This window comes from Thamnophis elegans, chromosome 1 (assembly GCF_009769535.1).
Source record: "Thamnophis elegans isolate rThaEle1 chromosome 1, rThaEle1.pri, whole genome shotgun sequence".
In the NCBI taxonomy this organism is placed as follows: Eukaryota; Metazoa; Chordata; class Lepidosauria; order Squamata; family Colubridae; genus Thamnophis; species Thamnophis elegans.
Window position 1 is genome coordinate 155838932 of NC_045541.1, and position 144179 is coordinate 155983110.

The window sequence follows — 144179 nt, forward strand, 5'->3', positions numbered from 1 at the left end:
TGTTCTTTCATTTTTGTCTGCCTTCTCAAAGAGCATCCAAATACAGGTAGTCCTCAACGTACAATCACAATTGAGCCCAAAGTTTAGGTTGCTAAGTGAGAAATTTGCTAAGTGAGTTTTGCTCCATTTTACGACTTTTCTTGTCACATTTGTTACAGTGAATCACTGCAGTTGTTAAATTGGGAACACATGGTTGTTAAATGAATCTGGTTTCCCCATTGACTTTGCTTGCTGAAAGGTCACAAAAATGGTGATCACATGACCCTGGGACACTGCAACTGTCATAAATGTGAGTCAGTTGTGAAGCATCCGAATGTAAATCAAATGATCATGGGGATACTGCAACAGCCATAAGTGTGAAAAATGATCATAACTTAAGTCACATTTTTCAGTGCCGCTTGAATCACCAAGTGAACTATTGTAAGTCAAGGACTACCTGTTAGCATTTTTCTGTGTAAGATAATGCTCTAGCCTACCCTGTTTCCCCAAAAATAAGACCTCCCCAGATAATGAGCCCTCCCCGAAATATTGCAATACAGCAGCAGCCATGAGGTGACCACATTCACCACCTCCTGCACCTCAAAAATAATAAGACCTCCCTGAAAATAAGGCCAAGTGCTTATTTCAGGGGTCAAAAGAAAATAAGGCTCTGTCTAATTTTGGGGAAAACACGGTAGGCGTTCCCAAACTGTAGGCCAAGGGATTATAAGCAATTTTGAGAGGGAGAGGAGGAGGCGTGAAATGCAGTGATGGGATTCAAAAATCTTTTAATACCGGTTCTGTGGGCGTGACTTGGTTGGCGTGGCGTGGTGTGGTTTATTGGGCATAGCAGGGGAAGGTTACTGCAAAATCCCCATTCCCTCTCGATCAGCTGGGACTTGGGAGGCAGGGAATAGATGGGGGTGGGGCCAGTCAGAGGTAGTATTTACCGGTTCTCCAAACTACTCAAAACTTCCACTACTGGTTCTCCAGAACTGGTCAGAACCTGCTGAATGCCACCTCTGGTGCAATGAGAAACACACAGTCAAATTCCTATGTGAACTTAATTCTACTTGCCTAAACATGCTGGATTCTGACTTGTCAGACGGAGTGAGATTGAATTCTCAGAGAGTTCAGGTTTTATGTATGCAAGAGTGATATTCGGGAATGGTGGTGTGCGGTACGTTCCCTCCTCGTTTGATGCCGCATGTGGGCAGCAAGCAGATCATATCAGCAGGGCTGGGAGGTCTCTCCATCTGTGGGAAAGACAGCTCCCAGCCCAGCCTAAGTAACCAAAGAGTTAGTAAGCTTTGTGCACCCTTTCAAAGGAAATACAGAGAGAGAAACCTCTGCCTGGAGCACCACCAGTTACCACAGCTTCCTTTCTGCTATGGAGTAGAACAGGAGGACAGGCTGTGTTCACTCAGCGATGCTCAGGTGAACTCCCATCCAGGGATTGACTCCCTGGTCTCCCTTCATAGATGAGTAGCTCTGGGCCCATTATCACTGGATCTAGCGTAAGTCTTAGTCCTGCAGGCTAGTTTGTGGGTGGTCTGTATTTGACCATAGAGTTTGGAGCCAAGGCAGCCCCAAGCAGCTTGTCTAATTGGATTGTTGATGGCAAGCCTGCTCAATCCCGCACATGAGGGATATGGGCTTGTTCAATATAGCCAAGTGAGCAGACTGTAAAGGGAAACAAAATGTTTCATACCATGCAGCAATGCCTAGAAAAGGGGGTGGCAACATATTGTAGGAGGTTAGCACCCATCCCTCTCCTAGAAAAATGAAATATCCTGGGAAATACCTGCCAATTACCTCCCTGCGACCAATAAGATCTCATAGATTAGGCCTCCTCCGTATTCCATCGGCCAGCCAGTGCCGGCTGGCAACTACAAGGAGGAGGGCCTTCTCAGTAGTAGCCCCGACCCTTTGGAACGAGCTCCCCGTGGAGATTCGTACCCTCTCCACCGTCCAGGCCTTCCGCACAGCCCTTAAGAACTGGCTAGCCCGTCAGGCCTGGGGACAAGGATAGGCGCCCCTCCCGAATGATGAATGTATGTTGCTTGCTATTTTATTATATGTCTCTATGTCAATGTTTGTATTCCCCCTCCCTGATTTTATGTGAGCCGCCCTGAGTCCCCTCAGGGAAAAGGGCGGCCTACAAATATTAATAAAATCTCTAAATCTCTAAATCTCTAAATATTGAAAAGGCAGAATATTATATTTTACTAGATAAGAAATGGGGAAACATGTTTTAAGAAGGAAACAGACTCACTCTTAATAGCCCCCACCTTTCTCAATGGGCCATTAAAAAAACCTGAGCTAGTCTACATAACAAAGGTAGGATTGGCCTTCTACAGAAACTCACCACATGGCACCTAGGAAGAAGCAATGCTCAACCAAACTTGGACTCAAAACACAGCCTAGAAAGTTGCCCCTGTATGGCCCCATGGGACAACCAATCAGAATACAAGATCAAGATCAAAGGCCAGAGAGAGCATAAAGCCAGGAACTTTCAACATCTCGGCCTCTTTTCTTCTTCACCCAACATCTGGAAGCGTTTTCTGTTCACGAGTTCAAGCCACCTGATCCTGTCTACCATTAAACCATCTTTCCAAGCAGCCTCCATGTTTCCAGTGTCTTTTCCCCCACTTGGAACTGAACCCAGGGCCAGGAGGACATTTCTTCCAACAATATATAGAGGTAGAACAGGATCAGAGCTTGTCCTGCACCAGGTTGGTCTTCTTTGGTGACTAGGTTGAAGTGGTTGATCTATAGTAATACGTTGTGTTGTGATGTGAAGCAAGGAAGGAACAAACACTTTTTGGTGTTTTTTTTTTTAAGAAACATGCATCACAGAACATGGAAATTGGGAGTGAGAACGGAAAGCAAAAATATAGGAACATAATGGGCAGGGGAGGGACAGAAATGGATCTGAAGAGAAGAAAGGGTGTCTAGGAAGTAATAGGCTCTGAAAATGAAGGTGGAGGAGCAGGCTGACCTACAGAGGATACATAGAAGGCCCTGCTTTTTCTTCCCTCCTTCCTCATGGTCTACAATCCCAGGAGTAAAGAACAGTTTTAAGGAGGTGGAGTTCGTGCAGTGACCAATGCACTGAAGTCCCATGCTGAGATTTCAATGAGGTAACACTTGGAGGTGACTCAGGCAGAGTAAACGAAGAGGTTCAGCCAATCAGACTTGCAAGAGTCTGTAACTATAGCAAATCTCCATAAACGTACAGTAGGTGTAGCTTTCCTGTGGAGGTGAATCCTCATCTGGTCCACCTAGAGGGGTTGATGTCATCGTTCCTGTCCATGTGACATCTTCTTTAGCAATCTTGCTTTGTGTGTGCTAGTTTGCATTCTGACAGCAATCCAGCTTTGTATGCACAAACTAGAGCAGATTCCTGCCAGTCTGCTTGGACAAGCTGGCAGCAAAAGAGAGCTTCCACTTTCCTGAAGGGATAAGGCTGCAGTTGTCAAATTGGGCAGATATTTTAAATGTTTGAAAGAAACACAGCTGTTAGATATTTCTTTAGCTTAGGGGGATTATGAAAATATTACAACAATACTAATGGTGGTGTGAACTGAGAACATTCAGATACTATTGGGATAAAAAATGGGGTGAGAAACCCATTTGATGCTAAATTATTAGCTGGCACACTACTACTGATCAGTTATATCCACAAGTAAATCACACAGATTTATTTATTTTGATGAGGTCAGAAAACCAAAGATGTTGAGGATCTTGATCCTGGCACATTCACTTTATCTGCCCTTTCTGCCTCTTTTCAAGTTTACCAACTTTTTAGAGCAAAACTACAACGTACTAAATATTGTCATTCCATACATATAAAGATATTGCTGTTTTAATTCAATCTTCACTATGATTTATAACAGGAAAACTTTTAAAATGTTCTATTGCCTATACAGCTGAAACTTTCAATAAGCGATTCCCTGATCCATTGCTGGAACTTCAGGATCTTTATTTTTAAAAAAGATACCTTTAAAAACAAAAAAAAAAAGAGATGCAACAGAGAAAAAAGAAAAAAACAAGACAAACCTAACCATATAAAATAGTTATACAGCCTTCTGTATCGATATTCATGTTTAACCTTCATAGTTCACCATTCTACATTGCCTTCCTATCGGTTATAACTTCTATAATCATGTAATAACAGTTGTACTAACACTTGTAATACTATTAATTGTTCATATCGCCATTATATTTACATTGTGGTCAGTACTTTAAGTTTCATAGTAATGAGTAACTTTAGTTAATTTTTATTCAATACTAGTTTGGAAAAAAAAGACAAATAAAGACTTCTATTTCCTATTTTGGCTTCTGTTTTCTAGCCACTTATAAATTCTATCCATATTTTATAGAAATTTGACTCTTCTCTTTCTTTTAGTTCCATTGTCATTTTATCAATCTCTGCATATTCGAGTACCTTTCTAATTATTGTTGCATCTGCGGGTATATTGATTTATTTCCAGTTTTATGCGAAAGCAATCCTAGCTGCAGTGAGTATGTGTAGTATTATGTATTGAATTTTTTTGTCCATTTTCGGATCTAATATTCCTAATAAGAAAGCTTCCGGTTTCAATTCTATCTTTTGCTCTGTAATTTCTTCCAGCCATTTCTGAATTTTGCACCAATATTTCCTTGTGATGGGGCACGTCCACCACATATGGGAGAATGTTCCAGACTTGTGGTTAAATCTCCAACATTCGGGGGATAAATTTGGATACATTTTGGCCAATCTCGCTGGGGGCAAATGCCACAGGATATCTATCTCTTATGATAGTGATGGGAAACCTTTTTGGTACCGATTGCCCAAACCGGAACGCATGTGCATGCTTGTACATGTGCAGGAATACTGATGCGCACATGCCTGTTTTTTTGGCTGTTTTCCAGGCCAAAACCGGCCAGAAAACAGCCTGGAAAACAGCCTGTTTGTTGAACCAGAAGAGCACCTGGCAATGGCACAGCGGGCTCTGCATGCCACCTCTAACACGCATGCCATAGGTTCATCATCCCGGTCTTATAATAAAGTTCATCTCCAGCTAAATACAAAGATAAGATTGTCTAATCTTCTTGGCAACAATGTGGAAGTGCTCTCTTACAGTCTTTTAGGTAGGTTTTTCCAGACCAGTGTACAGTTCTGGAATTCCCTGCTAACATTTTCATAATTACTTTGCATGGGTTCGTATATTGAATTACATATCATATTTAACAAAATCACTACTATGTAGCCTTCTCGGATTTTTGTGAGTATTAGTTGGGGGCAGATTCGGTATGACCCCTTTTGGATCCTTCAAGTAAAGGCAGATTCAAACTAACAGAAGAAAATTGTAGGTTGCAAAAATCTGCTATAGCTTTTCTCTAGTCCTGCTGAGAGCCATAGACATATTGCAGCAAAGTAATCTTTTATTTTACTATACAGGCTTCTTAAGTGTAGTCATGGACTGTAATAAACATTTGATTTGATTCAATTTGATTTCTTATTCCCATGTATTCAACTTACTTTTATATTTCTCGACATATTTATCTCTAATTTCTTCATCACAACAGAGCGTAACATCCACTAACTTTCTATCAATATTTGCACAATTTAATATTTCTCCATCCATTTCAGAGGTGATATTTAGCAGGTTCTGACCAGTTCTGGAGAACCAGTAGTGGAGGTTTTGAGTAGTTCGGAGAACCTTCTAAATACTACCTCCGATTGGCCCTGTCCCCATCTATTCTCTGCCTCCTAAGTCCCAGCTGATCGGGAGGGAATTGAGATTTTGCAGTAATCTTCCCCTGCCACACCCACCAAGCCATGCCATGCCCACCAAGCCACACCCAGAGAACAGGTAGTAAAAAAATTTGAATCCCACCCATCCATTTCCCCAACTGTAGAAAACAGTCTACCAAGGTGCATAGACCCCGTGACCTGTCAAAACCGCGGTCCACTAAAGTGCGCCCGATTAAAGCGCGTACCTGACGTTATCAGCAGCGGGACAAATACGACCGCGGAGAAAAAAGGGCGCTTTAAAAAGCGCTTTTAAAGCAAGCCGATTCACATAAAGGTAAGGGTTAGGTTTAGGGTTAGGGTTAGGTTAAGGGTTAGGGTTAGGTTTAGGGTTACGTTAAGCGTTAGGGTTAGATTTAGGGTTAGGTTAAGGGTTAGCGTTAGCGTTAGGTTTAGCGTTAGGTTAAGGGTTAGGTATAGGGTTAGGTTTAGGGTTAGGTTAAGGGTTAGGCTTAGGGTTAGATTTAGGGTTAGGTTAAGGGTTAGGTTTAGGTTTAGGGTTACGTTAAGCGTTAGGGTTAGATTTAGGGTTAGGTTAAGGGTTAGCGTTAGGTTTAGCGTTAGGTTAAGGGTTAGGTTTAGGGTTAGGTTAAGGGTTAGGGTTAGGGTTAGGGTTAGGTTTGGGGGGGTTAGGTTTAGATTTACGCGTTAATTTTAAGTTTACCGCTCACAGCGTGCTGTTTTCGTCGCGCTGTGATGATGTCACGTACGTGCTTTTGGCGAGCGCGCTTTAGTCTACCGCGGTTTTGTGGTGGAACCCATAGACCCATATAGTATTTCATAATGTATCTATAAACTCACCTGTAACATCAGTACAAGTATTCCCTATACATTTGTAGATCATTAAACAAATAAGGGAATATTATATATTGAATGTTTAAATACTCACTAAGCACTTTATGCATTATTCTAATTGTATTCAGCCACCAACGCCGAATTCCATATTCATGCTTTGGAAATTGCAATCTGGCTGTCTTCACTCATACATGCATGTGCTTGCAGGTGTACTCAGCTTCATATTGGTATTATTCTTGTAAATGATGTTGCTGTTTTAATTATTTGAAAAGAGTTGTATATATTCCTGAGCATTACACGGTAGTGAAATGAAGTCTGAAGTACCAGGAGGGAGGGGCTGTATCCCAGAAGGCAAAGAGGAAGCAGAGCTTTGAAAGTCAGGTAGGCAGGAAGAGCGTATCTTCTCCTTAGCAGTTCATAGAGTATATCCATACTTATATCTAAAGTATATATCTATACTTTTCCAGATAGTTGCTTTAGTCTGGCAAGATTCTGTCTGTAGGTGAACAATAAAGAAACTGCACACAAGTAATTCCTAAAGTTATTGGTGCTTGGGGTCTGACAATGCATATTTTTAGGGCTTTGTACACTGATACTATCATGGTACATTTCCATCTACATGCTGATGTTATATTTATACACTCTACCCTTTATGACGGCTGATGCTACCAAGTGAGAATTAAATAGTTTGAGACCAGACTGGGTCATTAACAAAATCTGATGCAGATGTTCTTCCACTTCCACAGATGAGAAATGAGTGGAAGAAGTCCTTTACTACATAATGGTGGGAGAACAGATTAAAATACTGGGGCCAGTTACTTACTGTATTGAAAGAAGGAAAACTGCTAGATTTTACAGCAGTTCATTTTCTTAATTTGGCTTTTTATACCTGCTATAAAAGCAACTTTCCTACCCAAGTTCTGCCACTGACTCTTTTAATGCTACCTCTTGAGTGCTGGTCAAGTTGTTAAGAGATTTATTGTCATGCTCTCCATGAAATCCTGACACCAAGAACAGCTACTCCTAGTCTCAACTTCATGCAAGGAAAAAAGAGCACTCAAAACTCCAGGATTAAAGCATGGTTCTACACCCACTCAGAAATCCTTTCATCACAAATCAAGTCTCAAACTCTTGGTTCCAGAATCAGAGTCCTATGATGCCAGATGATGAAGCAACCAAGCTGGCACAATTTATCCTCACTAATAGTTCCTGTGCTGCCCAACATCTAGCAGCTGAAGCAGTAGCAGCTGTACTCAGATATTGAACAGCTGCCTGCCTGGTTAATATGATGGGGATCTGAGGACATTTACTATCCATCTCCCTCAATGTGACAGGTATTTCTTAACCTCCAGGGACTTCCCAAATATGATTAGATAAGATTTTTAATTGAGTCCTTGACAGAGAGAACTGGCAAAAGGAAAACTACTCTCCAGCTGTGGAACTGCCCAAATTTTATTTACACACACACACACACACACACACGTTTTCTGAGGTTTTCGTGGGTGTTAGTATGTAGGTCTTGGTTATTCAGGTTTTCTCCCGCGTAAAATCCCGCCAAGACACCTCCAATTTTACGCAGGAGAAAACCCGAATAACCAAAGACAGACAGACAGACAGACACACACACACACACACACACACACACACACACACATACACTTTTGTGAGACTCTTACGGACTAATTTTGACAGCCTTGTCAATCCACTTACTGTGAGATCCATTGCCTAAGACTCAGTAAATGATCTGCGCAAACATGTTGCTGACTTTTAGTTGTTAGCTCAGGATGGGTGCTGCAATGAAAAAGGCTTACACGAACAGTTTAAAGAGGAGACACCAGATGAAATATGGGATGAGCTCATTTATCAGGGCATCCAGACTCTGCATTAATCAATCTCCACTTGGGACTGTAAGGGAATCGCAGCAGAGTACAAGTGATGGGAGAAGATATTGCTGTTCTCTTTTGTACACCACTTATTCACCATAGGTTTCAAGTGCAGCTGGGAACCAGCAGAACTCCATGCTCTTTCTGGGAAAAGCTGTGCCAATGCACTAAATGATCTCTGGCTGGACATTATCTAGTCATTTCATACAAGTAGTCTGCTAAGAAATCCCCAGCCCCACTCGCCCAATCATAGTCCCAATACATAGGAATGTATTGCATCTATAGGAATGTGGGGAGGGAAAACATTTTGTAAACAAAATACACCAAATGCTGAAAATCTGTCTGGATAGAAATTAGTCATGAAGAAAGTAAGTGTAGTAAAATCCATGCAGACATCCCACTGCATAATAACATTGAACTTTTAGACTCAGACTTACCCTCAAATACAAATGAAACCTGTACATAAATCCTGGTGTTGGTTGTGAATACTGGTATTACATTGATAAGAAATATAATATCCAAATCTCAATGTTTTTACACTGAAAAATGTGAATTGGAATATTGATTCCTTAATTTACCTATATAGGTTTCTTATTTGAAAATAGAGTATGTGCTTGAATTCTTCTATTGAATATGTTTTTGGAATTATTCTTTAGAATAAGTCTTACTCATTAGGCTCATTATTCATCCATTTCTAATCAGTTTCCAGACTAAAAGGTGTCACGTGCAATTTTATCCTTTCATCATCTTCACAGAAATATGACTTTGTTATTCAACGTGTCCATCTCCCTGTTAAAATCGAAATTATTGATTGGAGACTCCTAAACTTGGAGCTCGAGTGCATCAAGAATGCATGGATTTTCTCTTATTCAGCGTCTGTAACCATCAATAGTCCCTGCAATTTGATTTCATTTCCCTGATATTGTATTCTGTATTGTCAATAATTTTAATAACCAACCAGTTCAGAATCCACACAATCACTGGGATTATAAAACATCTGATTCCTAGGCACACATATCTCACTACCTGTGGAATGTCAAGTTCTCCCACTCAACACAGCACAGAAGAAACTATATTACATTTCAAATATGTTGATGTACTGAAAATGAAAACGGATTCTGCTAGGCATCAAGATCTGGGGAGCGTTCCATAAACACGGCTGGAGCTCAGATTCCTGCAAAATGCCATTAATCTATGACAGAATTGTTTTACCAGCACTTGCAAAAAGATTTAATCTATGCCTTTTTCCCTTCCCCAGAGGCTCTTCCTTTTTTTGAAAAAGTTTCCCATATGTAATCCATCAGTATAGGTTACTGAGCTCTACAATCACTAGGGGTCATTGTGGTTTTCCTCTCATCTTCAGTACTTAGAATAGCAGGCAATTTTACCAAGCTGGATTTCAGAGAATCTTACAAATGTAACTTACATGAAGGAGAATCATATGTACAGGTAATCCGCATTTAGCACCTACAATTGGGACTGGCAACTCAGTTGTTAAGTGGTGTGGTCGCTAAGTGAAATTATAACTGTGCCTATGCTCTTATTTCAGCTTTCCTTTGCTTTAAATATTGCCAAAGGTTGTAAATGAGAGGACGGCTTGCAATGTTACTTTTTCATCACCACTGTAATTGCAATTATCATTAAGCAAGGTTAAATAGACCATCTGTTTAGCAGCTTCTTATCATCCTTTAGTTTGAATACAAGTAGTCTTCAATTTACAGCTATTTGTTTAGTGATCATCTGTTACAAAGCACCCCCTCCCCAAGCTACTTATGACTTAGTTCTGAAGTTCCAACAGTTGCCCTTCCCCCACAGTCGTGTGACTGCATTTTTATGCCTGGCAACTGGCCTGTATTTATGGCTATTTGCAGCAACTCAGTCACATGACCACAAATTATGACATTTTTTTCCCTGGAAAAAAACATATATTTTTGGTTTCTGGTAAAAACTGGCCCCATAGCAAAAAATGGGTTCACAGCATTTGCTTAATGAGTGCTGCATATGGTTAACAATGCTTCAAATAAAGATCATAAAATCGGGTTGGTCGTAAATACTGCTTTATGACTGTGCCAACCAGAAGTCAAGGACTACCTGTATAAAGTTATGTTATTTGATTGTCCTCCCAATGAGCCATCCCATCAAACATTTATCGACATTGCCAATCACACAGGAAGCACCAAAAGAAATTAGACCTACAAGCTTAGGCTACCAAGTTGTGCCAGCAAATCTGAGGACTGACAGACTGGCCAACAGATTGAAAGAGTTTAATCCAGGGGTGAAATCCAGCAGGTTCTGACAGGTTCTGGAGAACTGGTAGTGGAAATTTTAAGTAGTTCGGAGAATCAGCAAATGCCACCTCTGGCTGACCCCAGATTGGGGTGGGAATGAAGATTTTACAGTATCCTCCCCCTGCCATGCCCACCAAGCTATGCCCACCAAGCTATGCCCACAGAACTGGTAGTAAAAAAATTTGAATTTCACCACTGGATTAATCTACATTTCAACACCAAAAAATAAAATAAAATAACAGAGGGTGTAAATTATTATATAGTGTCCTTAATTTAATGTGCTAGCAAAATAATGCTATGATCATCCAATGCAGATTAGAGCCCTAAATGGAAAAGGGGATGCCAGATGTTTCAGGTGGCTTTAGAAAAGGCTGAAGAATACAAAACATTATTGCTGATGCATACTAGATAACTGAGAAAGCCAAAGACCACCAAAAAGAAATCAATATGCATTTCATTTATCCTGAAAGGCCTTAGATCATGCCAATCACATCAAGCTGTAGAAGGTTTTTAGACAAATTGGAATCCCAGAACATCTTATTGTCCTCATGAGAAACAATTATTTACAGATCAGGAAACTACACTAGACAGAACATGGCAAAATAGATTGGCTGGTGAGGACACTGTGAAAAAAAAAAAAGAACCAGCAAGATGTACTAATAAAAGTCAAAGAGCACAGTGAAAAAGGGCAATGAAATTAAATATAAAGATCAAACTAATGACAACAAGTACAACAATCAGCCTTAGAACTGAAAATGAAGATAAAGCCTTTGAATTATATTTCCCATCCACAACCAATGGTCGCACAGCAGGTATCTTAAATTTTCTTTTCCAGCTGCTAGGATTATTGTAAATTTCATTATTAGAATGCTGATTCTAATGCATCATTGATCATGAAGATAGGATTCTCCAATATGTCCACCGATAAAAAGCACAAAAAATATTTTCCATTCATTTTGCACACTGAGATACATACTTGTTCACTATGCTAACAGAAGGGGGAGCTCTTTTTCTAAATTGATATTTAATCACACATTTGTGATTAATGCAGCTCAAGAAAGGCTCTGGTAAACATAAATTAAATAACAATAATTAAAACAAAACTGTGATGTGCTTCTAGGCTCAACAATTGCCTGAAATAAAGGAAATTATTTGAAAGATAAGCAGAGGAAGGTTCATTTTTTACTGATAGGAATTAGCACAGGGAATATAGGGGAATAAATTTATCTTGTTATACTAGTTTGGGATCCGGACAAAAACTATCCTTACATACTTATTCTATTTTTATATTGTCTTCAAGGTAAAGCCTGTTCAATGTTGCTTAAGTAAAATTTATCTTGAATTATGCTTCACTCCTGGTGACTGCTCCTGGAGAAATTCATGTTTTCCTGGCAACAATAGAGAAATGGTTTACCATTTCCTTCTTGGAAGTTTTTCAAAAATTTGGTTTAGTACATAAAACTAAATTTGTGGTGGGCTCCCATTGAAATACATATTAAATATTTAGCATTTTTTCAAGTATAGGCAAAATATTTAAACTAATATAAGCGATAAAACATGTAATTTACAAGACATTAAAACATTTAATGTAAAATATTCATAGGATTTAAGCTCAGGAACATATTAGTTGGAAACATGCAGAAGAGGAATTCATCCTGCACTGGATAGACCGGCTAAATGATGATTCATAGGACTTTAAATTAACTCAAGTTTCATTTGAAACAAAGGCTTTTGAGCATATTGACTACAAACTTATATCAACAATTAACAATCCTTTATGAGGAAAAAGTACAATAAATCAGTCAATTAGCAAATTAAGAATCAATTTAATTCTACGGAAAACAAAGGTTTAAAATAATACAGAATGTGTGGGAAATGGATAGGGAGACATTTATCTTTTTTTGAAAAACAGACTGAAGCTGAATCATAAGAATTCAATAGATGAAGAATTTGCACTGTGCCTTTTGGCGACAACATAATAAATCCCAAATCCTGGTTAATGTGTAGGATGTGATGATATGCATACATACTTGTTAACTCTGATTGTGGGCTTACTGTTTTGTGAACACACCCACTGGACATGGCTATTAGTTAACAGTAGCATTGTGTTCTCCCTATGCCCAGGCATGATATTCTTGCATGCCAGCTGCATAGGAGCAGTTACAAAACACCACTGTCCTTTTGTCTTGCTTGTGCACAGCCACTCTGAAAAGCAAAATGCTTGGTTATTTGAGCCCCTAGTTTGCTGTATTTGGGCCTTCCTTATTTCTGATGGAGGAAGTAGGGATTTCATGCACCTATTTAATTATAACCCGCCCAGTGTCACAACGGCGAGATCGGGGCGGAGGGGCTGCATAAATCGAATAAATAAAAACTCCCACCTCCACGTGTTCATATATCCGAAAAATGCACACGTTATGCGGCTACCCTATACAAAGGCGGGATTCTAGCCCTGCGTTAGGTACCCTGAAAAAAACACAAGTACTTGGCCACACGAAGAGACCGCCGCGGGCTTGTTTGACTGACAAGTCAGCGGGATGGAAAGATTGCCTGAGAAATATCAACGCGATAGAGACATAAATGCCCGAGTTGAACTGCAAGCGCGGAGGCTGCAAGGGCAGCGATAAGCAGTTGACTACAAATCTTGGTTCCCCTTCGTTTCTATCGCTCGGAGAAGCCGGGCAATGGAAAGCGGGCGCTTTGCACATTCTCAGAGGCACCCTCTCCTTCACCACCTCCACAGACGGCCAAGATCTGGGCTGGAGATCGCGGGAAGGACATGTGTGTCGTTGAGGATGTACAGAGACCCACTCCGCAAAGGGGGCTGTTCTAGTCAGTCGCAGGCTGCGGGAATAAGAATGCCAACAGCCGCCGGTTTTGCTCCAGGGAGGGAGGGAGGGAGGGCGAGAGCCGCTCGCCCCTTTAACAGGCGGCGGGGCGGGGAGAGGAAGCGATGGATGACTGTCTGGATGTATGAAGGGCCGGGTCGGGCCGACGCCGCGGACGTGTCGGTACCGCCTCTCCCCCTCCCTCCCCGGCTCCTCTCCGCCTCGAAAGGCCCGTCGTGTGAGGAGGAGCCGTCGCCGCCTGTTCATTGCTGGCTTCGCTGCCGCCGCCACAGCTCCTTCTTCTTCTCCTCCTCCTCCTCCTACCAGCTTTTCTTCCCTTTTCCGCCGGCTGCCTTCCTCAGGTACGTCGCTCCAGGCGGCCGGCCGCCATCTCCTCCTCTTCGGGTTCCTTTTTCGGGGACTTGTGAGGGCAGCCGCCTCGTAAGCAGCAGCGTCGGAGGTGGGAGCGCTTAAGCGGAGCTGCTTCCGTGGCACTGGGCCGCTGCTCGGGATTCCTGGGCCCGCTAGGCCTGGGAGGGGGACGCGGGGAGTGGCTGACGGGGCCATCCGGCCACGGGTTTCAGAGTGGCCGCGTGGAAGGAGTCTCCTCAGGTTCTCTGCAGGCCCTGTTTGCGGGGCGGGTGAGGGCAGGGGAAGGGGCGCCGAAGCCCCCACCTCCCGACCTGGGAGGGGGTTTCTCTGGCGCTCCCCAGAAAGAGAGCGGCCTTTGTGGAGGAAGGAAGTGAACCGGGAGAGTAAGTAACTCTTTACAGCCTTGCAGTAGGTATCCTAAATATACTACTTTGGGGTCTTTGGAGCGCTCTTTTCCTCCCCCCCCCCCAGAAATAGGGAAAAACGGTCCCTTCCCTTCCGCTACCTCTCTAAAAGGCTCCTTTTATTCTGTGGAAAGTGTGAAGGTGGGGTGAATAATGAGGACTTGCATACCTTTCTCTCCTGAAACTACTAGGGACCACCTTTCTCTCCTTCCCATTTATTTATTTTTAATACATGTAGTTTGTGCATGATTTTAATCAAAGTTAATGATTGCCCTTGTATATAGATGTAGGGGCCAAAGTAGAGTCTGCCTCTGTCAAAATGTGCCCCAAGTGCAGGGGACTGAGCTGGAAGGGGAAAAGGAGGGGAGGCAATTTTTGGGAAGGGGTCCGAATTGCAGTTCGGGGATGTATATATCTGGGGTTGAGTCAGCCTGCCTTCCCAGTTGACGTATTTTAAGTGTGGCATGGGTGGAGAGCAAGAAGACCTCTATTGTATATCCAACTGGGGGAAAAATGCTAGTCCATTCAGCACAAAACCTAGGTGCATTCACTTCTCTACTTCTCCTCTTTCCAAGTCTGAGCTGCTTTTTTGGGAAATCTAAGAATATATATATTCTAAGAACTGTCATTCAGTATATGTGTGTGTGTGTGTGTGTGTGTGTGTGTGTATATATATATATATATATATATATATATATATGACACTTAGTGTTAAGTTTTAAAAAACCTATTAAGCCATTCCTTTTGGCTGGTTATAGATTAGGAAACAAAGGGCTAGTTGAACCAACATTGAACTCTTACATAGTATTAATAGAATAAGTTGGAATGAGCCCTTGGTTAGGATCTCTCTGATTTCTTCTATGAAAGGAAAACCAGGAGCATCTAAAACTGATCATGGTTTTCTGTGATGTCCAAGTACAAACTGGTTTGTGTTCTTTCATTGTGAAGCAGGAATTTTAATTTTGTATGTGCCAGATTAGAACTTGTATGAAACTGGTTTACACAGAGTCAGATGGTTAATCTGTGTCTAGTAGTTAATACTGACTACATTACATTAAATGAAAACTGTTCTCCAAGGCTTCAGATAGGGAGATAGGGTTTTTTATAGCCTTTCTTGGAAATGCCAGGAATGGAAACCAAGATATTCTTTGCTATTGAACTATGACCCCTTACTGAGTATTGTGTCAGCTTGATTTTAGAATCCTAATCCTGATCCACAATTATTGTATTTGAACTGTACTAAGTCCTTTCTTTTAAAATTCATAGTTTGGAATGATTCTAGCAGTGCATTGGGCTGAGATTGATTTTCTTTAATGCTGTGGTTCATTGTTTCTTGAACTGTTACACTGAATGCCTGAACAGCTTGAGGGTTGTTCAGACAAAATCAGATAATGAAATAGATTGAATGTTACTACAATTCTAAGACATTCTTTGACAAGTCTCCCTCTGATATGGATGAAATATGTTAAGTTTGTTCAACACATTAGGATTTAATATCAATATAGTAAATGTGAAGGAAAATAATAGTATTTTAGTAATTCCTTTTAAAAAATTAATTGTGTATACACACATACACGCAGATATCATTCAATATTCTCTTGCCTTCTAAAGTATACAGTGTCAGTAAAGGCACATTGTCCTTGGACTTTGGAGATGACTGTAAATAGGGAAAAGTTATAGAATAATTTTTTTGTTTTAGTGCAATTCTCCCCTTTTTCATTATTTTGGTTTATTGACAACATTTAGTACTGCAGTATACAAAGGAAAACTGTCTTTTCATTGCACCAGCACCACTTGTCCTTTTTAAAAGTATTGCATGTGTTCTTTAAAGGCAGATGAGAAGCAAAGGACTATATTCATTTTATATTCTGAGTGTAACTGTTTTTCTAACTGTGCATCTCTTTAAGCCTGCCTATGATGAGACTCATAGTATTTGTCATGTTTTAATTATCATAATTTAGCATAATAAAAGTGGTTCTCTGTGATCTTTAATGATTGTTTGCTGAGAATGTTCTAAGTCTAGGATTTGTTTGCTTACATATCCTTAAAAGAAACTGCTTCAAATTTTACTGAATTAAGGAAAGAGTGTTATGTTAATAGGATAGCAAATGAAGCAATCTCAAATATTTTGTTGTTATTTGTACAATAGATTTCAATGGAACCACAAATTAAGTATTTGCTTGGGTTTGCAGCTGTATGCCAGATTGTGTAGCCCTGTTACTTAAATAAGCAAAGTTCACAATAATGTTCTTTGTCTACTTTCCTGTACCCCACCCCACATCTATTCAGAAAATGAAGTTTAGACAGGATCTCTGAAATGCCTATGTAAAAAATGCAAGATTTTCAAGTCACAAAGGCAACTAACCTGAGTTTGGAACGAGATTGTGCTAATGTAAATTGATTGCTGCCTATGATGGGTGATGTATACATTTAATAAATAAACTCTCCTCTCAGTATTTAAATTATTTTGTTGGTTTTTGTTACTGTTATGAAATATAGCACCAGTGCACATTGAGTCATGATTCCTTTGTCAGGTGTATGGAGTGGCAAATTAAATTAATGTAGGAATTAGCCATTCCATGCATTTGATGGTGAGCTATAATTTACAAAAGTAATACGGTTCTCCTTCCTTTGTGGTTGTCCTGTAATATGGATCTTATGAGTATTCTGTAATGCCCTTCTCCATTCCAAAATATAAGGCCTTTTGGTGAAGGGGGAGTGAAGAAAGCCCGAATGAGTTTTTATTAGTTGTATTTTAGATTCACATTTTTCAAACTGATGTTTCCATATACATTAGTTAAAACTTCTGTTATGAAGTAGTATGGTGTACAGCAGGAATCGTAGTCTAATATTTCTTTTAGAGAATACTTATTGGGGAAGGCTGAATTATTTCTATCTACCTGTTGTATCATGAGAATATTTTTCATTAAGCTGTCTATAATACAAGATGTTATGTACTGTAATAAATAACACCTCTGTATCTATTAGTAGTTTGGCAATACTTGAGGGACAGAAATGCTTAGCGATCTCCTTGCAATGACAGTTGTCCCTGAATAATGTGCATTGCAATCCCTTGTGTTCAGAAAAATGTGCAGTGTTATACATATTGTCTATATGCTTTCTGAATAAAATTCTGTTATATTTATTCTTAAATATGCTGATGGATTGTGCTCTAAACTTTGCAAAGATTAATGGCAGGAAATTCCATATGAAGTATGCATGAGATTTCTGTCTTCTGAGTGGAATTTTGGATCTGCTGAAAAGTGTAGCGTGATAATAGGCTGAAAACTTGAGGATTTTAATTTTCTTCAGCAGGATCTTCATTTATTTGTAAAATTTATTAGCCACGGATCTTACTCAGAATAATTTTTTAATTAAAATATATTTACTTGAATTATAAAAATATTAAAGAACCATTTAAAGTTACTATGCAAACAACTGACATTTCAGCCTTTTCGGCTAAGTAGTTTCTACTTTTTAATATCCAGAAATATTTTGTAATGTAGGGGTCAAGGGGTAAAATCTCACATGGAATAGAGGTAGACTTTAAAAAGCTGGGAAAGTATTCTTGATGTGTCCAGACCGGTGGATTCTTAGATGTGGACTTGAAAATGTCTGATTCTTCATAGGAACAAGCTGTAAGCTTCACTTATAGCAATCTCAGCTTGGTGTAATCATCTTTTTATCAAATCAAGTGCCGAGAGTAGTATTTATTTGAAGAATGCCTACAAAATAACTATTGAAGCATGGTACCAGTTCTTTCTAATAGGTTAGTGTTTATCTTGATTGCAATATTTGATTAGCCAAATTGTTAAATGAGATCATTGATTAGTATGAGTTTGTAAGAACAGTCAGCAAGACTTTGGTTCTTATGAGGATTGTGTGGTCTGATTCAACCCCTCTCCCACATTTGTCATTCTATCCCTCCCCACAGATATGAAAGAACCCCTGGTCAGCCTGTTGTTCCCGAATTGCATTTTGCAATAGCCCTCATTATTAGCAGACTGCTGGGATTGCTACTAGTAGTAGTTCAACTCTCTTGGGACAATCATTGTTATATACACATGTGTGCGGCACACACAAAGAAATTCTCTTATTTCTACTGCATATATTCTGTGTAGAAACACAGAAACAGGTAGTTCTTGACTTAGAACACAGTTGAGCCCAAAATTTATGTTGCTAAGTGAGACAGTTGTTAAGAGGGTTTTGCCCTATTTTATTTTGCCCCTTTCTTGCATCAGTGGTTAAGTTAGTCACTGCAGTTAAGTTAGTACCAGTAACATAATTGTTAAATGAGCTGGCTTCCCCATTGACTTTGGTTGCCAGAAGGTTTCAAAAAGGAATTACATGACCCAGGACACTGCAACTGTCATAAATATGAGTTAGTTGCCAAGTGTCTGAATTTTGATCATGTGACCATCTAGATCCTGCAACTGTTGTGTGAGAAACAATCAGTTATAAATCACTTTTTTCCAGTGGTGTTTTCAATTTTGGTCACTAAACAAAATTTAAGTTAGCTGAAGATTGCCTGTATTGAAATACTTGTTTCATTTAGGCCATGCTTCTGATGGTTCTGTTGTTTGCCTAAATTGAATGAGCTTTTCGTAGTTCTTACTGAAAGCATCAGAAAATACTTCCTTCAGAAAAGGTTTAATGGCTTATGACTCTCCAAGTAAAACATAGCATTATTAAACATCCAGAAGAAAGCAGTTTGTATCCTACCCAGAAGACTACATTTTAGCTTAACAGTTCTTGTCCTTTCCTACATTGTAATATATGAATAATATTTATTGGTCTGCTAAGAAGATGAATAAAAGATACCATACTCACTGTGATTTGAAAGAGACAGTGGGATCCAGAAATAATGTATATTCCTCTTAGTAAAAGTAATTTAATCAAAGTTTTGTTGGAAGGAGTCCTTTTAATTTTCTCTTCCCCTTATATCCTTATGTTTGGTATAATTTTGTCTTTATTCTGGACATTTCCTAGCAGAGTGCTAATGCTAAATTAAAATAAAAACCAGTGGCATTTATTCTAAAGTTTGCAGCTACCTTTGCTGCAGTTTTACAGTTGTGTACAATTTTCATAATTAAAATATATTTTCTATACCAAAATATCTTTTCTACACCAAAATGAAGATTACTATATAAAATATAAAAGTGTGAGAATCTTATTTCTGTTCTTTTGATAAATTCTAGATTTTAATTTTGTCTTTCAAAACTTGTAATAATATACATACTGTAAAATATGTAGTATTGTCTGCCAGTAACTCAGTTCTCTGTGAAGCCCATAACACATGGGATTTTAAAGCACATTTATTCTTTCTTTCTGAGAATAATATTGAGAGTTGTATTGTGTCTCATGCCATATTTAAAAAAACCCTAGACTTGTTCAAGCTTGTGCAGGGTGGTATGATGATGCAACTAGCTATGAAACATTTTTCTCTTTCCTGTCCCCACAGTCATTCTGTACTCCACCTATTTTCTGCTTTGCAGAATTGAGAGCAAAGTGCATTTAGCTGCAGTTTGAACCAGATTATGAGCTTTGTCTTTGTGAGAACTAATAAACTTTGGTCATTGTAGGAAGTGTTCTTCATTGTCTCCCACTGTGAAATGTAGAATGCAATTTTGGGAGGAGCTGGAAGGCAAAGAATAATTTTGTCATTGGGGCAGTGGAGATATAAAAGGATTACTGAGGCATTTTTTCCCCTGGAAATCTGAAAAAAACTGCAACCTTTTAAAAATGTGATTTCAATTCAGATAAGATTAACAAGTCAAAAAAGGAGAATTGACTGAAATCTTAAGTATTAGTGCTGTTTAACAAACTGAACATTGTTTCATTTTCTTTGCTTTCATTCTCTTATTCTAAACCCAGAAAATTAAGTTCCAAAAAAGGGTCAGAATTGTGCAATATTTATGCAGGGACATGAGTGAAATTACAGTTAAATTTCTAAATACCAAAACAACATTTTAGGAACTTTCAATCACTAAAGATTTTTCCATCCCTATATAATTTAATTTATCCTGTGCACACAGGCAAGATGACAGTTAAAAATTAACCCTCAGTGATGACATGATTGAGAGTTAATTTTTAACTGATAATTTTCTTTCATATATGACCTTTAATTAACATTTTCAAATTTGCACATTGGTTTAATTGTTAGTTCTAGATGTCAAAATATGCACTAAAATGTAATGTAAGAATATACAGTACATGAAGCTTTTTTGAAGCACACCACTGTGGTTTGTTCAGCAAGTTATTACATAATCTCAAAGATGATATTTGGATCTAGGCAAAATAGAGGAAGCATGAGAAGTATCCTAATGAGGAGTGTCCTATTATTTAACAAGTAGACTTTCTCCAAGGCCAGATTACATTTTGGAAGTTATTTAGAGAAAAAAAATGCTACTGGATTTAGTTTGTTCAATTTTTATATCCACATTCTAGAACAACACATTGATACATTTATTCACAAATGTTTGTGAAACTGAAATTTTGGATGTTTAACATGCTCTGTCGTAGTAACTATTTCTCTGTAGTAGGACAGAAATGTACAAATAAGCATTTGAATATTTACTGATAAAAATTGTTGATTTTGCCATCAAAAGATATTTCTACTGAAGCTTTACCACCTGAAAATTAAGATTGTGACACCAATAAAATCTGATATTTGCATGTAAATAAATGGAATTTCAGTAAGAGTCATTGCAGTAAGTGAGTATGAAATAAGTAAACCAAGATTAGGATTGAATAGAAAAAAAAGCAGTGAAAAAGTGGGATTCAAAAAACAGAGAACCTGTGATGTAAGACTCGAATTGAAGGACTTGGCATTATGCAGTGGGAAGACAGTGATTCAAAAATCCTGGTCTCCATCCATTTTTATAAATACATCCATGTAACGTACACATCTAAACACAGTAATCCATAAGGAAAGACCATTTGGGAACATTCACTAGAAATATATGTTGTACATGCGTTTGTGTAAAAGCAATCAATTTTGAGGGTTTTTCCCCCCCTTGTATCAAAGATAAAACCCCTCAGAAAGAGCTGAGCCATTTAGTTAGTTCTTTTTTTATTCTAACTTCAAGATATATGTTATTTCCTGAAGTGGTTTAATATATATTTCCCCTTCAATTTGTTGTTTTTATTTATTTCCCTTTGTTTCATAATCAAAACCTGAAGTTTATTATTATTAAGAACATTAAATTTCTTGGATTTCAGAACAATTTTAACATATTTACTGCTTATTTCTAATAATAATTTTCTCAAGCTGAACATTAAGTGTTTATGGAGCTGTAGATAACTGATTCTGGAATGACTATATTTATTTATTTATTTTTATTTATTTATTTTATTTTATTTTATTATTTTTATTTTATTATTTCTTGTTTTTTATATGTTGAAATGCATCCAAAAGTTGTACACCAATATTGGAGGTTTTAAAGAAGAGATTGGACAACTACCGTATTTGTCTGAAATACTGTAGTAGTCTCCTGCTTGAGTGGTGGGTTGACTAGAACAGTGTTTTTCAACCACTGTGCCATGACATAGTGTAAGGTGTGCCGTGGGAAAAACACCTGCCTATAGTCAATATAGGCACAGAGTTAATTTTTTTAAACATTTTCTAATGGTGGTGTGCCTCATGATTTTTTTCATGAAAAAAGTGTGCCTTTGCACAAAAAAGGTTGAAAAACACTGGACTAGAAGACCTCCGTTCCAATTCTGTTATTCTGACTAGATAGTAAATTGAGTTCATCTTGGAGACCAAGAAAAAAAATATTTTCATCCTGAAATGTTTTTCTTCATAAATTTTACATTTATTTTATTTATTGAATATCTACTTTGCTTTTTCAGAAAAGAAAAATATTCAAAATAGTAAGCAGAAGGAATATTTTAAAAGAGCAGACAAAAATGTTCCAAAATTGAGAAACCGAGAAACTTAGAAGGTCAAAAGTACTTACATCCTGGAAGCATACTTGAATAAATAATGTTTTTGCCTATCCCTTTGAAAGGAAAATAAAGAGCTCTGGAGTTCTTGGTGCTCCCTGAGCTTGGTTGTTTGCTTAATAAAGAGAGAACTAGTTTGACTTAGGATGAGGAGCCATTCCCCCTTGAAGCAGATTCAGTTATCATAAAGGAAAACTTTAAAGAACAAAAACAATTTTTTTCTCAAAGCTCTTTTGATTTGTTAAATAGTATTGCAGATAATGTCTATTGATCAGGAGTGACCAAATATAATTAATTTAGAACCGATAACATGGCAGAAGTTTTTGGCATATGGCAAGGCACAACTACCGTGTTTCCCTGAAAATAAGACCTGGTCTTATTTTGTTTTGACCCCTGAAAAAACTCCTTTCATGGGGTCTAATTAGTGACTCATCTTCCAGCAGTGGCACCGACAGCCCTGCCCAGCAGGAGCCCGGTGCTGCCCACTTCTTCTGCCACTTGCATGCATTGCCACTGTCCTCCATTTCGCCATCAGAGCCTTCCAGAAAACCCTCTGGAACTGATAACAAAGCTCCGGATCGATCAGGAGCTCTGTTATCAGCTGCAGAGGGCTTTCTGGAAAGCCCTGACGGTGAAACGGAGGCTAGGGGTAATGCGCATGTCAATCTGGACCTTGTTTCTTGGTTGCAGAGGGCTTTTCAGAAGACCTCTGATGGCAAAACGGAGGCCAGGGGCAATATACACAAGTGGCTGCAAGCGGCTATAGAATAAATCGGCCTGCAAGGCAGGGGTCAGGTGTGCAAGGCCTGATAAGTAGGGCAGCTCCACCCACCCATCCCCACCCTAGCTTAATTTTTACCCATGTGCCTTTCCCCACCCCCTGAACCCTGCGATGGGTGGGGTCTTAATTAGAGCTTAATTTGGGAGTAGGGCTTGTATTGGGCACATGTAAAAATCAAGCTAGGACTTACTTTTGGGGTAGGTCACGTTTTCGGGGAAACACGGTATCTGTCTATTCATTCTGGTTTCGCTTCTCTTTTTCATGCACAAGCACACAATGGGCTAACTAAGAAAAAGTGGGAGTGAATTTTGAGCATGTTCTCACTTTGCCTGATTGGATATTAAAAAATATGATGCTCCTATAAGGAAGTCATGCATCTCTGCACTAAGAATCTGAATCTTTTTTATATGCCAAATTTTATTAAATATCAAAGATAGAAAGTTAAAATGCAAAATTACAACAAAAAGGGGAAAGTAGGAACAAGGAACAACAGGGAAAAATTAAAAAGTGACATAAAACAATAACAGAAAAGGTACTTACAATTATCTTCAATATGGATACAGTTATAATATAAAACATTCTCTTATTTTACTTTAACAAAAACAGATACAAAATGAAAATTTAAAAGCTATATCAATAAAAAATAACTGATAATACATCTTAATCTAAATAAAACAGATAAACTATAATCATAACAGCTTCACAACTACACATATTCAATGTATAAAACTATAAAATAACATAAAATAAAATGTATATCTATTGTATAACATAAGTATACAATGTTGCTATAATGAAAACATATCTAATCTTCAAATCTCAAAGTCAAAACTTCATTTTTATCTTTATTGAACAGAAAATCCAAAAAGGGGTTTCCATGCAGGGGAAAAAAAGCAGCTAAAATGTTATCTTTAATCAAAGTAGTCAGTTTTGAGGTCTTCACCCATTCCATTAACTTCAGGATCCATTCGTGAGAATTTGCATATCCTTCTGCCTTTGTTTATATAGGAGCCTTGCAGCAGTTGTCATATATAAGAACAAAGTCCGGTATTTACTTTCATTCTGTTTATCCATGAACCCATAAAAGGAAAAAATCTGGTTTCAAATGTACATCAACTTTAAGAATCTTCCGGATCAGTAAACCTATCTAATCCCAATATTTCTTAGCACCTTTACAGGTCCACCATAAATGGTAAAAGGTACCCTCACATTGGTTACATTTCCAACATTTGTTTGACATGCCAGTATACATCTTTGACCATTTTTCAGGTGTTAAATATCAATGATACATCATTTTATTAAAAAAAAAACTTTTTAGATTATAATTTAGTGTAAATTTCAGTTCATTTGTCCACATTTTCCTATTGGAAAATACGATTAAACATTAAGATGCTGAATCTTTTCTGGCAGTTGGCAAAATCTGTTAACTAGTTATAATACTCTGCATTCTCATATACTTATTTTGTGCTTTTAAGTTTAAATTGTTCAAACTTTCCCCCTTTATTGCTTTCCACATACCCCTCCCCTTCTGACTTTAAAACTTTACATAGATGCTGTGACTTATTTTGTAAAGGAAGGAATTGCCTGTCTTGAATTAAGAGAGAATGAGTTTTAAACAAAACAAGTGGGCATAGATTCCTTTGTCCTCTCTATTATGCATGCAACAGGGTTTTTTTCCTAGTTTCGTGTCTTCCAGATATGCTGGGTTGCAGTGAACTTGCTCTCCACGAGGATAAGACTAAGTAAATATTTTATGATTGCCATTGGCCAGGTTATTATACTCTTGACATGAAAATTGCAAAAATGCAGCAATTATCTGTTTTCTCTTCCCTGCCCCATTCCAAGTCCTTGAAACTTTGCCAAGCTACATTTTTTTACCTACATGTTTGAGAAAAGAAGAATGTTGTGCTTTCTAGTTTTCATGTTGATTATGTCCGAATCGAGACATCAACTCTGCTCTGTTTTCAGAACCTTGTAATGCCTTGATTGTTGATCCTGGATATGGGGCATAGTAAATTGGTTCCTTTTTTTTGTTTATATCATCATCTTCCTTCCTATAATATTCCCAATATAAATTATTTTCAGATTTTGGTGGCATTTCATATTTAACTGCAATGATTATTTTCCTACTTATAGCATTTAGACAACTTTGTGGAGGAGAGTTTTCTTCCTTCACTTGCTTGGAAATATAGTTATGAAAGAATGATAAAAGAAGAATGTGTTTTTCTTTTTAATTCCTGAGAGAAGTAAGTTGAGTCCTGTCTTTATAATTTTTTTGACAATAATGCAGAAAATATTTTCCATTACCATCTTTTGGGTTTTTTAAGCTTTTCATTATAATTTATCACTCTTGACATTTCTAGGTGGTCTCTGTGCAAGAAATCAGAAAGAGTTGAGTAGCACTTTTTCTGGCTTAAAGCTTTTATGAAAAGGTATAAGCTTTTGTGAACTGCTACTCATTTCATCAGATGCATTTTTTGCCACCATGGACTAATGTAGCTCTTCTTCTATAATGCCTAGCCAGATACCAGCTCAGCTTGACTTTTTGTATCTTCCAAGGCTGCAACCTGCTGAAATTTCTTTTTCAAGTTGAAATGTGAGTGAGAACCTCTCTGAAGTTTTTGCTTGTCCTTTTTGTAGGGATAAATTGTACATGTTCCTAATGAACTGTTGAGAGAAATCTTCAAAATGTACATTCCACACATGCTAACATTATCTCTCTATCATTACACAGTCTGATGACCCATGAACCAGTGGTGGGTTGCAGGTGGTACGCCCCGGTACGGGCATACCGGAGCCAGCCCGGAGCACGGGATATCGGTACGGTACGGTGCTCCAGAGGGCCCATCCGCCCGTCCGAGCTCCTTACCTGTCTTTTAAGGCTTCCGTGCTTCCGTGCACATGCATGGCATGTACAGTGCCTGCATGACACTCTGCTGAGCAGCTGGAGCATCACGGAGGCTTGCGGAAGCCTTGCTGACAGGTAGGACGAATGCATGCATTGCGCGCGTATGCGCTTGTGCTGTGTGCGTGCATGTGGGTGACGCCAGGGCCGTTCCAACCATACCGGTTGGAACGGAATCCGGAACCCACCACTGCCATGAACCAACCATAATCATATGAAACATGATTCAGTGGGTACACCCCACTGATTTTTTTTTATTTTTTCTATATATTTCAAATGTATATATGTAACATTCATTTCAACAGTATTGATCTATGGGGATATGAGATAACAAACACCATGCACCATTTATCTTAATTTAAATAAATATATATGAAGTTTCACATGTATGAAAAGTATGTACACCTCAACATTTTATCACTAGTTTTTTAACCTAAAATTAGAATCAGTTTCCTCAGATCAGGCACAACTGATTAGAACATCATTAGACAGGATCTGGGAGGAACCGGTCTTATTGAAACCTAAGACATTAATTTGATTTGCTTTTTGTTGTTGAAGTGTGTATGGTATCACCTTGCCAAGCTCAAAAACCATTCTGAAGCCTTCAGAAATGGGGCTATATACGCCTGCAAATCCAGGAAGGGATTTAAAAAGATAGCCAAACAATTAGCCATCAATCATTCCACCGTAGAGGATCTTCCACAAGTGGAGAAAGTTTCAGACAACTTCCAACTTGGTCAGGCTGCCCCAACGTTCAATCTGAGGCAGAATGCAAGATGCTGAAAGACGTCTTTAAGAACCCTAGACTTTTATCACATGGCCTACAGTAACTCTCACCACTATTGATGTCAAAGTGTATGGATCTACTATTCAAAAGAAGCTGCACCAATTGGATCTATATGGAAGTTGGCCAGGAGAAAACATTTGCTGCCTAGAAATAACATCAGGACAAGACTAAAGTTTGCTCATAACACTTAGGCAATGAGCAGGAGTTCTGGAATAATGTGCTCTGGACCAATGAGCTAAGGGTCGAGTTATTTCACCACAATACCAGAAAATCAAATATAGCATTTCACCCAAAAAATCCTGATACCAACTGTAAAGTAGAGTGGTGGAAATGTTATAGCTTGGGACTGCTTTGTTGCAACAGGGCTTGGGCAGCTCACCACTATGAATTCCTCATTGTACCAAGGGTGCTTGAGGATAATGTGTGAGTCCATCTGTTAATTAAAGTTCAACGTGTCAGTGAGCCACGTATTTCAACCAACCCATCAAGAAATGCCTGAAAAAGAAAGAAAAAAGAAATGGAGGCTCTGGAGTTACCATGTCACAACCCATATCTAAATCCCATTGAGGTGCTGTGGGGTGACTTGCAATGGGCTATGCAAGCAAGAAACCCCTCAAAATTTGCATAGCTGAAAACATTCTGCATGGACAAGTGGGAAAATTCCTTCCAGTCAGTGTCAGAGACTGTTAGAGAGTTATGAGAAATATAAATCCTTCTATTCACCAGCATTCAATCTGAACTGAGGATGCTTCTTGGATGAGAAGCAAAACACCTTCAATAAAAATAAAGTCCAGTTGCATTTTGAAAAAGCACCTTTGGGACACATATTTGAGATTGTTTCTGGCAAAAGGAATAATACTAAGTATTAGTATCAAAGATACTTTTCCACAGTTTTGCCACAGAAGGAAATATTATTATTTTAAATATTATTTATTTACCCAAAAATATATATTGTCAGCTACATCACATTTATCTTTATGTACTAAATAATAACAACAACAACAAGAAGAACATTGATAATAATAATAATAACTACTACTACTACTACTACTACTACTAGTAGTAGTAGTAGTAGTAGTAGTAGTAGTAGTAGTAGTAAAATAATTTAAATTGCCTGACTCCTAATGACTCTGGCCAAGTCACAACAATTAAACAAAAAATGCCATCAAATCATAAAAGATAAAGTTGGCAAATGTGATTGAGTGAAGGGTCTTGGTTTCCCATTAAGGAAGACTTGGGTGAAGAGCCAATTCTTGCAGCTTTTATTAATATTGATTGCTCTTACAATTATTAAAAAGGGGGACAAACGTTGCATAAGGTCTTGTTTTTCACATGGCTATACCTCCCTGGGAGAGCATTTCATAGCCCCATAGGAAAAAAGTCCTCTCTATGCAAGATAATCAACTCTGAGGAATAAGTGGAGTTTTAAAAGTTCCTCTCCTGCTGATCTAAGTAACTGGACAGGCTCATGGTAAGAGAAAAGGTCTTAAAATAATGATGCCCTAAGCTATTTAGGGCTTTAAAATTCATCCCCAGCAATTCAAATTGTTCCCAATAGGTGACTAACACCCCATGGAGGCCTTTCAGAATCAACATCATGTAGTTTGTTCTGATTAATAGTCTAACCACTATATTTTGTACCAATTAAAATATGCAGAAACATTTTTAAGAATAGTCAGGCACTAGACAAGGTATAGAATAGAAGAACAGAGTTGGAAGGGACCTTGGAGATCTTCTAGTCTAACCCCCAAGGTCTGGATATCTGTTGAATCCAGCCAACTCAGGAGTAGTAATTTTTGGCACAAATACACTCCGTAATATAGCTACTACCTACAAATCCAGTAATAGCTGGGATTCAAGGAATGCTCTTTTTGGGAGAATGTAATCATGTTTAAAACTTGTGTCTAATGCTGACATTGTTGACATATTAGCAAACTCTTGGTTTAAATGCATTAATATAGTATTATATTAATTTTAAAATACTTAAAATACTTTTCTTGTAAATACGTTTTGAATATGATTAAAACCAAATACTTCTGGAGGGTATACTCCCAGGTTTTTTTAAAGCAAAAAAAAAGTCACTTAGATCTTTTCTTTTTCAAAGGACTATACTTTTGACTTGATGTGTCTCTGTTATAGTTGGAATGTAAAGCATTTACCCAGAGGATATTTGGAAGGCTGAGTTTGTGCTCAACAAAAGGCTTAATTGGATCAGTTTAATCAAGAGAAGAGTTGCATGATTTAAAAGACTTTGGATTTTGCCTATATGGATTTTGATTTAAAAATAGATCAAACTGGCTTTATTATAACTTTATTTACAAAAATAATAAAGTTGGCTAAGAAAATAGAAAATAGAATATGAAAATAGAAATGAATCAGTGCTTCTTTAAATAATATAAATATGCATTGCTTTTATTTTATCAGTTTTATAATGATACCTCACAAGTAATAATTTAGTCGCTTGGCTTTTGTATTTATATTCTTCCAGAAATTCAAAGTGGCAATCCCTTCCAATTTTATCCTCCCGTGTGCTAGGTTAGATGTCCTCAAGTAACCATTTCTGTATAGTTTTCTTTAAGGTCATCTCAATAGTTCTTTACATTTAGGGGAAATTTGAATCTGTGTCTCCTCCTAATCCAGGTTATGGATGAGCAATGTATGACTTTCAGATAATGCTGAACTTCATGATCACTCATGTTTGACTTTATTAATAAAGTCTGATGTGTTGCCTGTCTCACTGTTTAGCCTTTACTGACTGACAGAGATATATTCAGTACTTGTGGGGTTCTGTGGTTCATTATGCAGGAGATATTGTACAAAGAGGATTCATACACTCTTTAATTTCTTTCAGATTTGTTATAACCTATTCTAAACCAAGGTTTTCAATATTGCAGACATTTCAATCATACTACATATTAAAATAGTTTTAACTTTTCAAATGCTCTTGAGGGCTGGCTAGCTCTCTGCTTAACTCCCTGATTCCACTTGCTCAATGCAATATTCAGTTTGTAGCTGTACCATTCCCCAACTGTGATCTGGCATGCTTACATAGCACTTACACAGTACTTAGTCATCTGTTTAAAGGATAGGAGAAATGGGAAGACTTGACTATTATTTGACTGAAAGTTGCATCCCATTCAGTAATTTAAAAATTGTATAACGGCCTAATTGTTAGATGGCACAAATAGTTGATTAGCTTTCTCTATCTGAGATTTATATAAATTGTAATCCAGCACATCTAGGAGGCATTAGATTGGAATAGGTTTGGTTTAACCCATTTAGTCTGAATTCTTTTGGCTTTCAGAAACACATTAAGAAATTTAGCTACAGAATAATTAATGGAATGCATGTTCTGTTCTGAATATAAAAAGATTTTAAGAAGGTTCATTGCTCTAATTAACACAGACTTTTGATAGTTTCGTGAAGCTAAAGTTTTTATAGACTCAAAGTAGCAAACACTGTTATTTAATGATGACTATGATATTTATCAGATCAGAGAAAAGTAATTTAGAACAAGAATGTTGATACTTGGAATTCAGAATATAGGTCGTCCTTAGCTTACAACAGTTCATTTAGTGACTCTGCGAAGTTACTGTACAACAGGACTGAAAAAAATTACATGTCTGTTTTTCACACTTCTGATTGTTGCAGCATGTTGGAACCCTTGACAACTGACCCTGATTTGTGGTGGCTGCAATGTCCTGGGATCATGTGATACCCTTTTGTGACCTTCTGCCAAGGAAAGTCATGGGGAAGCCAGATTGACTTAATAACTGTGTTACTAATTTAATAACTGCAGTGATTCACAAGACAACTATGGCAAGAAAGGTGGTAAAATGGGGCAAAGTTCACTTAACTATTTTGCTTAGCAACAGAAATGTTGGGCTCAATTGTCATAAGTTGAGGGCTACCGATACACATTTAGTATTTTTATTTTTATTATTTAAGGTTTTTTAATCCAACCTTTTAATTTTTTTAAATAACTCAGGATGGCAAACATACCTAATATTCTTTCCTCCTCCTATTTTAGCCCTTCTATTTTGCTCCCTTTTACTATATTCTACAGCAGGGGTGTCAAACTTAATTTCACTGAGGGCTGCATCAGGGTTGTGTTTGACCTTGGAGGAGCTGAGTGGGCGTGGCCAAGGTGGGTGTGGCCAGCTCATCGTCACTCGTGTCGAGGGTTCCTGTGGTGGCCCAAGCGCTCTGCCAGCAAAGATGGCCTCCCAAGCTCCATTTTCGGCTGCAACGGCCTCCTGCAGTCCTCTGCCCGTGAAAATGGAGCTCCAAAGTCTGCTCGTAGCCCTCCCAAGCTCCGTTTTTGCTGGCAGAGGCACCGAGGGCTGCTCCAGGGCAGCCTTGCAGGCCAGATCTAAGCACCCTGCAGGCCAGATCCTGCACTCGAGCCTTGAGTTTGACACCCCTGTTCTAGAGGATGCAATCAGCAGTAGAGTCCTTCAAATTTTGGGGTTCTATAATCTGCCTGGACTTGAAATGGACACTTCTCATTAGAACTTTCATTAAAAGTTAAAGCAAAAAATGTTGTTCTTGAGCAACTCAGGAAATTCAGACTGTCCCAGGAGCTGCTGATATAGTTTTACAGAGGAATTATTGAGTCTGTAAGGTGTACTTCTATAACTCTGGTTTGGTATAGCAACCAAACAGGACAGATACAGAGTCCAACAGATAGTCAAGATTGCAGAAAAAAACAATTGCAACCATCTTGCCATCCATAGAAGACTTGTCTATTGCACAGGCCAGTAGGAGGGCTAGAAGATATCAACAGACCACTCACATCCTGGACATAAACTGTTTCAACTCCTTGCCTTAGGATGGCGCAATAGGGCATTAAATGCAAAGACAATTAGAAACAGAGTTTTTTTCCTCGTGCCATCTCTGTGAACACCTAATTCTTAGAATTATGTCTAATGTGTGTGCATATTAATCCATATAGTCAGGTTGTATTATTATTATTATTTATCCTTTTTATTATTATATTTCCCCTTGTATTAGCATTATAATGATGATGATGATTTGTTGCACACAGCCAGCTATTTTGTTGTTGTTGTTATCATCTCTGTTGCTTGCAAGTATACTGAGTGCTTTTGTACTGGAAACTGATTCCTTGGGGTCTAAGCATATTTGGCCAAATAAAGTATTCCAATTCCAGTTTTTATGCACAACAACCCTGTGAGGTAGGTTGGGATGAGAGAGAGAGTGATTAAAGTCATCTAGATGGTTTTCATGATATTAGCAATAGCAATAGCATATATACCGCTTCATAGGGCTTTCAGCCCTCTCTAAGCGGTTTACAGAGTCAGCATATCGCCCCCACAGTCTGGGTCCTCATTTCATCCACCTTGGAAGGATGGAAGTCTGAGTCAATCTTGAGCCGGTGAGATTTGAACCGCTGAACTGCAGATAGCAGTCAGCTGAAGGGGCCTGCAGTACTTCATTCTAACCACTGCGCCACCTCGGCTCCAATATTCTAATATTCAGAGTACATTATTTGGTTTTATCCATGTATGTCTTTTAGACCACAGAAAAAAGATTAATGTTAGTTGAACAGATAATACTATACTTTTTCCTGAGAGCTTACAGTTAGAAAGTTTTGTTGTTTAATGTAATTTGAATTATTAATATCATATAATTATTCCTTGGCATACAGCCTATCCTATATTATTTAACTTTGGCTACTCACAAGCATACAGCTTTTTTTTTACAATTTAGTGCCTCAGCTAGAATAAATGTAGATGTATACAAATTCCATTGGGTTCCCCAAAGAGATCTGTTATAATTTTCTTTGGCTTGTGAATATCACATAATAGTTCTTTTAGCATTTTCAGAAAAGATCATTGTGTAGAGCACTTAGTACACTGGAGATTTGCACTTCCTTCCTGACTAAAGTGAAATGTAATGACTGATGCACAATAGTAATATAGTGTCCTTCTCATTCTATAAGGTCAGTTAGCATGCCAGGCTAAACCATAAGCCCTGGGTTAGTGATAAAAATGCTCATATGCTCCTGCAATCTGTCTGCAAAGATGATTATGTGAGCATAATATGACACATGAATGGTGGGGATCGTCTAGCTTAGAAATTAAAGAACAAGTCAGGCTGTGTATTATAGATGCACACAAATCTACATCCAATGTGTTCATGTCATGGTTGGCTAAGCAAGCCATGGATAGTCAAGAGTCTTATCCACTTGTTCTCACAGCTTATGCTTAACTTCAGAGGCAAATATAATTTCAGTGGTTCCAAGAAGCAGTTCAAGAAGCCCATAAGCACCAATAAAGATAGTTCTGATATTAAGGTATAATTATTTTATGTTTTGTTCTCTCTAGAACTGGAGACTGACTTTTATATTCTGTATTCTTAGAAGGAAGTAGTGAGAATTGTGTTGCTATTAACAATTGATATTCCACAACACAGTCATAAATTGAATTGTATAGCCATGGAATAGAGTACGGTATAACTCTCCATTAAACACTTCCAGTGGAAAAGAATCTACTATCTCCTGAGACATATCAATTTCATTGTTGAACTACTTGTAGTATTAGGAATTTTTCCCGATTCCCCATCCAAAATTTACTTTCTTGTGATTGAGACATATTGCTTCTTGACCTCTAGAACAACTCTGAACAATTCTGCCCTTCTTTCTACATGACAACCCTTTAGATACCTCAAGCTAGCTAAATTGCCTCCCTGCATCTTCTCTTATCTTGGTAAATATTCCAAACTCTGTCATCTATTTGCTTTACTCCAGATATTCTCTAGTTTGTCAGAGTCTTTCTAAAACACATCCAAAACTGGATGCAGTATTCCAAGTCTACTCTGACCAATTCAACATAAAAGAGAAGTAATGTTTGTTCTTGATCTTGGCTCTAAACCTCTGGTGTTGCAGTTGCATCAGAATCTTGGCTTATGTTTAGTTTGTGATCCACCAAGACATAGCTTCATATGTGCCACTCTTTGGAACTTTTTGTCAGCCATTTGAAGTAGGCCTATTGCCCAAGCCATCTTATACAATAGCAGAGTTGGAAGGACCTTGGAAGTCTAGTCCAACCTCCTGCCTAGGAAGGAAACCCTATATTGTTTCAGACAAATGGCTATCCAACATCTTCTTAAAGACTTCCACTGTTGGGGTATTCACAACTTCTGGAGGCAAGCTGTTCCACTGATTAATTGTTCTGTCAGGAAATTTCTCCTCAGTTCTAAGTTGCTTCTCTCCTTGATTAGTTTCCACCCATTGCTTCTTGTTCTACCCTCAGGTGCCTTGGAGAATAGTTTGACTCCCTCTTCTTTGTGGCAACCTCTGAGATATTGGAAGACTGCTATCATGTCTCCACTAGTCCTTCTTTTCATTAAATTAAACTAGACATACCCAGTTCCTGCAACCGTTCTTCATATGTTTTAGCCTCCAGTCCCCTAATCATCTTTGTTGCTCTCCTCTGCACTCTTTCTAGAGTCTCCACATCTTTAACATTTCACATGATCTTGATTCTATCCCTCTGTTTCTGTAGCCTAGAACTGCTGCACACTGCTGGCTCATATTTAAATGGTTGTCCACTAGGACTCCAAGATCCCTCTCACAGTTACTACTATTGAGCAAGGTACCACCTATACTGTACCTGTGCATTTCGTTTTACTTGCCTAAATGTAGAACCTTACTCTTTTCACCATTGAATTTCATTTTATTAGATAGTGCCCAATGTTCTTCCATCTCTTGGTTGTGTGATTTAGTGCCCAAATAACTTCTTAGTAGTGTGTTCTTTCTCTATAATGACTGTAACATCTAATATGTAGGATGTGGGAGCAGGAGGGGGGGAAGACTAACAGAGCACATTATTGGACGTCAAGAAGCAGTCAGTCAGAAAGCCGAAGGGAAAGTAAAGGGAGGCTGGCTAGGCTGAGCAAAATGCATCATTGATTGTCTATTACCTTAGAAGGGGCAGTAATTCATCCTTCCTCAAGAAAAGCATTGCATAACAAGCTTAGATGCATAGATTTGTGGTGGTGGACAAGATAGAACAACTGCCACTTGTTTAAATATAGACTTGAAAATTAAGAATTGAAGAAATATATTAACTAAATTTCCTGAATGCTTTGACACATTGGTTAAATTTGAAGCCATAGATGCAGAAGTAATCAATCTGAGGCTTAGCAAACACCAATTGGTTTTATTAGAGTTCACCTCAGCCTATTTTTCCCCATCCATTCCCTCCCAGCACCTTCCAAATATGAGATCACGATTTCCATAGTATTGCTTGCTTAGCTGGCATTTTGATTTCCTACCTCTCTGGTAAAGATCTAATGCTGAGAAAGGAGGAAGGAAAGAGAAGAGGAAGACAACCAGCAGCAAGATGGCTGGAATCCGTTCCAATGATGATGGGTTTAGCTGTTGGGCATCCTGAAAGAACAGGTTAAGGATAGTTGTTTCTGGAGAAAACCTATCTATATGGTTGCTAGGACTTGTAGTGTAATCTTACAGATTTTATGTCCCCCATCCCTTTCATTTAGGAAATTTGAAGATTGTGTCTATTTCGCTAAATTTTAAATGACTAGTTAAATGACTGATTTTTAAAGATATGTATTAGTATTGTAGTCATTACTAACTATCTCTTGCACTTTGAGTAAAATACAGAATTTAAATAGAATAGGATAGAATAACAAAGTTGGAAGGGACCTTGGACGCATTCTAGTCCAACTAGAGGCAGGAAACCCTACATATGTATACCATTTCAGACAAATGGTTGTCCAATTTGTTCTTTAAAACTTCCAGTGTTGGAGCATTCACAAATCAAATAAATAGTTTTGTTTTAACTTTAACTTGGGTTGTAGTCATTTCACCTTAGAGGAATTTTATTGACTAAAGTTCTCTGTAGGGGAGGTTGCAAATCTATTTCATAAACTAAGGATTTCTTACTTTTCCTAAGGCAAATTAAAAATTGAATTTTGTCTTGCTGCTTTCTTTTAAAGATAGTTGATCTTGCCATTAATTTTCTTGCATAAAAATTGATTTTATAGTTTTATAGAATATCTTATGTATCTTTAATAGTTTTATAAAATATCTTATGTATCATTAGACTCATCAACTTCTTTAATTTTATAGTTTAAAAGGCAGTGCCTACAAGAAGCAGAAATGGGGAGGAAAGGAAGAAGAAGAAAAACAATCTTGGGCATCATTATTTAAAGTTATAATTCTTATCTTGGAATGGCTGCTGGTAAATTACAACTAAGAGAAGCAAATCAAAGCAGAATTCTCTTTAATCAGGCATTATGGAATCTGGAGCTGAAGTGAGGAGTAGAGTGAAAAGATTAGCTAGCCTTGAATTGCTGATAGGAAGAAGCCTCTGAAAGCAGATTCTCTCTAAACTTTGCAGTGCTTATCTAGTAGTTTCAGTAGTGAGTGCATTCGTCTGTTAAGATTCCTGGCAATAGCAATAAACTACTCTGATCAACACTTTGTGTTGTTCCTGATTCTTTGCTGCTGACGGGCACAGTGAAAAATGGTATTGCTCCTTTTCTCTCATTTTGCTTATTCTAAACATTATAATCTCATTATTGATATTTTTATTTTATTGATTTTTTAATAATGACAATCTATTTGGAAATATCATTGCTTCAGTTATATAGCTGTAAAAACACTGCATTTAAGCTTTCTTAATCCTTTTATTCTCATTTGTCATTTTCTTTGCAGATTTGTTCTTGTAGTTAAGAAAAAGCACAATGGAATTCTACGAGTCTCCCTATTTTATCATCCTAGTACCTTCTGTTGTGATTGCTGTCATCTTCCTCTTTTTTTGGCTTTTTATGAAAGAAACACTATACGATGAAGCCCTCGCCAAACAAAAGAGGGACCAAAAGCTTCTGCCTAGTAAGACTGATAAAAAGAAAGCTGAGAAGAAGAAGAGCAAGAAAAAAGAGGCCCAGAATGGGAACCTCCATGAGTCTGATTCGGAGAGTACCCCTCGGGACTTCCGACTGTCAGATGCTATGGGGTCAGAGGAGGAGCACATTGTTCCTCTTCCATTGAATGTGACAGAGGCCCCCAGCAGTCTCCGGGAGCGCAAGAAGAAGGAGAAGAAACACAAGGGCAACTCAGAGGAACTTGTGCCAAAAGAGTTGGAGAGTTCTAAGCCTGCAGGAAAAAAAGTGGAGCCCGTCCCTGTAACAAAACAGCCCACCCCACCTTCGGATTCAGCTGGGTCCAAAAAAAAGCCTGGACAAAAAAAGCAGAAAAATGGAATAGGTATGACTGTGTTACTAGTTGGGGGTTTTTTTGGGGGGGGAGGGAGAGATGGCAATATATTAGTTAATTGTGTGACATTTTTTTTTTTAGACATTTTATTAAGATTTATAGGCCGCCCTTCTCCCTGAGGGGACTCAGGGCGGCTTACAATCACAGGGAAAGGGGTGCAATATCAAAAGACAAACAGTGAGTGAGCAAAATAAAATAATAAAACACAACTTGCATTCAGCAGTCAACACTCGGGCGGGTAAATTAAGAACCTATCCCCAGGCCTGCTGGGAGAGCCAGGTCTTAAGGGCCATGCGGAAGGTCTGGATGGTGGTGAGGGTACGAATCTCGACGGGGAGCTCGTTCCACAGGGTCGGAGCTGCAACAGAAAAGGCTCTCCTCCGTGTAGTCGCCAGTCGACATTGACTGGCAGATGGGATCCGGAGGAGGCCCAGTCTGTGCGATCTAATCGGTCGAAGGGAGGTAATCGGCAGAAGGCGGTCTCTCAAGTACCCAGATCCACTACCATGGAGTGCTTTAAAGGTGGTCATCAATACCCTGAAGCGCACCCGGAGATCGACAGGTAGCCAGTGCAGCTCGCGGAGGATGGGTGTAATGTGGGCGAACCGCGGTGCGCCCACTATCACTCGCGCGGCTGCATTCTGGACTAACTGCAATCGCCGGATGCACTTCAAGGGCAACCCCATGTAGAGCCCATTGCAGTATTCCAGCCTAGAGATCACAAGGGCTCGAGTGACTGTTGCGAGAGCCTCCCGGTTCAGGTAGGGCCGTAACTGACGGACCAGGCGAACCTGGGCAAATGCCCCCCTGGTCACAGCCGACAACTGATGGTCAAAAGTCAGCTGTGGATCCAGGAGGACTCCTAGGTTACGGACCCTATCTGAGGGGTATAGAATTTGACCCCCCAGCCTGAGTGTTGGAATATCGGCCAAATTGTTGGGAGGGAAACACAACAGCCACTCGGTCTTGTCCGGGTTGAGTACCAGTTTGTTAGCGCTCATCCAGTTCTTAACGGCCTCAAGTGTGAAAGAGCAAGTCACACCGCCCCTACAGAATAAGAGTCATTAGCTGCAGGCTTACAGTTTAAATGGCACGGCTCCAAAGCTAAGAGAATGGGAAAGCAACAGTGAAATTAAGCAAGTTCAGGTACCAGTTTCTAATGTTATCGATGATGATGATGATGATCAACTGGAATCAAAGTGAGGTGTGCATAGTTCAGAAACAAGTCTTGACAGTCTTTCAATGCACAGCCTGGCAATTATGGATATGGCTCTGATTTGTCTTGAAGTTGCTAGCCTTGAAAATAAGGCTCTGCTCTGCTGGCAGCTCTCTATTCTTTCTTATAAGTAGATCTGGAATTGGCTATAAGTAACATTTCATACCTGCTTGGTTTAATATATGAAGACAATCCAGCATATTTCCTATATACCTCATAAAGAGGCCTGGATTTCAGAGGATTATAAAGAACCTTTTTTTAACCATTGCTGTGGATCCTTAAGTCAGAATTAGCATGATTTGTTTCATTATCTTTGTGTTTGATAAGCAATATGCATACTTCCATCTAATTACAGTAAACCAAAGACGTAGTTAGCAAAAACTATTGGATAGGATTTTTTTTGTATTAAAGGGAAAGGAAAAGAAAAATAAATATTAAAAAAGAACAAAAAGACAAAAAGATTGTATTGTATATAAAAAAAATTACATGGCCAGTTTTATATTTTGCCAATGGGGGATAATATGACCTAGTTTTCCAAAAGAAACCCAAGAGGTATTGTAGCTTTAAGATGAGACAGATGGTACAACCCTAGATTTAAAGTATTGAAGAATAGTTCTTTTTCTGTTTCTTCATACAATGATAATATTGTATAGTATAGCCTTTATTGTCATTATACAAAATAAATACAATGAAATTGGTTGTATTCAACCAAATATAAATTCCAGATTGTTAGTATTTAATTAAAAATACATTCAAATTGTGTACTGTGTGATCTTTGTTTTGACATACTTAAGATTACTATTAAACTAAATTATTGGGGCACGCTTAGTGTTCATAAAGTTTGCATGTCTCTCTTTATCCTCTTTTTAGACCATGTTGTAGCTTAAAGTATTATTCCCCCATAGACAAGATCTTATATTTTTTGTGCCAAGCATTTTAGCAAGAAAACTTTATGCCACTGTGAGAGGGACAGGGAAATGAATTCTTAGACTTAAACACTACATAGACCATGCAAACGAGGAAGAATGCATTATTTCTTTTAATAAACTATTTCTTTTAATAAAGAAATAATTTCAAAATAGAATGTTACACATGAATTACAGAGTTCCTACCTAATAATAACTTTATATGTAAAGTTTAGCCTTGCCACACAAAATTTCATTCACTGTTTTCTGTCAGCATTTTAAACTTTAGGTTCTTTTGATCTTGATAGAATGGAGCTTGATCTACAGAATGAAGCTTTGAAAAGAGAAATGTTTTGTTAGCCTACATAAACTTTCCAACTATACAGAAAATGTCTTAGATTCAGATATTCAGATATTTTTTTTTAAAAAAGTTTTCCTAAAGCTAATTGTGCATTCTTAATTATATATTTATGGCTTTCTCAGTATTTAAAACTATTTAGCCAAATACTTTCTGAGATATGATAATTGTTTTACATATTACCGTAGTATAATGTCTATTACTATAATGTGGGTAAGATGTATATGCAGCAAAGATAATATTTTAGTTTGGGGTTATGATTGCATATTGTGTTACGCCACGTTTGTTTTAATTATACATTTTTAAAACACATCCTAGTGGCCTGCTTTTCACCAAGATATCAATCAAGGTTTTCAGATTATAGTGGCTAGGATTTCACAATATGCTGAGCAAAAAAATGAACTACTTCATGGCTTAATAAGATTAATAAAGGGATCTAATATTTATGGTTTGTAATTCTAATATGTATTATAGCTAATAATACTATATAGCTATAGTACTATAGTTTATAGTATAATAAACTATAAGATTTATTATAGTTATTATAGCTAACTATTCAACTATTCAATAGTTGAATAGTTATTCAACTATTACTGAATAAATCAGCATAGAAATAATCCTATATGGAGTTTCTGTAGAAAAATAATTCCCCCACCCTCTCTCTCTCCAGAGGTTCATGGTCAGATCACAATTCAGCCTCAGCAGTGTTACCAAGATCAGTGCAAGCCTTTGGCTTCCCTGTCCTGACAAATTATGGATTGAATACTTGAATATCCCTGGAATAGATGCTATATTTTCTCTCTGGCTGTTGAAATTTAAGTGATTTTATCCTCATGTCCCCACTGAAATATCTTACTTGATTTTTCTAAACTTATTTTGATTTGAAGTACCAAAACCACATCCTATTCCGGATTAATTTGATATGTGTATCTACAGTATACAGATAGTCCTCGACCTACAAAAGTTTGTTTAGTGACCATTCAAAGTTACAACGGGACTAAAAAAAGTGACTTATGACCATTGCAGCATCTCCATTACATTCAGATGCTTGACAGATGTTTCATATTTATGATCATTGCATTGTCCCGAGATCATGTAATCACATTTTGCGACCTTTTAACAAAGTCAATGGGGAGGCTAGATTCACGTAACAATTGTGCTATTAATTTAACAACTGCAGTGATTCACTTAACAAATGTGGCGAGAAAAACCGTAAAATGGAGCAAAACACATTTCTCAATTAGCAACATAAATTTTGGGCTCAATTGTGGTCATAAGTCAAGGACTACTTGTATCACTATAATATGATATTATATGAATTCAAGTGTTCCATGCAATTTGTACATGATTATACATATGTATAGCATACAGTGGTGGGTTCCGGATCCCGGTGCAACTGGTACGGTGCAACAGGGCCTGGTGTCCACCACATGAATGCATGCAGCACACGTGTACACACGCGTAGCACGCGCATGCATCCTTACCTCCTGTTTGACGGAGTGTCGTGCAGGCGCCGTATGCTCTGTGTGCGGAAGTGCTGAAGAGCTCAAATACAGGTAAGGAGGGTGGGCAAGTGGGTGGGCCCTCTGGAGCACCGCACCGGAATGGTACCCAGTGCTCCCGGCAGGCACCGGTACGCCCGTATCGGGGTGTACCGCCTGCAGCCCACCACTGATAGGATACATGCATACCTACAAACATGTACGGACATGTGTAGATTAATGCGTACAGTATAAAACCTGATATAGCTTCTATTTTTCCCCTTTTTACAGATGATCAGGATGCCAAGAGTGATTCACTTCTGTCCACATCCAGAAAGCAAGATCCTCTCATATTGCATCATGAGATAAAGCAAGAAAGTAGCTCTGGGAAGAAGAAAGTGTTTGCAAAAAAACAAAAGACAGATAATGGTAATAAAGTGCATTTTATATCTGATGTTTTAATAGCCACCTTTAGTGGGTGATCTTTCTTGGATTAAGTATTTCTGGGTTCAGAGCCTCAAATTCAATCACAAAATTACTCCCAAATCAAATCAGCATTTGTGCTTTTGTGGAAATGAGGTTGTAATTTTGGTGTCAATCCTCAGAGGCTTCCTTCCTTTTCAAATGCACGAGGGGAAATGACTAGCAATATCCTTCTCATGAACCAGATATACTTAAAGGAGACTGAAGTTGGAACGTTCTCTTCCCTCCAGTTGTCCCATAAAATGGAAGACAAAACTGGCAGATCTGGCTTGTGGTATGCATGAAGATACTTGGATTTGGGGAATCTGTGCTTGTTAAATTACATTAATAGAATGCAATCGACTTAGTTTAGAATTCTCCTATTTTACTAATTGTGATAAATGACAATCCTTTTTCACTTAAGGAATGTAACCAATTGCATTCTGGAATAGACTTTCATAGTCTGGAATCCACTTAATTTACACAAAAGATGAATCATTTAACTTTATGAATTGTAAATATTTAATCCATATACTTGAACTGGGCTACAGATTATAGACATTAAGAATAGCAGTATTCAGAGTTCTGTGAGTCTATAGTTTTCTGTGACCATTTGTTTCTAGAACCAAGGAGGTCCTGCATGACAACAGAAAGAAGGTTAGGGCAGAAATAGCATGCTGAAAATTGGTGTCAATTCATAGGCATTCAATAATTTCTTTACTCTTAATGAAGATCTGAACTAACTAAGACATGAATGACAGTTGTTACCTTTTGGTAGAAGAAAAATAAGTGCTTGCTCTTCTTGAATCAATGTATATTCATTCATTTGAATTATATCATATCTTTCCTCTAGAATAGTGATGGTTAACTTTTTCGGCACTGAGTGCCGAAACTGGCTTGCGTGGCAGAGCACCCCAACCCGGAAGGGAGAAGCTCATTGTTCTTAGGGTCACTGGACTTTCTCATGTTGTTGAAAGTAAATACTGTATTTAAGATGGTTGTAGCGCCATCTACTGGAAAGATAGCTTCAACAAGAATTCCTCTGGTAGCTGACCTTAGATTTTGACCAATACAGCACAGCTTAGTCAAATCCAGAGTATGATGATGTGTATGTACTGTTACATATTGCTGTGTTCCCGGGTCATGTGATCATCTTTTGTGATCTTCTGACTAGCAAAGTCAATGGGGAAGCCAGATTTATTTAACAACTCTGTTACTAATTTAACAACCGCAGTGATTCACTTAACAATTGTGGCAACAAAGGTAATAAAATATGGCAAAACTCAGCAACTGTCTTGCTTAGCATTAAAAATTTTGGACTCAGTTGTGGCCATAAATTGAGGACTGCCTGTACTACATTTGGGTTCTGATTTCCCACTTTGTGTTTCCATCTGAGGAATTGCATGTGGAATAAGAAGAGGTTTCTTCTGATTGAGCAACTCTTCTTACTTCTTCACCCATCTTTACCTTTTAAAGCCACAAATTAAAGACACAAAACTCTATGCCACTGTAGTATGTACAATGTCATTAGAACCCTGGGCTCTTTCTTGCTCTTCATATAAAATTAAAATCATCTGCAATCTTGGCATATTAAAGAGAGTGTGCTCTCTTTAGTGTTCTTAATTAAGCAAGATGGCATTTTGAATATTAAAAGTTTTTAAGTTAGCCTGTAATTTTTGATTTCAGCATGGCAAGTTTGAACCAGTTTTAAAGGTGCATTTGATATTTGGTTAAAAAGAGCAAACCCCTCTCCTTACCAGCATTGATGATGTTATCTAGTTTGGGTAATGAAACATCTGCAAGAAAAAACCCAAGCTCAGACAGCATCAGGGACTCCTCATTGATTAAAAACAATTCTTCTGAATTTGATTTTAATACAGTGTATAATGTATCAAATGCACAGTACTGGCTACCATCTGAAGAGCACCAACTTAACAAATAATCTAGTGTAAGTTTTTAGGATTTTACTCTCAGTATCCTGCAAACTATAGCATATAAGGTAAGATTCTCAAGTGTGACTTTGTTCTCTGACATCTAGGTTTTGTTTAAGCTGAGAATCCTGAAAATTATCATCAGTTTTGATTTGTGCATGGTGCTACCCTTAACCATCACAATAGATTACAAATACTGATATATAATCTAAGACTTAATCATTAATGGTGAATTATTGGAGAAACTGAGGAAAGATGAGTTTAACAACCCTAATATAAAAGCAGTTCTGCAGCACTTTCCATGTGTTCAAAATATTTCATATGCATATTTTTAAAATTCTTATAAAAACTCTTTGTAAATAGACGGTATTATTTCTATATTATAGATGTGGAAGACTAAGACTTGGGAAAATGTTTGCTTAAAAATGTGTAGTCAGTTCATGCCAGAGGTTATATTTTATTTGAATATATTCAAATACTATATTGGCTGAAAATTAGAAACAGTTTCTAACTGCTAATTTATATGCATTTTAATATACATTTAGTTTCATTTTGTTGAAATAATATATCAAAAGGAACTTACAACCCCAAACCATCAAAAGTGAACAATAAACAAGTAATAAAAAAATAATTTTATCAACGTACTATGTACCTGTTTAAGAAATAACCAAAGTGCCAGTGCATATGTAGCTTGAATTGGAAGAAACCAAGCTACTTTTTAAATGCATGTTACCATGTATTATTGTCAGTATGTTTCCTAAATTTCCAGTTATGACTTTAGTGGATGAACCTTTGATTCGTGCAACAACATATATTCCTCTGATGGATAATGCAGACTCAGGCGTAACAGAGGGAAAGAGAGAAGCAGCTGATTTGGTGAGGCATGATGGTCTTGAAGGACTGCAGAAAACCAGTGTGAAGAAATTGAAGAATGAAACTGATAAAGGTATTGGTGCAAAAGAGAAGGCATGGCCAGGAAAACTAGTTGGTTGTGCTATGATGCATGGATACATAGTCATTGCCAGAATATTCTTAAGAATTTGAGGGTTTTGGTTTTTTAGTTGAGAAAAAGTTTAGACTGTGGGCAGATGCAGAATGTATGATAAATGAATTGAAATCAAATGGTAAATGGAAGGGAAAGGCTGGACAAGTTGCATCAGAAATCAAATGGAATGGAATGGAAAGGAAGGAAGAAAATTGGGAGGAGATAAGGCAAGAAGAGGCAAGAGGAAAGACAAGGGGGAAGAGGTCCTGTTCAGGTGATACAAAAATATTTAAAATTCTTTCTGTACTGCATTTTGAGAGTTGTGTTGGCTTGGCCTTCTGATAAACACTTGATATTGGCGCTTGTGGCTGGTTTGCCTATTCCAGAAATGACTAACTTCAGTATTTTAAATAAGGTGGTACTGTATATTTCTGAGACAATGACCAGAGAACTTGCTGATGGCCTCACGAAACTAAAATGCCTGAACTCTGATGTTAATTTTCAAGTAGAAGAATACACTAAGTTCCTGAAATATGTTTTTCAAAGGATGATAGCAGAGTTCTGAGATGAGCACAAACATTAAAGTAATGACTCTACTGCATCTCCGATGCCTATGGTGTTTGAAGAGTAATCAAAACAGTATCATTTATTTTAAGTTTCATAAAAGAAAGATAAGGAGCCTTGAAGTAACCTGCTAATAATCAGCCTTTATTTTTCTTTTGAAGTTGACATATGAAAAAATCTGTCTTTTGGTGGGAAATCCATTTTTTATTTTGGGTGGGAAATAATGCTCTTGTTTCTGTTTATCTTTAAGCGAAAAATCTAAAATTATTATTTATGATAAGATAAGCCTTAGATGGAACCAAAATGACTCCAGTACACTTTCCAATAGAGTTTCTGTGCTTAGGGAGAATCTGACTCTAGATTGCCACTTATTCATTCTTTCTTTTTAATTGTGCCTTAAACTCCAAATATACTAGAGATCGTACAACTATAATTTGGAGTTTTGTCTTGCAAACATTTCCTAGGAATGGGCAAAAAAATTATTTGCCAATACAAATAGTCCTCTCTTACTGACTGCATTTGGAATCAGCAATTCTGATGCTAAGTGATATAGTTGTTAAGTGAAACATCATATGACAGTGCCGATCTTACAATGTCACTTCCGGTTGTGATTGTAAAGCAAATCACCCATGGTCATTAAGCGCAATGTCATGTGACCACCACGTGACTTCCTACCAGTTTCCCCATTGATTTTGTTTGTCAGAAGCTAGCTGTGAAGGTCACAAATGGCGATCACATGAGCATAGGAAGCTGCAACTCTTGTAAATGCAATGCCAGTTGTGAAGCACCTGAATCACATTCACCTGATCAGGGGGATGCTATGAGGGCCACAACTTTGAGGACCAATTGTCAGTCTCCCTTTTCAGCCCTGTCATAATTTCTAGTGTCACTGAATAAGCAGTTGGTAAGCAAAGAGAACTGGTATTTGTTATATTTATAGCTTGCTGGCTCCTATAAAAAAGCCTGCTGAAAAGTTGTCTTTCATGTATTACAGAATAATAGTTTTCCTTCTACTCTTACTGTAAAAATATGCTGCATTCTTCTTATAACTGTCCTGTTGATTTCATTATAGAAAATGCAGATGTGAAATTTAAGGATTTTATCTTGGTTATGAAGAACATGATATTCACAGAAGAGGAGGCCATGAATGTGGTGGAGTTATTGAAGGAGAAATCTAATGCCATGCAGGAGATTCTGCAGAAGGTAACTGGTGCTTTGAGGCTAGCATTTGCTTACCATCCAGATAAATACTTGCATTTTTTTTTGGAAAACAAACAAACAAACAAATAAATCTGGATTTTCTTTCTTTGGACAACAGACCAGAACATTTTTTGAGGAAACCTTTAAAATCCTCTAAATACAAATAATGTCACTATTTTGTTCCTGCACCACATATGATACATTTCCTTGTTACTAGGTGTTAGAGATTCTGTTCTTGAGCAGAAACATATGCCACAAATGCATTGTTCTGCTCGTTATTTATTGCAACCCTAAAATATTTCACATGCATACTAGTGAATTTAATAGTATTTACCACGTGCCTGGCAATAATTTTTTGACTGGTTCAGAACTTTGGCTATCCAAGCTGGTGGGTTATTGATTATCTTAGATCAAGGGTTCTGAAACTGCTGCTGCATATAATCATTAATATGAATGAATTGAGGACTTAAGTATAACAGCGACTTACTGTATGTCAGGAAATAAGCCAGAGGAGGAAAATGGGTGGCAGGAAAATGATTCTGATTTGCCGCGGCTTCCAATTGAGTTAAACTGATTTATTGTGACATGTGATCTGGACTTAGTTCCTTCTTAAGTTCATTTTGTGTTCTTCGTGCAGGCAAGTAAAGGAGATCCAGCTGCAGTGCTCCATCAGCTGCAAGAAAAAGATAAATTGCTTATGGCAGCAAAAGAAGAAGGTGCTGTTGCAAAGGAACAATGCAAACAGCTTTCCCAGGTACAGTGAATCCCAGAATAAGTAAATGTGTCATTACTGGTATAGTCAGATGTAAAGGGAGGAATCATCATTCATGGAAAGCACAGCTCAGTGTGTCATTTATACTACTGATAAAAACAGTTATGCTGGGAGATTTGATATTAGGCTTTTTAAAGAATCTTTTCAGTAGGAAACACTTCAGGTGTGAAGACAAGAAGGGGAAAATTCTTTGGGGGAAGCATACATAACAGTTCTCCCTACTTTTTCCAGCAACTTCTTGTTACTTTTATACACAATTCGGTGCCCCCTCCCTACACTCTGCTCAGCTATCTTTTCAACTTTTTAACTGTTTCTGTTTTCTTATTGTGAGCTGTGTCCAAGTCTCATGTCTTTAAAATCTGGGAATCTACTAAAGCAGGGGTATCAAACTGGGGGCGGATGCGTCATGCACAGGCCATGCCAACTCCAGCTCCGCAAAGGGGAAAAACGTCGTGATACGTCACTTGATGGCAACGTGATGTGGTGAATTTCACACCCGTGTACTAAAGCATCTAATGGCAGCATTGTGTCTATCTCTCAGTTCCTATGTTCTATTGATTTTATTTTTTAAGATTCTTTTAATTAAAAGGAAATAAAAGAGATGCTTGAATGGTGTAGAGCAAAATGTAACCCTTAAGTATATTCTTTGTTTCCAGGAATGCTTTCTGAGCCTCACAGATGCTCTGAGACATACCTAGAAAAATGTTAGGGAACTGCAATTCTATGCTTTGTGTAAACTGGCCATGGGCCTCAGAATGAGGTGGACTATTGAAAAGAGATACTCTCTGATTTGGTCCTAGGAACTGATGACAGAGAAAGAAAGAAGCAATTTGGTTATGGCAAAAATGAGAGAGCGAGTTAACACTTTGGAAAAAGAGCATGGGGTTTTCCAAAACAAAATCCATGGGAGCTACCAAGAAAGCCAGCAGATGAAAATGAAGGTAAAGTCAACATCTGTAATGAAAATGAAAAAAGTTCATTTTGACTTGAGTATCTAGATCCTTAGGGTGGAAACATGCATTATATTTCTTGGGTGCATATTACATTTCTCTGTATTTATTGATAACTTCTTTTCTGTCCCATGTAATGTGAATAAGCTAGGTTTTTTTAAAAAAAGAATTCACCTTCATATAATTTTAAATTGCTTTTGTCCCATAGGATACTAATTTCTTTGGTATATTTGTATTGTGTTTTCTTTGGGTGGCTAAGAAATAGATCTTTTTAAAAAATAAATAAATAGTCAGCACCTATACCAAATTATAAGTAATCGTAGGTTCTTTATTCCTCTAGTAGGAATGAATCAGATTTGTTCTTTTAAAAATGTAGACTGATGCTAAATCCTTTAACATCCCCTAGCTAGATGTTTTCTCTAAACCATCTGCTCAGTCTCTATCCAAGCTGACTTTCCTTCTTCCATTCCAAGATATTGCAGTCCTGTGGCTAAATAAACATTTTAAGAAAACTGGAATTATTGTGTAATTGTTCTTCTGTACAGTGTTGAACAGAGAAAATGAACTGTAAAGGGCACTGAGTCTCGCATCAATTTCTTTCCCATGTCTTGATTTCATTAGTCATGATTGTTAAATGTATATACCTCCTAATTATCAGAATGAGTTTTACATGGAGACCCTAAGGCTGTGATGGAGAACCTATGGCATGCGTGCCACAGGGTGCACGCAGAGCCATTTCTTAGGGTACGCAAGGCGTTGCCCTGTCAGCTCCAGTGTGCATGCGCGTGCTGTCCAGCTGATTTCGGCCTTCATTTTCAGCCATTTTTTCCCCTCTGGAGGCTTCCCTGAAGTCTCTGGAGGGTGAAAAACAACCCAACGCACAAACCAGAATTTCCGGAACAAACTTCCGGTTTGCGCATTGGGCCGTTTTTCTCTCTCCGGAGGCTTCAGGAGGCTTCCCTGAAGCCTCCGGAGGGCAAAAAATGGCTCTACAGGCAACCTGGAAGTCCATTTCCGAACTTCCAGGTTGCCTGTAGGGCCATTTTTCGCCCTCTGGAGGCTTCAGAAGGCCTGGGAGCAGGTCACGTGCATAGAATTATGGGTATGGGCACATGCGCACAGGACCTCCCCGCTTTTGGCACACGTTAGGAAAAAGGTTAGCCATCACTGCCTAAGGCTAAAAGATTAGCAGTCACTGCATGTTTGAATATCAGCTTTGTTCCTGAAGCATTGATAGGACTACTGTAAGGACATGGAAAAGCAAGATAGTGCTCATGTTTGGAAAACTGCCCATACAATTTCAAGTTCGACAAGATTACACACCTATTTCAGTTTATACTAATATTTCAGTTATAGTTTCATTGAAGAGTTTGAAGACTTAAAATAGAATGTTTCCTAAAGTTTCCCTTCCTTTATAGTAACAATACCAAAACCAGAATATTAATTTAAACTACAGTTAAAAACAACCAATGGAACATAATAAGGAAACACTAATTAAATTACAATGCACAAAAAAAATAAAGGAAGTGCATCAAAACCTAGGCAAACTTTAGTGTTTAATTACATTGCAGGAGCTAAAATTGGGGAAGTGTCAGTGTGACGCAACAATTATTAGGTTCAAAGTTCCTAGATTTGTTATTGAAAAATAATCTTGGGGATCCAATCTGGTGATAGCTTTTTCTTCATTTCTTGAAGAAATAAAGCCGAAAGTAGATCACAGTTTGGATTTGTAAACAATAAGACCCTGTGTTTTATATGAAGCTACATAAATTATAAAGTGGTTATCTTAAATGAATACAATAATGTTTTCCTGGTCACAGTTTCAACAGATTCGTGAACAGATGGAAGCAGAAATCAGTCGTCTGAAGCAGGAGAATGGTATTTTGAGAGATGCTGTCAGTACTTCCACAAATCAAATGGAAAGCAAGTACGCCATTGTGGTCATTTTGTTAAAACATCTTATTTTGTGGTCTTGAACTTCAAACTGTTTATTATTATTATACAATTGTATCACAGCAGCCAGTTCTTTCGCCAGATTTGGCATTGGTTACTAGTTGGGCCCCACCCAGGGGCCTAGGACGTCGTAACATATTTTCGTAATATGCGTGCAGATCCAAGCAATGCGGCTTTTTGCATTTGACTGATGGTGATTTTGTCAATTTTTAACTGTTTTAAATGTAATTCCAGTGCTTTTGGAATAGCACCCAGTGTGCCAATTACCACTGGAATTATCACTGCTGGTTTGTGCCATAGTCGTTGAATTTCGATTTTTAAGTCCTGGTATCTTGCGATTTTTTCATGTTCCTTCTCGGCGACCCTGCTATCACCTGGTATTGCGATGTCTATAATTGTGACCTTATTTTTCTCAACCAGTGTGATGTCTGGTGTATTATGCGCCAGTATTTTGTCGGTTTGTATACGGAAATCCCACAAGATCTTGACCATCTGATTTTCAAGATCTTGTGGGATTTCTGTATACAAACGGACAAAATACTGGCGCATAATACACCAGACATCACACTGGTTGAGAAAAATAATGTTGTTGTTGTTGTTGTTGTTGTTGTTATTATTCTCTTATCATGATATATTATTGTGGACAAACATAATGCGATTTTTTAAGTTAGGTAAACCGGTGTGCACTGTTGCCAAGAAATTATTGTTGGTAGTTGCAAAGTCATGTCCAACCCATCGCGACCCCATGGACAACGTTCCTCCAGGCCTTCCTGTCCTCTACCATCCTCTGGAGTCCATTTAAGCTCACGCCTACTGCTCCAGTGAGTCCATCCGGCCACCTAATTCTCTTTCGTCCCCGTCTTCTTTTCCCCTCAATCTTTCCAAGCATTAGGCTCTTCTCCAGTAAGTCTTTTCTTCTCAATAGGTGGCCAAAGTATTTAATTTTCATCTTCAGGATTTGGCTTTCTAAAGAGCAGTCAGGGTTGATCTTCTCTAGGACTGACTGGTTTGATTGCCTTGCAGTCCAAGGGACTAGCAGAAATTTTAACCAGCACCATAGTTCAAAGGCCTCAATTCTTTGGCCAAGAAATTACCTGGAGCCAAGTTGGAAGGAGACTCTTATCTTTTTTATCTTAGTTGCATAGTTTTGTTAGATCCATTGCAGTGCAATGAGGGATTCAGAGGGGTCGAGAAAAAGGTAGTGTTCATATAATTTGGTATCCTGTAAAATGGATATTATTCTATTTCATTTACAGAAAGTAAATTCTTTTATTTTTTATTGGGGGATTTTATTGCTTTTTATTTGCTTTTAAAAATCAGTGTTATCAATTTGAGTATTCTTCATATTACTGTCAAAATGTAGAGCAGATCAGTCTGATAAGATGTTTGCTGATAATAAAAAGAAAGATCAGTATTAATTGTCATTAATTTTAGTTTTTCAGCTGTAGGAGATAGCATGGAAATTTATTCCAATCTGTTCTGCCATTTAGTGTCAAATTAAATTTAGAAGAATTTCTGCCTCTGAGTAGCACAAGGGAGAATGCTTAATAAATTCATAACTTATCTTATGTTTTGTTCAACTCTTCTCATTATTTTTACCCTAATAATTATTTTCCCAGTCTCCCTGTAAAATTCAAGCATTGGATTTTCAAAGCAGTACTTACCGTATTTTTCGGAGTATAAGACGCATCGGAATATAAGACGCATCAAGGTTTTGAAGAGGCCAATTAAAAAAAAAGTAGGTAGGTAGATAGATAAAGGGATAGAGATGGAGAGAAAGAGGTAGGTACGGAGAGAGAGAGAGTAGTTAGGTAGGTAGGTAGATAGATAAAGGGAAAGAGAGAGAGAGCGAAATAGAGAGAGATAGAGAGATAGAGAAATACAGTAGGTAGGTAGGGAGAGAGAGTGTAGGTAGGTAGGTAGGCAGAGGAATAGAGAGAGAGAAATAGAGAAGTACAGTAGATAGGTAGGGAGGGAGAGAGAGTAGGTAGGTAGATAGATAGAGGGGGAGAGAGAGAAATACAGTAGGTAGGTAAGGAGAGAGAAAGAGAAAGTAGGTAGGTGGGTAGATGTTTCCAGGTGTATTTATCCATGTGCTGGAAAAGGAAATCGCTGACAATCTGCAGCACCTAAGACTTTGTTTCTGCTATCACAGCACTTCATCAATGTAATTCTCATCAATCAGTTAAAGAGCTTTCCAAAAGGGGGGAAAAAGTTTTTGCACTCTGCAAAACCTCCCAAAAATGGCCCGTTTTTTCGCAAAAAGGCCCCGGTTTAAAAAAAAAGGCATGACTAGCCTTGGGGGAGCTTGCAGAGTGCTCCTGGGGTGGTTGGGGGCAAAAAACTAGCAAAAAACAGCCCGTTTTTTGTGAAAACGGGCCTGTTGTTTGTCAAAAAATTGCATGCATAGCCTTATGGAGGCTTAGAGTGCTGCTGGGGGGGCAAAAAAGCCTATTTTTTGCTCATTTCTGCCCTCCCCAGCCCCCAGGAGCTCTCTGAAAGCCTCCATAAGGTTATGCACGGCCATTTTGGTGAAGGGGGCAGGGCTTCGGGAGGCAAAAAATGCTGTATTTGATGTATAAGACACACCCAGATTTTCAGCTCTTTTTTGAGGAAAAAAGGTGCGTCTTACACTCCGAAAAATACCATATATTTGACTGAGTAGAACCAATATACCTAGTTATAGTTAACTGTACAGTTGTTGCTGTGCCTGAATGATTTCTCCTGCAATTTTGCATTGAAATTATTTGCATAGGGTCTTCTGTTCAAAGTGTATATTCATCACCTCGGTGAATTTTGCGTGATGATTTGAAGGTTTTCTTTACAATAGTCATTTGGAGGCAGAGGTAAATTTTTATTAGTTGCTTTAGCATTTCAGAATCTCTACATGTGAGAAGAGCAAAATTTAATCAAGCTTTTCTTCCTTTGATTCTTTGCTCTTTAACTTGGAAACTGAATTTCATTTTTGATAGAACCCATAGTGGTACCAGTTAAATTAACTGGCCTGTCCCAGTAACATAGCGTTATTTTTAATAGTTGCCATATGTGTTTAAATATTACCATACCTTCACTCATGGTGACTGCAGCTTGATCTTCTGTCCAATGTTCTTCATTCACATTGCCAATATGGTGAAAACAACTAATTGTTTTTGTATCTAGGCAGTCTTCAGAGCTGAGCAAATTGCGTCAAGATTGTGCTAGACTAGTGAACGAGCTGACAGAAAAGAATAACAAACTGCAGCAAGAGGAGCTTCTAAAGAAAAATGCAGAACAAGCCATCAATCAGTTAAAGGTGAGTATCAACTTATCTTCATATTTGTGGCAAATCCGGTGTTTGCAAACATGCAAATCAAATGGCTCAGAGCCTCCAAGAGGAAATGGGACTTTGCAATCTCTCCCATGTGTGGATTGCCAACAGAAGTGTGCAGTATTTGGATCCAAAGTGAGAAAGTACTTTGGAATCATCTATCCTTTTCCGAAACACCTTAATGAAATTTTGTCTTTTCTTGGTTGTATGAGATCCAAAGAAGGTATGGCTTCTCTATAATACTATTGCCAGGTATGGTAAGCATATTCATGCCAGATCAAATGACATGCCTCCCGAAGTTGTGGGTACTCCAACACTGGAGGTTTTTAAGAAGGGATTGGACAACTATTTGTCTGAAGTTGTATAGGGTTTCCTGCTTAAACGGGGGGTTGGTCTAGGAGACCTCCAGGATCTCTTCCAACTCTGTTATTCTGTTATATGTATAGTAAGAAGACAAACTATATGTCACAAAATTACTAATGGCTGCAGGAAGAAGAGATTTATCTAAAATCCCTCCTTTACCAGTTGGTTTGTGTGATTTTTACACCAATGTGAAATTAAAATAATTAAGATTGTTTTTTCCTCTTTCCTCTTTCTAATGCCCATTATATCTCTGAAAAAATCCTCCTGAATGTTAGAGAAATCTTGAAATCTCTTTTTAGGAGAGGTGAAAGTGGCAGTTCTATTATAGTATTGATTTGCCATGCTTACAAACTGTATTTTCTGCCAGTTTTTCATCATTGCAATGCTGTATTTCATGATCATGCAAAAATTCTGCAAAGGGCAGTTTGACCCTCCCCAAAGGAGATGCATAGACAAGCAATATGTTACTAATTCAAATAGAATACACAATAATTGTGAACTCTTCTTTTAATGAATTACCAGCTACAGAAACATTATGACCTATATATAAATCAGTGCCAGCAAGTTATAAACTCCTCTTTTATTGCTAGAGTATGTGTTATAGCATTCTATAAAAATGCCTAATAATTTCATTTGATTGGGTATAGAGATGGCACCCAACCATAATTTTATTAGACAATGTTACATAAGTGACTTGTATTTTCTAATTGGTACTTGTCAGTTTACAAGTATTACTTTATATATTATTTAAAAATTTGCATTACGTCTCTTCTGTACTGGTTCTTAAATCGGTTCATAATACATGTATAAAAACAACGTAAAAATACCACAATAAAGTTGCTTTTAAGCTGCTTGTAGCCTCTTCTTGTAGCAGATACGATAATTTAAAGATTGTGTTTTAATGATCTATTTCTGATAGAGTAAGACATTCATTACAACAATAAGATTCCCTGGAAGCAGCCTAACACCCTGTATTATGTATGAACTTGCATAGTTCCTCTTCTGAGATAATTTCATATTCATCATGTCCATATGCATACAGATATGCAGATTAATGGTAAAGGTATTCTGGATGACTGACTGGTTACACTATAAAAATGGAATAGCTATCTCAGTAAATTACTTCAACTGATTTAGGCGTATGGGCTCTATAGCTTTGTTCTTATTTTATTGTGATGATAACAATGGACCAGTTCCTGTCCTGACTATAGGTAGTAATGCTTGATTTGTAGGTTTGTAAAACAATTCTTAATTTGCTCCTGCCATATTTTTTTAGACTCTGAATTTTGTGGAATTGCAAGCATGGTGCCAATCTAGTTCACATTAAAATGTGTTGGTTGTATAGGGATATGTCAGTTTCTCAACCTCAGCAATTTTAAGATGTCTGGATTTCAATACCCAGCCAGCATGCTCTCTAGGGAATTCTAGAAGTTGAAGAAACTTTAAAATTCTGAGGTTGAGAAACATTGGAATATATTCACACCTTTATTATTATAAGCATTATAATTATTCAATTTTTAGCCCACATTTTTTTAGGATCAGCCTTGAATTATTTATCCTACTCCATGTCACTTAAATATTTGACTAATCTGCTTTTTTATATGTTTGCATTAGTGCATGACTCAATTATTAAGAACAAGAAATATTTGACCTTTCTTTTATGATTTGTGAGTGATGTAGCAATACAGGCAGTCATGTATATTCTTTTCCTTTCCTTTAAACATGAAGGCACAACAACAGGAAGCTGAACGAAGATGGGAGGAAATGCAAAGTTATCTCAGGAAACGGACAGCAGAACATGAGGCTGCCCAGCAAGGTGCATTCAGAGCGTCTTCCTTGCTGTCGAATATGATCCCTCCTTTTTTTATCACTGGGATAAAACTGGTTTCTTTAAAGTTCTTTTTGTGTTGTTGGGAGCATGGGATTTCCGACAGAGTTCCTACATTGTTCAAAGCAAGGCATCTAATTTTTGCTGGTTTCCCTTCTACCTACTATAGTCTTCCTGTCTCTTCATTGAAGGGAAGAGAAAGGGTAGTGCAAAATTCAGCTATCTTTGCATGCATAACTACCTTCTGGCAGAATAGAACCACCATTGGTTACATCCCCTAATGTTAGAGTGAAGGTTTGTTCTCCAAGCTTGTGGGTTGATTTCCGTACATTTCCTTACCAGGCTAGGTAACATCTTCAGTGAAGTTTAGGGGTCCCCTAAACTCTGCTGAAGATGTTACTTCGCCTGGTAAGGAAATGTTCAGAAACCAATCCACAAGCTTGAAGAATGAAACTTCACCCTCATCCTACACCTGAGCTACAGATATTCATCACTATTGCAATCCTTTAGTGTATAATAGCTTGTTCTTAATAGTGTGAGAGAGTGATGCACTTTCTGTCTCTTTTCTCCAGAGTGATGATCTCATGCTGAGATTCTGCTGCTTATGTTCTGAGCCAGATCATTCCTACATCAGTCTCTCTTTTTCTGTATGTCTAAAATATTTATGACCCACGCTTCCATAAAATTCAGTGTGACCACTCACACTCATATAGTTTGCATATCTGATGATGGTAAGATGCTCCCCCCAACTAATTAGTAGCAGTAATTTTTTGCTTCTTGTAATAGATGTGCAGAATAAACTTGTGACCAAAGATAATGAAATCCAGAGTCTGCATAGCAAGCTAACTGATACAATGGTCTCAAAACAACAGCTGGAACAAAGGATGATGCAATTAATGGAAGCAGAACAAAAGAGGGTCACAACTGAGGATTCTATCCAGAGACAGGTGCAGGTATGACATTCTGCTGGGATCATGTTTAGCTTTTAATGCTTTGATATATTTTTTTCTTTACAACATCAGTGTTACGGGATATGTTGCATATTAAGATTGTTAATTTGATAACAACCAATTTATCCTGAGTCAGGATACTAAAATGTGAAAAATGAATTTTAGTTCTCTGGGGTGGTTTTTGGTGAACTGTCACCTTGGTTTTGTTACATATAGTACAATCTGCATGGTTGGGCAAATCCTGTTTTACACTGACTTTGTGCTCCTATTGCGATTGCAGTATATTTTGGAAATTGCATAGGGAACCTTAGAAAATGATTCCAAAGGCACTGTAATGGAGTGTGTGGATGCTGTCGAGAAAGGCGGGGTGGGGTGTGGGGTGCAAGTGATGCTGACTAGAAAACAATCAGTCAAGATAGGCAAGAGCCCCCAGTGACTTTTAATGGTCAAGGAAACGAATTTAGGAAGTTTTCAGCCTATTGGATCAAGCAGTTAAGAGTGTAGGCAGTAATATTATGCCTTAGAGTTACTAGATTCTGCTAAGGTAGCCTTACAATAAAGTTGAATTAGTTCACGTAATCCTGTTTTCTCTCTGTTTTGCCTGGAAGGGCTAACAGACAGTATTGAATAACCCTGATGTATTTGAGTTTTTCTTAAGTGAATTAAGACTTCCCGTGATATCCTCAGGTTTGTTGATGTTTCTGTAATTTCCATATGATGCAGCATGGGGAAACTTTAAGATTTTTTCCAGAGTGAATAATTTTAGTAGCACAGTTGTATAAAAATATTATTGTGTTTATGCACATTGCTAGTTTAGAATAGAGTATTTCACTGTTTTTATTTTCTTTTTTTGTAAAGGAGCTGATGGAACAGAATGAGGCTTTGAAAGCTCAGCTTCAGAAGTTCCATTCACAGATGGCAGTCCAGGTATATATAACAAGCTGTACTGTTACATGCATTGGGCATCAGACTAGAACAGGTGGCCACAATTACTTAGGAGCGAGTCTCTTCCATCTTCTCCATGCTGCTCTTTCCTTGTGCTTCAGATGTGCAGCTTGCTAGAGCAGGTTACTGCTCTGCCTGCATCTTTCCATGAGAATTCTGTGAAACACATATTATACCACGGTCATACTGTGCACTTGAACAGAAAGCTGCAGTAGCTATCTTCTACCTCATTTTCAGAATTCTTACAGAGTGATAACTATTACTGTAGGTATCTAGCTTGACAGCTGGTGGATAAGAGGCAAAGCCATTGCTACTAGAGAAAGAGAGTGCAGATTAATTTGATGGAAGCGATAGGTTTACATTGGTATGATTTATTGATTTATTTAGGTATTTATTAGATTTCTAATATCCTTTTCTCCAGGATCTTGAACCCGAGTCTCCTTGACCCTAGTGCAACACCTTAAATACTAATAAAACAAAATCCTTAACACTGAGAAAGAATTAGCCTTCTTCTAAGTTAGTAGCGCTTTAAACCTTTTATTCTTTCATACATTCATTTCCCATTGTTGCTTCTCTTTTTCAGAATTCAGCTTCAGCCCTTGCTGAAGAATTGCACAAAGTGTAAGTATTTTCCACATGTACAGCCAGACCTTCTGTTGCTTCTGTGCTAATTATTTCCTTGTACATGTAAGGAGTATGAGGGCATATGAAAGAGATTTTGTTGAAGGAAATATAGTAATTGTCAATATTTTTACCCTCTATTGTAACAAATTCTTCTTAGAAGTTACCGGCATCTTCCTAAGGATTTCCCTTTTAGATTGAATGTTTTCTGGGCATTGTATGTTATGTTGTTTTAGGAGAAGAATTACCTTTGTCCCCTTCTTGTTTTTCATACATTACATTAAAATAGCATTGTGTATGATTCAGTGTGTAGCTGTGGGGCTTTGTGTATGAGATAAAGGAAGAGCAGCTTCTCCTACATTTTTAAAAATAAACATTTCTAATAGCTTTAGTTTCTGTGACTATTTTTGTATTCTGGCACCCTAACGCAGCAGGTGAGGACTTCTCAGTTCTGTGATGAGATTTGCAATTGATTCTGAAACTTTTTGTATGGAGGGAAATTTTACAAACTGTTCTGGAAACTGTCTTGAAAGGCAATGTAACAATATTTTGAATGAAATTAAAAATAAATGTAAGCTATTTTCTGTCATTCCAAATCAGTTCTTCAACAGTTTCTCTTCACCGTCCCCCTATCAATTCTTCTCTTTGGTGGTTTTTTTTTGGGGGGGGGTGAGGGCAGGTGGAATATAATGCTACTATCTGCCTTCGTATAATAGTTAACATTACATTGATAAGGCTGTGATTAGGCAATGTAGTGGCCCTGATTTAGCATTGCTAAAGTCAGACAGATCTAAAGAAAGTTTAAGTCATATAGGACTAAATGATGCAACTGACTTGATTTTTGACCTCTATATCAGAGCAAACCAAAGGTCAAAAGCAGAGAGAAGAATAAAACCAACATCTGCAATTCTAGAATATGTATTGAACTTCAGGCTCTCTGATCCGCAAATCAGTATAAGGAAATAAAACATGTACTGGTGGGAAACTGAATGAAATCCTCAATAATGGCATACTTTCTGTCTTGAACCCAATAGTGAAAGTATTCTTTTCTTTTTTTCTTATCTTAAATCGTATGTTATTGTTAGGTGACTCTAAAGAAATGATCACCAAACTTTCCGGCTTGGTGGACTGGTAGGGGGAAGGGGATGGTTCTGTGTGAGTGGCAGCCATGTGTAAGCGTGCACAACTCCATTTGCGTAAGCGGAGCTGTGCACATGTGCATGCTCACCTGCCACTTGCACAGCCCAGTTCTGAGTAGGCTGTGGCCTGGGAATTTGGGGACCCCTGCTCTAAAGCCTCTTTAAATGACTATATCTTGAAATTAAGCACTGATGTTACTTTATGGAAAACATACTGTTACATACATTGCTCTAGATACTATATTACCTTTTCCTATTCACCCCAAGTTGATCTGCAGAATTATGAATAGAATATAATAGAAACCTTAAAAACTGCATTTCATCAAGAGAGCACAGTGTCTGCTTATATTCTAAAACACTAATAGAACAATCCACTGCAACAACTTTAACAAATACTGTGACTACCTTTTATGAAGGCCACTATAGATCACTATTGATTTTTTTTTAATGCTTACAGAATTGCAGAAAAAGACCAGCAAATAAATCAGTCTGAGGAGTCCTTAGCCAATGAACGACTCAAACTAACCAGCAAGGAAGAAGATCTAATGGTAAAGTGAAATATTATTTGTGAAAAGGTGGAATGAGTTATCTTTCAGTTGTGGAAATAATTAATAGTAGCAGTCAAGTTGTCTTAGGTGGTTGTATCTGCTGCTGTTGGTGTAGTTCATATTTCATGTAAACAAAAAGTGGACTAATAATTTCTTCTTTCTTGTCTAATTTCAATGACAGCCGTTGCCTTGATTTTGTCTTCCCATGCTTGTATTTATCTCATGCTTGTATTTATCACTGCTCATCAAATCATTGATAAACACTACCTCTGCTTGCTCTAGTTCAGTTCTGTGACTTCAGTACTCTCTACTTTCTTGCCTTCAAGGGAAGGGATGTACCTATGCAAGCATGAAGGCACCTATAATGAAAGCGGTAAAAACTTCAGCAGTTTAAGAGAGACAGTAGATCTTAGAAAGTGTCCAGTAAGCGTCCGATCAATTCCCAGTTTACAAATTACTCTAAAGCTACAGGAGTTTCTCTTCCTAATCCTTAGAAAGGTAGATTATGTTGCATGGATGGGAAGGAAAATGCGTAACATTTAGATTTAAGAGAATGTTTTTATAGAGAATGGTAATTATTAAATTTTTCCAAATTAGCAAGATAGACTCTGAAACAAGATTACATGAATAGAGAGTGAGAATTGATACCAGCATAATCCATCAGCCACTTTTCTTCAGAAACCTTTTGAGCCTGCAACAAGCCAGTTCAAACCTTACAAACATTTTTCTTTTCATCCCATCATGCTATAAATGCCTCACTCTTGGATCTTATTCAAATTCAGAAATAAAATACCATTCTTTGTTCTCCAAAATGCAAAGCAGTTCTCTGCAAATTCAGTAGCGCAAACAGATCCAACAAAATTCAAATGTGCTGCCTGAAAGTCTAGTTTTGTAGCTGTGGAGTGTGTGAGGCATTTGTTATTTCATGGCAACTGTAGCTTGAGGTGACCATCCATTCTTCCATTTCATCCTTCTGCATTTGTACAGTTGGTCGTGCAAACTGCCCAGGTGGTCTGTTCTGCTGATTTCCATCTTTGTTAGCCTTTTTGAAATTGCACAGGAAAGCTTTTTTTAATATTAATTCAGTGTGCCAAATAGTAGATTGAATAGAAGAGCTAAGAATGCTCATTCTCCCCTCTGCAGGTTGTCCAGAATATCAACATGTCTCTGAAAGCAGAAGTACAAAAGTTGCAGGCGATCACAAATGATCAGGTAAGAAGTCTTCTTCTGGGCAGTCAGGATGATGACTTATCCATTAATAATGCTAAATATTGTTTATTCAGTAGCAGAAGGATTTTGGAAAAATCACCATCCTATTGGCTCAATGAAATAAATTAGGATTATTCTGGCAGCTGCACAATTAGACTAATATTAAAGTACTGGCATACGCTCAGAAACAATAAGCAATTTCCAAAATTAGAATTAAGGTTACTGAAGTTAGTGTCCTTTAAAAGGTACTGGCACTCAGACTCACAGTGTAGACTGTTACCCTTGTGGGGAGCAGCTGTCTGGAATACATAGGGGCAATCTGTCATCTTTTCCTTACCGAGTCTACTCACTGGTTCTTCAGTCTTTTTCACAGTTTTCTCCACACTCCACAGAGACATGTTTACCATGCCTTCACTAGACGTTCCACTTCTGTGGGTTTTCTGATAAATTAAAAAGGGAAACAGAGAATCTGCTTCAATACCACTGACCCATATGGATAGGGGAATCAGCGCCTTCTTCGGTGTCCCATTTGGAGAGATAATCTTATCTCAAAAGAAATAAATGGAATCAAACTTACTTTTAAAAAGGAAAAGGGAGAATGAAACAAAAATCCCTTTTTAACTTATAAGTGTTATGAGAAAACATTCAGCAATGGAGGAAATAAGAGTACAGAGTAGTTGAAATCATAGCATCTTAAAAGAAATTGTAACAGAAGATGAAGTAAAGTATTAGGTTCTATGCAGACAAAATAATATTGCTCTATTCCTACTCAGAGGAACTTCTGATTTACGAAAATTCCAAGTGACTTGAAAACATAGAGTACAGTATTGCATACAAACATGAACCCACCATAAAATGAAGAATACTGTATAACATTGTTTTCTGCCTAGACTTGTTTACTTATTTGGTAGACAAAAAATGGATTCCTGAAGCAATAGCCTTCTGTCGCTTCTCTGAATTTTTCTCCAGTCTCTTTTTGCTTTGATTACAGGTAGTCCTCGACTTTACAACAGTTGTTCGTAGTGGCGAACATATATAATATTCTTTCCTCCTCCTATTTTAGCCCTTCTATTTTACTCCCTTTAACAAATGTCTCACTTAACAACAGAAATTTTGGGCTCAGTTGTGGTCGTAAGCTGAGTACCTGTACTTTTCTTGTACCAATCTCAGTACACAACTTTGCCCTCTAATTTGAAACAACAAAAAATTTATATGTGAGCTAGCACAACTAGATCAGAATTCCCCAATCAATCTGGGTTGGTGGTCCAGAGTGGGGAAAGAGGAGATGATTTTGTGGGAGGGGCCATGAATGCCCACGCGAGTAGGTGCACAAGCGCCTACTATGACGTAGTATGAGTGGATCCGCAAGCAATAAGGCTTGTGTGAGTGGGGCCATGTGTGAACACACAGGCCAACCGCTCAGGCAGCCCAGTGGAATTAGCCCGCAGACTGGTAGTGAGCCACAGACAAGAAGTTGGGGACCCCTGAACTAGATGCATTTGCCCTCATTAAGGTCAAGAATGTGGATTCTTGAGTGAACATGGATTTAAACATACTGACTTGCCAATCTCATTCCTACCAATATACAGATGTTTAAATCTATTCATGTACAATTGTAAATAAAATGTACAAATGGCCATTTCTCCTAGAGTGTTTCCACTTGTTAAGATATTACCTAAAAGTTAATATTTTATTTTCTGTTAGATCAGGATGCTTTGAAAATATCATAGCCTTTCAAACAACATGTCCTTTCTCAGAGCCAAACGAAGGATATGTGTGGTCCCTTTTCTTGTCATAGAACGAAAAGCAGATCCAGAAACTAAATGTGACCTTTAAAAAAATTGGATGTGAGTAAAATGTGATGTGACATTAAAAAAAGTACTAATCTTTTTATGTCTAGGTGGTTACCATTCGTGAGCTGGAGCGGATACAGAAAAGGTAAAACCAATGAAAACTGCTTCTTGAGAAACCAATGCTGGAATTATTATGCATTAGTTTGGAACAAGGAGGGTCTCATGCAAGGTCTTACGAGCAAGGAGGAAACTTATTTTAATCTTTTTCTCCCCTCCAGTGTGCATGTCAAAGATGACAAAATCAGAACACTGGAAGATCAGCTTCAAGGACATTACTCCAAAGCTTCAGATGCAAAGGAGGAACTTCAGGTATTATATTTTACGAAGCTGTCTTATAGTGGAATAAAAGACAGTAACCCCTTGACAGTAGAAATAGGAAACAATGAAACAGGAAAGGCAAAATTAAATTGTTTATGCATTGATTGGCTCTAAGAGTCTAAATTGTGGAGAATATTACATATTTCATCAAAACACCTAAGGAGTCCATTCTGAAATGTGGTCTCAGCTTGGATTACTATCTATGGCCCAAAAGCTTATGATTGTGGCAATGTTATTAAATGCTGGTTTTTCTTCAGCATTAGTTTTCTTTATTTCTTCCCTGTTCCTGAACCAGGAGCAGGCATTCTGATGCCTTTACTCTATGCTTCCTGGTTACAATATTTTAAATTAATTATTTCATATTTTGTATTTTTATCTTTTGTGTTTTTTATCAAAATGTGATGTGAATGTGCCATACAATAAATGTTCTGTGCTTCTCAAAACCCTGTCTATTAATCAAATTTGGGGTTTATGGGAATTGAAATATCTAGAAAAGTCCAGATTGGCTGTCCTTGCCCTTTTGAAGCAGTTTGGATCTTATTTGGTCCCTTTCCTGTTTTTATTATTTATTTATTCTCCTCTCCTCCCCTCCCCAATATTTTGGCAGTATTCCATTTTGTTGATTAACTTCTGCTTAATTGCAGTTACTATGTTCATTGTTTTTTAAATAATCTCACTTTGAAATTATTTGCCAATGACCATTCCATCTGGAATTTTTGAAATTTTCCAAATCCTAAAACGAACAGGTTAAGGATAAATTAAATCATGTTTAGAGATTGAAATAGGGAAGATATTGCATATAAAGATATTGCTGTGTCTCTGGGTTTGTCTTTCCCCCAAATGTAATTGAAGCCAGTTCCAGTAGGAATCACTTAACATTTCTTTATATGTTCTTGCTATTCCTCTTCAAGAAAATGATAAGAGCCATCCCCAAGTTTGTAATTCCAGATTAACAGTATGATCTGACAATTACATTCTAGGATCTAGAGGATCAAAACAAAACTTTTCGGTTGGAAATTCAGAAACTGCAGGCTGTCCTCTCTGAGCAGGTATGGCACACTTTGCTGCAGATAATAATAATTTATAGGATGTTCAATCTCTGTTTAATGAAAATAAATAGGCTATGTTTACTAAGGTTTAATTTGATGCAGAACAATGTTACATGGGCTGGATATGGCAATACGATACCAGGCTGAGCAGCAGCTTCAACCACTGTAAAAAGCTGTTGATATTCCCTTTCTAATGAATCAGTTACACCAAGTTCTTGTCAATGAGGTCTGGGACAACTCACCACATCCATTTTCCACAGCCAACTCACCACGGGACAATTCACTGCAGGATAATTCAATGCTGTATTAATGGTTTCATTCAGGTACTTTTATTATTGGTGGCCACATAATTTTTGTATTTCTGGATTAACCTTTATTATTACTGGCCATGGTTCAGTCAAAATTAATTTAACTTCTGTATTTGTTGAACTGTCCCATGGCAATTATATTGTGGCAAGTTGGCCTTAGCAGACTTGCAACAAGTCATCTGCACCTTCAGTACTCCCTTCCAAAACATATGGATGCAAAAGCAAAAATGATGGTGCAGTTTGGAATCCCATTATGCCAATCCTCGTTCATTCATTTACATTTTTCCCCTTTTATTTTTCTCTCCTCCACCACTGGCTTGTCACTTCAGTGGAACTTGAATAAAAAAGATGCATTGAATTTAGTACCTGGCCACAGTGACAGTAACTTGCGGATAGCCAAGGTTGATGAGACACACAACCTCTTCTTTCTCCTCCTCTTTTTCTTTGTTTGGCATAGAAGTACATACTAGGATTGAACCAGGAGACAGAAGGTTTGTTTAGTTCAGCTGTAAGAAAGGCTGCTCTGGGACTCTCATGGGAGTGTGATTGTAGCTCTGGAATGTTGAGTTTTCAGGGGCATGCAGAGCTCTTGCCTTCTGATAAAATCACTTTTGTAATTCCTTTATACAAAGAAGTCCAATGTAAGATAAAGAGAGTTTAACAGGAATTTAAAGTGTTCCCCATATAGGTTTTCCATATTGCTGTTTCTGTTACCAATTTTCTGAATGAGATGAATGGAAGTATGGACTTTTGAGGCTGTGACTATCATTGTAACATCTTGCAGTGTTGCTGCAAAAGCAAACAGAATAGTTACCTGGGTCATTTTGATTTTGTTTTAATTTTATGTATGGATGTGTGAGAGAGACAGCGAGGGAGGGAGAAAGTGTGTTATTCAATGAATGTTTTAGGCTGGCTAGTGTTTATAAGGAGCTCAGGCTTGTAAAATGTGTTATTATCTTACTCATGCTTCCTTCTAAACACTATCCTAAATAAAAAGCATAGGATTGGAAAACATTCAGATGGCACCATTAATTCATTCCCGGAACATTATTTGTGTAATATAACTTTCCATGTCATCAACTATTAGTTTTTATATGCATGGTTGGTAGATGGGTTGAGAGATTAAACAAAGCATGCCTACTAGAATGAACTTACTGAGTGACCTTGCTAAAACATTAGATTTTGAGTTTTTCTTCCCTATTGTCAACCAAGCCTGTGCTGGCATTTTTAGATGCAGAAGAGCGTTTAGTGGTATATCTGTTGAAACCAGTCTTCAAGGAGAAATAAATGTATTCCCCCTTTTAATGCAGTATAATATTTCCTTTTTGAATAAAAGATTTGAAACAACTGTTCTTCAAAATTCAAACTTTTCTCATGTGTGCAATATGCTTCTGAAGAAAATGTTCGCAAGTGATACATAGGTTAATAACAATAATGACAAAAATGTAACATGTTAAGAAAAATTGTTTGTAAAATCTATACATTCAGCAGCTATATGGTGATATAATTCCTTATTATATGAGGAATTCTCCAGTAATGATGATATTTAGAACCAGAATTTCCACTGCCAAGCAGTTATAATGCAAGATGTCACCTGACTGTATTGATTAGAGACAGCACCTTAGCAGTCCCTGTTACATTCACTAACCAAATCCCCTCTAATCATTTGGTGAGAACACGCCCCAATCCAAATAACTCCTGGATAGATTTCCCCAGCCCCAAGTCTTTGTAAAACTGCCTCTTCTTGAACTCCCCCTCCCAACCTACCTATGTCCCCCCCTCCCCAAATCTCTGCCATTTTGCCCATCCTGTACCTTGGCACTCCTTAGCAGCAATGGTGGCATTGACAGTACTGAGACTGTAGTAGTGGCCTTTAGCAGTCCCCGTTGCCTTCTGATGCTGTCCACACCCTTCTTTAAATGGTGCATGGCCTTTTCACAAGGCTGCTTTGCAAGAAGGCTGCATGTGGCCAGCAGCTCCTTCAGAAAGGCCAGGCATGCCTCATCTGCAGTGGGGGGGGGGGGGCAAGAAGATGAAGATCAGCTGCAGGATTGGCAGGGCTGTAGGAGCAGAGGGCAGCAAAAGTGACAGAATGCAGAGTAGCCAGGAGGGCAGTGATGGGTGGAGATGGACAGAGAAAGGCATGTACCGTTTATCTTTCAATAGAAAAAAGATTTAGACTTGTTTTGACACAAAGAGGTTTGGAGTAGACGCAGATATGTTGAGCCCTAATATTTCTTGATGTTCCTCATAACAGGCTATTTTATACAGGCTATCTTCTAAGAACTGATCTAAAAGCAGTGCCACTATCTAATTTGAAAGGAACTTTTATGGAAGCTTTTGACTTCTTTTGCTAATTGACTTTACTCCGATAGAGTAAAAATCAACATTACTGCATACCATAATTTTGGTTCCTGTTATGGGTCCTTGGATGCTTCTTCTCTTGTTTCAATGGGAGGCCAAAGAAACTTTGTAAACCTGTAATAACCTCCCAGCCACTTCCTTGGTCCCGCCTGCTATAGTAAGCAGCTCATTACAAGAGCTTTATCCTATAGCACTTGACTTCATTGTTTTCTACTTTTTTCAATTTCTTCCTTTTTTCCTTTGTTACATTTTATGATAGCCCAGGAAAATGTCCATCACTTTTTTTGGACATATCAGGAGAGATTTTAGTGGTTAGGGGGCACCATTCTCAGGGACTGACCCTCCAAACTATGACCTCTTCAGGTGACCTGATGTCCTTTCCAGGTAGGTCTCCTTCTGTCTTGCCCAAAGTATTTTTTAACAGCTATGCAGAGGTGGTAGTTTGCTCACCCCACTTAAGGGAGTGATATATTTTCAATTTCCTAGGGGAATTGAGACACCCCCCCCCCAGCAAATTGGCCAGAAAGTCAAGCACATGGCAACAACCATCTTTGAAGACACCCAGAAGAGGAAGGCATGTCTTACAGCCCAGGAAAGAAGAATTCTTTCAAAACAGATCAGCAGAGCTGCCCATGTGGGCTATGTAATTTGGGGATTTCACTTTTTCATCCCTAAGAAGCTTTCAAAGAGACCAGAAGTCTCACAGCCAGTGGAGAAGGAAGCATTTCCAAAGAATGTGGGCACAGATTTCCTGGATGGTCTACTTTTAGTTCCAAGGGTGGCTGAAGTATTTCCTGTAGCCTCAAACCCTGCAGCGAATATTTCCTCTGCATTTGTGTTGAGCAGGATCACTAAGGCAGACTAGATCGCTGGTTATTAATCTGCCTGGTAATTAAGATCAGTAGAGAGGCATCTTGAAGAGACTCATCTTTTTGGCACACAGTATAACAGCACTTTGATTTATTAGACGATTTTGTTGTTTATTTCATTGTTTTCTGAACCAGTTTGTTAAATTTCTATATTCTGTTTTTGTATTTAACTTTTGACAGCTGCCTCAAGTGCTTTCCACAGGAGAAAGACAAGGTGTAAATCAAATAATAAATAATAAATCCAAATTGCTATTAACTTTGAGCATTTTTGGTGAAAACACTTTTGAAAACCATTAGATGACTTCTTGGCTGAAAACCAGCGTTACACAAGGATCCGTAATTTATTGGCATGAGTCATATTATCAGCTGAAGCACCAGGAATCTAAGGGTCATTCTTCATAAATGGACACCACGTATCAAGATCATCCATGAGCTTGGGATGGGCGGGCTTTGCTTAGTTGCCTAGTGCTAGTGTTTTAATATTCAGGCACCTGGGTGTGTCATACAGTGACATAGCTAATGAAGTTCTTCCCTGAAATTCCAGAAAGCAAAGCACCTACTTCAAGCCATCAACCATCTGTTTGCTATCAAAGTCATAGAATCATTCCCACTGGCAATAAGTTTCATGTGGCAACCCGAAATTCAATTCTTTTGGCTAGCCTTTCTTTATTTCCAAGAACCTTGTTTGTCTGTTCATTTCGCCATCTACTGGAGGTTTTTTGAGATTTGAACTGGGCCATCATTCTCAATACACTGCTCTCCCATTTGACACGGCAACATAAAGATCCTTGTAGCACCTGTAGTGTTCTCTTAGGACCAAATTCATACCTACTGCTATTTAGATTACCTTCTCCTCTGTTTCATTCTTTAACAGAGTGAGCAAGATAGTCTGTTGCCTATCATACCTTGGCTTCTGCATCAACTGGGAGAAGAGGCAGATGCCCCCGCTTAATTCCTGCAGCTTCTGGAAACAAAGCTGAACTATTCTGGCAGGCTTGGCCCTCCTCCCTTACAGGAATTAATCAGGTCAGTGATGCATGCCAAATGGTTGAAATTCAGCAGCCCTAGGTCATCTCTAAGACTCAGTTCCGTGGACCAGGGCTCACTCATACTCCCAACAGTAGACATCATTTCTCTTCTTGAGAGGAGAAGCAACAGGGGACCAAGTCATTTATTCTGAGACCACATTTGAAAGTCTTTCATATACTGGATGTCTAAGGCCCTTGAAAAGTGTGTATTCCTTTGGAAATTCTTTTTTATCCATCTAGTTGCCAATGCCAGCCTTTGGGGCATAGGAGACTTGTCCAGTGGATGTTATTGGATTCACTAAAATTTTATAGACTTCTTGGAACTCAAAGTAATTAGGGTAGCACTCTGCAATTCTGAGTTAAACTCATGAGGGAGATCTCAACAATGTTAGAATAATCAGAGGTCACATCTTTCATCGCTCAATAAAACATGTCAAGGCCTCCTTCAACATGCTCATTGATTAGCCCAGTACATGGAAGCCTACAGTTATATCGCCTGGTTCATCTAATCTTCAGTACATCTTGCTAGTAGTTTGGCTACCTTCTCTACTAATGTCTCCTCAGTGTTATATGCAGGGGAACAACATGGTCCTCAGACTAGGCTGAGCTTTATGAGGTAAGGACGTGGTGCCTTACAAAGGAAGAATAGTACAACTCTTTTAATTCACAAATCAAAGTTGACATTTCTTTCAGGAGAAGAGCTTTGCAATAAGTAATACTTTGTAAGTTTGCTCAGTGAGTCATTCAAACCCTTTTGGGGACCATTCTAACTTCAGATAAGGATATCCTCCCTTAAGTAGGAAAATGGTACATCAACTTTATTATGAAATTCCCTTTTCTACTAGGAATGAGAGGTACCTGCTCCTTTTCTTTCAATTATGGGATTTTTCCTAAGAAGGAGTGTCTTCTGTAAAACTTGTATTTACATCTGTTTTTATTTAACTTCACGCTACAGAACTATTTTTAAATAATGTTTGTCATCTCTCAACTGCTGGAAGCTTGGCTTTTACTGCCATCTTAGGGCTACAGAAAGCTCTTTGGTCTTTCTTACTGGAATAAAAATTAGAGCCCTTCATACTCTTCATACATGATAGAAAAAGTGATCCATTCCATTATATATTGAATCTTATTCCACAATTGTTCCATAAAAATAGTATTATGCATTTTTCTTATAGTTTCTTGAACAAGTCTCAGTGGTTAAGTTACAGTGCTAAGAAATAAAGTCCTTTGCTATTATAGAGATGCAAACATACCTGAGAGAGGGATATTAGAGTTGTAGTTCATAACATCTGAAGTGCCCACCCATGTTAAAGGATCTGTGGTGATTCGATTTTAAAAGATTATTGACTAAAAATAACTGAGATTGAAATAGACCAAAGATCTAGATGCTTCTTGGTTGCTTCTTATGCAGAACATGTAGGCTTCTCAGTCACAATGGAATGAATGGGTGCTCTTCTGAAAGATCTCAAGGCCAGGTTGGTGATAGGTCATCCTAGAGAAAATCTGTCTACAGGCTTGTTAAAGAATTAATACTGATTTGATGGCATGCAATTAGTTATTGTTGGTTTTGTATAAATAGTATAGGGTATTTGGTACAGACCAAATATGTTGCAGTAGATGCTATAAAATCCTTCACATTTCTTTGATCAAGAAAAATGTAATATTAAATAACGTTGTATGTTAATAGGATTCTATTTACTAGGGATAACATCAATTTATGAAGCAAATTGCTACTACTTGGAATAATTTTCATCATTCATTTTATCAAAATTGTGGTTTATAAAAGATTGATAAAATTTAGCAGTGCAGTCATAAAAGATGGCAAGATAATGTAGAGAGCAGTACCAAGGAAAGATTCTCTCACAATGTTAGAAGAGTTAGAAGAACTAAGTCAGGTACCACAAAGTTTGCAACTCAGTCTTGTGTATGGGTAGGAGTATAGTTGAGGAAGACCCAAAAAAGGACAAATTTGTACAGTTACCAGTGGCATTGATGACTATAATTTCTGCATTATGTTATCTGGTTGGGAGTGAAACATAGTGCAAGCAAACAGTCAAATTCTGAGAGCACCAAGAACTTCACTTTCATCTCTCATCTCAACTAACTTGGTTCCAGACAAACATCAGAAAACAGAAAGTGAAAGAAATAGACTATATTTGTTTCCCAGATTACCACATAAAGACTGTCATTTTCCCTCTCTGCTCTGCCACCTCTTCTTAACAAATCAGACATACTCCATTTGAATGCTCAGCTAATGATATTTAAATATCTGGGGTGGGTTTTGTGCCATGACTTTAAGTGAATGTAAACATTTAGATTCCAAGCAGCTGAATATCTTAGGATGAAAGTTGTAGACTTAACATGTATTGCTTTGTTTCTTACTTGTTAGGCTAACAAAGAATTGCTGGAGCAACTGGAAAGAAGGTAAGGAATGGGGGAAATAATCATTTTTCAAGTTTACCTTGCTGTAAATCTGTATAGCATAGGGTGGGATGGGTCTGCCACAGATTTCTGAAAATATGGCTTGACATAGAGATGTTCTCAAGTTCCATCCTTGACATTTCTATGCAAAGCAGAAATTGGTAAATTGTCGCTACTGAAACTTTAGCATGCATTCTCCCAATTTTATACTGATAATGTTTCCAAAATTCCAGCTGTGCAATCCCCCCCCCTATTTTCAGATGTAAAAACAACCCCATGTATATCTAAAGTAGGCTTAAGATAATTGGTGAAAAAAAGAAAATAAAATCCCATTCTCTCCCCCTCCCCACAATTAACAAGAAAGAAGGACACCAAAAAGAAAGGCAACATCATTAGCTTCCATCCACCTTCACAAAGTTAAGTGTGGCATCTGAGCCACCAAAAGAATACCTTCCCTGTAGTAAAAGAAATTGAGGAAGTAGGATGGGAAGGAGCTTTCTGGATGAATTGATACTCTGAAGAGTTAAGGCTGTGTTACAGCTGGTTCTGTGAAGACTATTCAGTGGCAAGCACCCCTTGAGGAAATGTGCATAAAGTTGCCATCCTGATTATTTCAACCAGTTTTGAATAGTTGTCAATGTACATGTTCTTGGCTTCAGTATTACAGATAAGGATGACAAAATAAAGACGGTTGAAGAACTCCTTGAAACTGGGCTCATAGAAATGGCAAATAAGGAGGATGAATTAAAGGTAATGACTTTATGAATGTTACATGGCTTACTTCTCAGTGGTGCGGGAGTGTGTAAGATTTCATAGTACCTCAGCTAGCCATGCCAAGTTGCACAGTATACATGGAGGATTTTGTAGGGTTTGTGATGTGGACACACAGCTCACATATAAGTATCCACAGATGACCACCCAAAGAACTGCACTTACAGACAACTAATTGCTTCTTTTACTCCCACCCACCCACCCTTCTGCTGAGAGAATTAAGACATGTTACTGTTCTTTATGCTGGAATAAGATTAGGCCTTCGGAGATTTTTGTGCTGAGGACATCAGAGTGTCATTTGATACTGTGTCGTTGAATGCACTTTAGACTGTCAAGCTGGAATGCCTAAATATGAAGATGTCATTCATCATCCCTTTGATATGTGTGCCAGGTTCTGGTATGTCTTGAAGTGTCCAGGGAAAAATTGTAAAGCATTCTTCTATATTAAGATATTATTCCATTGATAATAATAATAAAAGGTGGTCAAATCTGTACTGAGGAGTTACATTTAAGTTAACATACAAATTGAATTTATTGTGTTTTTTTTGAGGGACTATCTATGTTGCATTGTACGTGCTTGGGCAATTCAGTCTGGCAGGATTGGTGTGCTTAAGTAACACTCTGTGAGGACTGAAGAAAGACCCCTTTTATGTCATAATGCCTGTCCTCTGGAATGAGGTTCCCCCCAAGATTGCCCCCACCCTGCAGATGTTTCCAAGGGCCTTGAACACATGGCTCTTCACCTAGGCCTTGTTGGTTTACTTCTCACACTCTGCTTGTCATCCTGCCATTTTATCTTTCTTATTGTTTCTTGTTCTAAAATGTCTAGTTTTAATGTTTTAAATAATTTATAAACTATAAAAATAATTTATAAATTACATAATGTATAAATTATAGTCACTGGGAGTTGGGCAGCATATAAATTTAATTAATAGCAACAGTTACTATTATTTAAAGATCAGTAGCAGTGTTGCAACTCTTCAATATTGAAACTCTTTTGTTTGTAAAGGCATTGAGAACAGAAAACTTATCCCTGAAAAGTGAAGTTGAAAGTCTTCGGAAAGTACAGAATGAGCAGGTATATCTTATCAAAACTTTAAAAAAAATCTTCAAATGGATTGCTGGTAATTATAACTATAACATTTTCCATCTATTAGTATCCTGCTAATTATAACAGTATCCCACTGGAGAATTGCAGTGCTGTGACAATGTTTTGTTTTAAATTAGCTTTGAAGAGCTGGCTTTTCCCCCAGATGCTAGGTTAGGAAATAAGTCCCCTCTGGGAATACCAGTTTCCTTTGTTTTACATTGTTTTGATTGTTATCTTATCTTGTACACTACCCAAAGTTACTATTAGTTAAGTAGCCTACATATTTGATTTATAAATATATTTTTTGTATGTCTAGAGAATTTTACTTGAAACTTTTGGATTGTAATTGTTGCTACTCTGATTTGATGTCTGTTGTCACATCTTGTTTTACTACATCCTGTGAGTTCTTTACAACCAAAATCCAGCTAGAGTCTGCACCAGTGGTGGGTTGCAGGCGGTATGCCCTGAGTCTGCCCGGAGAACCGGATACCGTTCTGGTATGGTGCTCCAGAGGGCCCACCCGCCCGCCTGAGCTCCTTACCAGTCTTTTAAGTCTTCGGCACTTACGCGCATGGCGCGTACAGTGCCTGCGCGATGCTCCACTGAACAGCTGGAGCGTTGCGGAGGCTCACGGAGGCAGTAAGACGCATGCGTGTACTGCGCGCATGTGAGCACTGCACACGTCCATGTGAATGACGCCAGGCCCATTCCAACCGTACTGGTTGGAACGGGATCCGGAACCCACCACTGGTCTGCACTATATCTTTTATATAGGAGATAACATGGTACAGATTTTACGGCAGTTCTAAAATATTGACATTTTCAGGAAGGCAACATTCTCTGGTTGCTAGTTAATGTTACCAGGCAGAGGATTTGTATTGTAAGCTAAGCTGTGCTTAAGGGTTACTCTTGGAATGTAAGTTCATCTCAGACACTAGTTTATATTAAATACAATTGTTTGGTGGTAGGATATATGTCCATCATTCCTAATATACTACTTCCAGGGACCCATGTTCCAAAAATCACAGAGGAGGGAAAACTGTATTCCAGTGGGATGCCACTAGAGTGAAAATGAGACATACAGAATATTTTTCACAAAGAATTTGGAGAGCTAAATTGTGTTTGCCAACTGTGTTTAGGATTAAATTACTAGTAGTTGCCAAATACTATTGTTTAATTTGATTAAATAATAGAACTAATTTGTTTTCTAATTTGTAATTATAGTTACAATGCTACAAATACTGTTGTAATTCTATTACTAATTTCTCTTAGTAGATCAATATAACAATTCATTTATTAATTTAATAATTAATAAAAACTAGTATCATTTGTGCCAGGTAATCATTATTATCATTTGAAGCATCCAATCAGAGTGATTTGAGTCTCTCCTATTAAATGCCGATATATTTTCATCTTTTTCCCCAAAGGTATCATTTGCATCCGTGGTAGACGACCTGCAGAGGGTGTAAGTAGCAGCATGACTTCCATTTTAATAAGCTCTAAATGTTTAAATTTTGTTACTATTTGAAATTAAGTGAATAAATATTGACTTAAAAATTCTGAAACACAAAATATCTAAAATGAAATGGTGAATGTTGCATTTGGTATCCCAACATTTACCTCTCTCCAAAAAAGTATACCTTTTTATATTTTAAAAAATCCCCAATCACCAAAATATTTGATGTGTGAACGTTTCTGTGAGCAAAGGATTTTTGTTGAGGTAGTGGCCTGTCTCTTCCCCCAAGCCCACACCCTGCATTAATCCTACTGTCCATTGTAGATTGAAGGAATAATAACCGATTCAGCTCACTGTATCTGTTCATACTTGAGGGGGTCAGAAGCTTTTTAACAAATAGGTGAAGCTAGGAAAATTACATCTAGTACCTGGGCAACTAGCGCAGACTCCCTTCAGGGCTATATGCACTTTCAGTTGCTCTTCTCTCTGTATACCAATGACTACAACCCTCTGTTAAAGTACTGAAATTTCCAGATGATACAACAGATGATTCAAGACAGTGATGAGTCTGCGTATAGATGGAACGTTAAACAACTGGCCGTCAAAGTTCCCTCTAAGCTGTGCAGCTGCGCGGCTGCGCACGTGACAAGAAAACGCCGTGCAGCAGTTTCCATCTGCCACACAGTGTTTTTTAATGTCACAGCGTGATGTAACATCCCCCCTTGCCCGCCCCACACACCCCTCGGCTCCTTCCGGCCTCCAGCTCCACCCTGACCCAGGAGGAGGGAGAATTTCTTTCACCAACCTACCGCTTCGGCTGTCGCAACTGCGCCAGGGCCAAGCCATAGGGGTTGAAGGGTGATTGGTGGAGGGGAGGTCAGAGAAACTCGTCTCCCTGTGCCTGTGAATTTGTGGACTTATGTGGGTCACCGAGGTACTGTTTCCGTAAAAGGCTTTTCCCGGCACAATGTCAAAAACTGGAGAACCATTTTGGGCCAACTGTCTCTGCATCTCTCTCAGCCCTGTAAATGGTCCGCTTGATCCGAGCACAAGGGCCATTGCATTGGGCATTGAGACCGGCCCAGTCACACACAGACACACACCCTGGTAGGACAGAAATAACATAACAACCAGCTGAGGCGCAGGAGGCAAAAGGATCATTGGCAGCAGCAGTGGCATTTCTGCTTGAAAGGCAGTCTGCCTAAGCTGTCGGAGCCTATAAGGGCCCCCGAAGTGGGCAGGTGAGAGAGACAGAGGGAAGTGTTACCCTGATTGATGTCATTCCGAGAAATATTCCACATGAAGAGGCGCAGCTGGTTGTGAACCTGAGCTTTCCTGCTGGCAAAGCGGAGAGGCAGGAAAGATCTAAGCAAGGCGGGGCGAGGGGGAGTTTCATTTCGCCTATCTGCTTAAAAACTGTAGAGTGAATTTCAGGAGGAGCCCTTCTTTTCTACCAGTACTATATTACCATACCACCTCTTGTGATATAGTACTATATTCGACAGCCCACTGTCAGCAGTGGAGTCCTTCATGTTTTTGGGTTCTGTAATCTCCCAGAACTTGAAATGCACAGTTAATATTAGAACCATCATTAAAAAGGCACAACAAAGAATATTCTTCCATCAACTCAGGAGATTCAGATTGCCCCAGGGCTGTTGATACAGTTTTACAGAGAAATTATTGAGTCTGTTGTTTATACTTCTATAACTGTCTGGTTTGGTACTGCAATCAAACAGGACAGGTACAGACTCCAATGGATAATTAAGATTGCAGAAAAAGTAATTGCAACCAGCCTGCCTTCCATAGAAGATCTATATATTGTGCAAGTTAGAAGGAGGGCTGAGAAGATCTCTACAGACTCCTCATATCCTGGATATAAAATGTTCCAACTCCTTCTCTCAGGACGGCATTTCAGGGCATTGCATGCCAAAGCAACTAGAGACAGGGACAGTTTTTCCCCTCTTATCATCACTTTGCTGAACACCTAATTCTCACAGTGCTGCCTAATGTCTGTGTGCACTTACCCATGTAGTATGTCTGTAGTATTATCACTTTTCCTTCTTATTATCTACTTTACTCCCTTCACCTTTTATTGGCATGATGATGATTCTATTCCTTTGCATATTGACTGAGAGCTTCTGCACAGGAGACAAATTCCTTGTGTGTCTAATCATACATAAAGTATTCTGTTCTGTTCTAATCTGAAATTTAGTATTGGAACAATTTAAAAATGCTCTAAAATTGCTATGGCTGAGCTTTAAGTACTCTTTCAGTAATTATGAATAGTTCCTATATGTACATTTTGAAATTGATTTTCCATACGTTGTCTGCTACTGTATACAAAAGCACACTGAGATATATCAAAATAAATGTTTTTTTAATGGAATAAACCGGATATTTCTTTACTATCAAGCATTATTAGTTCTTCCATATCTAAGTTTTGGTTTGCTATTGTATTTATTAACATCCAATTACTGGTGTAGAAATATTGCTTGCTTTCCACCATTTGGCAATCTACTTCCTGATTAAGCTCTTTCTCACCTTGTACAAGAACTTATATATTTAAAGTTTATTTTCTAAAATACACTCTTTATATCTGCATTTACAATTTTATGCCTTTCCAAAGAATTAGTGAAAAAGATGGAAAGATCAAATCTGTGGAGGAACTGCTTCAAGCTGAAGTCCTTAAAGTTGCAACCAAGGAGAAAACTCTTGGGGTAAGTATTGGATCATTTGGATGTTGATGCTCCATTATTTGTGGCATTAACTTGTGAGTGTGTTTACCTCTGCACTGCCTTTTAGTCAAATTTGTTTTTGTAACATTTTCATTTGGTGTCGTCTCCATTGTACGATTTTGTGTGTTTTGTCATTGAAAAGGCTTTGGAACAGGAAATAGAGGCTGTGAAAGAAGAACTAAGAAAGGCCCAGCTTGAGAAGGATACTCAGGTAAAGCCATTATGAGCTAGCAGCTGGGTGCATTTTATTCGGCATTATTCCTCCTTCCACATCTAAGAGCTTTTTCCTAATTCTCAGTAGAGGCTTAAAAACAATGAATCATATAGGATTGCAGTATTTAATTGATAATTCAATTTGATTAGGAGTACGTTGCTGAATTTTAAAAACAACATGGCCTCCACTAATGTTAAGCAATTTCTATATTTCAAAAAAATCTATCTTAGAAAAGGCTTATCAGTATGTATGCAATAGGAGGAAGGCATTTCCTAAGATAATATGTCTTGTTTACATCTACATCATGTAATCGTTACGAAAACATCATGTAAAGAAATGATAGTTCTAAAGAACAATCATTTTTTTGCCATATGCAAATTTAATTCATCAACTCAAGCTCCTAATATCATTGTCATCGTTGTTGTTATTGTTGACCAACACAGTCAAGGTGACTATATAGTAGTTATAGTAGTGACTATAACATTGAACCTGGACTAGGAGGTCTCAAAAATCACTGACTATAAGTCAGTCAATCTTTCTCAGCCTAGCCATCCTCACTATCTTTATTGTGGCATAAAATGGAGATTCCATGAAAGGTACCTTGAGCTCCTAGAAAAACTGAGAAATATAATAAAGTATTTTTTTTATTTAAAATGATACTTCTGAAGATTCACAGAAATGCTAGAGTTGTCATCGAAGAAGAATTTTAAGAAAACAGTTACTCTAAATGGTATTTAGGGATGTAATATTATAATACATTTTTATAGATCAATGGTGCAACTACATCTGGAATATCATGTGCAATTTTAGTGATTTTTATCCCCCTGTCTGTACCTCCTTCCCTGATTGAATTGTGAGCTGCCCTGAGTCCCCTTCGGGGAAAAGGGCAGCATATAAATGTAATAAATCAAATCAATCAATCAATCACAAAAAGAATATAATAGAACTAGAGAAAGTTTAGAAGAAGGCAGTTAAGATAATCAAGGGCTAGAATAGCTTCCCAATGACGAAACATTGTGATATCGCTGGCTTTCTAGTCGAACAAGAAGGCAACTGAGAGGAGACAGAATTGAGGTGTACAGGATTATGCATGTATCGATAAAGTCAGCAAGGAAAAACTATTTCCGCCTTCCCCAAATACAGGAAATGGGGATCACTCAATAAAACTGAATCCTGAAAGAATCAGGATAAAAAGATTCTTTTTTATATAACATGTAGTTCAATTTTGGAATTCAGTGCCATGAGGTGTGGTGCTGGCTACCAGCTTGGCTGGTTTCAGAAAAAGCTTAGTTTGATTACTGGAAGTCAAGGGACCTATTATTTCAAGATTTTCATTGCCCATTATTTCTTTTGTCTTCCAGAACACAACATTTTTAGTCCTAAAAAATGCTCTTTTTCTAAAGTAGTCTGACTGCATTTAATTAAATTCCTAAGAGTAACATTTTACAGGTGTCAAAGTATTCCAAAAGACAACTGTATATGTTTTATATTAGCACTGTATTATGGCTTGCTATAAAAGGGACGCAGTGACTCAGTGGCTAAGACGCTGAGCTTATCGATCAGAAAGGTTGGCGGTTCGAATCCCTAGCGCTGCGTTACGGAGTGAGCTCCTGTTACTTGTCCCAGCTTCTGCCAACCTAGCAGTTTGAAAGCACATAAAAAATGCAAGTAGAAAAATAGAAACCACCTTTGGTGGGAAGGTAACAGCGTTCTGTGTGCCTTCACCGATGAGTCATGCCAGCCACATGCCCACTGAGACATCTTCGGATAGCGCTGCCTCTTCAGCTTTGAAATGGAAATGAGCACCTCCCCCTAGAGTTGGGAACGACTAGCACATATGTGTGAGGGGAACCTTTACCTTTATGGCTTGCTTTCTTATTTCCCCCCCCCCCCTCTGGACTTATAGTTTATCATCATTCTGCACATTTCTTTTGACTACCTATATGTGTATTTTTTCCCTGTTAGGTGACATTTGTTCAGGAAGTTGAAGATCTTCAAAAACAGTAAGTTTTTCTGATAACAAGAATGTAGGTGTTTTCTAGCAGTCCTTTTTAATAGAATATTAATAGAATATAGTTCTAATTTTCATCATGTTTATCGTATTATAAGCAGTTGTGTAATCTAGAATTGGAAAACTATGGTAAGGCTTATCGTAAGTCCCTGATTAGAGGTTAGGTAGCTAAAATTGAAGTTATTTTAACAGCAAGTAAAGATATTAAAACAACTGCAATTGGTTGTTGATCAGGATAATTAGTCTACCCCTTGTGGAAATTAGGTACTACAAGAAGAAAAAGTATGTCATGTGTGATTGGCTGGAGAGATACCAAGAGAGGCTGCAGCACCACCTCTTTTAAAGACATTGACATTCTCTTTCAAGAAAACATTACTCATCTGCCATATACAGCCACCCATACCTTCTCTGATTGCCCAAAAAGCCAAGTGGGGCATGGATCTAATACAATGATGGCATAGTTCATACTAGAAAACCATCTTTTATAGTTCATCAGTTGTGTGAATTCAAAGAATCCCAGATTTTAACACAAAATGCTGGATTCCTCACAGTAGACTCTACCCTATTGGTTTCCAGACTAGAGTAGGTATGAGTGACATTTCCCATGAAGAAACCTACAAACATACCAGCTGGTATGCAGGAGTTTTGTCCCAAAATTCTATCGTTAAAGGATCCAGTCACTCTAAATAAGAATAGATGCACAAGACAGCTCTGGGCAAATTGTCATGGGAACTCCTAGTGCAGTTTGAACATTTTATAAATATGTTAGATGCTAGGAGTGGATCGTCTTAATAGGTACTCTGCCCTTGCAGAATTCAGGAATGCCATAATCTGTAGCCTATTCAGGAAGTGATTTGTACAGCAAAGGATAGTAGTTAATGTCCTTCATTAAAAGATCTTGTTTGCTCTGATATGAAAACCTTGTCAAATACATATTTGTGTGTTCAAAGCAATAATTATGTGTAAGTAGCTTAAGGCTACTTGAGGAACTCATGAACTGCTCAAGATTTCTCTTCCAGCACATTATAGAAATATAATTATAGGAATGCAAGACCTGTAATCCTTGGAACTCCCAAACCATCACCAAATACAGCCAGAGCTGATAAAAGTCATACTAGACAGTCAGTACAACAGGAATCTCAGCATGTCCTTATAGCCAATCTGTGCACAAGCCCTCACACTTGGTCATTTCTGGGAAATCCTGGGGAGAGAGAGCAGATTTCTGATAGGCAGCATCCCTGTCATTTGCTCAATCAGAGTTCAAAGTCTGATAGGCCTACTGGGCTAATAAGAGTGGTAAAGAATGCATGAAATCAGTGAAATATCAGTGAAATCCAGTTCAAGAAGGGTTTAGGTGTTTTCTTTTTTAAAATAATGATGAAAAAAAAGATTTTCTTCAAGCATGAGTTTATTCTTGTGCTTTTCATGGCAATAATTTGAATGTATTGCCATTGCCTTTTAAAAAAAAATTTCCAGGATATCCTGTAGCTTTTTTATTTCTGGGAATCTATCATCTAAATACAAATCCAGGTTAATTCTTCTTAGTTTTTCAGCACCTAACTGGACATTATTAGGACTCTTCAAATTACTTACTTACACTTAGTTTTACTGCTTTTTCTTTGCTTTTACCCTACTGTTCTTTGTATTCTGGTGAGATGCTGACCCACATTGCTGGCCTTGTGATCACGCCCTGAATTCAGCATCTGGCTTTTTTGTCTTTGAAGACATACAATAATTGCTGTTGCTTTTATTTATTGTCTGCTGTTTATTTATTTAAATAGCCACCCATCTCACAAATGTAACTTTTGTCTTCTTCTCTCTTACAGATTGAAGGAGAAAGAGGAACGGGTGAAGAGTCTAGAAGTATTGTTGAAAGAAAAGGAGAGTGAGATTTCGAAGAATGTAGAATGCCTTCAGGTATAGTTGATGAAACTTTAAAACTCAGGAGATGATCGTAGATATTTTGTCACATTAATTTTCCCCTGTCTCTTTCCTGCTAGGTTTCTGTTGCTGCTTCTATTAAAGATCATGAGGCAATGTAAGTGAACAAAGTGGAACGTCTTCCACCATTATCTATTCTTTCACATTTTGACTTGGGATAAATTCTTGATGCAGTTGGGGTATGAATGAATAAGAGAGACATTTCATTGTACTTGGTATTGGTTGGAACAGCTTTTTGTATTGGATGATGCCCTCTTTCTTGAAGACTTGCTCCTGTATCAAGGTAGTAAATCTTCAAATGAACAATGAGAGTTTCTGACACAGTTGGTTTCCAGAGCAGTCAAAGAAGCATGACAACCACAATTAGTTGGGAAACTTGAAAAACAATCCTGTCGTAAAAAATGTTTTCATATCATTCAGCCCTGAATTTGCTTGCTGGCTAAAAGATTCTGTTTTGAGTCATTTGATGAAGGGTTCATTTTGGGTTTTTATGAGTAATTTTTTTAAACCTTGTTCACAGATTGAGAGAGAAACAAGAAGTGCAAGAAATGGCAACATTATTAGATGAGAGGGGAAAAGAGGTTGCTCACCAAAGAAAAGAGTTGCAGGTGCCTGTGACAGTTTTAAGAGGAGCGGGAGGGGTGTTAAGAAGTGGGCACAGAGATTTAAGACATTATCTTCTTTCACAGGCTGTACAGGAAGAGAATAGGTTATTAAGAGCACAGATTCAAGAAATCAAGCAGGAAAACGGCAAACAGGTATTTCTCCAGATTACTAAATTTATAGAGTTAAAAAATAAGACAGCACATGTATTGTGTTCTCTCTGCCTTAGGAGTCACTTTGAATAAAATCAATTAGCTATTGAAATTACTATCTGCCAGTTCTCCTGTTTGGCCAGGTAAGGAGAAGGGATTTTCTGCCCATTTATTGGAATAATGGATCTTACTTTCTAGACTATCATTTTACCCGTGTCAGAGCATGCACTTCAAGAATAATATTTTAATTGCAACAGCACTCCTTTGTCAGGTCTCCATCCTTTCTTAATTTCATCCTTTATTAATTCCATTGCAGCACTATATGTGTGAAATAGGTCTTTGTGTGTAAATTTTAATCTGATCAGGAGCATACAAGATGACAGAAACCTTATACACCTATTTCACTCCTTCATAAGCACCCCTTAAATCAGGTTGGTTTTAGAGACATGGTGGCTCAGTGGCTTAATGATGCTGGAGATGGTCTCTGTTCCAGTGGTTCAAGTCCTAGCGTTATGTGGCGAGGTGAGTTCCCATCACTCGCCTTAGCTTCTGTCCACCTAACAGTTCGAAAGCATTTTCTATGTGAGTAAATAAATAGATGCCACTTAGATGGAGAGTCAAGTTGGTACTCCATGCAGGCAGTTGTGAACTTTCCTGGTTAAGGCTCCCATTTATGAAACAGTTCAAAGGGAAGAAAGGGGTCTTAGGATGACGCTTCAGGAAGAGCCCCTTGTCTCCTGTAGCATAACTTGGGAAGCATGCGAGTGTGTCCTACAACAGAGTGGGTAAATTGGCAGCCAAACTATTACTGTGCAATAGCATTGTGGTCTCCTGGCTAATGTAACAACTCCACACAATAACAACAACAGCAGGAAGGAGGTTTTACCTATTGTTAGACACATTTAAAGGGGCAAAATATGTGTCTTGAGCCTCACAGAGGTTTAAGATACTTAAGAATTCATTTTTGCTCTTTGATTTTCCCAAATTCCCCCCAAAGAATTAAACAACAAAAAAGATCCCTCATTCTGACACATAATAATGCTACTGGCCCAGTGGTGTCCTAGAACACCATAAAGTTCAAAATTAAACTTGTCAGAAGTAAATTAACTGCAGGAAAATGGAAATAACATCTCTGTCTTCTGTGGTGTCATTAGTATGAAAAGCAGATGAATGTCTAAAGATAATCCATATATTGCAATAAGTGTTGCTCTAATTATTTTTGGGCAATTTATGGCTTGGCTTCCAGTCTCCTGGGAAGAGCATAGAGAAAAATCTTGAGGTAGCAAATGGCTGCATGTCAAATACTGTTAAGCTGGGGAAGTTTGCACTGCATTTCAGTTAAGTGATTTAAGTGCTCCTCTGTTTCAGGAATCCTTGGTTATCAGGATTGAGCAACTTTCACAGCTGTAAGTTATTGTTAACTTATTTCAGCATATCTTTTACATGGGTATCAACCACAATATTCTTCTCCTGGATTCTGTTTCATTTTCTGTTTCCCTTCATTAGTTACTCTTTCCTCAGTAATTCAGCTACATTGGGTAGCTGAAAGCCTCAGAACAGTTTGTACCAAGAGCAATAGCAATAGCAATAGCAGTAGACTTATATACCGCTTCATAGGCCTTTCAGGCCTCTCTAAGCGGTTTACAGAGAGTCAGCATATTGCCCCCAACAATCTGGGTCCTCATTTTACCCACCTCGGAAGGATGGAAGGCTGAGTCAACCCTGAGCTGGTGGGATTTGAACCGCTGACCTGCTGATCTAGCAGTAGCCTGCAGTGCTGCATTTAACCACTGCGCCACCAGAGGTATGAAGCTGATATATGGCTCAGGGGCTTGAACACCATTGCTTGAAAAACAATATACAAGTTGTACAGAAATTACTTATCTTCAATGATAACTGTATTTGTGTTTCCTTGGACATGGTCTGTTGCATTGAAATGAAACATTTTTAAAAGTGTTTTTAAAAAAACCACATCAAGATTATGTTTGACTGTCTAGATGTACAATACAAAAATATTGTCCCATCTCTGCTGTTCGGACAATTTGTGTGAGGAAAAATAACCTTGGCATTTAAAAATGCCCCTTTAAAAATTCTTGACTATTTGACATTCACTTGTAATAATCCTAGTTTTACCTGTGGTTTTATGTTTATTGTAAACAGTTAAGAGATTGGTTTCTTAGTGGTGCAGAAAGTTTGCATTTTATTTACTTGTGAATAATGGCACACTTTATATCCTTTAGAAGAATGTATTCTGCACTCATAGTGATGTTGCGGTATATCATAAACTGTTGCTGTTTTTGCTAAAATACTATTTAGTTATTGGCAATTACATTGTACAAATATGATAAATATATTTAATGATAATTGTGGGGGATGTATTATATTACTATGATATGCTTCCTACAAAATTATCAGGAGAATGTTGTTGGGTTCTCTTCTTACTAGTTTTATCCTCACACTAATATGAGGTAAAACAGTTGAGTAATTTGTTGAAAACTACCCATAGAATAGGCACACAGGGACTTAAATTTGAGTCTCCCTTGATCTTGATCCAATTTGTGCATCAACATGATGGCATGTAAAACCAATTCTGAATGCAGAACATCTCTACTTAAAGGAGACAAATCCAACCTCTGAAAGCTAAAATCAAGAGAAACTTTATCACTCAATGCACTGTTGCCATTAATTGTGGTGTGATTTTAATTTTAGTTTGGGCTTCTAGACACAAAATGACTCTTTAGAAAAAGGCAGTTAAGAAGAAAAGTGGATAGGGAAAGAACATATTTCAGAAATTTCCTGCATTCTCATTAAACAGTTTAAATTTGAAAAACATCAGGTGTACTATAAGAATAAGATGTACTTCTGGGTTATATGATATGTTGCCTTCTACATTTAATGGTAATGCATGGAATAGCAACTTTATGGCCTCCTCACTAGATACAGCTTGGAAAGGAGAGTCAGCCACTAGGGAGAAGAAAATGATTTATACTGGAAACCAAATTTTGCATCTGTTTGCAGCACTTCCTTTTTAAGGAAAGCTTTTAAAACTCCATATCTGGCAGAATTGTTGGAGGGCAGAGACATATTTTAGCAAATAACAGGCAGAGGAAAAAATTAAGAATAATTAATTTATAAAATAATTTACAATTGCTGCCTTCTTGCTTCCAACTGAATCCATCAGAAATGGGATTCTTCCTCTACCTACTTTTAAAAGAGTATATTTTCTAGTTCTCATGATCCATATAGATAACAGAGGGGAGAAGGTCAATTGTCTTTTCTGTTGAAGAAACAAAAACAGGTCCCTGTCTTATTCCCTTCTACATGGCTGTGACTTTGCCTTTTCTTGTATGGATTTAGCATTTCTGGGAAAGAACAAGAAAACACCAGCCTTCAAAACGAGTTGGGCTCCTTGAAACTTGCAGTGGAGCAACAGAGGCAAAAGAACAATGTAAGTAACTCCTTTTAGAATAATTTTTGAAGAGAGGATGTTGAAGGAAGAACTGCTTGCATCCCGAATATTCTCGTTCTAGAAGATTCCTTGATTACAGCCCCATCTTCCTCAGCATGGCCTGTGGAACTCATAGGAGCTGTAGTCCAGCATGTCTAGAGGATTTCTTTCACCGTTTATATCATGTTTTAATGTACACTTTTATCAGTTGTTTTAACCTGACCATTTTTTTATGTTTGAATTTTACTATAAAACACTCTTATTTTGATGCAAAGTGAAACACGAATGTTGTAAATGAATATGTATATCTCAGGCCTCCTCTTTAGCCCCTTTCCTCCAGCAGTAAGAGCAGGGTGGCTTTTCAGGGGATAGTAAGAGGGACATTTTACTCTCCCTTTTATATGAGAAAAAGTTTTTAGAGGTATCGGAGAGCGTCCCACTGCTTAGTAAACAAATTTCAGAAGAAGAAAATGAGGTATTTTCTAATTGGCTAAAAGGTGTCAAACTTGCAGTGTCATGTGACCTATCAGGACTTTTTTTCCCCTTCGCAAAACCAGCCGGGCCGCGAGTTTGACACCCCTGAGCTAAGTGAATTTCTTGAAAGTTGATAGGAAAATGCTTCTGAAAAGCATTACCCAATTAAGAAAAAACTCCTTGACCAAAGAAGCAAACTTAACACTTACTCATTTCACCTGCTCAGAGATCTTTTGACTTGGTTTGAGCATCTGAGAGCAGGACAAGAAGCAACAGTAGCTCATTAAAGAGAGATCCTACTGAGAAATTTCCTGACAGTGCTGAGCAATTAGTCAATGGAACAGTTTGCCTTCTGGAACTGTGGATGTTCCATTACTGTAAGTTTTCAAAAAAAGATTGGACATTCATTTATCCAGGATGGTCCTGCCTTGGGCAGGTGGTTGGACTAGAAGACCTCCATGGTCACTTCCAGCTGGATGATTCATCTTTTCTCTTAAGTTTTTCTGTTGCTCAACAAAACTGGAAACACACAGGGCTGTCAAATCTCTTGTTCTATGGGTACTGCATAAGGTGCTCTGAAATTTTTCTTTTGGAACTTCCTAAATATTTCTCCTCCTAAAATACATTTCATCTCCTTCCAGCAGTCACCATAAGAGGAAGAGACAATGGATATATAGACTGTGTAGTTTATTGACAAGGGATAATTGAATTTGCAAATTTCCTGTTCACTTTTAGAAAGCTATTTTAGCTTTTCATTCTATAAAAAAATTGAATGAAGACAAACTAAAAAGGTTACTGTAGAGGTTTGTGATGTAGGAGAGTAAGGATGCCTCCCCTTCAAATCAATACACAACTGTCAACTTTGGAATACCATTGAAGAAAACCATTCCCTTATAATATGACGATCATCTAGGAAAATAGAATTCTGATTTGAATTTCTCCTTTGATTAATGTACTGCTGCTTTGTATTTTAACACAGTTTTGATTATTTTATCAAAATGTGATTGATCACCTTAGACACATTATGGAGTACAAATTATAATGCCAAAAAAGTTTAATTCTTAGTTTGTCTTCTGATCCACCCAGTGAACATAAACTAAAACAGTTTTGCCCTTCCTCTGGCAGTCACCAGAAATTAGGAGAAAGTGAATCGTAATCTAATATTCACATCATTGGATCATCTAGCTCAGCACTTTTTACTCTTGCTGGATCTCCTTTAAAGTGTTTCCTAATATCTCAAGAGAGAAGACTGGGGGCTTCTTTTTATACTGTTGGATTACAACTCCCATCAGCCCCAGCCTGCTTATCCAAAATTCAGGTTTGAGGTGTGGGTAATTGGAGTCCAGCAATAACTACACTGCCACAGCATTTATCTCTTGTATTATCCTTTTAGATCCTTCTGTACCAAGAAGTGTGCCTGAAATTATTTGCTTTGAGGGTGAAGGTTCGCTCTCTGAACTTGTGGGTGGATTTCTGAATGTTTCATTACCAGATAGGTAACATCTTCAGCGGAGTTTAGGGGATATCAGGTCAATGTTTTTCTGTTTATAAGGGCTTCAGGTGTGGGTGTGTCAAGTGGGGGTCTTGTGATGGGTCACAACCCTACCCCCCCCCCAGAAGTTCACCTCCCAATGACCCTGAACTGATGTAACCTCCTTATCACAAGACCCATCACAAGACTCACTGATGATTCACACCTGATCCATCACAAGACCTTTACTTGACACACACCTGAAGCCCTTATAAACAGAAGAACACTGACACTGACATCCCCTAAACTCCGCAGAAGATGTTACCTAACCTGGTAGCGAAATGTTCAGAAACCAACCCACAAGCTCGGAGAACACCCAAGCTACAGATATTCACCATAATTTGCTTTGTTCCTAAAATATACTACCTCCCAGCAGTGTTTAAAGTCAAAATTGATGCTTTGGAGGTTGAAAGCATCTCTTGGAAAAACCCTCCCCGCATTCCTTCAAATGACACTAAATTTTCAGTGGTGTTCTGTTTGGGTTACTTTCTAGAATATGCAGCCAACTTAGTGGGTACATGATCTAGCGTATGTATGTTTCTCAGTATGCATGTATGTAGGCTGATAACTTGAATATTTCTCCATTTTCTTCTTTGCAAATGCAGTCAAAGTATGAAGGGGGAGGTTCCTGTTCATGATGCCATTATGGCCCTAAAATCAGAAATAGATGCTTTTTTCTTTTTTCTTTTGAATTTTTTGCCATATCAACGCTCTGTCTTTCTAACATCACACTTGTCTTTTGCTAGTATGCCTCATCTAAACTGAGCACCAACCCATTTTCCAGTGACCCGTGCTCAAATGCAAATGCTCGCTCTTTGAGGTGAAAGCAGAAATCGTTTTATTTTGGCTGAACTGAAACCATTCTTTCTAAAAATGATTAGGACCTTCGAAAGAAAAACTGGAAAGCAATGGAAGCATTGGCCTCAACTGAAAAATTGCTGCAGGACAGAGTGAACAAGACTGCCAAGGTTGTAATGCTAATTGCTAGAAACAATGCATTAGCTAGAAGTGATTCTGCAGCCGCCTTCTAAAATCAAATGGAAGCATTTAGCTTTTACTGCAGTTTTTAAATACACTCTTTTTAATCCTTCCTTCCTTCCTTCCTCCCTTCCTTTCTCCATGTACTTTCACCTTTGCTTCTGCCTGTCATCTTTATACCCTTCTTTTTCTTTCTTTCTTTAAACCTTTAATTTGTGAGCATGCTGCTTATTTTGGTTTTGCTTGGGAAAGATGCTAGAGCTGTAGGGCTGTGATGTTTAGTCTGCAGAGTGATGATCTGCCACCCTCTTGGTCATTGAAAATTTCTCTTGTTTTGTGCTGAAAGGAACTCTGTCATAAAAGAAGTGCCCGTAAGTTTTTTTTAAAGACAATTTTTACTTCTATTTTATAACACCTTTGAAACTTAATACTCAGCCCAGTGTCCCAGTTGTCTGGATAAAATTTAATACCCACATATTTTGCCTGGAGCATCACATACACAGGCTCCCACTGATATTTCAAAATGCTTAACTAGGACCCAGTTATGTCCATGTTAAATTTATCACAGGGACTCCTAGTTCATTTGAATAGGACCAGATTCAGGTTTGCCACATCCTTATTTTTTTGTAGAATTTTACAGAGATTTAAGGTTTGTAATAATTGGAAAAAATATAATCTTTTTTTACCAAGCAAGATTTATTAGAGGTTAGAGATTTTAAAATGTGCTTTAAAACTAGGATAAGTCAAAATAACTCTGGTCCCACCAATTGTAGTTAATTGTGCTGAACTACAGTCCCCATAATCCACCACCAAATGTTCCACAGTATTCGTTTAGTGAGGGTGATATGGATTATATTGGACCATCTGGTGTGTGCTAGGTTGAGGAAGGCTGTTACAAGGATGCAGTTTAAAATATTTCTGTTTTGGACATTTCTGTTAGCAAGTCTCCTGTTACGCTTTCAGCCAAACTAGCAGTTCTTTTCTATATATTCTTATTTTTAAATACATTATTTATATCCTTGAAAAAAAACCCTTAATATAATCACAGTCTCCAGAAGAGTAATCATGCTGATTCTTTTGCATCAAAAATGATAATCTTGGGGTACAAACTGTACAGTATGATGAAGTGGACTGGCTGATCCACAAAAGCTTATAGAATAATAAATTTGTTAGTATATAATTGTACAAGATTTGTCGTTTTTAATCCAGATATATAAGCCACAAGATCAAGTTGTTTTGAAGCAGCACTCACGTAGCTGAAAAATAAACTGCTAGGAAGAAACTCTCCTAAAAAAAATTAAAGAAAACTTTTGACAGGCCTTTGTTGCAATGCTTATGGAGTTTGCTTATGGAGTTGAGTTACAGAATAGAGCTGGTAGGTTCTTTAACTTTGGTGAATGGTGGCAAAATAAAACTTCAATTACTACCAGAGATCTTGAACTTCTGGCAGATCTATGGACCAGAGAAGTTCTTTTTTTTCTGGAATATGAATATTTGCAGTCCATCTAGAGGAAACAAACAGTATTGAAGCTATCTGAAGAACATTGCTTTGATCCATGGACTGTGCTTTAAGTCCAGCCATGGCTTTCCCACCTGCCCTTCTATTCTGCTCTGTTACAGAGCAACAAGTGGAAGGAACAAATGTTGGTTGCTGCCTGCTTTTTGATTTTTGAAATCCTTGAAATTTCTTCTTTTGGCCAGATTGTTCATCCAAGAGAGAGAAAAAAATGCCATCCAGCTCTGTCAACTTCATATAGTATTCTAGGAAACTAAAAGTAGGAGAGAGAAGATGCCTCTTGAAGCATGTGGTGAAAGACAATGAACATATTTTGCCTTGACACCTAAAAGATAATTTTGCTTTGCATTTATTTAAAGGATCAACAAGCATGCATACAAATGGGAAAAAATAGAAGAGGAGTTGTATTGAGAAATATTGTCTGATCACCACTCCACAATCACATTCTGTAGAATCCTTGGTGCTCTCTGAGCTTGCTTGTTTTCTTTTAGACATTTCATTACCAAACTATGTGACATCATCAGGGCTAGAATGATGATGATGATCAGCTTTAGAACTGATCATTTACCTAGTTTGGTAATGAAACATCTGCAAGAAAACAGCCAAGCTCAGAAGCACCAAAGACTCCACAGTTCACCCTGACTACAAATATTATCTTCCATCACATTCATTTTTGCACCCTGGGTGTAAACACACATAACACTCTGCTGACAATAGAGTTTTAGTCTTTGATTGGTTAAGCGACCATAAATTAGAAACCTGAGGTCAGAATGCTTCCTTCTTAATTTTAAGTGAGTTTAGCTGCCTTTGTTTACAAGAGGAAGCAAACGAACTACTGGCAGCCCGCTTTGCTGTTACAAGACAAACTATTTAGAGCAGGGGTAGTCAACCTTTTTATACCTACTGCCCACTTTTGTATCTCTGTTAGTAGTAAAATTTTCTAACTGCCCACCGGTTCCATATTAATGGTGATTTATGAAGTAGGGAAGTAACTTTACTTTATAAAATTTATAAAGCAGTTATAGCAAACCTCTACCGCCCACCATGAAAGCTGGAACGCCCACTAGGGGGTGGTAGGGACCAGGTTGACTACCACTGATTTAGAGTCTCAGTCGAGGTTCAAATAATGAGAGAGCAAGTGGCACACGTGTGTGTGAGCCACTCGTAACTGTTCAAGTGCTTTAACATAATAAGCAAATGAATTTGGAAGGCTCTAGTCACTTTTGAAGTGATAATTGAGTTTTCTAATAACAGCTGTATTTCCAATGCAATACTGCGTGGGATTTTCATAGAGGGACTAAAGTGGATATAGGAGGGAGAAGCAAAAAAATGAATGTCACCTGGGAACCAGGTTCCTACAATTTTTATAACAGGAATTTCCTAATAATGGCATAACTGCTGTGGAAATAATCTGGAATATTTGCAGTTAGTTCCAGAATTGCTTGAGCCTCTCAAAATACAACTCATAAGGCTTTTTTTGCCTTAATTCAGTCATGCATAAATATTACTCTTGATTTAAAGGATCAGCAAGCATGCAAATAAGTGAAAAAAATAGAAAAGTTCTTGTATCCAGAAATATGTAAGATGGAATAATATTGCAATAAAATTCTTTTGGGGGCCCAGCATAGAATAACTTAATTGTTATCAGACTGTGATAAAGATTTTTTTTTCAAATTAGTTTGGGTAATAAATTTCTTCCTGGCACCCATTTAAGATTCCCCTCTTCCATCTTTTAAAAAAAATCTCTACATTAGACTCTCCAAATGTAAATTGATGATTATTATAATTTTCATCTGCTTTAAACCTTATATAACCTTTATATTAAATATATATATGCATATATAAAACTTTTAGTTTTAAAGTGAATTATCCCATGTTCCAAATGCAAGGGCAGCAGATGAAATCATGGTTGTTCCTTAGAATCAGTACTATTAAAATGAGAACTATTTAGGCGAAGAAATGGAGATTGATGTGACATCATGGTAGAAGATTTACACTTATTTTATCTTTTTTTTTCTTTCACTTTTATCAATCCAGGAGAGTCAACAACATGCAGAGGCTGTTGAAGCAGAGATGAGAAACATATTGCAGAAGCTATTTCCTATAGTCTCTCTGCCTTCCAGTTTGGTAAGATCATCATTTGTTTAAATTTATCAAATGGGCAACTATATTTAAAGCAAGACTGATTTCTAAGACAATATTGAAGAATGAAAAAAATGGATTTGCTAATATGACCTTAGTTCTCTTGTTAATTATAATTAGCTTTGGCTGTTTCACTTCTACTACCTGGCAAAATTGTTTCTTCAAAGACGGCTAAGTTGCTATTCTGTACATAACATTCAAGATTCCAGTTAATTGTCTGTGATAGTTAATTAGCAGTGCTACTGATTTATTTCCAAATTCTTTTAATGTATTTTTTTCAAACTCAGAGTCACAGTGAGTGGATGCGTGGATTTGAAAAAGCAGTAAGAGAACATACAAAAGAGACTACTCGACCAGATGACATTAAGGTTAGTGCAGACTGGATATGAATTTAGTTTTAGCTAAGTAGGTTTTTTAATGTTTCTTTTTATTCTGGAGAGCAGAGAGAAAATTGACATTCTGTGCTTGAGAATTAACTGGTAATATTTTGAGATTTGATTCACAATAGCTAACGCCAAGATTAATCTTAGAATTTGTCCCACATGTGTTTCCCCAAAGTTCTTTAATGTTTTGAATGATTACATTTCTGCAGAGCCTAATTACAGAATTGATTGTCCTCTGCAGAATTCTGAGCTTTCAGATTTGACTGAATAAAACACGAAAAGCAGACCAACCATTTTTATAAAACAACAGAAGCATGCACCTTTGCTACTGAAATTTAGCAATTTAGCCACCACATTTTGTTTCTCCAATCTAAGGAGTTCAAAAATATGATAAGAAGCATAGGTTACCACAAATATGACTCTTTCCTCAGATCTTTGGCAAAAATGATTAACAACCCTTTTTCTTCTTGGTCTTTGTTCCCATCTGGGTTTGTTTTCTCTGCCAACTTTGTTTCTTTTGTGTTCACGTTTTTCATTGGCATTATAATTTCAATATAGTTTTGAGTTGGTTGAGGAAATACATAATTATCCTTCTTAGTTTGTTGTTAATTCATAAACTTATGTTGAATTCATATTCTATTATCTGTGCCACTTATCCAAATTCTGTTACAAAATGTGAAAGAAAGAAAAAAAAGCAACATTTTGTTTTCAAAAATGTGTATATAGGGGGATATATGATTCTCAGCATAAGAAGCATTTTGTAGATGAGAAATAATAACAAATACAAACAGCTAATTTATTGTTATATGCTAGAATTTTGTCAAAGGGTTAGGGATACAACATAAAATAAAAGAAGAGCTGATGGCAGAGGGCCATAGTTGCCACTGGTTTTCTTATTTACCATTATTAGAAAGATTTAAAGTAGGTAAAATAATTTGTTCTTGAACATTATAAGGTTGTGTTTGAAATAGAATTGCGTACAAATGATGAACATGTAATTGCTAAATAGATGTGGGTTGCTTGAAGAAATAAATAACATTCCTTTTAATTTGTGGTCACTCCATAAACATATATTAAATTAATATTCTATTATTATCCCTGTTCTATCATTACCAACTCTGCTAACTGTCCAGATTGCTTAGTTGTGCAGAATCCATAGTTAATGGAACTTTCAAAAATAGTCATACAGCATTTCACTGGAATAAAGAGAGTTCTCTACCTTGCATTCTGTACATTATATACATGGAATCTTTTTATCACTATAGGTCATGGAACAGAAATTGAAAGAGGCAGATGAACTACATGTCATGTTGCAGCAAGAATGTGAGAAGTACAAAGTTGTCCTTGCAGAGACGGTAGGAAGGAACTTTATTACATCTGGTTATATTTGGTAATATTTCTTCTGCCTCAATTTCTTGTAGGCATCAACATAACTGAAATTTTGTATTACTAGGAGGGAATCTTGCAAAGGCTACAGCGCAGTGTAGAAGAAGAAGAGAGCAAATGGAAAATAAAAATTGAAGAATCACAGAAGGAACTACAACAGGTATTTTTAAAAAATCAAGTATTCATCCTGAAAATAGTTGGGAGCTAGTTAGAGCCTATATTCAGTTGTTAACTGAAAATACCCTTACAGTGTTTAATAATTTTTTTAGTCTAGAAAAAATGCAGCTTTCCTCTCAATATAATAATTCTTAATATAGGTGATAAAATGAAAAATACAAATGAAAGCTATCTGAAAGAGTCATTAGGCAGACACAAGTAAACCCAAACTGATATATAAGGTTATCAGACAATTGATTATTTTATTTATGGATCAACACAACTGTTTACCCTTCCATTAATTCATTCAGATTTCTCTGTAATTGCTCCTAACTTAAAAGAAAACAAAGCTGATTTTTGCCGTAAGAGTTCACAGCTAGAGTGTTATAGGAAGAATAACAGAATTGGAAGGGACTTTGGAGGTCTGTTTAAACAGGAGATCCTATACCTTTTCAGACAAATGGTTGTCCATTCTCTTCTAAAAAAACCTCCACTGAGGTTAATTGGTTAATTGTTTTAACTGCAAGGAAATGTTTCCTTATTCCTAAATTGGTTCTCTCCTTGTTTAGTTTCCATCCAGAACATTTAACCTCTCTTATTGCCACAAAATATGTCTGAACCTGCACACATACCCACACTTAGTCAGATGCACTCTTTCCTCCTCTGCCTGTGCTCTGGGCATTACATCTATTGCTTTATCTTTCGGAGGTCCTCCACAAATGAGAAGGGACACTTTGGGTTGACAGGGGCCACTCAGAAGTTATTTCACGAAGGACCCAGCTGACCTTCTGTTGCCAGCAGTAAACAATGCCCTCAATGAGTTCACCTATCAAGATTGTCAGAAAACTAAATATATGATACTTTATTCATCTAGGAATACAATATATGACTGGATATACTGTTCTTTCTCTGTCCTACCCCTTTTTTTGGAAATAAGTTTTACCCACTGTATGCATTAGGCAATTCATTCAGGTTTTCCCAGTAAGCCAGGATATCAAACCCTAGTTACCGTAACCAGTCTACAACCCAATGATTAAATAGCAATTGCTTTGCTATCAGTTTTTAAACATGGCTATTTAATGAAAAAATAGCTACATGGTTAGAATTATTGTAAATAAATTCTTCCAATTTTATATTCAATAAAGTGCAGACAGTAATTTAAAGATAAAAATTAGTTTAATGAAAGTATAAAATTGGATAAAGTTGGATATCATTTTGTATGTGTGTGTGAGAGAGAGGGGGGGGGTAGAAAAGACTAGATCAGACTTGAAATAAAATGTGTGATTTGTGACTGCCTGTTCCTTTTGTAGCTTAAAAAGGAACAAGAACATTTGGAACATGAATTGGAAAAAGCCGAAATAGAGCGATCAACATATGTTTCAGAAGTCAGAGAGGTAATGTACCTAATTGAACTATTAAAGCCAGATTTGCTTTCTGTCACATGTACACATTTAACAGGAAGTTTGAATATTTAGTTGGCCCAAAGATGAAAAACCTGCTCATTCAACAATCTGGGATATTTTTATGTTTTTAAATTCATTTATTACTTTGAAATAAATTATATTAATGGCTGAATAAAGGGTCAGTTGGAAACATATGATAATGCATCATAAAGCCTCTGAAAACTTCATTTCAGCTTAAAGATCTGTTGACTGAATTGCAAAGAAAACTTGATGACTCATATTCTGAAGCAGTAAGGCAGAATGAAGAGTTAACATTGGTAAGAGGCCTGTCCTCCAGTGACTAAATCTGTTGAAAAGTGTAGAAACTTTTCCAAATCCTGTCTGTCTGCTAACCATTTCGACTTAGCTTTTGTCCACTTTAGCCACTTTTATAGCCTTTCTCTGCCGCTTAATAACATGACTAGTGCTTAGTATACCTTTTCATCTGCCTGCCTCTCCCTTGCCTAAAGGATTCATATTTCTATACTTTGTGAATTTGGAACATGATGTTCACAGAACACAGAGGAACTGGGCTTGGCTGTTGGTGTAGGATTGTTTGGAGGAAAATCTTTGGTTTTATTTGAACTGTGCATTTCCTTTCCTGAAAGCAGTTTTAGTTGCTGATAAGAAAAAATTGAACAATCCCATCTTGTATGCAAATATATTGGAATACGCAAATGACATCTCAAGAGTTTTATCCAATTCTCAGCATTGGACATTATCAGGATTCACAGAAGAGCAATGAAGATGATCATAGGACTGGAAATTAAGTCTGTGAAGACCATTGGAGGAGTTGGATATATTTTAGCCTTCATATTCTTCAACAGGGTTACACAATGTATTCGCTGTAGTTTCAGAATATAAGAATTGAAATAACAAAGTTACAGAGAAATAAATTTCAATGGTAGGAAAGCTTCCTGTGTAGGACCAGCGTGATGTTGAAATGAAATACCCACACGGTAGTAGCCATTCTTTATTGAGTTCAAGCAGAAGACGTGTAGCAGCTGTTTGTAGGGAGAATGTTAATTTGGGCTACCAAACAAAGGGTTGGAACCAGTGGTGGGTTGCTAGCCGGTTTACTACTGGTTTGCTCGTGCATGCGCAACTCATCTGCGCAGTTCGGTTCAGCCGAACTGGCAGCAACCCACCTCTGGTTGGAACCACTGATTGAAAAATCTATTACCAGTTCTATGATTCTATGGGATAACATGGTTTATCAGCTTAAGGAAGGGGAGTTATTTTTTTAATTTCCTAAAAAACTGACTGAATATGGAGCTTGAGACTCAGAGGGCCTACTCAGTGTGGAAAAGAGCATATCTATTTATTAGTCATCTAAAGGGAATGGACTCCCAACTAAGACTGGAGTGTCTTGTGGCCAAGGGAGCCACTTCCATTTGGTGAAGAAAAACTAAGCCTAACCATAGAGAGATCAAAAGAAGAAAGCAAATGAAAGATCTCCAATGTACATTAACCTAATGTAAATAGCAAGTGAAAAAGATTGTCTCTTTGTTGAACCACATGAATTTGTCATATTTGGGAGCAGTTGGGGAATGACGGACACAAATTACATGACCAATCTTTACTAAAAGATTGGCTTAAATGATTTGTAAATCTACAATTAAGAACAGATTTTTGAGCCAATTCTGGAGAATTTATATTTCAGTATCATTTTTAGCGGGGAACTGGTTCCACAGAAATCCCACCCCCCCTTTCTTTTTTTCTGGAGATTATTTTCATCTCTATTTCCACCTATTGATTCAGATCCTGAAAACTCAATAGAAAACATGTAAATACTGTCTTGGGAAAGTATTCCTCATGTTTTTAAAAACTGATCTGCAGACAACAAAGCAAAGTTATATCCATACAAGTACTTATTCTGATCACTTCAATTTGCAGCTTATGGAGAGTTACTTATTTGGTGTCCAAAATAATAATCTCTGGTCAACTTTAAATCTCAAGCCAATACAGGTAGTCCTTGACCTATGACCACAATCAAGCCAGAATTTCTGTTGCTAAGCAAGACATTTGTTAAGTGAATTTTGCCCTTTTTAAGACCTTTTGTGTCACAGTTCTTAAGTAAATCATTGCAGTTGTTAAGTTAGTAACATGGTTGTTAAGTAAACGTGGCTTCCCCATTGACTTTGTTAGTCAGAAGGTTGCAAAAGATGATCATGTGACCCCCAGGACACTGCAACCATCATAAATATGAACATGTTGCCAAGCATCCAAATTTTGATCACATGACCATGAGGATGCTACAATGGTCGTAAGTGTGAAAAGATGGTCATAAGCCACTTTTTCCTATGCTGTTGTAACTTCAAACAGTTACTAAATGAACTGTTGTAAGTTGAGGACTACCTGTAAAGTATACTTATGAAGAATCTGTTCACTTTCACTGGTAATGCTGACAAGGCATTAAAAATAATACTTGTTTAAGATTCCCTCTACTGATTTTAACCTCTTTCTGACTTATTTTTTCTTCTTAACTTCTTTGCAAATGGAATTTCCTATCACTCAATGTACTTTGTAGCGATTTGTCTTCAGTATGCATATATTCTTATATGTATATTACTTTACCACAAACTGCCCCATGCTCCTCTTAAGCATTGTGATCTGACCCTGACTTAACCTCTTACAGCTCAAAACCCAGCTGAATGAGACATCATCTAAACTTTTAACTGATCTGAATGAAAGACACCAATTAGCTGCTGATTTGCCAAAGGTAAGGAATCCTATGGTTGATGTTCTACCTTCCTAGGAACATAATGGCCAACCGATTCTGGATGAAAGTTCATTTTTTTTCTTAAAGTTCTATATACAGTCTGGGGTAGTGATAGATTCAAATTAGTCATGGAAATATCCGTTAAGGTTGCTGTGGCAATTCTAGCTCCTCCAGGAAAAGTCATGGTGATTCATACCTCAATAACGCTCCTGTTAGTTCATAGCAATGCATTTTATGTGAAGTTGTCCTTACGAAGTTTATTTTGAAATAGCAGTTCCAAAATGTTACTTAAATTAACGAGAGCATCTCCTCACATTCAGATGATCTCCTAGATCAGTGATGGGCAACCTTTTTGGCGTGGTGTGTCAAAAATCGGCAAAAAATCGAGCATAACTCGCGTTGTGTGTCACTTCGACAAAAACATAAGACTCTCTGTGCCGGCCTGACTGGAGAGAGGCGCGCACTGTTCCCGCGCTCCTCTCCTGCGGGTCCTCCCTCGCCGCACTGATGACGTGTGTGCGCACGGCACGCACGCCTTACCAGCAGCCCCTGCGCTCAGAAAGGGGCGGCGGCGATACAGTAAGTGAGTGTGGGTGGGGGAGATCACACGTCCCCCCCCCCCGTTCCTCCAGCACAGATTCTTTCATCCTCGGCGGCTGTGCAGGAGCCGAGGATGAATCGCATGAAATCCTGTGCGTGTCACCCCAAATGGCTACGCGTGTCAGCACTGACACGCGTGTCATAGGTTCGCCATCACTGTCCTAGATTCTGCAAAAGTTCCTTTTTGGTGGAGTGTCCCCTTTAAAATATTATTTTTGTCAGGAAAGTTTGTTGACAACTCTTATTATTGATTTAATGAGTAATTAATAAAAGTTCCTGCCCCTGAATGCAAGTATTGCAGGGCTGCAAAACAAAAAATAACTAGTGCTATAAACAGTAAAAAAAAACATCAGTCACTACTGCAGACTTTGATGTTTTTTTGTTTTTTTTAACTGTTTATAGCCTTAGTTATTTTTTATTTGTTTTGCAATCCTGCAACACTTCTGGAGCAAGAATTTTTCTAAACAATATGTAGATGAAAGTTTACTTCTCATTGGTTAAGCCCTGTATTTGGAATTTTGTTTTGTTTTGTTTTTGGGAAACAATGGCTCCTCAGATTAATTCCCACACAGGGAAAACCAGAGATGTTTGACTGGAAACTGTAACCATTGTTAGCTTTCTTTTTCTAATGTTTTATGTATTTTTGTTAGCTTTCTATGCTGAGTGAATCTGTGCTTGTAGAACTGTTTGCAAATGTAGTAATTATGCCTACATTTCATTTTTTAAAGATATTAACTTGAAATAATAAATGCAGTAAATATGAGCATTGCCTCTTCCTCCCCGTTGCCATTCCTAGTAGTTGCTTATGACACATTCTGATTCAGAGACTTGGGGGCAGAATAGGAAACTCCAGTTCTCATACTCATCTATCTCTCACAGAGCTATGTCAGTGTAATTTTCTTCTCAACTCTCCCCCCCCGCCCTTTGAAATCTGTAGTTTGGTCATTAGGAGCTTGGAAAAACATGCAATACTGGAACATTTCTTGTCATCTTTTCATTGATTACACTTGCGATCTAGAATGAAAAATAATGATCTATCGGATCCTTTCAAATACTGAAATGTACTCCAACCAGTCTACCTTCATGTCTGGGTCTAGGGCTGTTTGTTGTCTTTACTCCCTCTTTAAACATTTTTTTGATTATGATTGGATATTTTAAAGCAATAACTTTTTTTTTTTTTTGCTTTCTTAAAGGCCCAGGAATCACTGGTGATTCTAGAAAGGGAAATAGGGAAAACTAGTAGGGGCCCCGAAGTGATACAGAACAGTGATGTCTGTTCACAGACGGTGAGTATTTTCCCAGATATATAAATAATTTGCCTTAGGAAGTGCAGATACAAAGCAGACAGCCTAGAGGCTGATTTATCCTGTGCGTTTTGGTCTGTATCATTTGTGGACATTGAATATAATAGAAATTCTACATCCCACTTTTGCATGGTTTCATTTGTTTGGCATAAGGAGTCCACCGTGACCTTTATATAAAACTGGTGTTTGGATTGTAGAAGCCATTGGAGATTTGGTTTAGAAGTCTATAGGTATTGTATATTTTTATTTACTTATTTAGTTCAGTTTAAGCACCACCTGACTCCAAATCAACTGTAACTGTACTATGATTTTGCAGCTTCTTTAGTACATGTCTTTATGGACCTGGCCAGGTAACTATAGACCAGTATTTTTCAAACTTGGCAATTTTAAGATGTGTAGACTTCAACTCCCAGAATTCCCCAGCCAACATGCTCTTTGTGGAATTCACATCTTAAAAATTGCAAAGTTTAAAAACACTGCTAAAGACCACCAGATGGCAGGCTAATAATATTCTGGCAAGTACTATAAACATGTTTTGGAACGCTGTTTTGTTATGATGATGGTGATCTAGCTTTTATTGTATATATCTTTATTGTTCTGGTTTAGGGCACCACTAAAGCCTCATACAATGAAAAAAATAAAAACATTCATATAAAAAGGTAGCACATCAAAGAGATCTGATCTAGTATAGTTCTCCATGACATCGTTTCCTAATTGCATAATTTTTTCAATAAAAAAGCTGGCCCCAGCGGGTGGGAGGAGTTTTTGAAGTGACTATCCAAAATATTTCAAAGCCAAGAAATCTGAGCAAATGCTCCCACTGCTTGTCCTGGAGAAAAGGGAGTCCTTTGGCCATGATTTGAAATAGCTGAATGAAGGTTAAACGAAGATTCTTAGAATGAAGAGACCTTATCTAAGAGGCTTCAACTAAGTATCTAGCTCATATCCTAAAATTAATTGTTCACTTCCTTTGGCCTCCTCTGCTCCAAAGTTTCTAATACTTTCTTTCTTCCATCCCTTTCAGGCCGATCCAGATAATGTGAATCTAATTCAAGATATTGTTCATCTTAAGCAGCTTCTTGCATCAGTTGGCCAAATGCTCACAAAGGGAAAAGAACAGTATCAGCTATTAGGTAGGAAAGTTTGAGTCTGTTTTCCTAAGATGGACTTAAGCAGGAAGGCAAAAGTAACTGGCGAAGTTTTTAGTTGCACTGTAGGCAGCAGTAATCAAATCATAGAATCTTGCAGCCTTGCATTTTGGTTGAAATACCATTGTGGATTATTTCTCCTTACAAAATAATACATTAGGAAGAGTCAATGCAGTCCAGCTTTCCCCAATCAACAGCCTACAGAAATATTGAAACTGTCATTTTCAAAATTCCCAATAGCATTCCCATGGATTTGCATTTATCCTTTGCAGCTGCTTTTACTGCTCTTGTACAGGGCAAATATTTTTTCATACCTGTGATTTTAATGATTATTTTCATTCTGGGATAACAAAAATCTTGTTTATAAATGTAAACATAGGAGTGGACAGATATGGAATTTGGATTTTTAATTTTCTGTCTTCTTTACAAAGTTAATTTTAATTAATTCTATTTAGTAAATTCTGAATTTGGGCTTACTTAGTATTATTTTTTTAGCTTTAAGAAAACTATACATGCTGAATATTGACTTTTTTCCTGCCTCAAAACCTCTTATTTTCAAAAAATCTCCCGATTCTTAGTATATAACAGAACCGGATCTCCCAAAATATAACATATTTTTCTGTTATTTTTTAAAAATAAAAATAGTTTGCCATAGTGACTACCTTATCTTTAAGCTTATCTTTTCATTTTGTTTTGTTTTTGTTTTGTTTTGCTTCTCTTTTGCAGAATGAAATCATGGGGAGATTGTTTAATTTGGGGGTAGCAGAAGGCAATGTATTTTGTATTTTGCCAAATTAAAGCCTTATTTATGTGTTCACCCTTTCTACTTCGTCAAACACTGAACAGAGTTTTGTCTTTTCTACTCTTTGTTAGACTACTGATTTAAACAAGATGATGAAGAAGACGACTCTGCAGACACCTCCAGAGTTTAGTTTTATAATAAATAAATTTAAATAAACCGGTCTGGATAATTAGAGCTTTACATTCCTGGAGCTACAATAAACGTGTAACCTTTTATCTTTACTATGCTCAGTAAAACTCGTTCACACAGAGAGAGACACGCACGCACCCTTGACATAGTGGTAGCAGTAGCAGCAACAATAACATTTTAATACTGACAGCCTGTGCTGTTTTACTTAGATACGGTTTGGGAGTAACTTCTACCTGAAGTCAACACTCCTCCTCCCTACTCTCTCTTTTTTGGGTTGCTAATGTAATCAGTTTTTGTAATGGTGTCAGCAAATAAAGGGATGCTTACTACTCAACCTGTACTGTTATGTTCTTGATTTGGAATTCCCTGAAGAAGACCTGTAAAATCTTCCATGCTATTATATAAAAACACTGCAGTGTGACAGATAGCACAAGAACCTGGTTGGGTCAGATCACAGGTTTTCCTCTTCCTGCATCAAGTGTCACAGGTGGGACAGTGACTGGGAAGCCTGGAAAAAAGACATCATAACTAGTAGCTACTGATTGTCTTACTCTCCATTAATTTGTCTGCTTCCTTTTTAGATCCATCTGAATTGGGGCCCTCACCACACTTTGTTCTAAACAATTCTAAAAATGCAGTATGTAGAGAAACGTGTCATGAGAACCTAGCCATTATAACTTGTAAATCATGATTTTAAGGCTGAGCATGTTCTGCAAACCCCAACAAATTATGGTATTCAATAAATCATAGTGAAAACATGGCATAACATAATGTGTGAACCCAATCACTAGTTGCCTTGAATTTCCCACTAATCATAGTAGCTCTGCCTTCTGCTAATGTATGTGACAGAGAGAAACATTTATCTATACTTCATTCGTGCTATGCCCAATGTTATATGCCGTGGTTACCTCCTCTTATTGCAATTTGTGTTTTACCCCTCAAACTGTTGTGTTGCTTCCAATTCCCCTACCATTGTGTTAGCTTTTCTCCAGCTCTACCTTACTATTTCTCAGAAGCAGGGTGCACAGCTACTCGTAACATTGCAAGTGTGATAAGTTTCCAGATGTTTCAGCTGGCGTGTGTGTGTGTGTGTGTGTGTGTGTGTGTGTGTATGGTGATGATAAAGTAGAAAGGGTTCTTTCTTAGTGATGTTCTTTAAATTTATTCCTTTCAAGTAAAGGAAAAGTAATTGAGGTGCCAATAAAAAAAATCTGAATTAGAAGCAACATTGCTTAATGTGCACTTGCTTAAGAAACACATTTTTGAAAGGAACATTTGGTATATCTAGTTCCTCCTTCAAATATGTTTTCAGCTAATGAAAGAATTCCTGAAATACATATAGTTCTTAAAACTGATAGGAAAGAACTTTTGTCATTGGTAGAAAGATTAATATCTAAACATTAATAAATGTGGATCCAGACATCCAGCAACCATTTAATTGACACTTTGATCTGTTTACCCACCTACACACAGTCTATCAATCAAACTGAATCAACTGTTCCCCCACAATCAATACATCCAGGGATAAGTTGTAGTTGCAACTTAGGAAGTGCTCAGATTCACTGATCCTGATTAAAATTCTCCCCTATTTATTAGACAAAAGGTCAGAATCTTTGTCATCATTGAAAGCAACTTTCCTGACCCTTCTCCTTGATCCTTTTGAAATGTTTTAGCAGTGAAACATAACAGCATGAGCTGGCACTTCTCAGAAATGTCACTGTATCCCACCTTAACATGATGAAATCAGCAAATGCAGGCTAGGAATTAGCTGAAACAATGCACAATGGAGAAGATAACGAGCACTCCTGTCTGCACATATTTACTTAGCTGTTAAATAGTGCATAGAGATAAGATTTGTCTCATGTGGTCATATATGGGCTAGCTATGTTTTTTTTGTCCAATCTCAATTGAACTTAAATAATGTATTAATTAGACCCTTGGCTGGGCTTCAAAAAGTTTGCTGGTAAAATAGTCAAACTATGTAAGGTAAAATGTCTTCTTGGCTTTCTCCCTCGTCATTCACTCATTTTTGTGCTTCAGGTATTCAAGAATAAAGGATTTCCATGAGGGAAAATGGATTGAGTTCAGTTGCCCAAGTAATTGAATATCAGATATAGCTGTATGGCAGATTGCAGCAGTTTTTATAAGTGGGACACTGCCTGAGGTGGGGGGAATTTTCCAGCATTTTGTATTTTTATATAGCTATGTAAATTGTTTTGAAAGGAGAACTTCACAATTAACAAAATGTTTCCTAAACTCAGAATTCTGGGAATTGAAGTCCATACATCTGAAAGCTGCCAAGTTTGAGAAACACTGCTCTAAAAGATTCAGCACTGCTATTATGAAAGCTTTCCCCTGAATATCTTATGTATGTGCACCCAAAGCTGATTTGCTTGTAATGCCAGTAAAATAATTAGCCCACAGCAGACAGCCTGAAAAGGCCCTTTTAAGCAGCTATGTGAAGTCTTCAAGAGAACACTATTGCTTTAACACTTCAAAGAGGGGATCTGCTCTCATCGGCATACTTGGTGTCATGGACTTCTGTGACATCACAGAGTTCAGTCTTTATAAACGTTTTGGACAAAAGTGCTCATTTGAACCAAAGAATGAGTGGGTCCTGGCACGTAAACGGAGTTCTCCTGTCACTGTAGCCAAAATGCATTTGAATTCAGAGCAGTCAACTTGGTATCCCTTTCAGGTCCAACAATGTTCAAAAGCACTGGTAATCTTCCTCAATAGGCCCGTCATTAATATGTTGATGGAATAGTAGTTATTTCTGTGTTCCATTTTCTCTGCTCTCTGGAACTGTGAAATTCAAAGTATACTGGGAATACTACTACTTTTCCCCTTAGGAGGCCTACAATCAGGATCACCATGTCTATTTCTCCTTTTCCTAAATTCATATTGCAATTATTATGAAACTCTGTGTTTTGAAGAATAACTGATGCCTGTGAAATGGCCTCAAATATATGATGAATCAATCAAAACTTTGTTTATATCATACAACAAGAAAGTCTGAATCACACTGATCATAGGACAACAACCCCATTATGACCCAGTCAGTCTATCTGACCATTTAATTTAATATTAATTTGCTCTTAACTGGCAACTGTCCTTCAAAATAATTTATTTCCCTCACTGGCTTTTCTAACTATAGATGCTGGGAATTGAATCCAAGACTTAGTGTGAAATTTCTACAATATATGAAGAAGTACATAGATAAATGCCTGTGTAGATCCACCTTTATTTGGTTCACAATAAACTGGTGAAAGTGGAAAGACTCATTGCTTTCTTCTTTCATTCACAAATAGTCCTGACAGTATATATTGTTGCTAAACAGAAATGGTTTTTTTCCCCATTTATATGGCTGCCTATCTCATAAAACATTTAATGGTATGTGAAAATGGCTTTGGGAAACGGGAAAGACAGGCTGTCTAGGAAACGCTCAGATCAGGGGACATATACCACACAGCTGCATAATGGGCAGAGAAAGAGAATCAGAAAGCAACCCCGCCCCCTCACTCCACAGGCTGCAAAGTAAGACCCATAATACGAAGAAGCTGAGTAAACAGTGAGCCATCTAGTTAGCTGTTGCAAGAAGATTGCACAGACTGATTACACACAACTCATGACAAAATAGCATCAATTGACTACACACAACTCATGACAATAGCGCATTGGAATATCTGCAGGAAATATGGCAAGCAAGAACTGGTGGGATCATGAAATAGACAAAGTAAATAGAAAATGAAAAAACAAAAGTGTTCTGTGAGTTAAAAAAACCAAACAGACAACATAACACGCTAGACAACAATTGCTGATTTTTTTAAAAAAGAAGATAACGTCGATAGAGGACATTGCAGTACCTGGAGACAGCAGAAGAGAAGCAAAAGAACTGGAGATAAAATAACAAAATACAAAGACCTACAACTAGAACGACTGTGGCAAAAGAAAGCAAAGATAGTATCTGTAGTGGATGCAACACAAAAACATCTGGAATACCACTACCAGCATTGACAAAATCCCCGTCAGTCAACTATAAAAGGCAGCTTTACTTGGAACAGCTTATATTTCTTGCCATGATATATTGAGTATCATCAAGCAACATTTGCCTATCCCAGATCCTTGGGGAGGACCAGGGCTAGGATTAGAATTACCTTGGGAAGGATTCAATAGATGGATAAAAATGCCAAATCCAGTGTAAACACACATAAAGGGTGACCAACTTTAATTGAATGTGCTGCCCAACTCTCAACAACTCTGGGCCAGCTCACAATGATGAAGCAAATAAAATTAATTGGACATTAAACATAAAAGATAACAAGTACGATGAAGTCGTCTCATTCTTCCTTGCCAAAAGCCTGGATGAAAAGCCAGGTCTTCACACTTCTTCTAAACAATGGCGGAGAGGGATCTATTGGGGTTGTTTTTGTTTTGAACTATATTATTTTGTACGTATAAATAAATCTACTAGACATCTTGAACCTGTAAGCTTGATTGTATCATTTATTCCAGTATTATACAGCAGGCGTCAACAGTACAATCTCCACAGATGCCTTGTTACCCAAAGGACTCCCAAGTGTTAAGTCAAAGGTATAATTATTTCATTAAACATCAATTTCACAACAGCAGGAAATTGAATAAGGCTTGAATGTTTCACGATCTTCAGGATTATATATATAGAACATTAATAGGTATCAATTTTACAATGGCAAATGCTGCTCAAAGGATTGCAACCCGTGGTGAGGCAAGGTATAATCCTGACATCTCAGATCGGAAAGTGTAAATGCTGGTGTTTGGTGTGCAGCCTTTACACAGTGTCCCATTATTCTTTGTTAATTTGATTTCACTAATTTATGAGAACAAGATCAATAACCTATGGCTATTCCCAGCTCTTTCAGAAAGAATGCTTTGCCATCATGTTTCTGTCCTCAGTGTGGGACAAATTATGTATTCATTAAAATTTTATGCCGGTGACAAAGTAAATAAACCTTTTGTTCAATTGAAAATGAGCTTTTTCACAACACCTCGGAGTGAATGAATATATGGGTGGTTGCAAGTGACGCAGTCTAGCCAGTCTTTCCCCTTTTCACTGTTCCATTCAAGCCACTTGATCAATAACAAAGCTGACAATCTGGAGCTTCCACATCTATCATTCAGATGGGTACATTATTTACACCAATCCCCAAGTGCAAACAAAAGAATGGGCCATCCAGCCACCCCTGCTGTGCCGCAACGGCTATTAATTTTCTTAGATTGCGCCACATCAGTAAGGCAGAACATGGTTTGATTGATCTCCCTCTTCCCGAGAAGAAGAGATGCGTCCTTGCCTTTGTTCTGGCACACATGCGCCATACGCCCAGGGAGGCCATTAATACAGCAACAATGACTTATACATTGCAATTATTCCTGAACTTGCCTGGTGAATGGCCAAAAGAAATGATTTCACTGATTCCTTAATTGAAGAGAAATTAATGTTGCATTTTACACTATAGCAAGGGGAAGGCATACCTGCCCTTGGTTGCTCATTACATGAAGCTTGGAATAGCAGCACATTTTGGATGGTTGGAGACCAGAGGGGCCTTAAAGGCACTAACTAGCCTCATGGCTGGGAACTCCTGTGTGAGCCCCAAGCGGGTTGGCAGAGTTAGGTCTTTATAGACCTTTCCAAAAAAACAATAGACGGGGGACAAAACTCATTTAACAACTATCTTGCTTAGCAACAGAAATTTTGGGCTCAGTTGTGGTTGTAAGTAAAGGATTACCTATACTCTTCCTGCCAGACCAGGTGGGATGAACTGGTGTAACGGAGCAGAGTCAGTAGAGCAGGTAATCTGGCCCCGTGCCATATATTTATTTGCTGAGTTCTTGCAAGGAAAGTGGGCTAAATATGAATGTATATCTCTGTAGTAGTGTTGGGCCTTTGAAGTCAGTACGAGTGGGTGTAACAGTGGTGGGTTGCAGGCAGTACGCCCCGGTACAGGTGTACCGGAGCCTGCCTGAGCACCGGGTACCATTCCGTTCTGGTGCTCCGGAGGGCCCGCCCGAGCTCCTTACCTGTCTTTTGACAGTGTCGACTGGCGGGGCCTCAGAGGAGGGCCTTCTCTGTGGCCGCTCCGACCCTGTGGAATCAGCTACCCCCAGAGGTCCGGACCTCGCCCACCCTCATGGCCTTCAGAAAAGCTTTTAAAACCTGGCTGTTCCGGCAGGCCTGGGGCTGTTGACCTTATTATGTAGGGTCCAGCCCCAACTTGTATGTATGCGTGTTGGAGAATTTTAATCTTTATTTTTATTTTATTTTGTTTGCTTTCCTTTCTTGTTCTGTGTAAGCTGCCCGGAGTCCTCCGGGATTGGGCGGCCTATAAGTCTAATAAATTAAATTAAATTAAATTAAATTAAATTTTTAAAGCCTTTGGTGCTTCCATGCATGCACATGGCGTGTACAGCGCCTGCGCAATGTTCCGCCAAGCAGCTGAAGCATCGCAGAGGCTTGCGGAAGCGTCCCTGGCAGGTATGACGCATCCGTGTTCTGTGCGTGTCCATGTGAGAGACGCAGGGCCCATTCCAACCGTATTGGTTGAATGGGATCCGGAACCTACCACTGGTGTAAGAACACCTTGTGTTTTTGTTTGGACATTTCTAATTAGGTTCACTTACTGTACTAAGCCACAGACGGCCTAACCATGGTTTCCTGGGAAAAAAACCTGACTGACTTCAGATATGCTAAATTGTAAACCATAGTTTACAAACCACAAGGCTGAATTCATAGAGCATGTTAAGCCAAAAAAAATAAACAAATGATATTGGCTGAGTTTCCACAAACTCATTTCCTAGGTTTGCAAACAAAACACTGAATCACAAACCAACAAAATGGCTAAGGTTAAGCAACACTCTATGCCAAGGGTGTTAAACTGGCGGCCCGTGGGCTGGATGTATCATGTGTAGGCCACGCCCACCCCACATCTGCAGATGGGAAAACATTGTGAAACATCACGTGACAGCAACGTGACATGGAAAGTTTGACACCGGTGCCCTATGCCATAAAAAATGTAAATAAGGCTGGGTTAAAATAACCAAATTTATCTTATCTACACAACATGCTAATTGCTATGTTTAACACTGGCCTATTATTGTGTGATAGTGCCAGACACAACAACACATCATCTCTGAGAACTGATATATTCCTTTCATTTTAAAGCCTCTTTTAATTAAAAATGAGAAATTGATGGGTAATTAACATAAGATAAAGCAATATATCTCTTTCCCCAATATAACCACATTTCCATTATTGCTTTAGGGCAGGGCTGTTAAACTCCTGACCCAGGGGCCAGATGTGTCACATGCTGGCCACACCCACGCCCCATTTAGCGAAGAGGGGGAAAGTCCCAATAGGCTCATGTGCCGCCGCCGCGAATTTGACATCCCTGCTTTACGGCCACAGAAACATTCTTAGAAAATAAAAAGATGGGTGGCTCCAGCCCAAAGTTTTTCATGCCTTTTTGTGAGTTGGGAATATATACATTTAATCACTAGGGGTTTCATTTCACACACCCCAAAAAAGGACCACATCTTTGTTTAATGAGGATGTCTTTCAAGCAAATTAGTAGCTGAGTGGGAGAGCAAATACGTGTCCTGTTCCCATTCTTCAAAGTTAAGCTTCAGATTCAGGTGAAAGAAGGATTCAAACACATCTGGAACTGAGGCTACTCTGTGGATCAGTGATGTGGATGAATTGAGTTAAGACTCGGGTAAAAAGAGTGCAATCTTATTAGTCCAGCTGGATCACTCAGCTGCCTTCAGTTTCTTCAATCATCCTGTCTTTCTGAACCTCCCCCACTGGGTTGGCATGGGGACACTGTTTTGCTGTGTCTGTCCCAGAGGTGGGATTCTACCGGATCGGACCGGTTCGAGCGAACTGGTAGCTCCGAAGATCAACTGGGAGAGAACTGGTTCGCTCCCACGAGTAAGTGGGCCAGCCCACCCGTCCCTGCACTTTACCTACCTTTAGCTTCTCAGCTGAATCGCACGGCAGAGTGGATTGCTGTGCCTCAGCTGTTTTCCTTCCAAAGCAGTAATCCAGAAGGCAAGTTTTCTCTAAACTGTGCACGGGCACACAGCGAACCGGTTGTTAAACCATTAGGATCCCACCCCTGTCTGTCCCTCTTCCCTAATGCCTTGTGGGGGGGGGGGGAAATGGCCAAGACTTAGGACTGCTTTATTGTGCCACAGCTAGAGATGGGAAGGCCTGGAAAAGAACCTGGAAAATTTTGGGGAAAAACAGGCTTTTCCCCATTTTTTTGCCCAAAGCCTTTTTTCCCTGGAAAAATAAGGAGTGTGGAATACTGGTATGTTCTTTTCCAATGATAAATACAGTGGTTGGTCTCAAAATTTTTTAGAACCTCTTCTGTAGGTGTGGCCTGCTTTGTGGGAGTGGCTTGCCGGCCATGTGACGGGTGGGCATGGCCAACTTGTAAAATGTGGTGAAACTCACTTAACAACGTTCTTGCTTAGCAACCAAAATGTTGGCTCAGGGACTCTGGCATTGAAGTGTGCAAGTCTTAAAGCTGTCAAGTTACAAGACCCTTGCATCCCTAACCCTTTAGAAAAAAACTCCCAGGAGTATTCAAACTTGACAGCTTTAAGATTTGTGGGCTTCAACTCCCAGAATTCCTCCTCTCGCTCTTCATCTTGATGATGTGCAGACGGGCGGGGGGAGGGAGCTGGAACCGGTTCTAAACGGCACTGTAGATTTGTGAAACCTCTTCTATAGAAGAGGTTAGAACTGGCAGGAACCCACCCCGGGATAAATAGTATATCTATGGCATGGTATTCAAACTATATGACATGAAGAACTTAATGAAAGATTTCTGAGAGTTTTTGTAAAGTTTTAAATGATTGCAAGTTCTCTCAGCTGAAGACAAGCAAATCCTGGAATACAATTCAAGTAACACTCTACTTCTCAATGCAGTTCTCAAACAAGAGAAATATGCATTTGTGCCACTAGGAGGCACTTCAGGAAAACGGCTCCCAGTTTAGTTTGCTTGTGTACCTCCACCTCCTACAGTTGAGCAATTGTTGGCATACAGGAGTAGATGATAGTTTCTGTTGTCCTCTCAGGCCTTAACTGACAGCTAAGAGGGTACATTTATGTGATGAATTTAATGATTTGTCATTAAATGATTCATATTAATGTTCTCCACCATCACAGCGTAATATTTACTTATATAGTCTGGTCAGTAAATTGATTTTTCTTTTCCTCTTCTCAGTAAAATGAGACCCAACATTCTAGAGTTTGGAAACATTTGCACAATGCAATTTCTGCTGAGAGCAAAGCTGCAATTTGCAAATATTGTGAGAAGAAATATTCTTTTCCAAATGCTACAAGGATGACAAAGCACATCCTTGCATGCCAGAGGTGCCCTAAAGATATTTTAAAAAATACTTTATGGAATCAAATGAAGAGGACCAGCGTGAAAGTGCAAGTAGCTTTTCCTTCCAGAGGTCTAATTCCAGAAACACTTTTTTTTGCTGCTTCTGGATCATCACAAAGTGATCAGGAGCATCTTCAAGTAAGGAAAACACTGCATCACAAAAATACACAATACCTTTGTATATAGATAAAACGACACCTGAAAATCAGGAGAAAATTGACCATGCTCTTGCAAGAGCAACATATGCTTCTGGATCAGCCTTGTCAATAACTGAAAATGCATATTGGCAGGAAGCGTCTAAATTATTACGGCCATCCTACTATTTGCCAAGCAGACATTCCTTGAGCAAGCCTCTTTTGGAGTCAGAATATGAACGTGTGATGGAATCTGTACAAGGAAAAATCAGTGAAGCAGGCATGAAATCCTCTTACCTTTGCTACCGGTTGGGAACCGGGAGTGCACGTGCTTCTGCCCATGCACAGAGGTGGGTGGAGCCTCCTGCCATCACCGCTACCGGTTTGCCCGAGCCCAGACAAATCGGCAGAATACCACCTCTGCAGTGAAGCACTATGCCTTGCAGTACTTACAGATGGATGGACAAATGTTTGGGGAGAAAGAATCATCAACTTTGTGATAACAACACCCTTTGTTTACTATTTGATAGCTTATTAGTAACCTTGACTATCACTAAGTGTTGTATCTTTTGATTCTTGACGAAAGTATTTTATTCTCCTTATGTACACCGAGAGCATATGCACCAAAGACAAATTCCTTGTGTGTCCAATCACACTTGGCCAAAAAAGAATTGTATTTTTATTCTATTTGATTTCCCAGAGGGCCTTTGGGAGTGATAAGATTTTTGCCCACTCCCAGAGAAAGGACATCAGTTGCAATTATTGTTGGTTTTGTGGTTTGGTGTCATATTTTGTTTTTAATCTTGTTACTATAAACCACAGTGCAAGCAATAGGAATTGCTAATTATTGGGGTGTGAGTAAATCAATAAATACTGTCTTCCAGTTTTAAGATTATGTATGATCAAAACCAGGCAGAGTTTTAATTGCATATCATAGTCGACCCCTTTACTTTTTTTTAATCACACCCTGGAGACACCCCCCAGGACGTGAGAGCTTCTGACAGCAGGAATCTGACCTGAGCAATTACTGAAGCATTTTTTTTTTCTAACCAGAGCAGCCAATGGTTTTATATAAAATACATTATAGAGGCAGGCCAAGCTAGCACCTAATTACCTCATGCCAGATTGAGAGAGAGAGAGAGCATCTGTTCTGGGCCTGTGTGCCTGGGAGCAATGGCAGAAGACTCTGATCTCAGATCATCAGTCCTTGTTTTAGGGAAACAGCAGCAGAACGACAGATGAAGAGGGGACACGAGAGAAACCCTTAACTTTCTCTCTGCTCCCATTGCCCCCTTACAGCCACTAAGTCAGGAGTCATTGACACTGAATTTGCACTTTTAATAATCAGGAAGCACATACTGAGTTTCTTTGAAAGAAAATCCAATAATTTAAAAATCCAATAATTTGTTTCCTAGTATAATTTGATTGCTTATTAATAACCTATGACTATCACTGTGTTGTAGCTTATGATTCTTGATGAATGTATTCTATTTTATTTTTCTTTATGTACACTGAGAGCATATTCACCAAAGACAAATTCCTTGTGTGTCCAATCACACTTGGCTAATAAACTATTCTATTCTACTCTATTCTACTCTATTCTACTCTATTCTACTCTATTCTACTCTACTCTATTCATTTCTATTTCAATTCTAATAAGGAGTTTAGCTTCTCTCTCTTGAAAATGTAAGCTAGCATAAGACATTATAATGCAAGCTAGCCTTAGCTTTCAAACAGTTCATTTAGTGACCAAAGTTACAATGGCATTGAAAAAAGTGACTGATGACCATTTTTCACACTTAGCGACCATTGCAGCATCCTCATGGTCACGTGATCAAAATTTTGATGTTTGGCAACAGATTCATATTTATGATGGTTTCAGTGTCCTGGGGTCATGTAATCCACCTTTTGTGACCTTTTGACAAGCAAAGTCAAATGGGGAAACCAGATTCACTTATGTTACTAACTTATCAGCTGCAGTTCTTCACTTAAGAACTGTGGCAAGAAAGGTGGTATAATGGGGCAAAATTCACCTAACAAATGTCTCACTTTGGAACAAAAATGTTGGGCTCAGCTGTGGTCGTAAGTCAAGGATTACCTGTACATTAACCATCCTTTCTCTGGAGACAGCATGGTCATTCTCACTGCTTCAAATGGGGGGGTGGGGTCTTGGGGAGCAAAAGGTTTTTGGTTCCTATACCTGTGGATTAAGATCACGTCTCCTTGGATGAGCAGCCAGGGATAGAATCTGATTCCTTTAGGTCAGTGCTTCTCAACCTTGGTCCACCTGAAGATGCGTGGACTTCAACTCCCAGAATTCCCCAGACAGCTGGCTTGGCGGATTCTGGGAGTTGAAGTCCACGCATCTTCAAGTGGACCAAGGTTGAGAAACACTGCTTTAGATGGAGAGAAAAGTTGATGGAAAGAATCCTAAAAGCTACTTAATGTTAACAGTAAAATAACTAGATAAAAGCAGAAATTGAGTCTCTAAATCATAGTTAGATAGTAACATTCTTCTTGCCTTACAATGAAGAGTAATGGGGACCATTTAAAAAAAACCTAGCAAGGAGGGAAGTGTGTCCAGGAGGCTCAGATGGGCTTCAGGGTCCAAGGCAGCCTTGTAATTTAAGCACTCGTGTCTGACCTGCTCTTGTTTTTGCACATAATGTGGATCACTGGAGGGAGACCAATTTCATGCAGCTAACACAAGTGGTGCTCCTATCGGTTTGTGCAATCCCTGGGTCTGAAATCTGATTTTGCAACTTGTAGACTGCAGAATTTGCAGACTGAAGTCAACCAGGATTTGGAACAATGGTCCAAATGCAGACGTTGTTTCTGGATTAAGTGAAAAATAGGAAACTGTCCTATGTGAATTGGTGCATGGGCACCTCTGCTTGTACCTATTATGTTTTCCTGAAAATAAGACAGGGTCTTATTTTCTATTGACACCCCCCTCAAAATAAGTGCTTGGCCTTATTTTTGGGGAGGTCTTATTATTTTTGAGGTGCAGGAGGCGGTGAGCGTGGTCTCCTCATGGCTGCTGCTGTGTTGCAATATTTTGGGGGAGGGCTTATTTTGGGGGGAGGGCTTATTTTAGCGCATGCACTCAAAAGCCCGATTGGACTTATTATCCGAGAAGGTCTTATTTCCAGGGAAACAGGGTACCAAGTTGTTGTTAAAAAAAAAAAAAAAAAAAAAACCTGCCCTGTACTCGTAACTCCATCCTTGTATTTTGCCCCAATCCCATGGGTGTTTGAAGGGGGGAATCCAAGAAGTCCACAGGGCGGGGGGGGGGTGGGGTCAGAGTGATTAAAGTAGTGTTGTGGCATTGGTGTCACCTCTTTTCTGTATGCAGCACCATATTGCATGCCGAAAGGAGTGATTCTTGTGGCTGACCCCAGTTTTTCCTTCATGTTGGTGAAAGTAACAAGGTGCTGCAGGTGTTGCTACTCAGAAGATTCCAGGCTGTGGATCTCTGGGCCAGAGGAGGCTGGGTTTGGCAGGAAGAAAAGAGTTTGATCTAGAACAGATAGGATCAAAAGCAGCTTGTGGTCCAAGACTAGAAGACCAAAACAGGATTCAAGACCAAAATCCCATTCTAGACTTGAGTCCATCTTTCGCTTGCTTCCTACTACAGCCAAGCTAATAAGAATGTTTGGAAACATTCAGCCCATCAGAACAAAAATGTGGGCATTCTCTTTTAATACATTTTTGGGTTCTGAATGAAAAGCTTATCTGAACATTTCAAATTACTGATGCTAGTTTGTTTGTTTTTTGATAGAGATCTCCATTTCTGGTGCTCAGGGCAACAACCTTCATTATATCATGACTTCTGGGGTGTGTGGGTGTTTACTCCCTGTATGCTGCCCAGAGCCACTTGTCTAAGGTAGGTGACCATATAAATCATATAAATGATTATATTTTACTGCTTCCTCAAAAAAGGCTCAATTCGTAATGAGCTATAGGCAGGGGCAGGAGAGTCTAGTGGTCAGATAATCAGTTGCTCAGCCTGAAAGGCCAACTCCCAGCAACCTGGAGCCTTCCAGGCTCTAGTGCAGAGGGATTTCTTATTGGGTGCGGGGTCATTAAATGCTGCAAAGTGGATGCCTGTCTACTGCTTTTATCTATTGGTTCTGATTCCCCTGTTGTTGAAAACCTACTCTGCTTGAGTGAGAACGTGCTCTCCCACAAAACGGAATAATTTGCTGCTTTTTGTAACAGTGTTGTCCTTTTTGCCAGCTGTCTGGTTTTGCTGTTAGTTGCAAACAGGTCTCCCTGGAAGTCAAGTTCTTCATCCAACCATCGCTCCTCTGAATTGTGAAAGAGGAAGACCAGAAGCTGCTACGAAATTCTTCCGAACAGCAAAAGAGCAAAACCTCCCCTCCCCATGCACATCCGTTTTAGTTACCCACACACACTTCCCTCCCCATGCACATCCATTTTACAGGTAACAGCCGTTGGTTGCTCATCAAAGGGTTTGACCTTAAGGTCAAGTCAAGATTATTGCTGTTATCAGTTAAACATTCCCAGATACGACCAAAATAATGGTGAAATGTACATCCAGAGGTGCATTCTCAGCCTAGGACTGATCTCTGATCAGTCTTTTCAGATTCAAAATACATTTCTAGTGACTTACTCATCTGTCCAATTTTATTTACTTCATCTGTTAGAAAGTGAGGAAAATGTTATTAATATTGTTAAACAAGTGTAAATCAAAACCTCTTGCCAATTCTTTGCAACTCATTCAGAGACACACAAGTAAGCCCAATTCTTCGTGCCCATTCTTTGTGGTTCATACAGTGTATAAGAACTAACATATAAAAACGTAATTGTTACTTGCAACAAGATGTAACTGTGCAAAGTACCCCTGTTCAGAATTTTAGCTATTCATACTCCGCAATTCATTTTTCAGTTCATTTAAAACAATTTATTTTTCATATTTCTGTCCATATTTTCCATGTGTAGCATCGGGTTCCCCAAAAGGTTATATTTCCAATTCAAGTTAATCATTTAAACCCTTATGAAACAGGCTCTGGTTTTCCAATAGCTGCTGTTCTTGTAAGGTCTGCCGATAGAAAGAGGCTGAGCAAATCCTGATACAATAAAACAGCATTTTTGTCTTTGGAAACTTAGTGGAGGATTATGGATAAGCAGATTTAATTGTTGGCTTCATAAGGTCAGAGAAGTTGAAGAGTAGATTTCCAACCTTTTGGGTAATTATGAGGCAAGGAATATTCCCTTTTCTGTAAGGGACCATGAGGCAATATTGCTCTAACAAGCCTTTTGAGAGGGCCAGAATGTGGTTAAAACAGAAGTATGAATTGGTGTTAGAACAGGGTCAAAGAATATGAAGGAAGGGAAAGAGTGTGGAATACAGAGCACACTCCCAATATTTCTTTCTTTCTTAGCTTTATGTCCTGCCTCCTATTTTTCCTACAACAATCCTGTGGGGTAGGCTGAGCAGGGAGGAAATGACTTGTCCAAAGAACTGTGTGCCTCTAATCCTACCCAGCAACACAACTACAATACTGTGTCACCTATTTACCATGGGCCATCTGATCGATTTTGTGAGTTCTGCTGCCAGAATCAAAGGAGGATATTTTTAAAAAACTGTAAATTCATGTTCCTATTGCATCCCCTCCCCTCTTTCCTCTCCTCTCTCCTTACATTTGTTCTCCTTGAAAATGTTTTATATTTCTGCAAATGTTTTCTCAACTTTGCTAATAATGCCCTCCTATGAAGAATAAATGGTGCTGCTTTGGCTGGGCAGGAACTCTGCTTGTAGAAAACAGTGTTTACCATTGGGCTATGAAACATGAAAACACTAAGTAATCCATCGTATGTTAAGTCTACTACACTCTGCAAACTAAATGTATGCGTTAATTTATGACTCGCTCTGTAATGTTATGAACTAGAAACTGAAGTGTGTTGAAATATGATTGGACAATATTTGCCCATGGGCAATCCCTAGATTGCAGAGCTGAAATTAAGTGATAACTTGACCAATTTGGGGGGGAGGGAGGGAGAATTTAAAGATGTGGATGGGAATCATTTACAGCAATAAGCTTCCCCAAGTCAGCCACTCCTCTTGGTTGTATGTTGTAGTATTACTGGACAACTTGCAATACAATAGAAAATGCAAATGCCAGCCTCACCCTCTGAAATACATATCAGGAATAAAGCATGATTAGGTTAACCATGAATATGTTTGTTATATAAATAGTCTATAAAATCATTCCTTATGTACACAAGGCAAAGACAGTTTCTAGGAAGTTCAATGGTCATATTATTTCTATCTCCCAAGTCATATTTTAGGTGTTGTTTTAGATCTAATTGAGGTTGCCATGTCCAACCAAATCCATATATTCTTTTCCACTCATTCTTTCTTGCCATTCTTATGTAGAGCATAGTCTGTTAGGATCATGGAGAGCAGTTACATATTTTTAAAAAGTTGGCATATACACACAAAGGTTAATATGACTCCTGGGTGGGATAACTAGCAGATGAAGGATTGTCTTAGCATGATATAGAATAGATCAATGATTCTCAAACTTGGCAACTTTAAGAGGTGTGGATTTCAACTCCCAAGAATTCCATGCTGTCTGGGAAATTTTGGGAGTTGAAAACGACACCTCTCAAAGCTGCCAAGTTTGAAAAACACTGACATAAATTTAAGAATTTCATTGCCATATGGAAGTTTCTGTCAATAAAGAGTTGGGCTCATTTAATTGGAAATGTCTGGCAAAGGTAGCTTCATAAAGCTTTCAAGTTTATGTCAGTTGTAAAACTCCAGATCACCAGCAGATGGCAGGAAGTAGTGAAGGTTTCATATCAATTTGCTGCCATCTAGTGAGCCTCTGAATCTTCTCCCCTTTAGGGATATTTCTCTCTGCACAGAGAGGGAGAGCATGCTTCCATTTGAAGAAAATCCAGTCTGATCAGGAGTAGATGAACAAAGTAATTTGGTTTCTTTTCAGTTTATTAACACAATTAAAAAAATACTGCGTTATCAAACAGAAACCCGCAGAACAAGACCCGGTTGCTTTAACAAATAGAGAAGTACCTTTTGATAGTCAATGTGTTGTCGTTTACTATCTCTAACATGGAGGAAGAGGAGGAGGGAGAGGGGAGAAGAAGGAGGGGACCTGGGGGAGTGGGAGACTGCCCTCTCAACTGACCTCCATCAGCTACATTAGCAACATAGGTTCTTCACGCTCTGAAGTTGGTCCTGCCAGGGGCTCATGTGGATTATTTCTCAGATCAGTGTCCCAGGGTAAAGGAGAGCAAGGAGCAGCCTCTCTCCAATTATGGATAAATCAACAAATGTATTTGTTTTAGCCTAAAGGGATTTAGTGAGACCACTGGCCCCATGGAAATTGCTTTGAAGATAGACGCAGTCCAACACTGCAGAAGGCAAAAAGACACCAAGAATATACTTGGTTAAAAAGGAAAGAAGAAAAACCTATCTACTCACTCTAAATAAGACCTGATTTTTTTTCCCAGAGGCCCTGTGCTTCGGTCAGGTTTGTAACTTTTCAGAAAGAAACTCTCTCAGGGGTCATATGAAGCATTTGAGAAAGCACTTCCACTAGCTTAATACTGCTCTTTCCTCATTTGCTGCTTTATTTATTGGTTCAATTTGATGCAATAAAAACATATAAATAAAGGATCAGTAAAGCTTGCAGTGAAGGCTGGGCTTTAAACAGCAGCCCAGACAGACAGAGTCTATTAGGTGAGATGGAACCCGGGCTCTGCTTCAAGCAGCCCCCTCTGGAAAGATTTGTGGACCACTTCTATCTCCTCCCCCACACTTAACTGTTGTGTGTGTGTGGGGGGGTAACTTGAGTTTTGGCTTTCAGGCTTTCTGGAAGTGGCCTCCGTCAGAGTTTGTTGCAGAAAAATCAAATCCAGAAAGCACACACACACTGATTCATAACCGATTCATCTGGGTTCATTAACTGCTTTATAAACATAACAACAGATGAATAAATGTACAATACGGTTCCACCACAAATGCGCGAACGACAAAAGCGCACCTGACTAAACTGTGGTGACAAAACCGCGCCGACAACAGCACGACGACAGAAGCGCGCTGTAACCTAACCCTAAAAATAACCCTAAACCTAACCCTACACCTAAACCTAACCCTAAACCTTACCTTAACTTAAATCGCGCTTCTGTCGGCGCACTGTTGTCGGCGCGCTTTTGACATCGCGGTTTTAGCGCCGCGGTTTTGTCGGCGCGCTTTTGACGTTCACGCTTTTGTCGGGTCACGGTACAATACCAATAGATTCTTTCAACGTACAATACCAATAGATTCTTTCAACTTTCAAGTTACAAGCAGAACACCAGCAGGAGAGAACAGTTTCATCTCAGAGTTCAGAGCAGACAGAGACTTAAGTTTCTATTTCAATTCTTTGCAAAGACTCAGAAGGTTGCAGGCTAAACCATTCCCTGGCTCCTAGCTGTTTCAGCTCCCATTGGCTGACCTTGCTGCTTTGCCTATTCATTGGCTGACCTTATCATGTCTCTCCCAGTCATGAATATTCTAACAGTCTCTCAGGAAGAGAGAACTACTAGATGAGTATGTTCCGAATTCCAATCTGATGGAGAACCATTGTCACAACTGATGATATCAAACTCCTAGTCCCTAAGGCAGTGTTTCCCACATTTGGCAATTTCCAAATGAGTAAACTTTAAAATCCTAGAATTCCACATCCAGCATAGCCATTGATGCAAATAATTGAAATCCAGACACCTGGAAGTTGGCCAGGTTGAGAAGCACTGCCCTAAAGTCAAGGAAAAGAACTGGAGTCCTATAACGTCTTTATCTGGAGGATCATAATGTTGACGATGAACCCAGGTCAAAATCAGCTTGAAATAATTCTAGAAAACCTGTTTTACATAAAATCATTTGAAGTTCGGTGGAAAGTTATCACCCAGCCCTCTCCCAGAAAAATGAAATATCCTAGGAAATATTGAAACGGCAGAATATTATATTTCCCTGGATGTGAAAAGGAGAAACGTTTTAAAGAGAAACTTCCTGCAGCTTCCTGCCTCCCCCCCGCTTTTGTCAATGGGCCATTAAGAAGGCCAAGCCAGTCCCTTTACATAATAAAAAGTTCTCCCCTTCAGCTCCAAGGGGATGGGATTATCATTAAGGCATGATAATATTGGCCCTTTACCCAACTCAACACATGGCATCTGAGAACTCAACCAAACCTGGATTCAAAGCGCAGCCTAGAGAGTTGCCCCTGCATGGCCCCATGGGAATCTGACAACCAATCAGAATACAAGCTCAAGATCAAAGGCCAGAGAGGGCATCAAACCAGGGAGTCAGCTTCTCTTCCTTCCTTTTTCCTTCTCTTTTCTCCACCAACATTGAAGCATGTGATCACCTTTTCTGTTCAGGACTCAAGCCATGTGGTCCTGTCCACCATTAAAACCATCTTTCCAAGCAGCCTCCATGTCTCCAGTGTCTTTTCCCCCACTTGGAGCCAAACCCAGAAGGACATTTCTTTCAACAGTTCATTGGCTGTTCCAGTTCTTCCACTCCGCCTTCAGAAAGTTATTCACTCACCAGGTAGTTGTCATTCTTGGCATTTGTCCCGTTTAGTTACAGAGTCTACTTGTTTTGGCATTGCTTTTGTCTAGCTCTTAGAGCAAATGTAGGATGTGATGAGAGGGTTGTGATGATGAGCCGTGAAGGAGTGTGTCAGTCCTGGAGGCCATTTATTTCTATGGGTCTTCAGGGCTACCACACTTGGAGGATGGGTATGCTGTGGGAACTGGGAGGGGGGTTGGATGGGGACGGGGTGAGGTGTACAGCCATAACAACAACAATATTCTTTCCCTGGGAGTCAAGGATGTTCTCCAGCCTGCACCTTGAGACGCGTGACTGGGAAAGTACTCCAGTTAGGATGGTGACCTGATTGGACCATGTGATGGACCTGTGGGTGCAGGGGAAGGGGCTTTGACTTTCCTTTGGGTGGGAAAAACCTGGGAGACTTCATATTCGGGTTTCCTTAGATGTGCCAATATCACATCTCTAATAATGGAACTTTGAGGAAATGCCTGCCTTGGAGACTTCTTTGGTTGGGAGTGTTACTTGGAACGCTGACATTGTGCTTGGCTCAAGATCACTCCATGCCTAATAAAGCGATTTAGTGACTTCCATGCCTAAGGCAGAACTACAGCCTGGGCTTTTCCACTCCTAGCCCAGCAGATTAACCACTACACCAGAAATTTTTAAGGAGATATTTTCTGACAGTGAGAGCAATCAACCAATAGGACAGTTTGCCTTCAGAAGTTGTGGGAGCTTCATCACTGGAAGCTTCCAAGAAAAGACTGGACTGCCTTCGGTCAGAAATGGTATAGGGTCTACTTGGGTGGGTGGGGGTTGGACTAGATGACCTACAAGTTCCCTTCCAACTCTGTTAATCTGTATCTGCATCTACCAGAGTTTGTCAACCTTGGCAGCTTTAAGATATGTGGTGTTCAATTCCCAGAAGTGACCAGCTAGCAAGTTGAAACCCATATATTTGAAAGTGGTCAAGGTTGATAAATACTGCACTATGCCATGCTGGTTCTCACCAACCACCAGTTTAGTGCTGTTCCTGCTGCTGCATCCTTTTTGAAATCCTGCTTGCTGCAACGGAGAAAATTTGCAGGTTAAAGAAATGGAGACCAAAAGAATCAAGAAGTCAAGACCAGATTTAAAGGCAGTTATGAAACTTTAGGGATGCAGTGGCTCAGTGGCTAAGATGCTGAGCTTGTCGATCAGAAAGGTCGGGAGTTCAGCGGTTCGAATCCCTACCACCGTGTAAAGGAGTGAGCTCCCGTTACTTGTCCCAACTTCTGCCAACCTAGCAGTTCAAAAGCATGTAAAAATGCAGGTAGAAAAATAGGAACCGCCTTTGGTGGAAGGTAACAGTATTCCGTGAGTCTTCGGCGTTTAGTCACGCCGGCCATATGACAACAAAGACGTCTTTGTTACAGCACTGGCTCTTTGGCTTTGAAACGGAGATGAGCACTGCCCCCTAGAGTCAGGAACAACTAGCACATATGTGCGAGGGAAACCTTTACCTTTTTTATGAAACTCTTTGAAAGATGATTTCTTAACATATAGACAGATTTTGCTCTTGAGAACAAATATTCTTTTCTGAATTGGCCATAGTTGCACACACAATTTGTGAAGGATAGTTGAACCACTGTTTCTGATTGAGCAAGTGCCATCTGGGCTTCTAGTATCAGATTTTTATTAATGTCCCCTGTCCCTATAAATCAGTCTTTCATGACAAGCCAGAATAATAGGCTGGTAAAGGGAAGTTACCTGGAAATAATCTGTCCTAAGGTTGACAGGGTGGCCTTATTTATATTGATTTCATTCAGTCCCATGTTGGAGTTCTTGCTAGGAGAGTTTTAAATTGAAGAAGCCAGTTCTAGGTGTACCCTTTTAAAATGTTTTTACATGAAAATGCTTTGAAAAGGTTGATTCTCCTTTTATTGTTTCATATTTATGATTTAAATACTGCATTTGCACTGCACACTATAAATGACTTTAGAGTAATTATATACTGTCAATTGCCAGAGATGACCAAAATAGTCTTAAAAGGCATTGCATACCTCTCTCTGCTAAGTAGTGAATGTTATTTGGATTTGAGAAAAAGAAAATAGAAGATAGGGACATTTAAGAAGTGAAGTTGTATCAAGATAGTTTCTTTTAAATATGGTTGAATTTCTAAGTTTGTGTATTTGTTAGGGACAGAATGAAATAGGAATTCCAAAATTAAAACAGCACAGAAGCAAATTTCTGCAGAAATAATTCTTCAACTGAACTGGAAGTAGTTTTGGTTGGTAAACTTTTTTCAGTTTTTCCAAAAAAACTGAATGTGGCAAAACTTCAATATTTAAAGAACTGACAGACATCAAGGAAGAAAACCCCAAAAGCAGAAACTATAAATGTAAAGAATCATACATTCAATGAAAGAAAAATATGATTTCTGATGCTTTATTCAGGACAGGATATAGAAATAAAATTCTTTCATTCCTGCTTTTATACATGTGTCCTGAAGGAACTAGAAGAAACTCTTATTTATTTAAACAATTTGCAGTAAAGAATTGACAGGGCAGCTTTTTACAAGTAAGGAGAATAAAAATCTGAGAGTTAAAAGAGAATCAGAGAAGAGAGAAGCTTTTGACAGAGCAAAAGAGAGAAAGAAGGAGGTGAATAATTCCAAAAGAAAGGAACAAAGAGATAGTAGTGGATTTATGCACCATGTTATTTGTTAATAACATGTCATTACTAAATAAAATTTTAATTGTCTACACAGTTATAGGCAACTGGTCACTTGAATAAAGGAGAGACAGTATAACATTCTCTCATCTTGCTGAGATATTTTATTATCAGGAAAGGAGCTGATGAGAAAAAGCACTATATCAAGATAAGAACTCCTACCCTTTGTATTAGTGGCAGCCACATTATATTTATTGCATCCCATAATAAACTTAGAAGTATGCCAATTTTGACCAAATTTAACCTAGTTTTGTCACATGCTTATTAGGGGCAGAATGAGATAGAAAGTAGGAAATTCTTTTTAAAAAAATCTAGACAAATATTAGACATCAGTAAGTCTTCAGGTCTGAATAATCTTATGACTTTAATTGTATGCGCACATTATAAATGGAAAACTAAGACAAGTGCACACACCTTGACTTCTATGTCAGAAGTCTATTTGTTCAATTTCCTATCCCAATAAACCTGTAGAACGGGGGCATCTAACTCAAGGCCCGTGGGGCAGATCTGGCCCACCAGGTGCTTAGATTTGGCCTGTGGGGGCCACCCTAGAAACAGTGAAGGTCCAGTCCTTGGTGCCTCTGCCAGCAAAAATGGAGCTCGGGTCATGCACAGCCGTCCCAGGCTCCGTTTTTGGCCATGTGTTGTCTCCCCCCCCCCGCAGAGCTCCATTTTTGCTCACAGAGGGTGACAGAAGGCCGTTGTGGCCGAAAACAGGGCCCAGGAGCCCATAGCACTTGGGTTACCACAAACACCCTTGACATGAGTGATGTCATGCTGGACAAGCCCACCCCACCCCCCAAGGTCAAACGGAACCCTCATGCAGCCCTCAATGAAAATGAGCTTGACACCTCTGCTCTAGAAGATAGGTGGGCAACCAACAAAAGCTCCCCAAATCTTTAAAAATAATTTAAACGTTTCGTCTCTTAATGCTGAGGTCTCTGTGCTCCTTTGCTAATAGCTTGTAGCACTCCATTTCTGCACTTTGCATATGACAGGGTCATGCTGGGATGCTTGTCTAAGCTGCTAATCAATCAGCACTCAATCTTCGGTCTCCAAGGTGACCAATCGGTGGCATCCATCATCTGCTGATTTGGTTCTAAATTGCATCTGAGACATAAACCAAAATCACGTTGCAAAGACCTCACACAAAAACAGTAGCTGACCAGCACTTTCCTCTCCCATTTCCACAGAGATCAAAAGGGTGTGCAGTGGATCTTGTGTGGATCTTGATCCTCCACTCTTGATCATCCCAACACTCTTGGATCTGGGGTTGTTTTTCTTGTCAATCAGCAGACAATTAAAAAGAGAGAAAAGTGAGCATTTCAAAAATCTTATTATGCTGTGCCTCAAAAGATGCCATCAATTGAGTAAAGTAATAGTCAATTCTAGATTTATGTTAACACTAAACTATTAAGAGCTTTCTCATACAAGTTGCAAGTTTGGGGGCAAAATTGTTTTCAGACAGATGCAGAATAAAACCTGATAGTTTTTCTTAATTGCAAAAACAACGTAAGGATATCTTTAGTTTGCTCCTTGGTCAGAGAGCAGGTGCCTCAATCTAATTAAAGCTAATCTGCCTTTTTATTTGCTGTCTTGCTGGGAATGGCAAAAGCTGATAAGGGGAAAGTCAATTTATTAACAATACAGCATTAAAATTAAAAAAAAAAACCAAAACCTAATCATCTTTGGGATGAAGATAGAGAACTACCCCTGAATTGGATAAAAACCTGATGATCCGTTTAGTGGCATAAAAAAGAAATCAAAGCGTGAAACTTTATGCTGCCAAAGGACAATTTGCCACGCAGAGGAGAAGGGAAGGGCTCAATCAGCTTGAAGGAAAACCCCAAGGGAATTGTTAAAGGAAAACAAAAATCCTAAGAAAGCACAGGATCACTCGAAAGTAATTCACTGAGACACAGCTGAGTATTGAGGGGACAAGACAAGAAGCAATAAATGGAAACTAATCAAGGAGAGAAGCAACCTAGAACTAAGGAGAAACTTCCTGAGAGTGAGAACAATAAACCAGTGGATTGGCTTGCGTTCAAAAGTTGTGGGGGGCTCACTGGAGGCTTTTAAGAAGAGACTGGACAACTACTTGTCTGAAATGGTATCAGGTTCCCTGCATGGGATTAGATTAGAAGACCCCCGAGATCTGATCTCATCTCTTCTCTTTTCTCTCCTCTCCTCTCCTCTCCTCCCCTCCCCTCCCCTCCCCTCTCTTCTCCCTTTCCCTTCCAAGTACTGTAAGCCAGGAACTGGAACTGGAACTGGAGTAAAATATCTTGGGGTGGGGAGGGAAATCACACCTAGAACCCTGAACAGAGGCAACATACACTGCAACATAATGTCTACCTGGCCAATCTGGCAGGGTTGGTGTCCTTGTGTTCCTTCCATTAATCTGCCATGTGCTGGAACCTCAGAAACATGACCTTCTCTGTCACAGTCTCAGCCTTCCCCTGGAGATTTGAATGACTCATACCCAACTGGTGATTGACAGCAGCGGTGGGTTCTGGATCCCGTCGCAACAGATATGCTGTGACGGGACCGGGCATCCTCGGCGGACATGCACACTGTGCACACATGTGCACGCCATTGCCCTGCGACACCCAGATGCTCGGCAGAAGTCGCACAGGCACCCCATGCTGTGCGCGTGTGCGCAATTGGCCTATTTGCATTAAAAAGTGGTAAGGAACGCAGGCAGGAAGGTGGGCCAAAGGAGCCACCATTCTGGTACGGTGGTCACTGCTCCCAGCTACCACCGGTATGCCCGTACCGGGTTGTACCACCCGGAACCCACCACTGATTCAAAGGGCCCTGAAGAATTTGGCTTTTTCCCTGGTTTTTGATGAGCATGATTGAAGCCTTCTTTTCTTCTTTTTCCTTGTTCCCATCTGGGTTTATTAACTCTGCTATATTCTTTCTTGTTTTGGGTTTTAATGGTTTTAACAATGTGTAAAACACCCAGAATCATACACTATAATTACTTTGTAAGGTCTATAGCAGGAGTTAGTAAAAGAGGAGCTCCTGGGTGAGCTAAGGACTTCCATTGGAACATAAAAACTAAAAGTTATTGTTACTTTATTTATTTTCATCACTTGTGTACATCCTGTGTAGCTGCTTACCAAATTATGGTTCCACGCAGTAAATATCTACCAGAGATACAGATAGCAACTTGCAAAATGACTTCTAAAAATATTTGGAAACCTCTGGTAGAAGAACTGACTGGAAGCATCTGTTATCTATCTTATGTTAAGCTGTAAGCAGCTACACAGAACATACTCAGAAAATCTCTGAAGATTGTGGTGAAAATAAGTAACCTAGTTTCCCGATCTCTCTCTCTCTCTCTCTCTCTCTCTCTCTCTCTCTCTCTCTGTCTCTCTCTCTCTCTCTCTCTCTTTCTCTTTCTCTTTCTCTCTTTCTCTCTTACTATTGATATCAAATCCCAGAGCAGATCACTGCTGGACAGCTCCCCATGTTTGTGCATTCTCCTATCTATATTCTGGCTTGGGGTACCCCAGTTTTTGAAAGAAAAAATAAATTACTACACATAGTTTCACATATGCACATATGTGATATGGTTTGGTTTTGGCTAATGGGCTATGTGCTGTGTGAACTGAGCCATTGTGATTTGGTGTAGGAAGTTATCACCCAGCCCTCTCCCAGAAAAATGAAATATCCTAGGAAATATGGAAAAGGCAGAATATTTCTCTGGATGTGAAAAGAAAGAAACATGTTTTAAAAGACAGAATAGCCGCCTGTAGCTTCCTGCCCATCCTCACTTTGTTAATGGGCCATTAAGAAGGCCAAGCTAGTCCACTTTACATAATAAAGACTTGTCCACTTCAGTTACAGGAAAGCATGATAATATTGGCCCCAACTGACCACATGGCATCTGAGAACACAACCAAACCTGGATTCAAAACACAGCCCAGAGAGTTGCCCCTGCATGGCCCCATGGGAGTCTGACAGCCAATCAGAATACAAGCTCAAGATCAAAGGCCAGAGAGGTCATAAAACCAGGGACTCAGCATCTCAGATTTTCCTTCTCTTCTTCTCCACCAACATTGAAGCATGTGATCACCTTTTCTGTTCAGGACTCAAGTCATGTGGTCCTGTCCACCATTAAAACCATCTTTCCAAGCAGCCTCCATGCCTCCAGTGTCTTTTTCCCCACTTGGAGCCGAATCCAGAAGGACATTTATTTCATCATTGGTATCTAATTGATCATGTTTAAATAAACCATGCCTGGCAGAAAGTGTCATCAGAAAGGAGCAATGAGGCTAGAAGCTTAGACAACTCAAAGACATACAAACAAGAAAGCCATCCAAAAGACAACATGCACATCATGATATTGTTATGTCCAACTTGCCTCTCAGATTGTAAGCATGCTTTATTTCTATTCATTCAATTCTTTCTAGGTCCCATATTGGGGTCTGTCAAACTAGTTTCCAGTAAGATATTAAAAAAAAAAATAACAACCCACCGTTATTATTTTTGTAAATAATTCAAGGGTGGCTTTCTATTTGCCCATTAACAACAATCCTGTGAGGAGAGCTGAGGTGAGAGAAAGTGACTGGCTCAAAGTCACCCAGCTGGCTTTTATGTCTGAGTAGGACTACAACTCACAGTCTCCCGGTTTCTTGCTTGGTGCTTTAACCACTTGACCAGACTGGCATCCTGACTCTTAAGTTGGCTCCAACCTCCAGAGATCAATCTCTCTCTTGAAATCAACTCGAGATCATAAAGAGATCTCTACCAATTTTGGCCAGCAAATGTCACAGGAATTCCTCCAGGCAGATTGACCTTCAAACCCCATGTCTTTGCTCTGGGTGTCTCCAGGGGTGGGATGCTGAGGATTCGCAGAGTTTTGGGGGAACCCCAGCTAAGATTCTGTGAAGTTCAGAAAACCCCCCAAATCCCTCCTGGCTCGCCCCACCTCGCCCTTCTCAGGAGTTCCCATGCGGCCCATTTTGGATGCAGGTAAGTACAGGGCAAAAGATGGGCCTACTGGAAGTTCAGGAAGGCTGGAAAAAGGCCTGTTTCTGGCCTGCAGAGGGCCTCCGGAGCCCAGGGAGGGTGAAAACGCTCTCTCCACTGCCATGGTGCAGGAAGCCAACTAGGCCACGCCCACCCAGCAACCAGGCAGAGAACCCCTTACTAAAACATTTGAAGCCCACCCCTGGGTGTCTCTACCAAGTTTGGTCTTTGACTATCCCAGCAATGCTTCTATCAGTTTGCTTCTTACCTTATAGATTTCATTTAGTCGACCTTTCCATTCCCTCTCAGGCATGGCCACAAACATTGAAAGTACACCTCTTTTAAGTTCTTAAACTAAGTTGTCTGCATCAGGCTTAAGAATCAGACCAGGTTTACCTCTGTTGTCTCTGTAGTTAGCTGAATAAGGGATTACAAAATTGAGCACGGCATTTGAAGTTTGATAAGTGACGTGAAAGCTCGGCTTCTTAATCTTAGGGACAGAAGGGAAGGATAGAAAATGAGGAAAAATATCTAAAGATGGAGTGTCCAACACTTCTGCATGCAGATGTTAAGTTCTTACCATCTGCTATAAAGTCATTTCAATTTTTCCTAGGTGGGATCCGATTGAAGAGAGGTATTGGGGAAAACAGGAATCTGGAGTAATTTATTCTTGGGGCAAAGCGTAGACTCATCTTCTTTCTTGTTTTGTGTGAGTCTCTACATTTTAAAATTTAGGATGCGACTGACTGTGTGTGGTCAGCTACTTGCTTCCTGCGTTGGCTGTTTTTAGCTTCCTATGGTTAGCTGGATTCTTGTTATAAAATGTATAATCTAAAGAAGGCATACTGGATGGGCAAGACAGGTCAGGGCCCTTGTTACTTTTGCAGAATTATGAGGAAAAAAAAGCAAGAACAATTGCTTCCAATAGGGCTACTTCCTTGATATCTATCATCGCATCAATAACTGAATTGTGCTTCATGTCCTCTGATGTAAAAAAGTTGTGTTATTTACATGATGATGTAAGTGATGTTATTGTTGAGATGTTATTATTTGTCCTTCTCTCTCTTGTGGACATAACTTCTGGGTGTGCATTGGGGCCCCTTAAATAATTCCAGTTTGGAGAGATGATAACAGCAGACTTGGGGCTGATATAAATTATGATTGCTTTGACTTTCTAATTTGAGAAAAAAACTTCCTCTAATTGTAATGGTTCCTAATACCACAGGCCAGAAATAAGGATATAGGTTAGTGATGGCAAGCTTTTTTCGCTTCGAGTGCCAAAAGCACACATGCACGCTCCATTGAACACACTTGTATGCCCACCCCAGTGGTGGGTTTCAAAATTTTTTAGAACTTCTTCTGTAAATGTGGCCTGCTTTGTGGGATTAACTTGCCGGCCATGTGTCTGGGTGGGAGTGGCTTGCCAGCCATGTGACTGGGTGGGAGTGGCCAACTTGTAAAATGTGGTGAAACTCACTTAACAACGCTCTTGCTTAGCAACCAAAATGTTGGCTCAGAAACTCTGGCATTTGAAGCATGCAAGTCTTAAAGCTGTCAAGTTACAAGACCCTTGCACCCCTAAACCTTTAGGAAAAAAACCCATGGGTGTTCAAACTTGACAGCTTTAAGACTTGTGGACTTCAACTCCCAGAATTCCTTCTCTTGCTCTTCATCTTGATGATGTGCGGACGGGCGGGGGGAGGGAGCTGGAACCGGTTCTAAAGGGCACTGTAGATTTGTGGAACCTCTTCTATAGAAGAGGTTAGAACTGGCAGGAAGCCACCCCTGGCCCACCCCCATAATTTAATGCCCCTGCGATGCTGTGCCCCCTGCACATGTGTACATGACACCACCATCCTGCTGCCCTGTGCATGTGTGCACAGCTTTCTTGGAGCCTGGGGAGGCTGAAAACGGCCTCCCCCAACCCCCCGGAGGCCCTTCGGAGGCCAAAAATGGCCCGTTTTACAACTTCCTGTGGGGCTGGTCTTTCACCCTCCCCAGGATCTAGAGGCTTCCTAGGAGCCTGAGAAGGGCAAAAAATGGCCCAACACGCAAACTGGAAGTTCAGGAACAGACTTCTGGGTTGCCCATTGGGCCGTTTTTCTCTGTCCGGAGGCTTCAGGGATGCCTCCGGAAGACGAAAAATGGCTGAAAATCAAGGCCAAAAATCAGTTGGAGCTCCCGTGCCCTCAGAAATGGCTCCATGTGACACCTGTGGCAGGTGTGCCATAGGTTCGCCATCACAGGTTTAGATAGTCCTTGGCTTTTTGATCATAATTGAGCCCAAAATTTCCATTGCTACACAACATAGGTTTTGCCCCAGTTTACAACTTTTCTTCCCATAGTTAAATGAATCACCACAGTTAAGTTAGTAACATGGCTGTTAAGGGAATCTCGCTTCCTCATTGACTTTGCTTTTCAGAAGGTCACCAAAGATGATCACGTGACTTTGAGACACCGCAACCATCCTAATTACATGTCAGTTGCCAAGCATCCAAATTTTGATCATGTGGGGATGCCTCAATGGCCTTAAGTGTGAAAAACAGTCATAACTCACTTTTTCCCACTGCCATTATAACTTTGAACAGTCCTTAAATGAATGGTTGTTAGATGAAGACTACCTGTACTATGTTCAGAGATGGGATTTTCAATGCTCCACTACTGATTTAACAACAGCGCTGGGAATGTTTGTAGGTGCGGTTTCCACTGTAATTAATAGCACCGGGTTGTCAATTATCAACCAGCATGTTTTACAATCAAATGTTTTCAAACCAAGGAGATGAATGTGCTCAGTCAGCTCCCATCTGGGCAGGCTGCTCTACCTACTGCCCCAAGAGGGGCGTCTTCAGCTTAACGGTAACCAAATAGGCAGCAAATGGGCTTTTTCAAGAATAATGTAATTAAGCTTAAAGGAGACAATTAAGGATGTGCTGATTAGCAACTAATCACACCCCAGAAGTTGAGCAAGTGCTGGATGCTCCTTGGAAACCTGCAGAGATGCAAGATGGAGATTAGAGCTCAAGATAAACACTTCGTCTCAGGGGACTTGCCTTTTTTGACGATCTTGCATTAATCTAATATTTAAAAAAAACCAAGGATGATTAATTTCATCATTTATTGCATTTGGAAGTGGAGAGTCTAGTAAATAGACAGTTTGCTTCACGGAGGCATTTCCAAATAGCTGTAAGATAAGAGTTTCAAAGATTATTATTTTTTAAAAATGGAATTGCAGCAAATGCTCTTGATTAAAGACCACAGATTTTTTTTATTTTAATAAAGACCAGCTATATTATTAGCTATGATAAATCTAAGAAGTGAAAATATCATACTCATTTCCATCCAGGAGTCTGAAGTTAACATCAGATTGGCAGGTGACAAAGGCAAACACAGCAGCACCGGCAGGTGGGTCAAAAAAGTCAAAAAACAAAGAAGGGACCTTTTATCATATATGGCGGACATGTGATAAAGCAAAAAAAAAAAAAAAGTTGGAGTATGATTCATATTTTGATACAGAAAATTTTGAAAATGGAGATAAAAATGAAATCCAGAACTTTTCCTATTGGACCTAATGGAAAAAGAATTGGAGACAAAAATTGGAACTTTGTTACTATATATCCGTGATGGCGAACCTATGGCACGTGTGCCCCATGGGTGGCACACAGAGCCCTCTCTATGGACACACAAGCCATCGCCCCAGCTCAGCTCCACTGCACATGCACGCGCGCCTCTTGCTGACCAACTGGTGTCAGCTCCGGCCAGCCCAGCTGCCATTCAGGGGAGAAAACCGGCCCAGCTGCCAAGACTCACCAGGCTTCACTCTTCCACAAGCAGCTGAGTAATCTACAAAGCTATTGATAACTGACTGACAACAATCCATGATTAATTGCCAGGTGGTTTTTGTTCTGGGTTAACGAGGGGAAGGGTGTGGGGGTTATCCTAATTACTAAGTAACTATGAAAGGTGGTGGGGAGCACCAGGTGGCAGCTCTGACAATTTGTCATTGCCTTAGTGCTTTGTTGGTCAGTTCGTGCCGGAGGAAGAATACAAACTGCATTTACAAACCGCTTCTGTGTTTGGCTGTTTTCATTAACCCTTTGGAATCTGACAGTTGGTTTTCGGATCTCTGTCATGCATGCACAGAGGGCGGGGTGCATGCAGGAGATGCATGTGCATGCATGGGGAGATTCATGTGCAGGGGTTGTGTGCGCATGTACAGGGCGCATGTAGGAGAGCCACACGAGCATGCGTAGGGGGTGAAGGGAGCAGAAGGTTCATGCATGCATGCACAGGGGCTGGGCACACATGGAGGGATGCATGTACATATGTAGTGCATGCATTGCATTATGGATGCATGCATGTGCATGATTTCGGCGCATGACAACAAAAAGTTTAGCCATCACTACTATATATGTTGACAGCAGCAAGCCTATTGTACATGCAAAAATGGAAGGACACTTCAATTGCTACCATGGACGAAAGTTTGCAGAAGTTGATGGAGTTGGTGGAAATGGCATAACTGACTACTTTGATTAAAGAAAAGAACATAAGTATTTTTGTTTCCACATGGAAACCGCATCTGAACTTCATGCTCGCTGTGGAAAAGATTGAAACTCTGGGTATTACATATTAGATTGATAGATCTTTATAGAAATGGCTTGTTTATACTATTATGGAAAAGCAAAAAGTTGTGATTTGATGTCGATGCCTTATTAACAGAGAGAGTAAGAAGTCAATGCTTCTTTTTCTTTTCTTTTTCCTATCTTTAATCACTTCTCTTCTCCCTCCCTCTCCCCCATCACTGCTCTTCTATTTGCTTTTATATTTTATAATTATAACTCAATAAAAATGCTTACATAAGAAAAGTCAAAATGGCGGCTGCAAGACTGAAGCTCCAATTCTTCAAAAAGGAAATAGTCCTTCACTTCTACTGTCGTGGCTGCCTTCTTGATCTTTTTTCACACATCCTTCAATGTTCCAGGTAATATTTGCCACAAAACTCAAATATCTCCTATGGCCCGATGGTGGGATGTAAATAGTTGTATACCCAAAGGATCTGCATTGGGACGGATGATTGTTTAGAATAAGATGCATCCAAATATCTATTGGAATAATAGATCTTAAAGTGGCAAGTTATGTTTGCTGTGAACAAGTGTACTGTGATGCATTTGGATGAATAAACAATCTGAACTTTTTCAGATGCACTAGTGAGATTTGTATTAGCAACAATTTGCCGGAAACACATTGAGGCTAATATAGCTGTGAAAATGCTGCTTTACATTTGGGAACCATTAGGGAAAAAATAGACTAAAAATACCAATACCTTCATCTTCCTCATCTCCTCCTCCTCCTCCTCCTCCTCCTCCTCCTCCTCCTCCTCCTCCTCCTCCTCCTCCTGTTACAACAAAATAAAATGCAGTAAAAACATCCACTGTAAGAAAAACAAAACATAAATAAGACATCTTCTTAAACAATTGTAAATTAAACAATGGGCATTGATGGCCTGTTTCTTAGAAAAGATCTCAAAAATAAATCTCATTGGTTAAGCAACATGGTGCCCTTCAAATGTATTAGAGATGCTACTACTCTCAGCATTTTGATGTAATTTCTGTCTGAAGCAGGTACACTGCTGTCTAGTACATGTGAAATGGAAGTTGCAGGGTTATTGTGATGCATACTCAATAATGTGTTGTGGCTCGGCTGGAGCCTTTGGAGCTGTTATCAGACTCTGACAGCGAGGGGCCCTATGAGTCACGCTTGGAAGAGGAGGAGGGCTCTGGACAGGGGTCTGACTCTGAGCAGGGCTCAGAGAGACTAGTTGGTCCCCAGGTAATGACTGAGCCTTGGATCAGTGGGGAGGAGACAAGAGAGGCTGAGCAAGAACCCTCCTGTGAGTTATTTCGGGATGCATATAGGAGAAGAGCTGACTGATGTAAGGCACAATTGAGGACTCATAGGAGGTGATTACACACAGCTGTTGCTCGTTAGAGTCTTCTCCTACGGATAAAAGGACTGATGGTGCCACGCTCTGGTTGCAGAAGTCAACGTCATTCGTTTGTTCGAGAATTCAGTTCCGTCCCTGTTCGAGTTAGTGTTTATGATTCAAAGAGACATTTGGATAAGTGATTTTGCTTTCTGAAAACCTGGTTTGCTGTAAGAGTTTTGTTTTTGCATTTGCTGTGTAACCTTTTTGACAGAGACTTTATCTATGTTTATTTTGGGCTCACAGCCAGCGTGAGCTGGGACTGATAAAGACTTTCTTTTGCAAGCTTCGTGTGATTGTAGTTTTGGAACAGGCTAAGTGGGGGCCAGAACAATAATGGTTATAATGAGTACTCTCTCCATTGTCTCTGCTGCTGAAATAAAATCCAGTACCTAATATTTATGTCTCTCTCGCTTGCATGCACGCGCTCTCCCACCCCCACCATAAAAATAATTCAGCTTTTGCTTTCGAGCATCAATAATTTGCAATATTTCATTATGAAAGGTACAAGGTATCTATTGACTAGATTGGATGATACTACCGGTAATATAATTTCTGCTCATCATTATACACTGAAGAATCTTTGGTTTAAACTAGCCTTGGGTGTAAGGACTGGGAGTAGGGAGCGACTTGCCGGGGGGGGGGTGTTCTTCCTTTACTAATTAAGTGGGCAATTCCAGTTGGCAGTCACGGGGAATGAGCAGTTGAGCCCTAAGCTGCTCCAATGTGGAGGATATTGGGGTTGGCCTTTTCCCCTTGGTTATTTAACATTGCTATGTGAACTGCTGGTGCATTGCTTTTATTAATATTTTAGTTCTTCTACTGTGAAAATAGATCATGGCTCCACACATACAATAAGAGCATCTTTCCTCTCCAGCCTTTGTTTACAGCAGAATTTCCAGGACTGCATTCCCAACACTGCATGCATTTCTAGACCTCAATAGCTTCATTCTCCTTTGACCTAAGAGGTAGATCATCCTATCTGTGCCTCTCTTCATTTTCTTCTAAGACGCCTCTTCACTCCATGTTTCTGTTTCAGTTCATGGATGAAAGCTGCTGCAACACCCATTCAACTCAAGTCAGTACCTTTCCAAGAACACAGGTCTTTGGCTTTAGCCTCCTCCAAATGCATAGACACGTAAGGTAGTTGCTTTCACACAACATGTTTAACCTGATTAACTGGATTAACAAAACTGCTGGGTCACTCCATCTATTGAATCATTCCGCTTCCCAAGCAACCAAAGCTGATACTCTACACTTTAGTATGTTGTGTAAATGCATCTGGTAGTTCCTTACATGCCCTGGATAAATGTGAGCACAGCCATAGTCTCTCCAGATCTATTCCTCGTCATCCCCTTGGATCTCAGAAAGGCAAACAAATGTCATGTAATGCTACAGGAGCCAAGAGAGCAGTGAAAACTTTCCTACAATAAACATTAAAGGACCAGTAAGAGGCAGGCTATTCCCCACCAAATAAAATTAAACTGGGAATAAAGTCCCTTTGTCGCATGCAGATTGGGCTGTTGGCAAGACATCAGAAGGGATTATTGTTTCGCATCCCCAGGGAAGGTTATACTGAAACATCCTTCATGGTGCATTGAAGCAGCAGGCTGACCCCAGATTCACACAGGCAGACACAACAGAGAGGCAATAAAGCAGATCCAAGGGAGAAAAAATCAGGGTCAGTTGTGTTGTTCAAGATTTAGCCAATCATGTTGCCACTGACATGTTCGTACAATTGGGAAACATAAAATATCTAAAATGAGATTATTTATAAAATGAGTTTCTTCTAGTAATACACAGAGGAAAGGTGGAGGACATAGAATTCTTTCCTACAATTTTTCCACTCAACAACAACTCTGAGCTCAACAAGAGAGTGACTGGCTCTAAACTACCCCATGGTTAACTCCTAATCCCTTGTATTAACCCAACTGGTTCTCTTTATTCTCAGATCTATTTATTCTCAAATCTATTCAATTCAAAGCAAATCTATTCAGATTCATTCCTGGTTTGAAGGCTGCTCTAAACAAACAATAGAAATAAGGCTACTAGATCTGAGCTGCAAACTTCTAGATACACACAAGGTCAGGATGATGGTTCTTTTTTCTCTTTTGCTATCTACTGGTAAATTTGATTATTGCTGGATAGATCTGATATCCCTAAATAGAAGAATCCTAAAGCGGTAGAATGGGTTTCACCCTTACAGGAAGAAGATGTGACATCACATGTTGTCCTCCCAGACCTTGATAGTCCCAGACAATGCAACATTGCAGTACCCCATCAGGGCCAACCATTCACACCTGCCTTGGCCGCCTCTTTTGAAAGAGAACTGGGTTTGTCCTAGACATTATGATAAAATGGTACTTAGGCACATGATGCAATTTTGATGGGAAGCTTCCCTTTATTGACAATTGCCACAATACCTACCACAACACTACATCAAGGTGTTGTGGGAATAATTAAATGGTGGGTCCCCACCTTTGACATGCCTATCAGTCCCAAAAGAAGTCTTACATGGCCACTCCCTGATATAGGAGAAGGTCCACCACAAATCACTTGTGAGATCTTTCCAACACCTGGAGCCAAACCCATTGAATGCCATCTAAGCCATCTCCCTGTACCAAGAACAGAACAATATACCAACCTATACCAAGAAATCAGTAAAAGAGAAAATAGGTGAGATGAGCATTTTTCTCTTTGTTGTCTTAGTGTTTTATAATTTCAGGGGGGAAATATTGAAAGTTACATTGAGATCCATTTATTTATTTATTTATTTATTTATTTATTTATTTATTTTTAAAAGTTTTATTTTTCTTTCTCATATATATATTCACATATATACATTCTCATAAGTACTATTGATATTTATATGTTATCCTTTAACATTTATCACAATTCATTTAAAAAATTTAAAAATATAACCGGGGTCGCTTTCCTGCCATCCCATACATCCATCTTATTTTACAACAACCCTACTACTTCTTTCTGTCCTTCCAACCTCCCTTCTTTACCTTCTTCTTTCCTCCTTTCCTTTCAGACTGAGACCCTTTTAGATGGCATTATTTTTCACTCCCTTAATCCGGATAAATAGTTGCCCGGTCACCCTCATTGCTACCAGCCTCAAAATCTTGAAAGCAAGCCAAAAAGCCAAAAAATATTGGACAAAAATACATACATGGTTGGAGAAGATGATATAACAACATATTGATTTGAAACCCGAAATATTTTTGCTGGGGATTTTACCAGAAACATATAGTAAAGAAAATGTATATCTGATTATCCATGTAATAACTGCAGCTAGGATTGTATTTGCACAATACTGGAAAAGTGAAGAGATTCCTATGGATGAGAAGGTGATTAGGAAAATATTAGAATGTGCAGAAATGAATAGGTTAATACTTGCAATTAAAGAGAAGGAACAAACTGAATATTATACTATATGGGAGCAAGGGGTTGGACTAGAAGACCTCCAAGATCCCTTCCAACTCAGTTATTTGCATAGGTAGTGGCTAGGTTAATGAAGATACCTATCATTGACTTATAGACCTTATTTATTTTTTAGACTTGTATAATGCCCATCTTGCCTGGAAGAAACCTATTGTCTTTTTAGAATATCTATATTTTGAAACAGTAGCAATAGCACTTATATACTACTTTACAGTGTTTTACAGCCCTCTCTAAATGGTTTACAGAGTTAGCCTATTGCCCCCAACAATCTGGGTCCTCATTTTACCAATCTTGGAAGGATGGAAGGCTGAGTCAACCTTGAGCCTGGTGAGATTCGATCTGCCAAACTGCAGTATTGCTGTCTACCCCCTGCGCCACCGTGGCTCAGTGGTTAGAGTAACACATGAAATAAGAAGATGCCAACTATGAGTTATACAGTATACATTTCCAACCATGTATTTTGTTTTTATTGTGACCTGAAGCATTTCTAGAACAGGAAGAGAGTCTTAAAACAGGAGACACCTCTCCATGTATATATTTTTCTAATCTTTACCTCAATCATTTTTCATTGTCAAGCTGCAAGAGAGCCCAGCTGGGGCTGCTTCTCTTGGATCATGAGACGAGATGTCTGTGGTTAGCTTCAGTCTAATCTGGACTTCCTGCATACAGATGAATGAATGAATTTCATCTGTTGTTTTAAGTAATATAAAAAAGGGGGAAAAGAATGAGTTCTAAGAGATCTGTTAACGCCTGCTTGGGCTTGCTGTAGCTTCTGACACAGATACACCTTAATTAAAGTGTTAACAACTGGAATTTCTGGAACATCTGCTGTTTTTATTAAAAAAACAACATTCCCAACGATTTAAGATTCAGTCATTTCCAAACATGGCCTTTAATTTCATCACTTAAGATTTTTGAAAAGGGTTGGGCTGGGCATAAATTAAGAACCGTGGTGGGAAAACGTACAAATGGGCTTTTAATCAACATATTTAATATTAATTAATAATGGGTAAACAGTGTCAGGAAGAAAGATGCGTAATTATAACTCCTCTTTGGAGCCCAAAACATCTCTCGCAGGCTGCTCAATATGTTCATTAGCATAAAATGCAGTGAGGAGAAACCTTGTTTAATTGTGTAATTGGGCTTATTACAATGTATAATCAACAAAGGCTTCAGATGAGTCTACTGGTAGCTTTTATCTATGTACAGTTCAATTTGTATGTTCATCTCTCTGTGTTTATTTCAAAACAAGTATTGCTTGAATAACTAATCTGTTTAAACGGACAGATTTTTAATTTTCCATTTCATTATTGTCTAGAAGAATGTAATAAACATGATGAATATTTTTGTTTTACAAATAACACATGAAGCTGTGAGAACAGTTTGCCTATAAGAAAATATATATATTTTTTGTGTTTGTGTATGTGTGTGTGTGTGTGTGTATTTGGACGTATGTCTTTGGAAAGAGATAAATATGCACACAACACACACACACACACTTAGAAACTGGGGCTATATAAAGTATTTTCTACAAGATTAATTGTGGATCTTCTATTCCACATATACTATTCATCCCTTGATGACTGACATGAATGAATGTGCTTGAAGACCAAGCCTGCTGTATGTGGCACCTTTCAGATTAAATAGTTTAATTGTAACCATCACTTTACAGATAAATATAAATGTCGATTATTTGGGTAGGTCCAACCAGTTCCTCTCTCTCTCTCTCTCTCTCTCTCTCTCTCTCTCTCTCTCTCTCCCTCCCTCCCTCCCTCCCTCCCTCCCTCCCTCCCTCCGCCTGCCTGCCTGCCTGCCTGCCTGCCTATCTCATCTTCCAAATGCTAACAGTGGATGGCAGCCTGTAGCTGACTTTTGTGAGGCTCAAGCCAAGCAGGATTGGGCACACTTAGCACTTGTGTGGAAAAGAAAAACGAATAGCAGGCTTGTAAGATAGATTGAGAAATTCAGAAAGCATGTAAAATGGCAAGAGAAAACCCTTTCTTTAACTTTGCTGCAAAAAGTTGCTACCTAAAAAAAAGGGGGGGGGGAGAAAGTGACATGCTCATAAAGTCACCAGAAATTAATTTGACTTGATGGAGAGTTGCAAAGCAGAGGCCAATTTTCCTAAATATTTTCAGTGTTATTGTAAGCATTTATAGTGGAGGCATTAATACTGTATTCTAATTTTTAGTTATTTATTCTCCACTTATCAGTTTTGGTTAGGTTAACTGAAGAAAAATATATTTAAATAAACAAATGATAATTCTTCTGAATACATAGCAACTATGGAGAAAAAAAAAGGAATGGAATTCTAGCCCATAAAAGCTATCAGGCATCCCATCCATTCAGATAAATTGTGGCTCTCTAGAGAATATCATTCATCTGAAAGAAATCAGGTCAAAAGGGAAACCAAATAAACTTATAGCTAAAAAAAATGTCAAGCATTCCATAGTGTGCTAGGTACTGAGCAATGGAAATTTTATTTAAATAAATTGTAATTCATCATTCATATGAATAAAATTGAAATAAAATTAAAATTTAATAAGGTAAAAAAAGGGAAAGCCTGATCATTTTCACTTGGCAGAGGCAGAGAAGGAAGGAAAAGGAACAGTGTCCGGGTGCCCAGGGAACAAGTTGTGGCAACTTAATTAGTGCTTGGACCTCAGCATGGGTCCTGGAGTCCTGAGTTGCTTTGGGGCCATTGGCAAGCAGGTTTCCTTCTTGTGATGACCATCTTCTTTTTTGGCCATTCATCTTAGAATAGTTGGAAGAAATGTCCATCCGGGTTCAGTTCTAAGTGGGGAGAAAGACACTGGAAACATGGAAGCTGCTTGGAAAGATGGTTTAATGGTGGGCAGGACCACATGGTTTGAGATCCTGGGCAAAAGAAAAAGCATATGGGTGGGAGATATATATTTATATCCTCTCTTGGGCCCCGCCTTGGAACTTCCTGTTCCTGTGTAAGAAATGTATTCTGATTGGTTGTCAGACTCCCATGGGGCCATGCAGGGGTAACTTTGTAGTGTCTTGAGTCCCAAGCTTGGTTGAATCTTGCTGGGTGATGCAATCTCCCCAGGTGCCATGTGGTGAGTTCTGTTGCTAGATGGGTAGAGGGCTAATTCTATTTTTGTTGGATCTTGGGTGATGGCATTGGTTATGAATAGACCTAGCTATCCAGTAGTGGGTTTCAAAAAATGTTCGAACCTACTCTGTGGATGTGGCCTCCTTTGTGGGAGTGGGTTGCCGCCCATGTGACCGGATGGGAGTGACTTGCCACCCATGTGACCGGATATGAAGATGCCGACGACACTTGTCAGAACCACCTTAAATTACCTCACACAGCACTGGCATGCATAAGAATATGATGTAAACTTGTTTTTTAAAAGGCATCTTTGGTTTGCATTAAAACAACTTCAACACACGCAATGTTCTGATTGCACCACAAACGCAGTAGTCATCCTTACCTTTCACAGAGGCACTGAGTTTTATAAATATGAGCATGATAGTATAGAATAATCATATCCAAGGACCAGTGGGTGGGTTTCAAAAATTTTTGGAACCTCTTCTGTAAGTGTGGCCTGCTTTCCTGGTCCACTGGTGGAACCTCTTCTAACCAGTTTGGTAGATTTGACGAACCGGTTCTACCGAATAGGTGCAAACTGGTAGGAACCCACCTCTGTAGCTATCTCTTTATCACTTAATGTTTGAATGTTTGAATGTTTAATAAATTTATAGGCCGCCCAATCCCGGAGGAGGGTAAGGACTATTAAAAGTGAGTCTGCTTCTTGCCTAAAAACACATATTCCTCCATTTCTCATCCAAGGAAATATAATATTCTGCCTTTTTAATATTTCCTAGAATATTTCATTTTCCTAGGAGAGGGGTGGGTGCTAATTTCCTACAGAACAACATGAAGTTCTCTGATTTGCGGGAAGAGAGGAAAAAACACTATAAAAAGTTTTGTTTGCACCTGCAACTTCAAAGAAAATAAAAAGCCAAAGAGAGCAATTTTCATTCCCCGCTTCCCTTCACCACCTTATCTTCCTCCTAAGGAATGTCCGTGGAGGAATAAAGCAAACAATTGCCATCACTCCTGTTTCCCAACAATTTTCCATCCTTGTTATCGATCAGATCAATAGTCACGAAGCCCCCAAGATTGTTTCCAGGTGATTCCCTAGATTTGGAAAGAAAGGAAATCCTGAGCTGTAAATTCATCTCCATCCTCTGCTTCTCACTGGTCTAAATTAAATGCGGCTTTTTCATTGCATCATTTTCTGCTTCTACAAGTCTAAATTAAATGCAGCTTCACAAATATTTCATAAGAAATAAATCTTGGATCTTCTCTCAGGTAAATTCTGCCAGCTCTCATTTGATGTCTCAGACTGGATTATTAATTTAGATTAGAAACAGCAGAACTCCAATTATCTCCATCCTCTGGGGTTCACCTTTAAATACCCCTTTTAGCATCCTTGACAGAAGTTCCCTCTTGAGATTCTTAGCTTTCTAATTTAACATGTTTTTGCCAGCTCTGGCTTCCTACCAGGTGGATGTTTGCACTGCTGGTCTTCCTAGAGCTATTTCCTGTACTATATTATGCTTTTCCTCTCCCTCCCCCTCCCTCCCCCTCTCTCACTTCTGGCCCCTCTATTACAGCCACTTTAGTAGATGGGAGAAAGTGAATTGTGTGAGCCCTTTATTCTTATTTAATTTATCAAATATTTACAGATTTCATGGCATATTACTTAGTTGGTAATTTCCCCCCTTCTTAGTTGGTAATTTCCCCCCATCTTTGTGTGTAGGATAGCAAGCGAATAGCAGGAGAAACATAGCATCTGTGATGTAATTTTGCTTAAGTTTGCAAGTTGTCTTTTTGCAACTTGGCTGTGCCCTTTTTTTTAAAGAAACAGATATAAAGTACATCATTATGATAGGCTGCATTTTTCCTGTTTTACCCAATGAGTAACATTAGAGCCAAAGTCCATAATGTGCAAGCAGGCTATTTATTTTATGATTTCCTGCCTTTTATTATAGGAGTCTGTAGATCACATCTATTCCTACATGGATTCCATGACATTGAAGGAGGCTGACAAGTCTGGGGTCAACAGTCATTGACATATGAAGGTCAAACATGGCAACCCAGAGGTGGGTTGCTGACGGTTCTGCCAAACCGGTAGTACCCCGGAGCAGCTGAGAGTAAACCAATATGGTGGATCTTTTGACCCTCCTGCCCACCCACATTCTATACCTGCTTTTATGGCAAAAGGCAAATTGCGCATGCGCGCACAACTTATGGCGTCTGTGCGACCCCTGACAATCAGCTGATTGGCGCAGGGGCGGTGGATTATGCCTGCATGCGTAGCGCGAGTCAGGTGTGCGAGCAAACAGAAAGCACACGATCGCAATCAGCAAACCAGTAGTGAAGGTAAGCGCAACCAATCACTGGTCTTGTCCCAAGCAAAGTGTCGCCAAAGGGGGGGGGAACATTTATTTCAAACAAGTAGCTGGTATCCTAGTTATCCTTTTCATTTCACCTGAAGCTGGATTGGATATCCTTTCTACTATAAGAAAAAGGCAAACTTTCTCTCCAGTCCAGATCTTTGGGTGACTTCCTGAACACATCCATGTTGTTGCTGAAACAACAATTCAGAAGTGGTTTGTTAATCTATGTTTTGGAAAACTTCTCTATTTCCAACTATTTTTAAATAAGATTTTTAAAAACCACCATTCTTCTATAAAATAAATCACATAGGACTTACTACCTACGCCCAGCTCAAAAAAAAAAAGCCCGGTGATGAAATCTAGTGATGCAATCAGTAATTAGTATTGTTATTACTATTTTTATTAGTAG

At 38.7% G+C, this 144179-nt stretch overlaps 1 protein-coding gene across 7 annotated transcripts; it reads left to right on the forward strand.

Moving 5' to 3' along the window:
* Window positions 1–13680: 13680 nt before the first annotated feature.
* Window positions 13681–102398, forward strand: KTN1 (kinectin 1). Of its 7 annotated transcripts, none has more exons than XM_032236129.1 (42): window positions 13681–13935; window positions 36473–37024; window positions 41285–41422; window positions 44156–44332; window positions 46008–46138; window positions 46773–46889; window positions 47708–47848; window positions 49678–49784; window positions 52970–53102; window positions 55209–55296; window positions 56095–56261; window positions 57117–57185; window positions 57787–57824; window positions 59421–59511; window positions 60655–60723; window positions 62621–62658; window positions 62792–62882; window positions 63872–63940; window positions 70899–70933; window positions 71590–71680; window positions 72711–72779; window positions 74219–74256; window positions 76874–76964; window positions 77125–77193; window positions 79162–79199; window positions 81034–81124; window positions 81208–81245; window positions 81669–81756; window positions 81838–81906; window positions 83272–83309; window positions 85261–85351; window positions 88238–88324; window positions 91888–91977; window positions 92280–92360; window positions 93641–93730; window positions 93829–93921; window positions 95228–95311; window positions 95554–95637; window positions 97998–98081; window positions 99875–99967; window positions 101010–101118; window positions 102007–102398. In XM_032236129.1, the coding sequence occupies exons 2-42, from the start codon at window positions 36502–36504 to the stop codon at window positions 102012–102014; spliced, it is 3936 nt and encodes a 1311-aa protein (XP_032092020.1). In that variant the 5' UTR covers window positions 13681–13935; window positions 36473–36501; the 3' UTR covers window positions 102015–102398. The 7 variants fall into 7 exon arrangements, with proteins under 7 accessions (XP_032092020.1, XP_032092031.1, XP_032092026.1 ...); XM_032236140.1 differs by having other exon boundaries at window positions 44222–44332; XM_032236135.1 differs by lacking the exon at window positions 102007–102398 and adding an exon at window positions 101860–102000.
* The last annotated feature ends 41781 nt before the right edge of the window (window positions 102399–144179 follow it).

What these genes read in the sequence shown, in the direction of transcription:
- KTN1 (XM_032236129.1), top strand. Translation starts at nt 36,502, where the DNA reads ATGGAATTCTACGAGTCTCCCTATTTTATCATCCTAGTACCTTCTGTT. An exon ending in AAGTTGTCCTTGCAGAGACG is followed by an intron (nt 93,731 to 93,828) that starts GTAGGAAGGAAC and finishes TTGTATTACTAG; the next exon opens with GAGGGAATCTTGCAAAGGCT. An exon ending in TAGCTGCTGATTTGCCAAAG is followed by an intron (nt 98,082 to 99,874) that starts GTAAGGAATCCT and finishes GCTTTCTTAAAG; the next exon opens with GCCCAGGAATCACTGGTGAT.